The sequence below is a fragment of the Panthera onca genome, chromosome A2 (genome assembly GCF_046562875.1).
Source record: "Panthera onca isolate mPanOnc1 chromosome A2, mPanOnc1 haplotype 2, whole genome shotgun sequence".
Lineage (NCBI taxonomy): Eukaryota > Metazoa > Chordata > Mammalia > Carnivora > Felidae > Panthera > Panthera onca.
Genome location: NC_138340.1, coordinates 133,096,324 through 133,240,502, shown reverse-complemented (window position 1 = coordinate 133,240,502; position 144,179 = coordinate 133,096,324). Strand labels below are relative to the sequence as shown.

The window sequence follows — 144,179 nt, the reverse complement described above, 5'->3', positions numbered from 1 at the left end:
GTTCAAAGTGGGGGAAGCAATGAAGCAGAATGCTGCCAATCAAAAAATTTCAGTCTCTACAATGCTACACATTAGATATGAAGCCCTCAGGAGTCTGCTGTTTGCTTTTATTGGTGTGGTCTACTTTGTTGATTCTTTACAAAATTGAGATTGGGATTATCTAATATCTGACAAATGTAACTTCTGACTATTGTTTTTTTTTTTTACTTTTATTTTTTTTTAAACAGAAAGTCTGATTTATTTTTTATTTTTTAAATTTTTTTTTTTAATTTATTTTTGAGACAGAGAGAGACAGAGCATGAGCGGGGAAGGGGCAGAGAGAGAGGGAGACACAGAATCTGAAGCAGGCTCCAGGCTCTGAGCTGTCAGCACAGAGCCCGACTTGGGGCTCGAACTCAACAGACTGCGAGATCATGACCTGAGCTGAAGTTGGACACTCAACCGACTGAGCCACCTAGGCGCCCCAAGACTATTGTTTTTATTATAGTGCCCATCCCTTCCTCAAGTTTTTTTTTTTTTTCATTTTATCAGTGATTTCTTTCATAGTTTTTATGGTAATTTCTGATTATTTTATTTTTTAATTGGAGATCTTTTGTTCAAGGCAAAATCCAGAAGTGAGCACCAGTCTGTTGATTCTTAGGAGTTATTTTCCCTTTTACAACAAGTTGCCTCTTTGAGTACGTTAAAAAAAAAAAAAAAAAAAAAGTTCTTAGTCCCAAAGTACATAATATAATCACCTAGGGAGCTTTATAAAATCTCAAAGCCCACACACCACTCCTCACCAATTACTTAGAATCAGTATGTTTGAAGCTCTGTGGAAGGGTCCAATGAGCATTCAAGTTGAGAATCTGTGCACACAGGTGTGCAAGGGCAGGCTCAGAGTTGGGATTTCATGTAGGAGCCAGTGAAGGGTTATACAAGCATTGACCAATGTATTTAATTTAGCATGCACCTATATAAGGTTGCATTTGGAACTTTGGTTCAATTTAAGAAAAGCTCCAGCTGTCTCTTGATGATGTCTGAATCCCAACTGTTGGTTGCCTGTATTGTTTATTTCCTCCCTGGGTGATTTTTCAAGTCCCCATGTCTTGGGAAGGCTTATATGACCACTACATAGGCCAGTTTGGGGTAGAGGTAGAATGACAGCAGAATAACCAATTCCTATACTAATGAAGTTCTCTAAACAAGAGTAGGAAAGACCTGAACTCAGGTGGTAATAGTAGCAATACATTGGAGGGAGTAGGGAATATATGTGAGACATTGTGGAAATAGCTCTATGAGATTTGGCAACTGAATGAATGTGAGCGCTATGGGGGGTGGAGGCGAGGAACTTCAGAGAGCCTTGACAATTGTGCCTAGCCTGATTCCAGAAGTAATTTGTTACCCACATGTGGTAAATTAATACTTTGAGTGACAGTGTACCAATTTGCAAATTACTTCTTTCAGGGCATTAATGACTGAAGAGCATAATCACCATGGCATTATTTTTATTAGCATTAGCATTAATAAATATTTCATGAGCAACCAAAAATTACAGTGCCTATACTTTGAAGAATAGGTATTCCTCCAAAATATGAAATAGAAACCTCAGGCTCTCACCAGTGCCAAAATTCTGTAAATATTTATAAATAACAATTCATTTGAGTAGAAGGTTAATTGAGATGAGTTGCAATTATGCTTAATGTTAAGTAGTTTTGTTTATGTCATTATAAATTGGAGGGCTTGAAGAATTGAGCAGCATGAATTCCAGTAACAATTTAACTGTGACATTGGAAGAGTTTTACAAACTCTCTACATCTCAGTTGCCTTATCTGTAACCTGACGAAAATAATTTTTTATCCACCTGACAGCAACAGTCTGAGCCAGATTTTTCCATTTACTGGAGGTCTTAAAAAGTTTTTTTTTAAAGCTATGGAGGTTGATATAGTATGGAGAGGGCACTGAATAAGGAATCTAATGTTTTGTGATCAAGTCTCTTTATTTCAAATGATGCAAGAATTAGACAAATAATCGCTTCTTTTGAGCTCTAAAATCCAAAATTCAATATCATGGAACATACTACTTTAAGGAGGATGAGTATAGCAAGATAATCAGGAAAGCTAGCATAATGAATTTCTAGAAAGACAGGGAAGCACAGTGGTCTGGGTCTAAGAAGAAAAGAGGAGTCCTAAGATTGTTCTTGAGACTTCCTTCACCCATGATTGTATGAAAGTCTCAGAGGCAGGTGATGACAATGCAAGGTCTTTCTATAATATTTTTGAATTTTTTTCTAATAGAAGTGCTATTGTTGCCATTTTAAAATTTAGGGAGACGGGCTTCTTTTAATGGGGAAATTTAAGAGAATTTGCAAAAGAAGTCTTCTGCTCTATACAAATGCCAGGGATGCAATAAAGAAGGCACTTTATTTTGTGGCATTTTTGCAGATTCCTTTTCACCATGCTTGTGTAGGCATGTAAGTAAAATAAATTAATGATTTAGTAGGATTGAGTTGATGAAGTGCAGCAATAAAGACTGCCAGGTACAGGAATAATTCAGTCTTTTATTTTAAGCCACTTGAAAGCTATAACACCAGAGGGAGATAGTCACACCATCAGCAAGCCCATAGAAAATGCTTTCACACCATTGGGAAAGGCTCTGCCAAATTTCTCAAGAAATTATGAAGTGAACGAGACAAAATAAGCCAAGCCATCAAACATCAACAAGACAGGTGTGAGTGGCTGGTAAGCACCATTTCCCTGACACATGTCATTTAGACAAGCAGGCCAGAGGATTATATAAAATGCAAATACAAAATGATAATATCTAGCATTGGGACCACTGCTTCAATAAGATTACTTTGGGGGGGGGGGAAGTTAAAAATAGAATTCTTAAGAGTATGGTACTGAGATCTGATATAAATGACAAAGTTGACTTAACAGGAAATGGAGAAAGTACTGAAATTAGTCATTTTTGAGGATTTATTTATTGAAGACCTATGTGTCAGACGTAAAGCTTAGGTACTTCAGATGCGTTGGTGGAGTTTACATTCTAGAGAAAGAAAAACAGGCAGTAACCATAGTAAATTAGATAGTATGTTCGAAGGTGATATGCCCTGGATAAAAAGAAGAAAAATAGTGTAAGGGACTGAATTTTTGGGCTTCCTTGAGAAGGATATAGACAGAGTAGTCAGGGTAGGATTCATTGAAATGTAAGCAAAGATTTGAAAACTCTGAGAGTATTGGGGCGGGGAGGGTTGACAGGGAGATGCATTCCTTCGTCCAGGAAGAAGGAACAGAGCCAAAGTCCTGAGATGTGAGCATGCATGGCATATTGAGAAACAACAAGGAGTTTAGTTGATGTGGCTCAAAAGGCAAAAATGAGTGGGGGAGCTCTAGGTAACCAAAGGAAATCAGAGAGCAAGTGAGGTGAGTAGACTGTGCGATCAGATTGGGACTGGAGGCAATCTTGGGGAGAATGTTGGATTTTATGCGGGGTTTTAGGCAGAGGGATTACATTATTGGCACAGAGGAGGTAGGACTTCTGTGTTTAGACTGGGAGTGGGGCAAGGTAACCTGCTAGGAGGCAAGGGCGGTATAGAAAAAGGGGCAGCATAACTTTCATGAAATGTGGTCCTAGCTGATTACCTATAAAGGGAAAGAGTTTTGTGGTATATTACCCGTATCAGCTTCCCCAGTCTGACTCATGGCCAAGTGCATGTAAAACAGAAGTCAGAAAGAAAAGTGCCCAAACCTGGGGAGTTGACTCCTTTTCTCTTTAAATATCTCCTCCCTCCATTTTCATAGTTCAAGTACTTACATTCTCTTCTGAATCTAAAGCCACATTTCTGGTTCTTTCCTCTTGCCTGGGACCTAATTCTTTGCCTCTAAATAACTGCTAGTTGCCGCTTGGTCATGTGTCCACTTCCCCCAAATCAGTGTTTCTAAAACTTAGTTTGTCACCACCCAATTTAATTTCCTTAATCATGAATCTTGAAGTCTGTTGGTCATTCTGGCTTAACACCATTTTTTCTAATTCATGGTTCCTTCTCCCAAATATGTAGGCAATCTTTGAAAGGTATTAATGATTCTTTCAAAATATTTCTTGTATAAAGTGTTGCTTCTTTTTCCTACATCTGTCACCTAAAACAAACCACATCACATCTTTATATTACTATAAATTTCCCAAGAGTTCCTTACCAGATCCTGCCTAAGAATATCATAAACACTATTTGTATTGACCTGCAGAACACCTCAAATGTGTACGATGTATAATCTAGCATCTAAAGAACAATCATTAAATGTACAAATATTGTTAGGAAGAACAAAAGAAGAAGTCAATAGTTTTGACTGTATGATGATTAATATAATGGTATATCAAAAATGTAATGATTGGAAAGATAGACAAACCAGGAAAAGTAAGTTGTTACAAATGAGACTCCATGTTGGTGTAATCCAATTGGAAAAGTTGTTTTCAGTGATGACTTTCGTTGTCATTAGGATGTTGGTAGGAGGTTAAATGGATACAGTGTTTCTATAAAGCAATCAGGCAATACCTACTGATAATTTTTTTTTAAGTCCCATTAGCAATATAATTAAAATTCTATTTATTTTCTTAAGGAGAATTTCAGAAAAAAATGTTTCTAAATAAATTTTCAAAGCATAAGCTACAAAAACAAGGCCTTTCATATTCATCCAGTTTTCTCTATCTTTACTATTCCTGTTCCTGGAGGCCATTGTCAGGACTTCACCCATGTTGTTTTCACTGGAATGTAGTCTTGTTCCCTTCTAATTCATCCTACATGCTTGCCACTAGAATGAGCATTCTGAAGTATTGTTCTCAGTGATACTTGCTGCAATGATGGGAAAGTTCTATTCTGGACTGTCCCATATGGTAGCAGCTTAGACACATCAGATATTGTGTAGCTAGTGCAACAGAAGAAATGGATTTTTAGTTATACTTAATTAAGTTAGAGTCAAATAGCTGTATGTGGCTGGTGGCTAAAGTATTGGACATCATAGTTCTAAAATACATGTACCTTTTGATGACTCCTAATGCCAAAAAGTTTTCAAATGTTAACGTGCCTGAAAAGGCAAGATCCTCTGAACAGCTTGTTAGGAAAGTAGATGGCGAGGTTTTATTTTGTTTTTGTTTGTTTGTAGAAGAAAGGGGCCACAGGCCTACTGGACTGTAGTCATTTTTCCCCAGAGACTGAAGGTGAGGGGCTAGATGAGTTTGTCTTTTTTCTTCTTCTTTAGAGATGGAGAGATCCAACAGAGGACAGTAATAGCCTTGGCCTAGGCTCGGACAAATGGTTGATACAGGGCAGACCCAACTTCCATCACCCCCAAATTCAAAGGTTTATTCACCTTATACTTTAAGCAAAGGGCTTTGAGTACTTTCCTGCTCCAAAGTTTTAAGATTTTAAAACTCAGATCTAGGAACGATGTCCCTTCCTTACCACTAATTTCAAGGGCAGAAGTCAACATCGCACATAGTAAAAACATATTATCAACTCTGTTGCATTAGAAAAATTTATTTAAGCCACATGGACAGAACAAATCTCTGTGGGTAGGTCTTGTAAATATGAATTCTCAATCTCAGGTGATTCTAATGGAAGTTCTGGGCAAAAATTTAAAGCACAGGAGTACAAATTTCTTACCATATTGTAGAAAAAATGGTCATGATCTGGTCCTTCCAACTCTCCAGTTTCATCTTACATATTACTCCACATTTTCCCACTGTCCTCTACCCTATTTTGCCAAGCCATAGTGAGCTACTTGATAGATACTGAGTGTTTCCATTCACTGAGAATTTATGTGCTAGATACTTGTCACATGTTTTCATTTAATTTGTAACACAATTTAATGAGGTAGAATATATCCCTTCCATTTCACAGAAGAAATTAAAGCTTAGGTTGAGTAATTTACCCATTACTATATAACCAATAATGAGTATGATAGCAGGAACTGTATGCCAGAGCAATGGGTGAGATATGCATAAGCAGTATGGATGGATCCCAAAAACTTGATCTGACTAAAAAGAAAAAATAATCCAATGTGCAATATCATTTACTAAAATTAAAAACTATATGCAAAAGACTTGACACATTTAACAGAATATATACACACACACTACATACATACATGTGTATACATGCATGCATGTATTAAGATGAATGAGTGGGGCGGGTGGTAGTGGGGAACATGGACAAAAGAAAATTAATGGATAGATGGGTGAATGAATGAATTAATGAACAAACGAACGAAACTGAAGAAGGGTCTTGTTGGAGCCAATTATAATATGTCAGCAGGACCTGGCGGGGGGGGGGTGGGCAGAGAATGAGAGAATAAAACAATGTGTTCTATCAATAGGTTTCTTTTATATAGAGTGTTAGTATCCGAATGTGGATCCTGAGAAACTTAACAGAAGCCCATGGGGGAGGGGAAGGGGAAAAAAAGTTAGGGAGGGAGCCAGACCATAAGAGACTCTTAGAAACTGAGAATAAACTGAGGGTTGATGGGGGGTGAGAGGGAGGAGAAAGTGGGTGATGGGCATTGAGGAGGGCACCTGTTGGGATGAGCACTGGGTGTTGTATGGAAACCAATTTGACAATAAACTTCATATTTAAAAAAAAAGGAATATGTTAACAAGAACAATTGTTAATTGCCCTCCAGTTTTAAAATAAAAGCCTATCACACTGTGTGCATTACTAAATAAAAGCACTCAGTGCCAAAAGTTGATATTTTGGCAGCATCCCCGTTATTACTCACAAATGCATGTATGTTTCATTACAGAGCTGAAAGAGCAGTTAATGTTGTCATTTTATGGTTTGTTTGCTGGCTTTTTCCAGGTATCTGCATGATTATCCTTACACGTTGTTTCTCTGAGGATAAAAATTTCTAAAGAGAGTTGTTAGCTATTTAATTCGTTTGGCATATTTCTTCGTGTATTAGACTCAACAGAATCGTATCGATATCCGTATCTATCTCCTACTATGTGCCAGAAACCATGCTAAGTTTCTTAATGAATGTAAAGTACTTCTGATGATCATGAAGCATAAAGTAGATAGCCTCCCAAAGCCTGAATTATTTTCCTTACCATCAAAGCTTATCACGTGTCCTATTAAATTTAGTTGTAATGTCTAGAACAATCAAATTTATGCTAGCACATGCAGATTGTTTTAATTATATAATCCCAGCCAGTCATTCCAGGAAATAATATCAAAGAAAGATTAAACTGCAGCCCTGAATAGCAGAATGTGATACTAGAAAGATCTTATGTGCAAGAAATTTGATCCATATTAAATTATTCTTCAATATGTTTATCAACATTTTGCTTCCCTTTGTGTGCATCTGTGTACATCTTTCTCACCAAAATGACTGGCATAAGGAAGATATTTAAAAAGTGACAACTAGTCCAAAAAAAAAAAAAAAAACCAACTCAACATTCTCTCTCTTTGTTGTTGTTGACTGACTAAATCTGGTTTTAATACTGAGTGGAATTTCCAAACATGACCCTGGGGCAAGAGAGAAAGCAAAAGTCAACATATTTCCCGAGGTATTAAAACTATCAGAAGGGAGTTCTAGTATTTCCCTTAAATACACACAATGCAAAATGAATCAAGATATGATGTCATGCTTTATTGAAGTATTTATTTTCATTACAATTCACACAGTTCTTCAAGGTCAGAATGACACTGGTCTTACTAGAAAATATAGGATTTGTGTTGCATAAGTCATTCTCTACTGTTTAGAAAACAAACCATGAATTTTCATGAATTGGGGACATAGCTCTAGGAGCTAGATGATATCAAAATTCAAAGATAAGGGACAGTGTTTCTGTTTGAAAGGCTTCATTGGAAAAAAAGTTTAACTTTTGTGGTTATGCTGGAAAAAAAATGCAAAGACCAGTACAGCCTATCCTTTTTTCTTTTAGAAGTTGTGGAGGTTCTTTTTTTCAGCAGTGTGATTCCCTGACATCCCCCGACTCTGCCATTCTCCTCAATTTCCTCTCACATCTGCCGTACAGCCCCCTCCCACACACACAGGACAGAAGTGGGACAAGAGGAGAAGAAAATGATGAGAGTAATGCCGAGGGAAGACAGCAGTGTGTTTAACATCACAAGATCAGAGGGAGCCCAGAAGCAGAACCTAGAAAAATCCTTTCACAGCATGCAATATAGAACAAAAATCCCCAGAAAACTCAAATACTACTATTATCATGTTTCAAAACAAGAAAGCTAAGAAAGGTGACAAAAGGACCCAAGAAAGGCTAGCACATACTTTTAGCCACCTGTGTGTCAGGTGGAAAGTTTTCATCAGAACCCTTTAATTCTTGCCTTTGATGTCTAAGCCCAATCAAGACAATAATGTGTCCTTGAACCAAAATGAATCCCCTATGATAGGCTGTATCACTCTGGGTGATAAACAAAGCTTTTAAACACATAAACTAGCTCTGTAGGTGGCCTTCACTCACTCCAAGAAAGCTTTTGATTAAAATCAAAATGTATGTAGGAGCAAAGTTGAACGAAAGCACACAAAAAGTTTTATTCCATTTGGAAGAAACAAACATGAAAATGAGGCCTCTTCAATACTCTGCAAGGGTAGACAAGCTTATGAAAACAGTCCGGTAAAAGGAGAAACAACAACTTTGCTTCCACGGCCTCAAGATTTTTAGCTGAGGAGCATAACCACAGAGGGTTGACCTACCCCTAAGTAATTCTCTTCCACGGTGTTGCCTAATTTGCTCAACCACAAATATGAACATCTGCTCAATGGGCTTAGGTAAGAAAATGGAAGAGCAAGTTGAAGGAAGCTTGTGATCTCTGACTTAACGGCGGTCCATTTGGAGGCAGCCTTCACAGACAAAGAGATGGACACTGTGCAAACAAGTGAAAGAGATTAAAAAAAAAACCAAGAGCGAAATGGAAGAACAATGGGAAATAAAAAGGAGAGACTGAGGTTAGATTTTCAGCATTAAGAGAAGATCTAATGGATAAGAATTTCTCCTGGCTTATATCTATAGAAAGCTACAATAAAAATTGGAATCTCTGCTCCCTAGTAATAATGGAAATACGGAAGCATGAGTTAGTGGGTAAGTAACAAGAAAAAGCTATTGTAATTGTTAGAAATATACACCTAACAGTATTCTGTTGGCTATGGAGTGTAACCTAAAACTTCTGGAGACACATCTCACGAGGTGATTCTACAGCTGTAAACACTAGAAGTAGAAATGCTTGTCAGGTTTTGGAGAAGGCCAGAGAAATTGAGAATTGAGGGTATTGTTAGTCAACTTACCTTTTAATTTCTCAGAGAGTGCCGGCTTAGACATGTCCGTGAACACTGCCAAAGCATTTACATTAAGTTCTCCAAATGCACAGTTTTTCAAACACTCGTACATTGTCATGGAAAAGAGAAGAAGTTGGTTAAGCTTGGTTGAATTTAGTTAGCTGTCCTTTTTCTAGGAGAAATAAAAGGAATGGAAACTGTACACAAACCAACATTTCTAAGCCACTACACAGAAATTCTGGCAGATTGGAGGGGTTGAGGAGCAAAGACGTGACGATCTGACTCCATTGCAGGGAAGACATAAAATAGGAGGTTTTACTTTTTTTTGCATTTTTAACTTTTAAATTTTAAACTGTTTAAAATTATGGAAACGTTGTGATGCTAACATGTCAATAAGAAGTTAAAATTTAAAAATGAATTCAAAATGTTCTTTGTTATGTATCATCTTGTACTGAAATAAAAGTGGAATGAAAACACAATCAGCTGAACTTACATTCTTGTACAATGCAAAGTACTGGGCCAATCCTTCAGATCATGTGCAGATAGTAACTGTTCTGCATTTGTGTTCATAAGGAGGGACTGGGCGAGCCAAGAAAACTTTAAATCAATATTTATTACCCAAAAATATTTAAACCAATGTCTCATTTTTTTTTATCAAATATATTTTTCAAATTAGAACTGCTAATAATCAAAGACAGTTGTAAATTCACTATCAACTAAAACTCTATTGTGGACAGTTATATATTTAATTCTTGAAAAAGTGCTTCATGCTTGAAGGAAACCTCAAAACCTCTATATTAATTCCCATAAGGAGACTAGGTACTAATGCATTCATGCAATCTTAACTGTTTTATTCAAATTTTAAAGATTCAGGATGATTTTTGGTTTTTGCATAATAAAGAATGTCAATATAAATGAATTGTTGGTTTAAAATGATTTTAAAATATCTGGCCTTAGGGGTTCCTGGGTGACTCTGTTAAACATCTGATTCTTGGTTTCAGCTCAGGTCATGATCTCAGGGTTCATGGTTCAAACCCCACTGACAGCAAGGAGACTGCTTGGGATTCTCTCTCTCTCTCTCTCTCTCTCTCTCTCTCTTTCTCTCTCTCTCTCTCTCTCTCTCTCTCTCTCTCTCTCTTTCTCTCTCTCTCTTTTTCTCTCTTTCTCTCTCTCCCTTTCTCATACTCTCTCTCTCTCTCTCTCTCTCAAATAAATATATAAACTCTAAAAGAAAAAAAAATATCAGGCCTTTAAACATCGTTAGCACTTTTTCCTCCCTGGCGTAAAAAGTGGAGATTTGGGAAATACCGATTATTAAAAAAGAGAACTATTAAAAGGTTCCTAATATCACTAATTAGGGACAACCACTGTTAAGCATTAGTATATTTTCCTGAGGGAGGGAAGAAAGAAGTGAGAAACAGAATATTTTATAATATTATATTATGATATTTTATTAATTTAATAATATTATATAATACATAATATAATATTGCCCGCAAAAAAAAGAAAAAGGAAAAGCAAAATACTCTTATATAAAAGATAGCAATACTTGGCTTATAAGTATTGCTTGTAACAATTTTCCCAATTAGCCATTTTGCCTAAGAGGTTTTTGTGTTTCTGAGTAGTAGTCATTCAATTTTTTGTGAATTCACATCAGTTGCCCTTTTACTGATTTCTTCCATTGCTTTTAAATTAAAAATCACTAAAGATTTATATAAGAGATATGATCTAATCTGAACTGTTTTTTTTTGTTGTTGTTGTTGTTGGTTTGTAATTTTCAAGATAATGCCTGCCAGGGACCCAAGTCTGAATAACTACTTTGTCTATTAGTAATTCCTTCATGTGAAAAAGAAAGAAAGAAAGAAAAAATGTACCAGGAAACTAAGTGGCTTGTTCAGCTCACAACTGAATCATACACATGTTTTTCCTCAAAACTATCATTGCTACATGCAGAAGTTTGTCCAATTTTGTCAAATAGTTTGTTTTAAAAGCTTGTGCCTAAGGGTTGAGATTCAATATTAATAATTATTGCTGCTTCATGAAAGATATCCTCAAGTGAAAGGGGCACCTTCTTTTAAATTTACCTGGGGGTTCATTCCGGAAAAGTATACTGCAAGCAGCATCTTTCATTAAGAGCATCAGCCTCCCAACTGTCGGCTTGAATCTACTCTATTCTCAAAATAGTAATCAAATGACCCTTTAAAAATGTCAAATTGTTCTTCCAAAGCACAGAATATAGGATGGAAAAAAGGGTAACTTTAAGTGGGGAAATGTGGCAAACTCCACCTTCACCAAATGATGAAGGTTAATATCATGTGGATATCCTAAGCCCTCCGCTATGACATGACCTCTCGCCCAAAACCCAAAACTTCAATCTAACCTTGAGCGACACATCAGACACACCCAGAGTGAGGGACATGGTACAGGATAACTTGGCCACTACTCCTTAAAATTGCCAAGGTGTGTAAGACAAGGAAAGATGGAGAAACAGTCATAGACCAGAGGAGACTGTGAAGCCATGACAATGTAAAGTAGCTCAAATCATGGGCTAGGTCATGGAACAGATGAAGGGCATTGATGGAGAAACTGATGAAATCCAAATAAGTCTGGAAGGTGCTTAATAGTAATGCACCAATGCTGGTTATTTACTTTTGACAAAGATGTCATGGAAGGTGTTTACAATGGGGAAACTGAGTGACACACATATGGGCACTCCTATCGCTGTCTCTGCAATTTCTCAGTAAATCCAAGACTATTCCAAAATTAAAAAAAAAAAAATTGAGACATCATTTTACTCCTTTTCTCGAAATTCTCCATTTGCTACTCATCTCACTCAAAGTTAAAGTGTTTTAACAGTCCTTGTGTAATCTGGCCACCCATAAACTTTTTAGTATCTTTCCTAAGTAGTCTTTCCACACCTCACTTTGTTCCAGTCATGCAGGACTCTGTGCTATTCCTCTAACACATTAAGCATGCATCTGCCTCAGGGCCTTTGCACCTGCTTTCTCTTCTGCCAGATAGCAGCATGATTTATTCCTAGACTGCCTTCAGATCGCTGAACACATTTCACCCTTGTAAAGAGGTCTTTGAATGTTTTATATAAAATAATCATCATCTGTCCCACTCTGGCACTCCTTATTCCGTTTACTCTGCTTTATTTTTCTCCATCTGATATAACATCACCAGCTGACATAATTACTTGTCCATTTGTTTATTATTTCTTCTCCTGGAACACAATCTTTTTGAAAGTAAGGACTTAATTTTGTTAACCGCTTTCCTTTAGCATTTGGAACAGAACCTAGTGTATGGTCAGGTCTCAATCCTTCTTGAATAAGTCAACAAGAAGGTTTTCATGGGTTCACTTCGAAACCAGAAATGTAAGTAAGAAATACTGTTTTGCTATAAAGCTGACAACCATTATTTCTTGGGAAAACCAGTAATTTATTCTGACATTATCCCCTTGATTAATTTTGTGTGTTAAAATATTTCAATGATAGCAACTACCAGATTTTAAAAAGTGTCTTTGCTTAGCAAAACAAAATAATCAAAATCTTATGTTCTCAAAACTGGTTAGGGAAATTTTGCTGGTGTAAAAAATCTCAAAGTTTGATTTTAAACTTCTATATACTACAAGGTTCTAGAGAAAATATGCTAGATATCAGTGTAGAAGTTCATTTCAAGAGACAGATTCATTCATGTAAATATTACTGATGTGAAATAGCAACACAAGTTCTATATTTTTAGAAATCCCCAGATATTTGTAGAATATCCCCAGAATCAGGTGAGGAAAAAAATTCTCAATAAATCTTCTCAAAGATCACTATTTATTATCTATCTGTAGAACAACAACAACAAAAACCAGGCTAGGAATAGATTCTAGGTCTGTTTGCAAAGATAAAGTTTCAGTCAAAGGAGGTATTTTTTAAGTTTATCTAATTTTTACCCATATGAATATGTAGGTCTTCTGTTTTTATATATATTCCTTAGTTTAATTCACACTGGCACTAGATAAGTGACAATCTAAGTAAAAAGTACACAATATTAGAGGAAAAGCCCTTCAAGGTCTGATTGCATTGTCCTTCACTAATTGTGTCTAACAATTTATTCAAAATTTGAAACGTTTTTCTTTTTTGAAAAAAGGCTTTCCACCGTTTATAAATAATAACAGAAAATTAAAGGCTGTGTTACCGTATTTTGAGTTAACCATATTTCTTAAAAGACAAATTATTTTCTTTATACATTTTTCAGAATTCTGAGTGATGAAAAGCTCTCACTGGATTCTGAGCTTTATTGAAATACTATTTTTTTATTGTTTATATTTGGGAACCACAGATGGTTATAATTGAACTGAAGAAAAAGACTGTGTTCAATTTTAATATTTATAGAACTCATCTATTTCAAAAACTAAGCATACTGGTTTCCCATCCCACCTGCCTCCACTGTCCCGCCTCCCAAAAAGTTAGGTCTAGATTCTGGGCTAATTGGGACTTGATAGACCTGACGGTAATATTTTACATATGGCAAGAAAATACGTTTATAAGGTCATCAAATTATTAGGGCATGGAAGAAAGTTCTGAGGTTGGAAATGATTTCCATAGTTGCTCTTCTAATAGAAGAATTCCACTGATTTAAACCCAGCTTAAAACTAATCTTAAACATTAGGTGTCAATTTATAACCTTGTGAAAGAATTACATCATACACATGCCACAATTTTGTGTAAATTAGCCATTTTCTTTTCTAACTAGGAGTTTGTCCCTTTTGACTACCCTCACCTGTTTTGCCTACCCCCAGCCCTTTGCCTCAGGCCACCACAATCTGCTCTCTGTATCTTTGAGTTCTGGTTTGCTTTTTGGGTTTTGAGATTTTGTGTTTTTCAATTTCACATGTAAGTGAGATCATACGGTATTTGTCTTTCTCTGTGGCTTATTTCACTTAGCATAATGCCCTCAAGGTCCATCTGTGTTGTTACGAATGGCAGAATTTCCTTCTTTTTTAGGGCTAATTAATATTGCTGTGTACGTGTGTGTCCCACATTTTTTTATCCATTCTTTTATCAGTGAATACTTCGGTTGTCTCCATGTCTTAGCTAATGTAAATAATGCTGAAATGAACATGGATGTGTAGATATCTTTTTGAGTCGGTGTTCCCATTTCTTTCAGGTAGATGAATACTCAGAAGTGGAATTGCAGGATCATATGGGGGTCTTATTATTAATTTTTTGAGGAACCTCCATACTGGTTTTCATAGTGGCTGCACCAATTTACATTCCCACTAACAGTGCACAAGCGCTCCGTTTTCTCCACATTCTTGCTAATACTTGTTATTTTTTGTCTTTTCATGCTAGCCATTTTGACTGGTGTGGGCTGATATCTCATTGTGGTTCTGACTTTCATTTCTCTGATAAATAGTGACATTGTGCATCTTTTTATGGACCTGTGGCCATCTGTAGGTCTTCTTTGGAAAAATGTGTATTCAGATTCTCTGCCCATTTTTTAATCAGATTACTTGTTTTTATGCTATTTGAGTTGTATAAATGAGCTTATGTTATATTTGCCGCCAGTGGAGGTCGCAATTTAAGTTCATCTTTTGAGGTTGTCCTTTGAAACACATAGCAGTGTGGAAAACAAAATGTATTTTTTTTTAGAAAAAGAAGCAATATATATCTAAATTGTGTGTGTGTGTGTGTGTGTGTGTGTGTGTTTACATATATTAGCCCAAAACAAGCTTAATGCCTCTGTGGAGTATATTTCTGCAGCAGGTGCACAAAGTGGTAAGTGTGTGAAGCTACAAGTGTGAGCTCTCTGGGCTTTAGACCCCGATTAGGTCGAGGTAGCAAGAAGTTCATTTACTGTGATGTAATGAATATTACATCAGCCTCAGTTCTTAACACAAAGTTCTCAGATATTCTTTTCTGACTCCTTGCCCCATGTTTCCACTGCCCTCAAAGGAGGATAAAAATAGTTGCTTTGGATCCCTGAGGACAGTGGCCAAGGACAGCATATATCTTGAGGGACAGGATGGAGGAGACTCAGATTTGAAGCCTAGCCTGAACCCAACCCAGATACTGGCTCAATGAATCGATTTGAAATGTCCCTAGTCCAGAGCCACTAGTCATCAACCTAAGACCTGATTCTGACAAGATGGCTCTATGAGGCCAGATGGAACAACTCAAGAATTCCTAGACAGTAGAAAGGGAAACCTGGAATTGAGAGAGGAAAAACAAATAACAATGCATTCAAGAGGAAGATGCAGAATAAACATTCAAAACATGTGAGAAAAACTATGGGAGATAACCAACAAAATCCTACTTCAGAAAATGAATTCACATAAAATAAAATAAAATAAAAATAAATGAACAGTTTGTCACTGACTTTAAAAGTTCGGTTCATTCAGGGGCACCTGGGTGGCTCAGTCGGTTGAGTGTCTGACTCTTGATATTGGTTCAGGTCATGTTCCCAGGGTTGTAGGATTGAGCTCCGCATCAGACTTTGCCCTGAGCATGGAGCCTGTTTGAGTTTTTTTCTCTCTCTTTCTCTACGCCCCTCCCCTACTCATGCTCTCTCTCAAAAAAAAAAAAAAAAAAAAAAAAAAAAAAAAAAAAAAAAAAAAAAAAAAAAAAAAAAAAGGAAAAGAAATAAAAGTTCATTTCATTCAGCAAATGACCCTGGGAAAATAATTGAGAAAGCAGAACTTGTTCTACATTAACTGTTAATGACCATTAATAGGAGAACGGTTAAATAATGTTAATACTATGAAATTGTATACACTCGTTTGTTGGGAGACAATCCTCCATGGCACCTCTTAAGTTTCTGCATGTCTTACAAGAATGTTTGTATACTGAATAGCCTTGGAAGATAGAGATAGTATCTCCCTCTGGAGTATAGGCTATGTTTGTTTACTCTCCAGTATAATAAATACAGTGTCTTCCTCTAGCATTAACATACAGCTGTTCTTCTGACTGCCAATTAATGAAGATTTGGCATTCTCTAAGTTTGGGTCATTCAACCGCATATACAGACATTGCCTATCCTTCTTCGTGTTACCCTATAGGAATTGGAGCTTAGGGGATTGGTATAAATGCTGATACTCCTGATATTGCTATTGCTGTTGGTAGAAAAGTTCTTTATCTCTGACCCAGGAGTCTCATGTCATCTGCCAGCATCCATGAAACTGTGGCAAGCTAGCTTTCAACCCGCAAACAGTAAAATCTCAGACCCTTCACAGCTGTTGAAATTGTCAAAAAATTGAAGTATATGGAAAGATAGCCAAGACATACTGTTAGGGGGGAAAAAAAGCAATAATGTATTATATACACATATATGGCACACACATATTTGAATCCAACATACACCAATAAATATTTAAAGAAAGTTCTGGAAGGATATATACCAAATGATAAAAAAGTGATAACTTCTCTATTGGAAGAGAAGACTGCTTGGGGTACTTGAGATAGAAGTGGGTGGCACAATGAATATGGTACTGAGGAGAAGTGTTCAGGCAGTTGCCTCGTGATCCATTCAGTCTCTCTGGGGGTGGGGAGCACCCCTGGGGAAAAAGTAAGGAAAAGTGAACTATTCTTATCTCCTCATCAATTGGACTCTCTCTCTCTCTCTCTCTCTCTCTCTCTCTCTCTCTCTCTGTCTCTCTCAGAGAGACACTAATAATATTTGGTAGGAGAAAGAGAACTTTCCATAGAATTCTTATAGTAGGAAGCCCCTGACTAAAGGTTTACTGTAGTAAATAAACTCAGAATCTATGGTTTATAAGGCATGACTCCTTAGAGAATGTGTCATAAATTATAGAACTCCTTTGGGTATAAAATGCAGATGTTTCATAACTTTAATGTTCTTGACTTGTCAGGTAGCCCTGCAAAACCTTATTTGGAGATTCCATATATTATTCTGGGCCAGGAAGAGCATGTCTAATGTGGGAGGAAGGACCTGGAAAGCTGTGTGCAATTTCCAGGCCTCTCTATTTGGTCTATGTTTCTTGACTGAGGATATCCTTAAATGATTTGTAAAGCTCACTACTGGGTGAGATACCTGATTTGTATGAGTCTGCTCTGACAATCCAGTACTTCACTCCTCAAGGTACCTTCTCTACCCAACAAATGTATTTTGATGATTCTTGAAATTCATCAAAAACTCCATGAACTCTTTTCAACCTCCTTTTCTATACTTGCCTAATGAAAACTATTATTTACTTCTTTTTGTCTTTTTTTCCCCCCTCCGGTTCTATTATACAGTTTCTTCCTGGCATTTTCCCACTTTTCTGACAACTCGTTTAATGAGAATTTACTTAATTCTAGATACTTGGCACATGTTTTCCATTTCATACTTAAAATACCCCTGAGATCTAAGTGTTACTATCGCTGTTTTACAGAGGAGCATCATGAGGCTCAAAGAATGCAATAATCTGCTCAAATTCAAATACAGCCTTGATCAAACTCAGGGTTTTCTGATTCTAAAGCCTAGGCATGAACACTTCTCTTCCCATCTTCTCCTCTCTGACTCTCAAATGTTGTTTTTCTGGTTTCTTTTCTTGCACTTGCATTCTTGCTCCAACTTTGTGTTTCTTAAATTTTTGTGGATCAAGAATCACTTTGAGAATGTGGTAAATCTCTGGACTTACTTCTCAGAAAAGTGCATATGGCAATAAATACAAACATATTTCCTGATTTCTATGGGTTTACCCTATAGTCTGACCATGTCAAGAGATGCCAGTCTACCTGTTTACTCTAGTGATCTCCTCAGGTTAAGTAGCTTCGACTAGTACCTATTTGTGGTTACCATTATTTTTTTTAATTGTATTTAAATCCAAGTTAGCCAATATATAGTTTAACAATGGTTTAAGGAGTAGAATTTAGTGATTCATCACTTAATAATATAACACCCAGTGCTTATCCCAATGAATGCCCTCCTTAATGCCCATCATCCATTTAGCCCCTCCCCCCACCCAACACCCCTCCAGCAGTGCTGTTTGTTCTCTGTGTTTAAGAGTCTCTTATGGTTTGTCTCCTTCTCTGTTTTTATCTTATTTGTCCTTTCCTTCCCCTATGTTCATCTGTTTTGTTTCTTAAATCCCACATAGGAGTGAGATTGTATATTTATCTTTCCCTGACTGACTTATTTTGCTTAGCATAATACACTCTAGTTCCATCCACATTGTTACAAATGGTAAGATTTCATTCCTTTAAAATTTTTTTTAAATGTTTATTTTTGAGAGAGAGAGCATGTGAGCAAGGGAGGGACAGAGAGAGATAAGGAGACACAGAATCCGAAGCAGGCTCCAGGCTCTGAGCTGCCAGTATAGAGCCAAATGCGGGGCTTGAACTCATGAACTGTGAGATCATGACTTGAGCTGAAGTTGGACACTTAATCGACTGAACCTCCCAGACACCCCAAGATTTCATTCTTTTTGATCACTGAGTAATATTCCTGTGTGTGTGTGTGTGTGTGTGTGTGTGTGTGTGTGTGTGTGAGTGTGCGCGCGCACGTGTGTGCGCACCTCTGTTTTCAGATGTGAATTGGGCAGATGATTCCTTGTGGACTTCTACCCACATGCTAACCAAATCTGGCATCATGTTGCCCCTTACTCGCTTTCTGCACCAGGCTTTCTAGTTCAGACCTCATGGAAGCTAGACTGGCCAGAGAAAGTACAACCTGGAAGTATGAGGTGTGGATACTCTCAGGGACAATGGAGACCAATGGAGTAGGAGCTTATAGATTAATGTCACTGCCTCTTGTCCTTTAGGTACACATTTCTGAAAAGTATTCTGTGCCCTTCTCAGCTGGTACTGGCAGAAATGAGCCCCATTGCCCAAATGACAACCTCAGTAACACCTTTAAATTGACTTTTCCTCTTCACTTGCTTCCCTATCCCTGATCCCTCAATCCTGCTCTTGGAATCACCTCCCAGATAAACTAAATATACCTTCTTGCTTCAGACTCTGCCCTCAAGGCAATCCTATACAAACTAAAAAACTCTGAAATTTACTTTTCTTTTCTGGACCTTTTCTTGGAGGTCCAAGAAAGACCTAAGCCGCAGCCTTGGTAGCCTTAGGTAGGGCCACTCGTGGACCTCACTATAACAACAACCTCATATCTGGTTTCACTTTCTCCCTTGAGTCTTCCTCCTTTCCAGTGTCTTCCATTTTTTTGCATGAATGATCTGTCTAAACACAAATCTGAAACTATCTTCCTGCTGTAAGTTGTAGCACATAGAAAAAATTTTTTGAATTACGTGGCATGGCATAAAAACTCATCTTGACCACAACTTCTATTCTGTCCTATCTTTCTACTCTGTCCGTCTTGCTGAAGTGGTTTCTTAGCCACACCGAACATTCTCTGGTGTTAGGACATGCCACGCTCTTCACGCTCCATGGATTTGTGGATGCCGCACCTTGTGCTTGACTGTCCGTCCTCCTCTCCTTGTCTGCTTGGGAAACTCGAAAGCATCCTTCAAGAACTGGCTCAAAATAATACTTCATAATTCTTGTTCCTGCCAAGCCTTAGTCTTGTGCAATCCCATCGAACTTTCACGTTTCTCTCTGACTTCTGACCATGCACTTTCATAATTTGTTCACGTTTTTATTTCCCTCAGTCTGCTATGTGCTCCAGAAATGCGGGAGCCAACTCTGATTTATCTTGTCTTCCTAGTGCTTAGAAAAAGTGGCCACTTCACATGGGCCAAACTTGACTGAACGGTACTGAGAACGTCAAGAGAGAATTCTATGTTGAAGAAAAGGAAAAGGGAATGGTGGGCTTAGGAGGGGATGTTTATCAACAGGCAACTGGGGGAAAGAAGGTAAAGAGTGATGATTGAAAGTGGAGTTGGAATGTTACAGGAAAGCCAGCATCATGAGAAGAAAAAAAATGTGTGCAGGTAGAATGCAAAGAGGACAAAGACACAAGTGACACAGACCGATGTTCAGGTTCAGGGGTGTTAACTCTAGTTTAAAAAATAGATATATCCCACAGGTTTTTAGTGCTCAGTTTCCTAAGTGCTGTTATTTCTATAAACTGCTATACTCTCAGGATTAATTTAACATTACGAATTATTCCTTAAAAATGAATATGTACATATACACGCACCACAATGTACAAGATAATGTTAAGTGATTTAAGTGATAATTTCTATTTTGAAACTATTCTACAAATTGGAATTTGCCTTTTGAGAATCTTGATGCTCCAGGCTTCTATCTCAGAAAGAATGTGGAGCATCAGTTTCTGAATATTTCCTATTTTTACCTGATCTAAAAGCCAGGGAGGGAACCCCGGGAGCAGTGGTATCTGGCTGCCAAACACTTAGAAACTCTCAAAAATAAAAAGCTTGACATGCTTCACCATGCAAGTAACTTCAGAGGAAATAGATTTGATTTATAGTGTTAATTCTCCTTACTAGACCGTAGCAGGCAAGTAGAAAAGATGAGAAAGCTTATTTTTTTTTTTAATTTTAATATAGAGGATATATTGGAGAGATACCAGACCTGTAATCATGTCCAAAGTTTCTGAATTCATATGAAAAAAGGCTTTCCCACAGTTTCAATAAAAGGAATGTTTCCTTATGAGTGCAGTGTTGTTTTTCACTTTTCTGTAGTGATAGGATATTCTGTTGTGCCACAATTTGATAGTCTGTGAATGCTTTTTTTTTTTTTTTTTGATATACTGCCAATAGTGTCTTGATTTTTTTTTTTTAGTAGGGTACACTTGTATATATCTGTTCTCTATTATGTTTTTGTTTTTCTGGGTTATTTCACCATGGGTTTCTCCTCTCTTCCAGTATCTATATCATAGTTCGATTTTCCTACAGAAATATCCGTAAACGTTCTTCAAATCAGTAGTTCTGGACATTCTTCCAGGATATATAAGTGGTTACATCAAACAAGGATACGCACACACTAAAAAGTTCATTCTTTTCTGGGATCTTTTTATGCTTAGATCTTATCTTTTTAAATTTGGCTTACCTGAATGCGATAGAAATTTGTATTTCTAGCTGAACTGAAAGCAATTAGAAGGTACAAAAAACTGGAAAATGATATAAATACAATTTCTAGACTAAGTAAATACCATAGATATATTGCAACTATCAACTTAGAGATTGTAAGATTTTTGTTCTCCCTTGATGAAGTTCAATATAAGTTATTAATACTACTTCTGTCAGATTTTACATATATACACACATGCACACGCACACACTAGTTTCTTCCAATAGCTTATAAGAGTTCCTAGACCATAAACTATCCCTGCGAATTGATTCCACACTCCCTCAAATATGACTTCTCATAAGCCAAGTCCTTTAAAAATACAACATTTCATATATTTCTCAGACTACATGTCAAATCAGTATCATGCAAACATAATACTTTTACTACTTTCTTAGAGCATGGTGTTGAGAGGAAAAAATTTAATATATCTGTGCTACATCTACATTAATGCAATGGTGCAATATTGAAACTGCTTTTATCTGCCACATTTCTCAAATGAAAGCGGCAGCTAAATTTTATGGTAGTTAAACTGTGAACCTTGCACACAATCTTGCCTATACGGATGTGGCCCATGGTATTATTAAGGCAGTAGTCTTTATTGTGCATCTTAGACTTTAAAAGTTGCTATGGATATAAGAAGTCTATCATGTGGCCATGTCTACACCGTAAAATTTTCCCAAAGTGCGCAGCAAATTCTTGGTAGAGTTCATAAGCCTTTCAAGAAATTAGAGTAAAATTTCACCTGGCATTTGTGAAGCAGGCTGTAGAGGAGAGTGTGGTCTACCTTGGCTCCCAAAGACACTAGATGTGAACTTACCAATAGTTCTTGTATAGCTTTAGAGTAATGGCCAATTGTTGGCATCTCCTGCTGTCTTCCTATCCCGTACTTTACACACAAGGGAAGTGCAGACTCCACTATTCAAATGAACGATGGCTAATATTAGGTATTTTGAGGCAAATGTGGTTTCTATTAGAGTTTAGTCCAATCGTTCACAGAAGTTTGCCATTAAGAAGGAAAAGGGCTACAGATAAACAACTTGCCATGTGAGTGTGCTTAAATGTCTTAGAGAAGGATTCTGTTTTAAATATCCTTATATTTTTTTCTAAAATAAGTATGCTGGAATCCTTGCTGTGATGCTGATAAACTCCTTGTATCACTCACAGTCAACAATACCTTTTCTTGAGCTGTTCTGACTGAGTGAGTGGCATTTACTACTGACAAATCCCCCATGGAGTAACCTGAGCTCACACGTGCCTAGCCACAGCACCAGTAATGACAGGATTCTGAGGGGATTTGAAACCCTACCTCGATAAATTTATTGCTGTTTTTCAATATATATTCAAAGCAATACTTTGGCATTGTAATGTGATTCTTGACAGGGCTAAGGTAAATTCATCTTGCTAAACTGAAATGTTTCTGGCAGATGTCTACCCTGGAACAATCAAATTGTGTGCACTGTAATCTATGACAACCACAGGGCTACTTTAGTCGTGAAACTTACAAGTGGAATACTTTATTAGTGCAAACTTAGGGTGTCATTATGCAATGTATTATCCCTCCATATTTTTTTTCACGTAGAAAACCTTTTTGAAGACAGTCTGCCAACTTCCAAATAATGGAAATAATTGAGCGCATATAGCAAAAGTAGAACTTTCTCATCACAAAGATGTGCATCTATAGGTATTGTGATGCTTTGATAGGATCATACGTGTTGAAAGTCATACTTTCTGAAATTTAAGAAAGCATAAAAGTAAAGTGTTTTCCCTTATTACATATTAACTTTTCTCTCCATGGAAATAGTCATTTGTCCCGGGCACATGCTCTTCTTTAAAGAAGAAATGATTATGATGTCACTATTATGTATTGAGATACTTTAAAAATAGGTAAGTTTCGGGATAGACTCTGCCTAATTATATGTACCCCATATATACTTCATTATAATTTATCATATTTTAGATCAGAGAACCTTAAAGTTTTGTTTCAAGGAAAATGTAATTCAAAAGAAAGACAACTTTTTTGACCCTCATAATACACGAGAAGCCTCAGCACATGCCATTTTTTATTCTATGACATGATCTCTGAAAACAGGAACACCCAAGGAATTGTGATATACAATATTTTAAGAATCTGGCAACTGTAAGTTTTTGTATTTTGGTGTGGATTCCCACTGCCTTGTCCTCCGTACTGTCAACAATTATTAAATATTTTAATGAACAGATAAAATCCCTCAGTTCGTATTTTATGATCTAGTTGCCAGATGCAAATCAAACTACTTCCCGGGAAGCTGCATTGTGATTCCCTTCAAGTACCAGCCTCCATCACTGGGGACAAGAAAAGCCCAAGGGACTCCCTTTTGCCCTGGTGCCTCCCCTCCTCCCTTATTATTCTTAGGAAGCACCTATATTTTAAAGACCCCTTGAAATTTAATTAGTATTTGCAATGTGAATTTAAATATTTACCTTTAAACGTAATTATTTTTTAAGAAAACAGTCTAATTCTATGATCCTTTTTGTAAATTTTGTGTGTGCGAGTAAAGAATAAAATAGTAAAAGCAGGTTTGGGTCATTTTTTTTTTTCTTTCTGAACTAAGGAAACATAATATGTGATGCACAGAACTTAAGACAAATTAGGCAATCTCTCGGGGCCAGTAAACACCCTCCCAGACTAACACAAAACTTGGAACGTGTCCAATTGAAAATTTGAATCAGGTTGTGCAAAAAGACAAAGGCTGGCAACACTATAACTTTGGAAGATTTACTCCCTAATTTTCGAACTGCTGGAGGCGCACCAAAGAGATTTGGGTCATACATTACCTAAGACTTACGATGGGAAGTAGACTTACTCATTAAGCCAATTAAAGAATGACTCATTTAGCCAACAGTTAGTAATCAGTAACTGGTTAGCAATCTGTTTAGCTAAAAATGATCAAACAATAGTGTGTATGGTCCAGTGGAAATTGTCCTCTCTTTCAGTTATTATGCTTATAATTGTCATTCAGCGTGTTGTAGCAACACACATCTGATTCTGTGCAGTTATTCATGCCACATATGTGTGTGTGTGTGTGTGTGTGTGTGTGTATATATATATATATACCTACACATATACTATATATATATATATATATATATATATATATATATATCTACACATATACATACATACTCATTAATTCACATATTAATTTAACAAATCTACACAGGAACACGTCCTACATGCCAGGAACTCTGAAGATCCTTTGTCCATGTCTCCTTACTCCTGTTTTCCTTGTACTTCCTCCCCCACAACCCCTGGCTACACACATTAACGTCCATCTCCAGCATCTTAGGGAACTGGAAGATTTTACTCTGGTATTTTTCTCACTAGTTCACCACCAGAACACCATATATACCACCATTCCCACCATGTAAACCCTAAATGGAATTCTGAAGAAGTTTCCGAATATTGGTGACACTGTTTACAAGCATTTTCAGATCCATTATCTGACTGAGTGAAAACGTGATATCAGTGGCCTGAAACATTAATGGGCTTTAAAACTTCTGTGAACTTGACTTTTATCTAATATTCATGCAGTTGGTTTTGTTTGTAGGCACCAGGCACATTTAATACTTCAATTCACCTAGGATAGTCTTTCAGTTCTCTTCCAGAAATGCATTTAATTCAGTCCCTCCTCCCACCCCCCTGTGTTCCTACAGTCAGTGCCTTAGTTCACACCCTCACCATCTTTGGTGTAAATGAACACACAATCTTTTAGCCTGCCTCAGTTCATCTTCAGCCCCTCTAGTCTGTCACTCAACAGCTGCCCCAATAAAACTACATCAAAATATAAATTTGATCTCATCTTCTCCTTGATTAAAATCCTTAGCAAGCTTCCCATTGTCTACAGGTCAGAGCCTACAGGTTGAACTTTGGAAACCTAAGGTTGATGTTGGACCTACTTTAGCTTAAAGGTATTTGACTCTCAAGGCATACAGATGCCACTTAAGTTATTGTATTACCTTTGTTTACATTCATATGGAGTCTCTAAATAGGACATTTCTGGAAAGACTAATTTCCAGGCTAATATTTCTATTGTGGGTCTGCTTACATTGATAATGATGTTGCATCATTCCAGGTTGTGTGGAACAAAGTTAAACCTTGTCATCTCTAGGAATCCTAAAGCTGTATAAACTCAGTTGTAAACTTTGGATAACTCCTGATAATGATACTCTCTTTCCTTCCCTCTTCCACTGCCAGCTTGTTACAGTGTCAAATGTTAGCATCAAGATGTGTAATCATTGAACCTGAAATTGCTAAGTTAATTTCTGGAGTGTCGAGTGTATTTCTTGCAATATTAGATTTGACTAACTGTCCATGCTAAAGAGAAAAACATCTAAGAAACCACCAGAGTTAACATTATTTTGATAAATCTTAGAAGCACATGATAACTTGATTGGATTCAGACAACATGTGCATTTGCACACACAAGCTCATTCTTCCTCACTATCTCATTGGAGTACTGACAGGAAACAGCTCACTCAAAGAGCTTAATTGAAGAGCATTTAATAAAATGGACCATTTACAGAGAAAGAATCAGTTGTAAGGTAGCCAACAAGGGCGTTTGGAGTGCCAGAAACTAGCAACAGTGGGAGATGTTACATCTCTATGTCTGAAGGGGCAAAAGCAAGAGAGCTGTAGCTCTAGACAAGGGTGACGACACAGCAGCACTTTATGGTGGGGAATGGAGTTGTTAAAGGTCATTTCATTACCTGGCAGGAAGGGGGCCAGGAAGTAGGGTAGGAATTAACACCTTGACCTCTCTCCTTCCACCTTCGGATTTCTCATGACTGCCATCAGCTAAAATCAACTGGAGACCAGAAAGCAAGGGAGCCTGAACAAAGCAGGCAGAGACCGAGAATAGACCTAGAGGGACAAATGGAGAATTGACCAGAAACAATTTATAATGAACACATAACTCTTGATTCCTTATCCATCTGGGGGTGGGGGGGGGGGACAAAGAGGGATAGTGTTAAGTAGGCATACGATAGTGAAATATTGTGGATTGATTGATTTGGGGTCAGCGCATGTAATGAGATTTAAGTAGTATAGTGGCTATGATTTTCAGTCTTCCTGGGAGCCGGTGCCAGGATACCCACTGAAGGTGGGAGAGATGAGAGACAGGAAATAAGGCTGGCGAGGATTCAGATCCCCATGTCCTCATGCCAGCTTCAAGCAGAGCAGTTGTGATTGAATCTATTATATTACATTATATGTAAGATTTATTTTTTTTAATTTTTTAAATGTTTATTCATTTTTGAGAGACCAAGAGAGACAGAGCACGAACTGGAAAGGGGCAAAGAGAGAGGGAGACACAGAATCCAAAGCAGACTCTGTCAGCACAGAGCCCAATGCAGGGCTTGAACCCACGAACCGGGAAATCATGACATGAGCTGAAGTCGGCCACTCAACCGACTAAGCCACCCAGGCGCCCCTATATGTAAGATTTCTTAAGAAACATAGGGTTGTAATAGCAAGATCTGGGAAGAGAAATCAGGTTTCCGAGGTCTAAGGGAACTGTGTTACTTTGGGAAGTGAACTTAAGCCATCTGTCCCCATTGTTTCATCTGTAAAATGGAGGGAAAAATGCACATCCTAGATGAATTGTAGGGTTGTAAAGATCAAATGGGAAAGTGGAAATGGTTTTCTTCTGAGAAGTTAAACAAGCTCTACAAATGTCAGGCTCTATCGCTTTTGGATATGACCTCATAAAGCCGGTCCCTGAGTATGCGCTTGTAATCATCATCCTCTCTTTTTGACTATCTTTCCCCTACACATGGAGCACTTCACTCAACTCCAACTTAAGCATCACATACAAAGAAAAGATAAGCAGTAAGAAAATCCAAATGTGTTGGCAATACCGCTGCATGTTAACAAGAGAGAACTAGATTCACGTTGAACTCCGTTTTCGTGGTGCATAACTCTCCTTTCCATAGGTCCTATTAACTTCAAAGGGAGCTCTGTGCATGTAAATGATTATATTTATTGGATGCGCCAACTCCTTCTTATCCTCCGGGCACAATTAGAAATATCATAGAAAAATGAATGTCAGAGACTTGGATCCATATTTGATATTCTATAGGAAACTTCCCATAGTTACAGATGTTAAAAATCCTGCCCAATGGTCCAGTTAGGAATGTGTAGCATTTCTTCTTCTTTCATCCTTGGAATTATTTTTTTCTCTCATTTTAGAATATTCTTTTTTGCATTAAAGGAAATATAATTCTCTGTAGGTCTAGATAAGCCAGTGATAAAATCTTGGCTTGTACAACTTGGTACCGTGATAAAAATTTGGACCGTGTAGCCCCTCTCTTTCAAGGAACTGTTAGGGCTTCCCTGAGATTGTATCATTGATACTTAACAGCAATCCTGTGCCTACTTCAAGTTCGTTCTGGGAACTGCCGGGGGAGTCAGTGTCTAGGAACTAAATTCCTGGATGCCCAGTTTCATATTACATCCACTAAGCCACACTGTAATTTCAGTGTTCGTTGTGAACTCAGGCCATTATTAATATTCTTGTTAGGTAACTATAAACTCAGGTTTTCTCCAGTTGAAATCACCACAGTCAAGGAGAACAGATGGTGGATGTATGAAGAGCTGCACTTCTCACACCAATTTGTTGTTCGTTCTCCTTAAATTCCGTTGTCTGATGGCTCTTGGTGGAAGTGTCTGTGAAACTAGTTCTGACAAACAACTTAGGTCCTCACCCAGACTTATCAGTGAACATAAAGGGCTTCCTAGTGTTACACACATGGCTCCTCAGCCATATAAATGATCATACATTACATATTAGTGTAATGTATCAGTGAATATACATTACATATTACATATCCAATATATGTATTATACATCCAAGAGGGCAGGTTAAGTTTTTAACTGTCCATTTCTTTAAAGTGACAAAAAAAAAAAAATGGAAGGATACCCTCAAATCAAATATTCAGACATGCATGAGAGAGAAAATGTATATTATGAAAAGATAAAAAGCTTTTCTGGAAGTGTACCCACATGTGATGGGTGGTATGAAAGATATAAAGACTTTCCTGATGTTTTGATAAGCAATTTGATTTACCAAAGGGTCATTCTAAGTGGTCTTACAGACAAAACCATATCCACGAAGTAATTTGGATCTACTTTGAATTATTCGTAAGAAATAAGTAAGCAAAGACCATCTATTTTTAGTAAATATTGATAGAGCAAAACAATCCAAAGTATATATAACAATCACATTTCTAGTGAAAATGTGTGTAAGTAGGTTTATTTTGAAAGGAAAAGTCCTACTCCCAGTGTCATAACCAATTAAATTCTCCAGGTAATGACCCCATTTGCATAGCGAGCGGAACCCACAAGTGGGAATTTTAATGGGCACACCACCTGAGTACAGTAATTGAGAGTGACACAACTTGAACTAGTTTTGTGCTTACCCCACTGAAAATTCTACTCAGATTATTTTTAATGTCAAGCTACAAGTCAAATTTCAAGATGATGGATTTGTTCTTTTTTAAGCACCGAGTTTGAGTAAAAGAAATGCTTTAATTCTGTTATGCATTGCATATCTTTGCTTTAACTAATCTGTAGTTCTGATTCTTACCATTGCTTCATTTTCTTCAGTGATTGGAATTTAATTTTATTCATTAATTTGTGAATAATTAGATAAAAAAAAATAATGTCCTCAGCAGCAAATTGCCTTTGGATTGCAATTTAATGTATTTTTACCAGAATATGTATTCTCGTTAAGTTGGCATAATAGTTTACTAAAATGTAATTGTGTAAATATGCCCAATTATTCTTTCTGATGATCTAAGAAAATCTAATAGAATATGTATTCGTGAGTATTTCCCTCCTCCTCCGCCTCAACACCAATAAAACGCCCTTCCTGCAGAGCTGATCACAGATGCCTTGTCATCTGAAGGTGTTACTTTTAAAAGATACTCTCCTTATCTCTCAGGCACTATTCATGTCCTTGAAAGAACTGTGCATTCTGATTGAGGGATCATATGACGTCCACATTAAATTATATAATAAAGGTGATCTCAAGACTCTAAGAGTCAGACACACATGATGAACTGTGCTTTCTAGGTTTTGAGATGACATTTTAACACGTCTTTTGTTTCACTCGAAGATTGCTCGAGATCCTAACTATTTGTAGGTGTTTGACACCGCTCCGCCACATCTGTAATTGGCAGAGCATCCAGCAGACAGGCTCTGTACATCTTTACACTGCAACCTACCAAGTTAAGAAATGTATTGGTTCAATATAAAACAGCAGGCTGTTTTTAGACATAGTTACTAGTGCACAAGCTTTAATATGGCTTGGCTTCATCCTATAATGAGATCTTTTGGTTCCCTGCTCAACAGGCTTTTATTCCTTTGCAAAAGGCTATGAACTATGTCAAGTGGATCAGCTGCTTTTGTACACCCTCTTTCTTGGCTTTGGAACGTAATTCTTTTGCTTCTACCCCTTTATGCATCAGACAGAACTTAAGAACCTTTTCAATTTTTCAAGCTAAACTTAGAATTGGTTTGAATTTGCTTTTTACTATTTTCCTAATAATTACATTCTCAACTGAACCTCGCACAAAGACCTGCCTGGAAGTGAGCACTTAATTGCAAAGCTCTGCTTTGTCTTTAACATGTGTTATCTATACCCCATGTTGGTAATGTGTCAAAGGATGGTTATCTAACGTGATTTCTTCACGGTCACCTCCCAAGTAAATGCAGGGCTCTGTTTTAGCAAGCACTGAGGCAACAGATGGAGGGCATAAATAACAGACAAACGGTGGAACTGGAACTAGTGGCCACAGGTCAGTGGGAAGGCAGGAAACTACTCATGAGGACATTTGGCGGCTTGGGAGCTATCGGTGTAGTCCCCGTGGAAACCGTCACACTATTGTCCCAGTTTGATGAAGCACGGGGTGGTGCAGGCTTCTGCTTGCCTAGAGATCCTGTGTTCTACAGGGTGGGGCTCGGCTGTGGCTGTGCTCAGACTCCTTTTCGATCCAGACTGCCTATTGAGTTCATTAAAATTTGATCATTTATATGGTGTTTTCATTCACAGTCCTTTAAGGTCGAGGGAGCAGTCATTGTTGGAAATTTTGAGATGTGAAAAAACATGGTGGATTTAGTCACCACTGACGGTTTTTATAAAAACACCCTCCACTTTAGGGCTGCATCATAATGCTATCACCTTTCTATAAGCTCTTCTACAGAATCTCTAATAGAAAATGAGCAAGGAAATACAGTTTTCTCCTGGGAGGTGCCAAACTTCTTACCTAGGTTGAAACTACGTGAGGGTTCTGACCCCATTGAGGTATCTAGAGAAAGTAGGGGCGCCCGGTGGCTCAGTCGGTTAAGCGTCCGACTTTGGCTCGGATCATGATCTCACGGTTCATGAGTTCGAGTCCTGAATCGGGCCTTGTGCTGACAACCCCGAGCCTGGAGCCTGCTTCGGATTCTGTGTCTCCCTCTTCCTCGGCCCCACACTTGCTCACACCCTGTCTCTGTCTCTCAAAAATCATCAAACATTGAAAAAATTAAAAATAGGCACTTGTAAATGTATTGGTTATAGTGGGAAATGGAGATGAAGGGTTAAAGGGACACCCTTGTAAAAATTCTTGATTAAAAGCTATAAATAGTAAGTGTGGAATAAACTCTATTAATATATTAACTACTGTTTAAAATAAAAATGGTGTGCTTTACTACATTAGTGTAAAGGGAAAATAAAAATGGATATTATAGCATTTGATGAAATTTCATCCTGCCTGTCAGATTAGATGTAATAAACCTACAGGCCAACAAATCACAAGTAATTGGAAAGGGCATAAAGGTCTTGAATAATTTGAAAAATAATCTCATTAATAAATAAACTTATTCTTTAGGTGGTTGGGTAAATCTAAGCATTTAAACTGAAAGGCAAGAAGGCAAGCCACAGACTCAGGACTCCAGTCTTATTTATGTTAGGCAGTGACTTTGACATTTATAACATTAGAATCTAGGGCACTGATAGAGTTTGTATGGATAAAGAATGGAAAGTTATTACATAAGGTTGCCTTGGTTACTCCTTGAACTGTTCAGAAAAATACTGACTACTTTAGGTGAGAAAAACGGATGTAGTTAATAGACGAAGAATATAAAAATTAAATATTCCTAAATAGCCTTCTGCTAAATAAATGATTTGGGGGGGTTAAATACTATAAAGCCTTTCCTACTACTTAAAAATTATACCACTAAAAACCCTAGATGAAAATACTTCTGCTGATTTAACTTTTGGGTAAAATTCATTAAATCTAATATCCAATCTCATAGATTTTGTGTGTGTGTGTAATCTCAGTATATACATTAAAAATAAAATGACCTTTTTTTCCACTTATTTACTTCGGAATTATTTCCCAACTTATAACAAGCATTTACCTAAGACTATGTTTTAAAATACCGTATTAACTATGATTTGTGGTATAAACTGATCTGAATCTTTCATAGTTCATTTATGAGCGTGAGTCATGTGATTTACATAAGGAAATATGAAATCTTCAGAAAGGGAAGTAACAAAGAAAAGTCTCAAGTTTTAAACTATAGTTGAATTAATTCAAATATCAGTATAACAATTAGATAGGAAATATGCTAAAGCCCAATAGAGAATTTTTTTTTATTTCAAATAATGTATTCAGGATAATACAGGTCCAGTTTAAAAATATTTCAGGTTAAGTTTCCACATTTGAAAAGAGACCAAATCTATAACTGTACACTGTAGCACTTAGTCATGATGGCCATGTAATTCAACAAAACATTTTACAAACAGAAATTCTAACATATATTTAAAACTATTTTCACATTTTCCTACTTTTGTTTTTTTTTTTCATTTTTAAAAATCATACAAGACACTTTATGGCATGACTGGAGTAGACAATAGAGGAAAAGTCCTGTGAACATAAATAGGAAAATAAAATTCTGCTATCAATTAATGTTCTCTGTTAAGGAAAAACATTACTTTAAAAGTGCTAATATTTTCATTGCAAATAGGGGCAGAATATACTTAAATATTAGATAAACCACTTGGTTGAAAAATTTTGCATGATAAAAAGTGACATTTTAACAATTCTAGGTCATTAGAAGGCTTTACATATCAATACACAGATGATATTCTTATATCCTAATATATACGCATAAGTTAACATTGGGTATATGTAAATATTCAGATTCTGGTTACTATGAAATAGTACAAAGATGTTCTTATATTTAATGTAACAAATGAAAGACACTCTTGAGACAAGAGAAAGACAGCTGTTTCCTAGAATTCTATTTAAACCCGACAATTTAAAGGTTGTGTGTGTGTATACACACGCACATAGCACTGAAAAGGGGATTCAAGAGTTTGCCGACTTTTTAAGTCCTTTCAGTAATGACAGAAGTAGAACTAGGTTTTATCTCAAAGGAAAAACTGTAGGTGACATTCCTATGCTTGAGGTTTAAAACCTTTCTGAAAAGGGTAGGTTTGTTAAAGGCTTCCTAAAAAAAAATGCATTTGTTTTTATCATGAGTTTGAATTTCAACTAGAAGAACTGAAAATAACTATTAATCCAAAAGTGCGCTTTCAGAATTTCTATGAGGAATTACATTAACTCAAACCAAACTACAATTTTGCGGAGACCAGATTTAGTAGGAAAGCACATAGTATGGAAATGTACTCCCCCTTTCATCTGGGCTACATGAAGTTTCTACGTCTTACTATGTACTTAGTCTCATAATTGACTTATTTCTTTACTCTTGCAGCATCTTCATAACCTGTCCTGTTGGTTTAATTTAACATAAAATTGCAATAGTGAAATCTGGTCACAGTAGTGGACGTCAAGTTTCCCACGGCTTTGGAAGGAATGGTTTACATTTAAGATGAGCTGTGTTTATAAAATATAACATTGGTTATGAAGCAAAACAAACAACCTTCCTTCCCTATAAAGAGACTTAAAGCTCTTAAAAAATTAAAAAAAGAAAACAAACATTTTGAATAAATCAAAATCAGAATACTGGGATTTTAGTATTAAAAAAATCACCTAATTTAAATGCAATTTGTCAAAAGCATTCCACGTTCTTCATAAAATAGAGCTATTTTAATAAATCATTATGTTCTTGCCAAAAACTTTATCACATTTAAATTATGTGTAAAAAGTTATTGTGTAATTTTAGTTAAATTTGATAGTCTTAAAAAAAAAAGCTGTATTCCTGCAACTAAAGAAAATACATACTTAAGGCATTTTTCTTTCAACTGCTTCAGGACAGACACAGTTCAGGCTCCCCACCTAAAACTTGGTCCTAAATCTAATTCATTCAAGCCACAGATGGATCACTCATCCTAAAAGGCCTCTTCAAACACCATCTTTTCCTTGAGGCCTTGTGCATATTCCAGTAGACAAGAGCTGTTCTCTGTGTATTCCTAGGGCCTTTTCAGTCTTTCTCGTGCATAATCCTCACTTCAGTATGCCTTGAGGAATGGTTCATACTGTACAGGTCTCTTTGCTCTGTTAAACTGTACACTCCTCTAGATGAGAGTTGAATGGCATCCGTCTCTGCATCTGAGCAGGCGATTATACACAGGAGGAGCTCAATGTCTGTTGAACAAGTGGAGAAAGTGAGAACAGAGCACGGAGATTAGCACGGGGCGCCCAACTACGGTGTGGGTTTGTTTCCCAAAGTTCACTTGAAAGGAAAGAAATGCTTACTTTGAACCATGGAGAGATAAACATCAAAAATAAACTGTCTGGTTTAAATACCCACAGAGAAATAATACATTTGGAGCAAGAGGCTCCTAGGAATTGTTAAAAGAAATAGAAATGTGTATAAAAGGAGGAGACATTTAGCTTTTTTTTTTTTTTTTTTTTGGTCAAAATGTCCCTCAGTCATTGTAACCTATGAAGTTTACAAGTAGTTAAAATTTCACATATTAAACCACGTAGATTTGGTTAGAGAAGGCTTTCAGAGATTACTTAATGAGTTAACAGTGCAAATACTGGCTTGCTTCATGAGAATCTTACCATGGGCTTTTCTGCCCCCTTAAAAGAAAAATCTTAAAACTCTCCAGTTTTAACACAACAGAAGATAAATATCTATGAAGGAAAACAAATTCCACAGCATTCCATACAGATTTCCAAACAGTCTGATGATTCACAACAGGCATCCATGATGCCACAATCCATGTCACAAGGGCAGTTACAGTCATCTCCCATTTCATCTCCACAGCAACAGCAGCAGGCTTCTGAGGTGCAGATGCCACACGAAGCTTGGCCCAGGACAATATTGCAGAGGGTCAGGAATTCACAGAACAAGCAGGCCAGGATACAGTGGACACAGCAATCTTCATTTTCAGTTGGGAAGGGAACACATATGAGAGAAAGAATGAACACAATTACATAAGTCAGCAACGGACAGAATTAATAAGAATTGATCAAAATAAGGAATCCGGAACGCAGTGACAGGCACTCCTAGAAGTCTTTCCGGGGGCTGGAAGCTCACAAAGAAACTTAAGTTAAATTTTCGAGGAGGAATCTTGAGACGTAGGTATTGCATTCAGGAAAAAAAAAAACAAAAAACAAAAAAAAACAGATCATTGTTGTGTATACTGCTGCGTGCTCACAGGTTAGATTTTATGTCACCTTCATACATTTTGCCGTGGTCCTGGTCCTAGGTTCCGCTTCTCTGTGTCTCTTACCCATCGTCCCTATATGCTACTGCTTTCTATAACAGAGGCTCAAACAATTCTGTGACAGTAAAGTCCTTTAGAAGTAGAAATTTGACTGCTCCACCCACCTGCTCCAAAATTGGAAGGAAAAAAAAATTCAATAGGATACATTCAGTATATTATTGAGTACATCATGATGTATAAGGTACTTGAAATGTTCTAAAGAGCTAACGAGCTAGATTATTATGATATTAAGAAACTAGTGTTTAACTGGCACTAAGCCAGTTCTATTCAGTATGCCTTCAGACAAATACTCCTATTTAACCACTCGTAACATTTCTGACCTTAACTTTCTTTTTTTAAATTTTTTTTTTTTAACGTTTATTTATTTTTGAGACAGAGAGAGAGCATGAACAGGGGAGGGGCAGAGAGAGAGGGAGACACAGAATCGGAAGCACTGACCTTAACTTTCTATTCTGCTGGGGAAAGCTTGTATTTCAAAGCTGAAAGAGGAACCTACAAAACTCACTTGACATTGAAGAACATTTAACTGAGTATTATGAAAACCCTAAGAATATTACTGATCATTAGATTATTTATGTATTAATCATAAACTACACCATACATCAAACTATCTGTAATGGATCTATCGATTTTATTTATTTTTTATTTTTTTTTAACATTTTATTTATTTTTGAGACAGAGAGAAACACAGCATGAACGGGGGAGGGGCAGAGAGAGAGGGAGACACAGAATCGGAAGCAGGCTCCAGGCTCTGAGCCATCAGCCCAGAGCCTGACGTGGGGCTCGAACTCGCAGACCGCGAGATCGTGACCTGAGCTGAAGTCGGACGCTCAACCGACTGAGCCACCCAGGCGCCCCAAGGATCTATCGATTTTAAAGGGGGGAAAGAATGGTCATCCCACCTAGACTCAGAAGTAGAGGGTTATATCTTTGAAGCCTCCTTTAGTCCCTTTCTAATAACTATATTTTCCTCTCCTGAGATATGATCAATGTCTTGAGTTTTGACTCAATCTTTCCCTTACTTACCATTGTACTTTTTGCAACAGTGAATGTGTAAACATCCCTACATAGCCGATCAGAAGGGAAATGATACCTTATGAATTCCTGTGAGTAGCATTTTTTGCTCAACACTTTGTTTCAGATTTCCCGTCACTGATTCATGTCACTATAGTTCACTTATTTTCCAGGTGTTGAGTATCCCAATTGATTTAATATGCCATAATTTATTTATCTGTACTATTTATGAATATCTTTGTCATTTCCAGTGTTTCTGCTACTCCAAACATCACTGTTGGGAATGGTTTTGTGCAAGTGTCTGAGAACATACATGATATATAACTAGCAGAACTGCTGGCTCATGGGATATGCAAACGGGTTGTCCAAAGCGATTGCTCCAGAGTTTACTCGCACAAACCAAGTTTGAGAATGCTCACTGTCTGCATCCTCACCAATCTTGGGAACTGTCATACTTTCATATATGCCCATTAGGTGAGTGCGAAACAACATCTCATGGTGGTTTTACTTTGTATTTACTTACTTACTAGTAAGTTGGGACATCTTTTCATGTTTGGCCATTCATGCGGTCTCTTTGAAACACGTGTTCAGGATGTTCATGTTTTCCCCTCATTTTTCTATTAAGTTGTGCTTTTACTAATTTGTAGAAGTTCTCCATAGGTTCAAGATACCAATCCTTTCTCAAAAATGACTGTGGCTTTTCTTAGGTGGCTTTTTCTTATGGCTTTTCTTAGGTTATGTGGCTGTTCTTAGGTTAAAGTAAAATAAGAGACAGATGAGTGAATTTTCAGACCTTGAGAGTTAAATAAAGAGAAATCCAAATCAAATCTTGTTGTTAGCTAGAGATATGGGATTGATTATATGGCTAAGGAGGAGGCATTAACAAGATCTGGTAACAGAATGAAATAAAAAGTTTTAATGGCTGATTCAAAAGAAGGGGAGCCCAGCCCTGCCGATAGGGAGGGAGAAAGAGAGAGGGAGAGGGAGAAGAAGCCAACAATCAGGAGGGAGAGACTGAATGTGATGAGTAAGAAATCAACAGCCTTCAGAATAATTCCAAACTAAACAGCTCATTGCTACTCACAGGATGTCCCTATTTGTTGGCAAATGAAAATCCCTTCCTGATTTTAGATGATGACAGTTGTCATACAGAAATAAGAAGCCCTAAGCCCAGAATAGGATCTGTCCAAATTCCTATTTTAGCCAACAAGATTCACAGATCAATTTAAGTCTGTTAAACCCCCTTTGTATTTTTAGCAAACAAAATGAAAAAATGAAAGTTCTTAGCTGTAAATAGATCAAATACTCCTTTCTAGCCTATCTTCTACAACAAAATGTGATTTCTGTAACTAATAGGTATGAGTGGTTGTCTTTCATAGAATGGGAAGCCTAGCATAAATAAAGGAAAATTATTTATTTTCATATTAAGAAATATGGTATCTTAGAGAAAATGTTTTGATTATTTTTTTTAAAAAACTATTTTAGATACTTTGTACTGATCTCTATTTAAGGCTTTTTCCAAATATTAATTCACTTAATTTTAATAATACTCTCAAGAGGCAGCCCTGGTATTATCCATATTTTACCAATATAGACGTAGAGAAAATTGAGAACATTTGCCCAGAGTCATACAGGCTGTAAGGAACAGAGTCGGGGTGAGAACCACATGGTTCGCAGGGAAAGGCCCTGCTCTAATCCAGCATGCTGTGTTGACCGCAGGGGTGGACCGCTTGGTTCATCTTCCTTGGGGGAAGATCAGTTATAAACCCCCACCTTCCTGATTTGTCTTGATCTGTTTTTAGCCTTGATTCATGTCCCTTTCCTTTCTAAAGATGATTCTGAATTTCACCTTGAATGAAGAGTTGATAGTAGAGGTTAACCTTCAACAACTAAGAGCAAAGTTTATGAGCTGGAGAACTGATACACTGCCAGTAACACTGTGGAGACAGACATCAGAAGGTGGGCAGCCAAGAGAGCAGGTCTCAAAAGACACAAATCTGTACATGGAAAACGTAAACATTAAAGTCCACAGTTATAGGAACAAAAGCAGTGAACAGATTATGTAGGAATTCTGGTACAACATGGTAATGACACAGGTTTTAAAAGAATCAATTCTCTAGGTCAATACTAAAACTAAAAAAATAAAAATAAAAAAAAAAAAAGACATCCTCTTAGAACATAGGTCCTACATAATTCACTAGAAAACCATTTTGAGCTACTCCGAAAAACCAATCTATTAAAGGGCACCTTTAAAAAAGCCACAAACCAAACTGCACCTTAGAGATTAAAGTGATACATGTACCACACACACAGTCCTTACCTGTACTTTACAAGAACTTCCGAGGTATGAAAACAACAAAAGAAACAAAAGCATCCCTAGATCCTATCAAATCAATTTCATAATCTGATTTTTATTCCTTGCCCAAAACATTTCTTTTCGTTGGGTTCTAGAAAGAGCAGTTTGTGACTGGGTCAATGAAAAGGTTAAACTGAGACAAAATAGCTGATAGAGTTTCTTCCACTGTCACCCCCACCACCCCCAGGGGAATCAAGAATCATAAAAGGCATTACAATGTTGGTTTTATCTGAAGCAAAGAGAAGATTCTAAGAATTAGCAAACTAAGAAGACTTCAATAGAGAAACTTTGAAAAAGAAGAGTTGTCTGCATCGATGATAGTTCACAGTCAGAAATAATTTTTCCCCCCTGTTCTTGAGGTTTTTCATTTTTATGGTTTTATTCAGTCATACTTGCAGTTTTTGCCAAAAGCATTTAACCTCTGAGAAGCCAACTAGGTTCTGGGAAGGATGCCTGTCCCAAACTGGGCCAAGCGAGAATTGCACAATTCAATGTGCTAGTGAGAGGGGAACTCAGCACAAGACTGACAGCTACTGTAAATTGAGGAACACAAAGGCACATACCAGCAGCCAAGTATCTTGCAAGAAAGCATAAAAGGAAAAGTTTAGTGCAACATTTGATTTAAAAAAACCAAAACTGTTATGAATGACTGCAGACACAAACCCAAACAAAATATCTGAATCCTATAAAAGGTCATCAGTGTTAAACCCCTGCAGCTGGTCTAGCTGGAAAACATCTGGCTGCCCCAGGCCTTGAAGGCAACAACAGAAACCTACTTCAACAGCATCTTAGGTGACTATGGAAATGTCCGTGACTGGCCCAAGGGGCTTTGGTCTATTTAAAACGACACCGAAGACTCATTTTGCTAAGAACATGTTAATTTAATAATGAGATGATCCCAGATTGATTTACCTAAACATAGGTGGCCCCAAATGCTCAGAAAATAGGGGGGACAGCCATCAGAAAACTCTCTGCACAGCACATTCAGCTCTGTTATAAATGAGTCTATTACATTTCTTGAGTTTTCTTTTTTTAAGATGTGGTATGACAGATGCTCTGAATTTCTTGGAACAAAGACCCCAAACAGCAGAGTACTGGGAAGCGCAGAGCAGTGAATTCTGAGAACAACCCACAAACCAGATTTGTATGTGGTTTATCTCGACTAATCTCTAATAACGTTTCCTATGTCTTCAATGCTTGAAACGACTTTCTTACTTAACCAAGTCCCCAACAAGTAAACTATATACTGAGAAACAGAAGTTTGTTAACATTGTTAACAGGCTAACAGTATGCCAAAAAGCAACTGCAGATTAGAACATGAGCAGTCAATTATGTATAATTAGTCATTTGATAACTGCACGGAGACCAAACCTGACTTCACACCCAAAGCTACAGAGAACCCCCACGTGTTCCCATGTCTTGACCTGCTAAGGCTCACAACTAACAGGGCGTCCAAAGGGGCTCCCCGTACAGAGGATGCCTGATTGGTTGGTGGCATTCTTCTTCCCAGACACTGCTTGACTGCAACTGTTGTTTATCAAGGCAAAACCAGAAACCAGGCTAGAAGTGGGGGTTAGTAATCCTGAATTGCAGCCAGGATGGCTAAGTTAGTATCTGGCCTATGTGAAAAGCTAGCTGTGAGGGATGAGACACAGACATCTCCAGGGAGTTGTGCTCCTCAAGTGTTCATAGGGGCAGGAGATATTTACTAATACAGCACGGTAGCTCAGCTCCAAGTAGCTCTGAGTCTCCCAGCCAGAGGACGCACAGCGTTCTGGCCTACAGCCCTAGAATGACCCGCTGCCTGCATAAATTGGCCTGAAGCGTACCTCCTACACAGAACTCTCTGGCGCACTGCTGTCCCCGTGAGGCCATGCATCTTAGCCAGAACACAGTCAACATTTTCCTAGTGGGGAAGAAAGGGAGTTAGGTCAGGAGGTAAAGGAAAGAGAAGAGCGATATTTTCCACTGCAGTACAAAGAAGACCACACTTAGGAAAACCGAACAATTCTCTTTACTATTATCTTTCCTTTCGGCAAACTCAAAAGAACCTTGGAGAAAAAAAAAAAAAAAAAAGGCACCGTTCTCCCACGGCCCAGAAAGGGACTCCTTGATAATTTTCCTAGCACATGTCCAAATTCTGGATTCCATCCTGTACCTATGAGAGGTGCATTTGCATTTTACATTACAGTAGGTGCAAGGTATAGATTTTTTTGCTTCTCTTATCCGTTTATCCTGCTGCATGCTCCATGGTTGATTCATTGAACATTCCAAACTCTCTAAGAGATTTGATCCAGTAATCGTCAGTCATTACTTAACTGTAGGACTGAGTCAAGTAGTCCTTTCTAAAGAGTCGCATCTTAAAAGTCTAGGAACATAACATATACACCTGAACACCTTCCCCTCCACCTCAGGAGCTGTACACAGAAATCTGAAGAGGACTAAAAGCTCAGTTAGTAGACGTGTTTATGTAAAGCATTTTACATGTTTAAAACATTTTCTGTTGTTGTCTACATGCCATTACACGTAGTTAAAATATGGGAAGAGAAGAGGGTAAAGAAAAGCTAAAAAATATAGGTGATGCACATAACATGTACATTAACTTACCGAATCTCTACAACACTAAGATCACAAATTTGATAGCTGGTAATAACAATACTGTCCTCAGAGGGTTACAGTGAAGATTATTGATTAACCATCTGAAGTGGTAACCAAGGTTATCACTCAGGTCATGATCTCACAGTTTGTGAGGTTGAGCCCCACATCAGGCTCAGCCCTAGCAGTGCAAAGCCTGCTTGGGATTTTCTTTCTCCCCTTTGCTGCTCCTCCCTTCCCCCCCACCCCCCCAAAATAAACTTAAAAAGTACTCAAGAAGGGATTTATCATGTAATTCTTATTAAATGTTGTTACTGTGATAGCTATGAAGATAATAGAAAAATATTTATTTTAGGGAGGCCACACCTCTCTACCTACCAATAGACTTCATTCACTCTGATTACTACACCAAAATTGGGCCATTCCATTTTAAACTAAGGAGGTTTTATAAAAGGCTCAGTTCATAGTTCAAACACTTGAAAACAGAGACCCAAAATGGCAACTTTAAGAGACAGAATCTGCAGGAGTGAAGCAGAAACCTGCCCAGAAAAAAATTAGTAAATCTTGTGTTTGACTACAGCAGAAGACTTAAAATAATCATCTTTTTCCATATTTAAATGATCCGTTTATTTTCTCAGGAAGTTAGAAGGCATAAACACAGTAAGACTACACTTTATCTGAACCTATTCAATGCTGACTTTATTCAGCCAGCCAGTTGGAGTATCTCTAATCCAAAAAGTTCAATAAAGAAGTTGAATATAACTCTTAGAGAACCAAATCCACTTTAGACCTTAAAAGCATTTTCCTAGAAAGAATATGTCTGACAGTATCTCCTAAAATTGGTCACAATGGCATCTATGCCTAGGAAAAAAATACACTTTTTCATTAAAACTAGAGGATTTACGTTCTTATGACTGTGTAAAAATGATCTAAGGAATGTCTCCACAAACCTTAATGTTTTTCCCATTTTTCACAACTGTGACTATTTCACAATTACCGTTTCAGTTTCCCCTCTGATCTGTGCATGCCTAAATACTGCACAAGGTACTGTTATGAAAAGAAATCTGTTTAAGTCAAATAGTACCTAATAGGGTGATCCTGCAAAAGGTGCTGGTGGTGATGATAAGAACAGTAAAATAACACCTTACTGTATCACATGCTTTTTATGTATTTATATTTATTGAGGTATAATTGACAGACTAAATTCTACTCCTGAAACCAATATTGCACTGTATGTTAACTAGAATTTAAATAAACATTTGAAATGAAAAAAATATATAACGTATTAGTTTCAGGTGTACAACATAATGACTCAATATATCTGCACTGTGAAATGATCACCACGATGTCTAGTTAATATCTGCCACTCTAGTTTTTTTCCTTAGGAGAGCTTTTTCATATCTACTCTCTAAGCAACTTTTAGATATGCAATATATTAACTATAGTCAGCATGGTGTACATTACATCCCCACGGCTGATTTATTTTATAAGTGAAGTTTGTGACTTTTGGACTCCTTCATTCATTTTACCATGTCCACCCCCTGCCTCAGGCCACCACCAATCTGTTCTTTGTGAACTCATGGTTTTGGTTTTAGATGCCACATATGACTGAGATCATATGGTATTTGTCTTTTTCTGACTTACACACTTAGCATAATGCCCTCAAGGTCCATCCATATTGTTGGAAAGGTAAGATTTCTTTCCTTTTTTTATGGCCGAATAACGTTCAGTTGTGTGTGTGTGTGTGCGCACACACACACACAAATATATCCTATATATATCCATCACATCTTCTTTACCCACTCATCCGTTGAGAAACATTGTTTCTATATCTTGACTATTATAAATAATGCTGCAGTGAACATGGGGGTGGATATATCTTTCTGAATTAGTCTTTTCATTTCTTTTGGATAAATACCCGAACTAGAATTAGTAGCTCATATGGTGGTTCTGTTTCTAATTGCTGAGCAACCTCCATACTCTTTTCAATTGTGACTAAACAAATTTACATTCCCACCAATAGTGCACTTTTTCCCATAACCTCAACAATACTTGATATTTATTGTTGCTAATAGCCAATCTGACAAGGTCGAGGTGGTATTTCATTATGGTTTTAATTTATATTTCCCTGACGATTAGTGATGTTGAGTGCCTTTTCATGTACCTGTTGGCCACTTGTATATCATCTTTGGAAAATTATCTATTGAGATCTTCTGCCCATTGTTAATCAGATAGTTGGGTTTTTTTTTTTTTGTTTTTTTTTTTTTTGCTTTTGTATTGTAAGAATTCTGTCTATATTTTGGATATTAACTCCTCATTATATAGGTTTTGGAAATATTTTCTCCCATTCGATAGGTTATGATTTTGTTTTGTTGGATTCCTTTGCGGGGCGGAAGCCTTTTAGTTTGATGTAGTCCCACTTGTTTATTTTAGGCTTGTTTTTGGTGTCAAGTCTAAAATCTTAGCACAAAAATAGAAGTCAAGGAGTAGCTTCCTGAGTATGTGTTCTTCTAGAAATTTTATGGTTGCAGATCTTAATAGTCTTCCATCTATTTGGAGTTAACGCTTGTGTATGGTACACAATAGTGATCCAGTTTCATTCTTTTGCATACGGCTGTCTAGTTTTTCCAGTACCATTTACTGAAGAGACTTTTACTCATTGCATATTCTTGGCTTGCTGTCAAAAATTAACTGACCATATATACATGGGTTTATTTCTGGGCGCTCTGTTCCACTGATCCATGTGTCTGTTTTTATGCCAATACCATCATGTTCTGATTACCATAGTTTTGTAATATAGACTGAAATCAGAGAGTGTGATGCCTTCAGCTTTGTTGTTCTTTCTCAAGATTGCTTTGGCTATTCAGAGTCTTTTGTAGTTCCAAACAAACATCAGGATTATTTGTGCTATTAATGTCCTTGCCATTTTGATAGGGATTTCATTGAAACTGTAGATTGTTTTGGGTAGTAAGGACATTTTAACAATATTCTTCCAATCCATGAGCACAGAATATTTTCATACAGATTTAAGTTGTCTTAGGTTTCTTTCACCATGTCTGGTAGGTTTTCAGTGTATAAGTCTTTTACCTCCTTGGTTAAATTTATTCCTGTGTATTTTATTCTCTGATGCATTTTTAAATAACATTATTTTCTTAATTTCTCTTTCTGATAGTTTGTTATTAATGTATAGAAATGCCACAGATTTTTCATACTGATTTTGGATCCTGCAACTTTACTCAATTTGCTGATGAGGTCTAAGTTTTTTGAAGGAGGCTTTACCGTTTTCCACACATATCTGTGTCATCTGCAAATAGCAATAGTTTTACTTCTTACTTTCCAATTTGTATGTCTCCTGTTTCTTTTTCCTGATTAATTGCTCTGGTTGGAATTTACCATGTTGAATAAAAGTTGTGAGAGTGGGCATCCTTGTTTTATTGTTGATCTTAGAGGAAAAACTTTCAAGTTTTTCAACATTGAGTATGATGTTAGCTGTGGACTGGTCATATATGGCTTTTACTGTGTTGAGATACATACACTCTGTACACAATTGTTGAGATTTTTTATCATAAATTTATTTTGAATTTTGTCAGAGGTTTTATGTACCTATAGATGACATTTTATTAAAATGGTATATACTTTATTTTATTATCCTTCATTTTATTAACATGGTATACACATTGATTTGCAGAAACTGAACTGTCCTTGCATCTCCGGAGTAAATCCTATCTGATCATAATCTCTGATCTTTCAACTGTACTGTTGAATTTTGTTTGTTAGTATTTTGTTAAAGATTTTTCCATGTATGTTTACCAGGGATACTGGCTTGCAATATTTTTTCTTTTTTTGTGGCATCCTTGTGTTGTTTTGTATCAGGGTAATGCTAGTCATATAAAAAATGAGTTTGGAAGTATTCCCTCCTCTTCTATTATTTTGGGAGAGTTTGAGAAGTATTGGTGTTACTTCTTTAAATATTTGGTAGAAATCACCAGTGAACCCATCTGGTCCCGACTTTTGTTTGTTGGGAGATCTTTGACTACTGATTCAATCTCCTTAGTAGTAATCAGTCTATTCAGATTTTCTATTTTATTGTGATAAAATAAATAGGTTTATTGGTTACAATAATAATAAATAAACCTGGTAAATTTATGTTTCTGAGAATTTATCCATTTCTTCTAGATGGTCAAATTTGTTGGCATGTAATTGTTCATAGTAGTCTCTTACAATCTTTTGTATTTCTATGATATCAGTTGTAATATCTTCTGTTTCATCTATTAAAGAGGATTTTTTGAGGGTTTTTTTTTGGTGAATTTAAAGGTTCATCAATTTTGCTTATCTTTTCAAAGAACTAGCTCTTGCTTTCATTGGTCATTTCTATTGTTTTTTGTAACCTCTATTTCATTTACTTCCACTTGATCTTTGTTATTTCTTTCTTCTACCAACTTTGTTCTTCATTTGTTTTTCTAATGCTTTGGGGTGTAAAGTTACACTGTTTGGATTTTTATTTCTTGAGGTAGACATTTATCATTATGAACTTCCCTTGTAAAACTATTTTTGCTGCATCCATTAGTATTGCTGTGTTGTACTTCTATTTTCATTGTCTTGGGGTATTTTTTAATTTCTCCTTTGACCCACTGGCTGTACGGTAGAATATTATTTAATTTCCATATATTTGTGAATTTTCCATTTTTCTTGTAAATGATTTCTAATTTCATACCACTGTGGTTTGAAAAGTTGCTTAATATGATTTCAATCTTCTTGAACTCAGAATTATTCTGGAGCCTAATAGGCTCTATCATGAAGAATATTCTATGGGTACTTGTAAAGAATGTATACTCTTGTTACTTTTGTGTGTAATGCTCTGTGTATATCTGCTAAGTCTATCTGGTCTAATGAGCTGCTTAAGGACAATGTTTCCTTATTGATTTTGTGTCTGGATGATCTATCTATTGATGAAAGAGGTATTAAAGGCCTGTACTAGTATTGTTATTTCTCCACTTGGGTCTATAAATATTCATTTTATATATTTAGGTGTTCCTGTGTGGGTGCTTAAATATTTACATATGCTATATTCTTTTGTTGGACTACCCTTTTTATCCTCATATGATTATCTTGTCTCTTTTTACAGTCCTTGTTTTAAAGTCTGTTTTGTCTGATATAAATACAGTTACTCCATCTTTCTTTTGGATTCAATTTGCATGGAAGATCTTTATCCATCTTTTCACTTTTAAGTCTATGTAACTTTACATCTGAAGTGAGTCTTCTGTAGTCAGCATACCGATGAGTCTTGTGTTTTCATACCACCATTCTTTTAATTGAAGAATTTAGTCCATTTATATTTAAAATAATTATTGATAGGTATGTATTTCTGCCATTTTTTACAATTTATTTATTTACTTAGCCACCTAGCTGCCCTGCCATTTGTTAATTGTTTTTTTTTTTTTTTTTTTTTTAAATCTGTTTTGTAGTTCTGTTTCTTTCTTTCACTTGGTCTTTTCCTTTGTAACTTGATGATTTTCTGTAGTGGTTATGCTTAGATTATTCTTAGATATGCTTCATGTTTTTCATATTTCATGTGTCTACTACAGGTTTTTGCTTTGTGGTTATTAAGAGGCTTACATATAATGACATATCCAACAGCCTATTTTAAGTTTATAACTTAAGCATTAATGCATTCTAAAGCTCTACATTTTTACTTCCCCCCCCCCCCTTTTTTTTTTTTTAATTTTTTTTTTTTAACGTTTATTTATTTTTGAGACAGAGAGAGACAGAGCATGAACGGGGGAGGGTCAGAGAGAGAGGGACACACAGAATCTGAAACAGGCTCCAGGCTCTGAGCTGTCAGCACAGAGCCCGACGCGGGGCTCAAACTCACGGACCGTGAGATCATGACCTGAGCCGAAGTCGGACGCTTAACCGACTGAGCCACCCAGGCGCCCTTCCCCCTCTTTTTTGATGTCACATTTTACATCTTTTTATCTTAACTACTTATTGTAGTTATAGTGAGTTTTACTACTTTTGTCTTTTAACCCTCATACTAGCTTTACAAGTGATCTGCCATGTTTACATTAGATTATTTTGAACTTTACATTTACGTTTACCACTGAGATTTATACTTTCATGTTTTCCTGTTAGTAATTAGTGCCCTTTTTCTTCAGCTTAAAGAAGTTCCTTTAACATTTACTGTAAACCAGGCTTAGCTTTTATCTGTCGAGAAAATTCTTTCCTGAAATCCAGAATGACAACTTTGCTGGAGAGTGTTCTTGGTTATAAGTTTTTTTTCTTTCAACACTTGAAATAAATGATGCCACTCCTTTCTCTCAGGCAAAGTTTCTGCTGAAAAATCTGAGGATAGTCTCTAGGGGTTCCCTTATACATATACTTTTCTTTTGCTGCTTTTAAGATTACCTCCTTCTTAACTTTTGACATATTAATTATGATGTGTCTTGGTGTGAGTCTCCTTGAGTTCATCTTATTTGGCAATCTCTCAGCTTCCATATCTGGGTACCTGTTTTCTTCAAGATGTTAGGGAAATTCTCAGCCACTACTTCTTGAAATAATTTTTCTGCCCCTTTCTTCTCTCTCTGTGATCCCTTTAATGTCACTGTTGGCCCACTCAGTGTTGTCACATAACTCTCTTAAGCTATCTCAACTTTTCCATTCCTTTTTTCTATGCACTGATGAGGTGAGCTCTGCTGCCCTGTTTTGAAACTCCCTGATCTTTTTTCTTCTGCTTCATAGTTTGCTGTTGAATTCTTCCAGTATATTTTTCAGTTTGGTTTTGTATTCTTGAGCTGTGTGACTTCCATCTGGTAATGTCTTATATCTCTGTATTCTGTGTCCACTCATTCATCTCCCAAGTTTGGTGAACATCTTTGAAACCATTATTTTGAACTCTTTGGCAGGTAAACCACTTATCTCCATTTAATTAAGAACTTTTTCTTAGGGTTTATCTTCTTCCTTTTTAAACATATTCCTCTCTTTATTCACTTCTATTGACTCTCTGTATTGGCTTCTGTGCATTAGATAAAACAGCCACCTTCTGATTAGATAAATTAGCACCTAGATTAAGGCTATTTGGAAAATGACCCCCCTGCCCCTTCCCCCCCCCCCCACAGCAGTGGCTTGTAAAGTATGCAAACATATATAATCTTGTGGCACGAAAACTATAAATCCCACTGGTTTCCAAGGCCAGGCGATCTAGAGGTGTCCACTGGTGGCAGTCACAAAAATCAGGGTACTAGCTGGGTATACAAGTTTCTTTTGGGAGGATACTGGTTATCTGGAGCAAGGCAAAGGGAGAGCTTAAAGACGGCACTCACAGGCCGTTTCTCTGGAAGTGCATACAAGTAGGCCCCTACATATGTGCCCAACCTGAAGCCTGCCCAAAGCCAAAGGTCATGTTAAGCAAATAAGACTCTCTTGCAGAGACTGGGGGTATGTCTCAGTCTGCTATCTGTGCAGTGCCTCTGGAGTGGCAGCTGGCCAAGAGCAGTCTCTCCTGTGTTAGTCTGTGGGACCCAGGAACGCAGGCCCTGCTATCCACCACAGCTAGGCGATCGAATGGTGTCCCTGGGCACCAGATGTGTATAAGCTCATCTTCTCCCAGAGATACTGGCATTCTGCAGGACAAAGCTAGTGTTCACCTTCCAAGGTGAACCCAGATTACAGTGAGTTAGTCAGAACAACCTCCCTGAGATAGAGCCTGCCAGCTTCAGATCTGAGTATCCTGGCGATTTCCTAGATGTGTGTTAAGTTAGGTGCTTGCCCCTCACACTGACACTTTATTTTAAAGAGTATCTGCTTGACCTAAGGTCTGGGCACCCCTCAATCCGCTGCCTCTCTACTGGGCCCAGGGCATGTGGGTCCGCACGCACAAGCCCATTATAGCCAATTCCCGGTTCGACACAGTCTTTTGGGTCTTCGGGATATAAGCTGCACTGGTTTACAAAGCTAGATGTTTGGGAGTTCTTCTATCAGATACAGTCTTAAAAGTCAGGGCGCTGAATGTGGGGTTCAAACTCTTTGCTCTTCAGGGAGAGGCTCTAGGTTTTGAGTTCCATCCTGTCATTGTGCCGGTGTGAGCTTTAATCTCAGCCTCTCCTGCTTGCTTTAGATGTGGTTGTTGTTTTTTTTTTTTTTTTTTTTTTTTTCTCTGCCATATGTGAAGGATTCACTTAGCTAGTTTTCAGATTCTTTTCAGAAGAAATTATTCCATATGTAGCTGTAGATTTGGGGTGTTTGTGGGAGGAGGTGAGTTCAGGATCCTACTGTGCCATCTTGAATAAGAACTCCCTATTATCAGATGCTACTAGACTCTTCCAGGGCCCCAGAATTGGCTAGGTCACTTGTGTCATGAGGTCTTTAAGACCGTGTGGGAATAAACAAACACAAGGAGAGGAAGCTGACAGTATACGAAGGGCTGGGATCTGGAACAATAATTCTCCAGGCACTTGCACCTGTACCATGGAAAAAGGCTGAGAGGCCCTGGTGGTGACTGTTCCTGTAAGCTCCTATAAAGGCAGGGACCGCATCTCCAGCAGGGGGGACAGGCCTCACACAGGCAAGAGCAGCCTTGCCTTGAGAAGGCCCAGGCTGTGCACCCCAGTCCTGGTACAAGAGCCAGGCCCCAACCACAGAGGCACAGCAGTCTGACAGACACTCCCGGCAAGATGAAGAGGAACAAGCCGAGCGAAATGAGACACCAAAGCGTATTTCAAAGGAGTGCACAGGAGGTAAATCCTGTTATTTATGGAATTAATTTGGGAATCAGTGATGGCATTGTTACTCTTTCCATATCCCTCCCTCTCCACCCATGTTATCTATTAATACCATTTTTTTTTGTTTGTTTTTTTAAGCCTCCGATGAACAGGACAGCATGACGCTGAAATTATAAGGTATAAATACCTCCACCTTAATTTAGTGTACAAACAATTCCACAGCCAAGAAAATCTATGAACATGTCGTTTGCAAGTACTCTAAAACTGACAAACCTGGTTTTCTCATATAATAAAAATTTTGGAGCCTTGTTATATTACTTTAAATTGTAGAAAAGAAGGTGAAAAAAAAAATAAAAACACTTTTACTTAGCTGCCTCTCGATGCTGTGCACTTCATCAGGGCCACCCCCCAATGGCGGTTTCCCTGAGTCACAGCTCATTACCTACTGTGGCAATTCCAGCCAGCAAATGCCAGAATTACTGAAACAGATGCCCCAAGTGTCCGTGGTGGTTGTCTCTCTGTTTGGTTTTGGTGAGGCTTCTACAACAAGGAAATGACATTTTTGGGGGCACAAAAATGTTACAACTTATGATCACTCTGCCATCTTCGTGAGTGGCACAGACAGCCAAGTATTATATCCCATTTATCGGGATCTGGAAAACCTATTTCCTAGTCTTGACTCCGTCACTAACTGGCTAAGTGACCTTGAGCAAATGATTTCAGTGTCTAACTTCTTACAGTAAAGAACAAAATAATCTCCAAGTTCTTTCCAGGCACTAAGTTTCTATGAAAGCATAGCTCAGGGTCTTTTCTTGGCTTTGAACAGAGCAATTACTTGGCTTAACACGATATTCGAAGTACAATGGCAAGTTAACAGATGCTCCTGGGTCTCAACCAACTTAGCGTCAACATATTCAACAGATGGTCAGATGACATGTGTTAGGTGAAGAGAAAGCCAAGGTGGTTCCAGGTAGTGAGGAGGAAATGTGAAGGCACACAGGCAAGAATATGATAGTTTTAGAGACCCAAGTGGCTCAGTGTTGTTGGGGCAGGGAAAACCAAGGAGAAAGCCTTCAATTTTCCATTTCAGAAAGGAGGAGGCAAGAGCAGCATCAGTGATAATATATACCTACCTGACCCCCCTGACACTGTATTATTGAGGAATATAATGGAAGTGGTCAGATCAGCACGAGTTGCTAAGACACTGGATGAGGCAATGATGGGAACAGAATAGTCAAGTATGACTCCCTGGTTTCTGGAGCCATTCACTAAGCAAGAAACATAGACAAATAGTTTAGTTAAAGATACTCTGAAAGCATCATAGGATAATTCTGAAGAAACTCAGATGGAGCTGTCCAAGAGGTGGTTGGAGACACTGGCCTAAGAGCTTAAGGGTCAGGTCTGGGCTAGGGAGCCAGAGTCGCTGAAATGCTTACGGCAAATACAATTATTAAGCTGCCCAGGGAGAATGTCCTGAGCAAAAGGAGAAGAGACGGAAGGGGACAAACAGCATTTGAGAAAAGGACTGAGGAAGAGGGGGTAGGCAGGGCAAACTGGGGACTTAACAAGGGCAAAGAAACTCCAAGAAAGGGAGGTGCCGTGGAAGCAAGAGAGTAAAATATTTCAAGGAGATTGCGTCAAATAGTATGCTTAGCCAGAGAAATTTCAGTGATGTGATAGGGATGAAAGTGAATAGCAGTGGGAGGAGGGGTAATTGAAAAATGAGGAAGTAGAGACCGCAAAGGCAGATACCTTTCAAGAAATCTGTACAGGGAAAGCATCTTCTCCCCATGGAGAGGGAGAGAAAGTTTCAGAGAGCTTCATGTAATGAGAGTGGCAACAAAATATAATAGCCATTGTGGAAAATGGAGAGGGCAGGTCTGCTTATCTGCGTAGTTCATTGCAATGTCCTCGTCCCCTAAAGGGTGCCTGCCCCAGAGCAAGCTTGATAATGATTTGTTGAATGAGTCAGGGACATATAGAAGGTTTGCTGAGGGATTCTGAAAATCCAGTTGAGATCTGAGACCATACATCGGTCGTGATGGTGATTTTTATGGAGGTCAACGTTTCCTCAGTAGTGCTCAGCGTCTTGGTACAGACAGAAGTTGAAAAAGAAAGGGGGTCTAGGTTTTGGTTCTGAAAGGCAGGCATCCCTGAAGGACAGGGTCTCGAGTCGGGAGATTCATCGAGGGATCCAAATATCAATAAGGAAGACAACATCTGGGAGGCCAGGTACATATAATGAGGGTCAAGTGGAGTTCAAGAGCCAGCATATTCATAGTTATTTCCGACTAAAAGTGTAATTTTTAAAAAAGAATAATACTCAAAGGCACTAGATTAGAAAATAACATGGGACTGTTCTATAGAATCTAGTACACAGGCCCGGGCACCTGGCAGATCCTTAAATACCTGTTGACATCATGAAATTCATTTGTATGGCCTCAGGCGAAGATTACTTTTGGTTTTACTTCATCTTCTCCTGTCACTCCACAGAACACATTTTCCAGGAGATATCTACCACAGCTGTTGAAAAGTTCTTTCTAAAATAACTACTCTTCTGTCATTCCAAGATGCAATTTCTGCATCCCTCACTGAGCATAATTATTAGAAAAAAAAAATAAACTTCAGCTTCTAGTGTCAACTTTAAATTATGTTATGTTAGGGGATATTATTCCCCAAGAGGTCCAGTTCTTCCAGTCTGATTTCCCAAGAGAATTCAGAGTGGAAACTTAGGTAGGTTTAATATGTCTTTGGAAAACTAGTATATTCATCCATTTTGCTCTTTTCTTTCAATTATCTTCACATTTCCCCCCAAATCCTGGATTTCTCAATCTTTGAGGAGACCACTATTATTTATGTGTATGAATGTTTCCCTTTCAACATAAGGAATACAATTAATTTCCCTGAGTAAACTGTTTTATAATTATTCACTTTTATTCTTCTAATTGCCTCCTCTACCTACCACCTTCCATTTTCCCTTCAGCCAGGCAGACTCTAAGTAAGTACCAACTACCAAGGTCCAGTGCGGGGAAGAGGGCCATGACGCCACCCTATGTTACAGGTCAATTCAAATCCCTTTGCAAGATTTGCCTGAGAGCCTGGAAACAAAGTTTTCACCAGGTTGTTGACTTTTGATACATTTCCTCTGTTTTGTCTTGTATTTATTTATGGACAGTTAAATTAAGATTACCCAAACTGTGGCATGCAAAACCACGGAAATAATTTTCTCCATTCCTCTATATCCTGATATTGCTGAGTATGACGTGGGTAAAAAATAAATTTTTTTACAAAAGTATGCATGAAGATGTAAATGTGAGAACAACAGTTTCTTGGGAATTTACTATTTAATATTGTTTTTTGACGTGGAAATTTGGGTATGTCTTTTATGCTTATTTCAATTTCATACGAGCAAGAAAAAGCTGTTAAAAAATCCGTGTTCTCTGTATTATGAAAATTGCACACAGATATGTAAGGTTGCAAAGGAAATTAAACTACAAAGAATGCTTAGGGTGCAGCAAAGCAGGATAGAGCAGGTATTCTTGTTTTTTTGTGTGTCTGCCACTGACATAAAATAATAGTTTCAAATGTGTCAAATAAAAACGATTTCAAAGGAAACCAATTATGTTGAAATAGTTACAATATTAAAAGTTGAGATAGAATAAAAGTAAGTATGTGCTTTTTCTAACACATCAATGACAAGATCCACTGACCTTGTAACTGCTATAATTTTAAAGTAGTGATTAGCATAAACAATTATTTCAGGATTTCTGCAGCAATGGTAATAGGATATGAAAATAACAGTGATTGGGGTGCCTGGTGGCTCAGTCAATTGAGTGTCTGACTCTTGATTTCAACTCAGGTCACAATCTCACAGTCGATCATGAGATTGAGCCCCGAATCAGGCACCAAGCCAAGAGGGGAGCCTGCTTAAGATTCTCTCTCTCTGCCCCTCCCCTACTCACATGCATGCTCTCTCTAAAATAAAATTAATAATAAAAGAAAATATCAGTGACAAAAGTTACAAGTACTACTAATGCTACTAAAGTTTATTGTTTCCATTTATAACCGAGAGAAATGCTAAATTTCAAGTACAGAAACTAATGAAATTGATTTTTTTTTTTCCCTCTTAAAGTCATGGACCCCTCCCAAAGCTAAGACCCCTGAACTGGTGGATCGTAAGTGAATCTTTCAAAGAGCTTCACTTAAGTATATTTATTCATTTAAGTATATTCAACTTAAGCCTTCTTTTAAGAAAATATTTTACCATGTGAGAAATTTTCAGAAATAGGGCAAATTTGTACCTTGAGTTCCCCTCTGAGAGTTATACAAATTAATTTGAAAAAGTCCTCAAAAACTACACTAATTTAACACTATGTATTAGTATGAAAATTAGTGAAAAGAGTTCTAAGATGAACTGTACACATTTCTATGTTACTTCATTTTTTTAAATTACATTCTCAAATGACCCTGCCTGACTCCAAACAGTGAGCAACTATGTATTCTGAAAGAAATCAACTCAAATACCATGAGAATCTAATTCAATCTAGAAAAAGATAACCATTGTTCAAAATTCTCATACCCATACTCACAAACACAAAAGCTAAAAATAAAACCATTGGACACTAATATTATAACATTGAAAATGTCATGAATCACTGTCATTTGGGTTCCTGTAAATTGCAATAAGTTGTTCAATTAAATCGTGCAAAATGTCTGAGTCAGGAGGGAGAGAAAGTAAGAAAAAGAGAAAAACGAAGGGATGGAGTGATGGAGGGGCAGTGGGCGAGAAAGACAGATGGACTACACAAAGTATACTTTGGAGTTACAAACCAAAGGAGCCCAAACTCAGCTTGAAGGCCTAATCGAAACAGTTCCAAGTGGGTTTCCCCCCAATATTGCAATTCTCTATTCTTAAATATTTTAGTGTCTATTTAACCAGTAAAACAATAGATCTTTTGAGCATACAGAGATGACAGTGGGGGCACACAAAGGAAGGAATGGCAAGAACATAGAAAAACATAGGGCAAAAAACAAAAACAAAAGCAAAAGCAAAAACAAACAAACAAAAAAAAAAAACACCAGGAAATTTATTAAGGTGCCAAGACAAAAAATACAGAATATAGCATTATCAAAAATGGTTTTAGTTGAAGTCAAAGTAGCATGAACATAACCCAGTTAGGCTTAAAACTTTGAATTTCTTCTTTCTTCCAGATTGTCAGTGGGCAGACCATCTGGCATTTGGACACAAGTTAAGGTATGGATTACACATCAGTATTTTCCTCAAGTCATTAGCTCATTTAAAGATTTTTATCCGTCAAACCTCAGAAATTGAACTAATTTTTTTTTAACAAGGTAAATACTGTAGCTACGGCAGTAAATTTTAGGTTAAAGTGAGACACAAAACAAAGAATTTTGATTTATTGTGACCAGCAGAGAGCAAGTTTTACTGTGAGTGGTCATCTCAAATATTTGAAGATAAAAACTATATTCAATGAATAATACTTTGATACTATTTTCCCTGTGTATACTTCATAAACTACAAGAGACTCATGAGTCATCAGCCAGTTTTGTCAGAAGATTCAAAACATCCTGCACATTCTGTATCTTTTCCCAAAAACTTCCTCCTTTGAGAATTGTAGTTATTACGCAGTGTCTAGTGCTATTATTGTAACTATGAAATAATTTTTTGAAATCCTTCTAAAACGAATGGAAACTTTTATCATAATTAACAGCATGCCAAATGATAAAGTATTTTCTTAAATGGATGGTTTCCAAAACAGTAAACCTATGCCAAATCCTACTGGTTATTTGAAAGATATCCAGCTAAAGAAATAGAAAGTGTCTCCTACTCTAAGCACTACTATAGTGGACACTATAAAGATCATCTGAAACCATAGCTGCTTTTAATGGTCTAAAACCTGAGAAGGATAAGATATAGAGCACTTTGTAATGGATCTCCTCCCCTCTCTCCTACACTCCAGGACATCCTTCTCCTGCATCATCACCAATAACAATCAACCAATAGATCTCATTTCTTTTTATTTTTTAAATAATTTTTTGTTTATTTACTTTTAAGAGAGAAAGAATGTGAGTGGTGGTTCAGGCGGGGGGACAGATTGAGGGAGACACAGAATCCAAAGCGGGCTTCAGGCTCTGAGCTATCAGCACAGAGCCCAATGCAGGGCTCAAACTCATGAACCATGAGATCATGACCTGAGCCAAAGTCAGACACTTAACCAACTGAGCCACCTAAGTGCCCCCAATATATCCTATTTCTAAAAACATCCCCCTTCAGCAAAATTCCTTGAATATAGTATCCTAGACTTCCAATCTTCAATTCCTCTCTTTTCATTCTCTCCAGAACCCACTTTAATCATACTCTTATCCCCCTAACGACACCAAAAGTATGAGGTCACCAATGACCTTCACAGGACAGTGTCAACGGTCACCTCCCATGCACCTGTTTGGACTTCTCAGTTTCATTTGACCCATGATCATTCTTTCATTCATACTGAAACACTTCCTTCATTTGGTTTCCAAGCTGTCTCTCTTTAGTGGTTCCTTCTCCCCCATCACTGGCTACTCATCCTCCTCCTCTTCTTTTTTCTTTCTTTTAAAGTTCCTCTTTATTTTCTGACCTCTGTATATTGGACTAGTCCAGTGGCTCAGTTTTTGGAATACCTAAATTTATCTTCATCCTGAGCAATAGTTCCTAACTCTACATGCATATTAAAATCTGGTGGGAAGCAGGTAGAGGATACTGATACCTTAGCCACCAGCCTCCCTCCAATTCCAAATGAATTAGAATCTCTGGGGGCAAAGTCCAGAGAGTGGTAATTTACTTCCTACTTGCTTTGTCCAGAAGCTCTTCCTCCAGGTCCCCAGGTTGAGAACCCCAGTCCTCGGAGATCCCGTTCGTCGAACATTCTGTATCTTGATGATTCATAAAATGTATCTTAGGCTGCAGACCATTCCTCTGAATTCCAGACACCTCTATTCAAACAACTATTTCATATCACCAGTTAAATAAAGGGTATCTCAAATCCATGACCAAAATCCTTATCTTCCTCTACCAACAAAACCCTGTTCTTCCCATAGTCTTCTCATTTCTATTAATGGCAACTTGTTACTTTAGATTGCTTAGGCAAAAAAAAAAAAAAAAATAAAATAAAACAAAAAAAACAAAAAAACAAACAAAAAACAAACAAAAAACACCTCAGGAGTCATCCTTAAGTTCTATCTTTCTCTGAAATCTCACTGTTCAGTAAATCTTACTCCGCCTTCCAAATACCTCCTTATGCAAAAACATCTCACCACTTCTACTGCCACCTGGATCCAACACAGCTATCTCCCACCTGAATTACTGCAAAAGGCACACAGTAGGCCTCTTTGGTCCTTCTGTACCTGCAGTGGATTATCAGCACAGAGGCAGGTGATGCTTAAAAATGCTAAGTTAGACCATGTCATTCATTTGTTCAAAATCTTTACAATGGTTCTTCAGGCTCCCCATTATCTGCACCACCGTCACTGTTAAGTGTCTTAATTTACTTCCAGGAACAACACAAGAACTGACAGGATTTTCTTACCATCTTTCTTAAAAGCTTGAGGAAAAGGATCACAATTTTTGTCAGATTCTCAAAGAAGCCCATGAGCCAAAAATGATCAGAATTCCTTTGTAAGAGACTATCATAATATTTCAATTTATTACAGGTTAGGTTTTAACCTTTGCAAGCTTTTACTTACAATAGTAATTCAGTCAAAGGTAGGCCACGTTAGGAGTACTGGGTGGCTCAGTCAGTTGAGTGTCTGACTCTTGATTTCAGGTCATGATCTCAGAGTTTGTGATTTTCAGCCCTGTGTCCGGCTCTATGCTGATAGCACTTTTGAGCCTGCCTGGGATTCTGTCTCTCTCAAAATAAATAAATACACTTAAAAAAAAGAAAAAGAGTAAGCCACATTAAAAGATAAATTTACTTTATATATATTTTAAAATTCACCTGTCTTCTATTTTCCTGGATGATGCAGTGGTTTCTTTACTCATCTTTCCTACACTTTTCTTCTTCTTCTAAAGTTTATTTACCTTTGAGATAGAGTGCAAGTGGGGGAGGGGTAGAGAGAGAGAGGGAGACACAGAATCCAAAGTAGGATCCAGGCTCTGAGCTGTCAGCACAGAGCCTGACTCAGGGCTCGAACTCACCAGTAATGAGTTCATGAGCTGAAGTTGGCTGCCGAACTGAGCCACCCAGGCACCCCTCTTCTAATTCTTTACCTGTTTCTGTGTTCATGTATTTCCTTTCTTATACTATGCATATATAGAGGCTAGGATTTAAATTCAGTTAAGGGTCTTGCCAAACTAAAGTATAAGAAGCTATCAACTTCCATCCACTTGTGAACTTGTGATCCAAAAGACAACAGTCAGAAGTTTGGAACTCAGAATCACAAATGCCCGCCCTGTGAAAGCCTCCCATTCAAATGGCAGTTAGTGCTCCTGGAATGAGGTCAGAGTGAGGGCTTGAGATAGGCTTTTTAATCTCTTTAGTTACATTTCCTCATACCCAGTCATTCCACAGAGGTTATTCAGAAGTCTTCTAAGATTAATCAACCACACCACAAACAGAGTGGAGTCATCTATGTTAACAATTCAGTAAATGCTTTTCTGGTTGCTCAATTCTCTTGCCTTGTTAATGGATATACAACCACATAAAGAGCTAAACTCTAAAGAACCTATGTATGCTGGGTTGTCAAGAAGTTAATGTTACTACCTTTTTATGTATTCAAACTTTTCCTCTCTCCTTGATCCTTTCCATGGAAAAGTAAACACATTCAAAGCCTTCCCATCTTAAAATGAAAAACAAACTCCCTGGACCCACACTTCCACCCTGGACTTGGGCCTTTCTAGAACTACTGTTGCCCATGTGTTTCCTTAGTGTTCCATAGCCTACATCATTCTGGTTTCTCCATGCAAATGGTTCTAAATTACGTCACCAAATGATGTCCACAATGAAATCCATAAAATATTTCAGTATTCGTCCCGCTGAACCTGTCACTTATCTGGCGCAGTCCCCTTCCTACATTCTTTCCCTGGCCTCCATGGCACTATCCTTTCCAATTGTTTTTCTCAGCAAGATAATCCTCTTCTTTGCCTGTGAGGTCTCCCGAGGGCTGTCTTATCAGTATCATGGCCTCACTCTGACTCTATTTAACATTACCTGTGGAGAAAAATCTGAACTTTTCCATGCGATTGTCTCCCAAGTACGCAAGCTGAACCCACATTCCCCTCCCACCAAGCTGGCTGGCCTCCAGTGATCTCTGAGTCAGTCAGTTTTCCGCCATCTGACTGTTTCTCATAAATCTCTTCTGAAGAAAACTCAACCAGATTTAGTTTCAAATATTCCCTCCGTGAGAATATCAATTAGCATACTTGGGTTTAACTCCTCCCAAGTTCCAACTATATATTCCCAAATGCTCTTGAATTGTGTATCATCATTTGAAATCAAACAGTTCTAAAACTCAACTCATGGTCATCCTTAAACTACACTGAGCTATTCATGATTTCCTCATTTCTTTTCCCTTTTCCAACTAATTGAACTAGAAAATTAATGACAGTCCTGATTCAGATGCAGGTCTGACTGCTGTTCAGTTCTACTCAGTTTTAACCCAGCCCTTAATCCTGAAACCTTAAAGAAAACCTCTGCTTCTCAGTTATCACATTCAGTCCAACTCACAGGGTAGAAAACAAAGTTTGCCCTAGAGAAGCCTGGCTACTGTATCCCCTAGTGCTGTTTCACATACAAAAAAAACACCACCTAAAATTCTCATCATCAAAGAAAAAATTAAAACCATGGTGTATGAATAGGGTCACAAGATCTGTTCAATCCTTTCCATTTAGCCTATTATTCTGAAGCTGGGTTTCTAAATGGTCTGTTCACCCTGCCACCCCACACCCCAGAGCTTCCTGGCCAATCTATCTCTATCTTCATTGTTTTATTTCCTCCCCACCCATCTCCTGAGTGGATGCTAAACTAATTTAGATCATTAGAACAGTGGCCTAAGCAACTTGTCTACAAAACCAAAAAGCCAAAGGTGAAGGAAGTAAAATCCATACATAGCTGATGGCTTCTCTTCTTTAACCTGGCCTGCAAAACTGTAAGCTATTTCAAATGAAGCTATCTGAGGCATCTCTGTTCCAAATGTTAAATTATACGTAAATCTTTTCTTTGATCATTAAAGGGATGGGTAAGAGAATAATTTACTATAGAACATCAATTATATAGTTAACCTATTTGCCTAAAATCTACAGTGTATTCAAGTATCTAGAAACATCATTTATTAAAAAAAAAAAGAACAATTTATAAGCACTTTGGATAGATAATTGTTTCAATTTTTTTTTAAAAGCTGATTAAATATCTCAAATAAAATATCTCAAGTAAATAAAAAGAATGATTTCTACTTTGAGATCAACTTTGATCATGTCTTCTTTCCTCACGTACCCATCTACTGTATTACTCTTGTTCCATTTAGTTTGTTGGTTGAGCAGTGAAATTTACTAAAAGCCTGTTTTCCAATGGACTGGCAAATACTGCCTCAGAAAGCAGAGTTCTAAACCTTTCTCCCACACAACCATTTTGACATGGAATGGAAGGCACTGTGCCTGAGAAAACAGAACAAAACAAAACATCATCCAAGCAAACTAAGTATTTTGAGGAAAGCAGAGACCTATCTTGCCAAAGTCAGAGGAGGTGTGTTTCTGGAAGCTCAAATTATAACACTATAGTCCTCTCATAAAATCCTATTATCCTTCCACTAAAATACTTGTATTTCTACAATTACAGGCAAACCTGACGTTTTATGGGGGAAAATGATTGTAAGATTTTATAGTATTATGTAACTAAGAATGAACAATTCAATTTGAATTTTACTTTTTTTCCCCCTTGTTTTTAGGATTTGGCAACATGTTGTTGACTGAAAATCACAAGGAATAATGAAGAAACAATGGGGGTAAGAGGCAGAAGTTCTGAGTTCCAGTCCTACCCCAGTAGAATTTTTGTCTCTGACCTCTGATATTTGCACTCTTATCTTTCCACACTCTCTCCCTTGAGGATTTCAGCCTTTCTGAGGTTTCAACCACAATGTCTATGGAATGCTAAAGAACAAGTACCTGTGTTCTCAGGTTTATACTCCTTACTTGCTTCAACACTTATTACAAGCCAGACTCTAGACTGTGCTGGAAATAAAAAGAATGAGACAGAGTCTTGGCCTTCAGTGAAGTTACATTTTAGTGCAGGCAGGAAGACAAACTTCAGTATCATTGGGTATGTGGAAGGTGCTATGGGGACACAAAAGAGGGGCAATTAGCTCAAAACTGGGCATCAGGAGATGATGCCTAAGTTGAGTTCTGAAAAAAAATGTACACAGGTGAAAAAGGCAAGGAAAATTACGAGAGCATTCCACGTTGAGGGGAGACAAGAAGGAAGGGCATTTACTTGTACCCCTTAACCACATGTACAGGGACCTCTAACCAATGGAGTAAAGGCATGCTTTGAAACACGTGGACTTGTGCCAAGGTTTGCAGATGGTGAGGAGGGTAGGGGAAGTGATGAGGTCAAGGAAAGATATTTTTACCATTTCACCAGAAATTCTCAAGAAAGGCGGGGCAGGACATATCTGATCACCTCCTGAGCTTTTCAAACTTTCATGCTCAATAGTGCCACATCCACTTTGAAGGCTGTGTGCCCCACCTGCTCCTACTCACGCTAAGGTGCCCTGTCCCTCTGGTATACCGTGAAAAACTGCTACACTACAAATACAAGGGGAAATACAGAGAAAAGGGGGAGGAAGAAGAATCTAAAATGATAGGTCAGAGAGGAAGGAAACCAAGAAAATAGTTTGAAGAAAAGGAAGCAGAGAGAACCAGTAAAATTGGAAGACTGGGCTCAAGTCAAGTCCATCCATAGTTCCAAAAGCTTCCTAGAGGTTGGTAGCATCCCAGCTCAACAAGTCCAGAGTAACTCATCACGTCAGGTATGGCAATAGTTTATTTCTAACATACTAAAAGTTGTGAAGGCACTAGGCGTGCAGGTGCTTAATAGAGAGCAATATTGAACAGGTAAGAAGGCATCTGGTTTGAATAACTGCAACCATGGAATTTCTGCATTATGGAGAGAAAATTTTTTTCAAAGAAGTGTATACTGGATATAAAATGGTGTCCTTCAAAGCGACTGCTTTAAAGCTTCAGAGGAACAGGACATCCCAGGGGTCCTGTGGACTTTCCCTTTGTCACATTTCCACCCTCATGGCTAATTTAGCTTCTATCACAGTAAACTGTTTATGATTATCTGAACAAACCACATTAATTCCTAACAGCCTTGAATGTCTCTCTCATCTATCTATTGAACGTCCACCCAGGCATTGCCTTCTTCAGGAAGTTAACATTCTCAACACTTGTGAGCTCCTTAATGATGACAATGACAACAGTGATACTTATCAGATGCTTCATCTGGGCCAGACTGCCGTTCTAACTCAAATGAATTTGGCATCCACTCAACTCCTCTTTACGACAATTCCATGAGGTAGGTACTAATAATAGCCCCATTTTACACTTAAGACACTGAGGTACAACGCCTACCCCAGGACACATCACAGGTCAGTGGTAAAGCCAATAGTTGAACCTAAGCCGACTAGTTTCAGAGTCTGTGGTCTAATCCCTAGGCCACACAGCCTGTGTGTGATTAAAAATGGGACAGATCCTAGGTACTGCTATATACACAAGGCTCTTGGCTGTCTTGTTCAATTTAAGTTCAATGAGCTTTGGGGTTGGAGAAGTATATAAGATGGCATATTAACCCGAAAGGTATAAAGTCTATTCTAAAAACACCTTTGCTGAAACTTAATTTTCACACAAATATACAGCTGTAACTGGCATACCTCAAATGTGTTAGATTTACCATTCCTAGGATAAGAAAAGTGTCTTAGAGTCTAATGAAAACCCTTGGCAATTTGAATATCATATGATGCTAAATTATCCTATAATTATTTGAGAGGTCAAGAATCTTAAACATTTAGTCTTAAAACTCTCCACATGGGTGATGCAATCAGAAAATTTAAGGATGTATGAAAATATTTTTACACAAAACAAGTAGAAATCTACTTATTTAATAAACTTTCAATAAAAGGTACAATATTTTCCAACATGGGTATTTTTTTCCCTCTATTGCAAAAAAGGAAATTTTTAAAATAACATTTTTTAATGAATATGAGCACCTATTTTATTTTCCAGTGCTGGTTTCAAGGAAGAGTAGGATAAAAGTGTGTGGAATAAAACACTGTATCACTTATTAACTGGTGGGAAACTCTAATTTATAATGGTGCCCAGCGCTAAAGCTTCATAAAGAAAAAAATTTGAGTCAGCTCAGTCCAACCTCTTCGGCACTTTAGTCTGGCAGGAAAGGGAAACAAGCCTAGGGCAAAAGTGTGAGAATTGTTTTTATAGTTTTAGTAGGAAAAGCTTCAAGAAGGCAAATGTATACTAAGATCCTTTCCTCATCCACAGATAACACCATCAACATCAGATGCGATGCGGGAATGACCAGTAACTACCTTTCTCATAAAGACCTTCAGTAAGGCAAAGTATCAGTGGTTAGGGGCATAGATGGTGGAGCCAGAAGGTCTGGGGTTTCATCTTATTTCTACCACCTGTCAATTGACTTCAGTGGGTTCACCTGACCCATCTGTGCCTCAGTTGGCTCATTTATAATAAGACAATTACATAGAGCTGATTAACTTAAAGTGCTGTTGGGAGGGTACAATGAAATCATGCTAGCCTAGTTTAAAAGAGAATGAACAATACACATTACTACTTGAGCTCAGTCCATAGATAACCTACAGTTGCATCTTACAAGATGTTGCCAACACACTGACTCAGTTACGGGGCTGGGTAAGTCCTAAGCTCTGCGTGAGCAAGGGGGGCCAACATCTTTTTTTTTTAAATATATTTTTATTCAAAAACTTTTTAATGTTTGATTTTGAGACAGAGATGGCAGAGAGAGAGGGAGACACAGAATCTGAAACAGGCTCCAGGCTCTGAGCTGTTAGCACAGATCCTGATGCAGGGCTTGAACTCACAAACCGTGAGATCACGACCTTAGCTGAAGCTAGAGAGTCAACCAACTGAACCACCCCGGCACCCCAAGGGGGCCCACATCTTAAGGGTTTTTCAAAATTTGGTCTGCAAAGAGGCCCTTACTTTGTTTTAATGAAGCAAAATAAAATAGTTTCATATTTAATTCCATCTTCTGAACCAGAAAAAACGCCCCTGTCAATATTATTTATGTGTAACACAAAAATAACCACAGGCACCGTTTGTCTAGAAATCACACTGTCAAACTGTGGTTAGCTGTCTTTGAGCTGAATTGAGTGAATATTATTTTGCTATTCATTTGCTCCTGTTACTGTAGGAGGAACAGGCATAGACAATAAAGACTTGAGAAAATGTAACAAAAAGAAAGTGAGAAAACAATTAAATCTCTCATTTTTAAAAAAATAATTTGTATCCACTTTTATCAGTGTCCTAAATCAAGCCTGTTCAAGACCTACTGTTGTGACATACCTCCTGAAATCCAGATGCTCTCCCTGTTCATCAGAACCATTCCTGCCATTGCCCGGGCCTACTCAGCAAGTATTACATTTCTGCTCAACCAGGAATCACATTCTGCAGAGCAAGAAACCTGCGCTGAAGTGAAGCAGTTTTTGCTGTGGGGATGGCATCACAGAATCCTGAACTCATCCTAACTTGGAAGATTCCTACTCCAAACCATTTCACAGAAAAAGCAGCCCCCTGAGAAATGCAAGTCGCCCAGCTAGCTGGTGGCCGGCACTTTGTCATTTCATTTGCCATCTACCAGGTCTGTACTTTTTGTTTACCTACAACTACATTGCCGGGGAATAAACTTAACTTCAAAACTGAAAATCAGGAGTCAACTTTAAACAGCATCAAAAAGCATGAGGATGCCCAAGCTGGAGAACACAAGAAACTGGGACAAGGACATGTTCATCTAGATTTGAGCAATCACAACAACATACAATCAGCTAAATCCTGTACCCTCACAGCAAAGTTCTGGATAGAATGACGTACAATATGTTTAGACATATTCATTTGTGTTTCACACTCCTCATTCCCCAATCCAACCTGGCAAAGATGTGGTGATAAAGAGGAGGATGACAAGGGACTTCCCTTATCCTTATCTCCCTCATACACTCACAGGCCTGGGAGAGAAAGGGGGAGAACACAACTCTATTTCATTTCAACACTATCGATTTTCCTCTTCCTTCCTATGTTACTTAGGAAGCTGCATTCTTCCATTAGAAATAAGTTCAGACACAGAATTAAAAATAAACAAATAAGGACAATCTAAAAGTTCCATAAGCTATTTCAGGTTGGATTGATTGATACATTTCAGGTAGGACTGATACACCATTCTTTACAATAAGTAAATATCAAATGGAAAAGAAGAGGTTAAGGCTGTAATAAGTAAATTCAAATGTATAAAACAAGTAGATTTCAATTATTTCACCCAATCACTGGGAAGCAAAGATACTCTAAAGAAAATTGCATTGCCTTCCCAACTCCTTGGAGAGCCAGTTTAGTTAACAGCCTACCTCTGCTTCCGAGATGACCATACAGCTTGCATGTCAAACTCATTTTAAAGTGTCAATCATGTCCCTTTCAATCTAATTAGTTTGGAAAGTAGTGTCACTGACCTGGAACTATGCAGACCACTTATTATCATATCATTTGATCAACCTAACACTTTACCTCAGTTGAGTCTAGGACACCTGTAGCCAAAATGTAATATCCTTTCTCCCGCTCCTTACTGGTAACTCTCAATACAATTTCCTATTTACAACTCAATTTATCTCTATGAATAAGCATGGCCAACTTCACAGAGGCATCCACAGAATTTGCCTTATTTAAAATTTCATGGTAATTAAAATTGAAAGGTAAGGGGAATTAGAAAAAAAGAATCACATATAGATCTGAACCAGAGGAGGAAATATATGCCTGTATCTGTATCTAAAATGCAGATGTGAGGTTTTTGATCCCCAAGAACTGCTAAAGGAGAGGAAAGAGGAAGACTAGAACAACATGGATAGGCTGGGCGAAATCTGGGACCTTACACATGGTAGGGAGGCTATTCTTCTCTAACAAAATATAACACAACAAGCCATTTTTATGAAAGGAGTCTGTGGGCTGTAAACCCATCATCGGATGGGTTTGTGCTCTAATAAAAGCTTTCTCACGTTCATAGTATTTAACCTGACTTTAACCTGGCCAAGGACAGGATGAAGCACATTGAAGACCTAATCAGTAATTCCCCAGAGGTCAAAGAACACCCATGTACCTCGGGAGGAGAGGCCACAACCAGACCAAAGTGAATGGGCAATGAGGTGGGCCTGGAGGGGTGACAACACCGGGGCCTGGAAGATGCTCCTCAGTGAAGCAACAGATCACCGGGCCCATCCCTGGTGAGAGGATGGAAATTACCTAATCCTTTCCTCATTTTACTTGTGCGTATTTAAGAACTGATTTGCAAGACAAAAATATAAGCAAGTCATTTCTGAACCACAGGACATCATAATGAATCAGGGACAGAGAGAACACATGCACACACCACCAGAATGTTGCATTCGTATGTTCAGATGTGGTATTAAAAAAAATGGGTATATGAGTTCTATTTAAAGTCCTGACTGTTCACTCTAGAAGACAATAATCTAAAGCAGGATGTCAGTTGCTAACACTTCCTTTCCAAGCCTGTGTTTCCTTAGGCAGATGTTGCGTTTTACCAAAACTCCTGTTTGAAAGATAAGCAAGATTCTTCATTCATGTTTGCTTGATCAGGTAGTTATTGGTGAATATGATTTTACATCTGGTCAAATAAAATAAGCATGTATCTCAAACTCACCTTCAGGTGAAGAGCCTGTCTTTTGGGAAAAGACAGCATTAACTTTACTCTTCTTACTGATATCACTGTTGACGGACAAGCTGGACTGAATTTTTCTATGCATCTTGTTAGAAACAGGTGCTGAAAGTCTTCGATTATCCGCAGATACGTTTTTGGCCCCGTGGTGGTGAATTCCATTTCCGTTGCTCAGACTAGTGGGGCCGTTCTTTATCTTGCCGCCTTCCTCCTCACTTGGCTCCTGTAGGGACGCTTGAAGCTGAGGCAGGCGCTGAGGTTGGGCTAAAGAACAGGAAAAGTTTTTCCAGTTAAAAAAATAGTTGAAAATCATCAAAATATATTCAGTAACAGACTTTTTCTTTTTCCCCTGGGTTTCACCTGTGGTACTAAAAAATGGAAGGTGGAGAAAAAGGAAATATTAATTAACATGGACACAGAGAAAACAATTAGTACAAAAGGCAAAGTGGGAACAGGGTTATCAGAAGTGACTTGACACAAGGAATAGGAAAATAGCAGGAAAGACTTTTGTTTTTTTAAGAAAATTTAAGTTGGAAATCTGAAAAAGTTATTCCACACCCAATCAACAGCAAATGTTTGTCTTGTATGTACTAGGCCCCTCTTTAGGGTGCTAGAAACAGCAATATTATCTCAATATCTCTGATAATGGGCTAAAGTAATTAATTGTCTTTTGAGATAAAAGGGAAAGAACAATGAATTCAAGTGTCAAAGCTGGACAATAGAGAAGGAAATATAGTTGTTTTTCTTTTCAATTTCACTTCATTTTTTTAAAGGTTATTTATTTAAGTAATCTCTACACCCAATGTGGCACTTGAACTCAGGACCCGAGATCAAGAATCAGATGCTTTTCCGACTGAGCCAGCCAGGCACCCCTTCAATTTTATTTTAAATCCTGGAGAAGAAAACCTTTTCTATATGTATCCTTCAATTTGATATAAAAATCAACCATTTATGAAAAGTTAGGAATAGAAGACAGTTTCCTTAATCTGATAAAACACATCTGCCCGAGTTAAATGTCAGCACTATAGAAACACTCCCATTTAGGTCAAGACCAAGAAAAGGCAGCCCAGCTTCACCCCTCTTATTCGACATTACACTAGAGGTCCTGGAGAAAACAATAAATATGAAAAAGAAGTAACAGGTCTGAAAAAAAATGTTTTTGAGAGGTATACCTAATTTGAATGTTCTAGGGGAAATTTAGGAGACTATAAATCTTGAAACACAAAGAATTTAACAAGGTATATACAAGATCAACCATATTAAAATAAAAAAACGTTCCTCTAGGCCAACAGAAACCAAATAGCAAATATACAAGAAAAAAATGAACTCTTCACAATATCATAAACAAAACACAAACAAACAAACAAAAAACAAAGCCAAGAAAAACACTGTTAAGAATTAAGCTAGGACAAAATGGGCAGTGATTTTCTGGCAAAAATTATAAAAATACTGAAGGACATTAAAGAATATACTACTAACTGTAGAGCATATAAATGTTAATTCTCCCCAATTTATTTATTTAGTGTAATTCCCATAAAACAACAGGCTTGTTGAGGGAACTTGACAAGCTGATTCAAGAATTTATGAGGAAGAGTAATCAACAACCACTAAAGAAATTTTCAGAAAGAAAACGAGGGTTGCAGCATTTGACTTACTACATATATATTCTTATCACAAAACCAACAGGAGCTAAATCAGTGAGCTGATGGTTCAGACACAGACACATAAACCAGGGGATAAGCAGAGAGAGTTCCCAATATAAATGTGTGCACACATTTAAGTGCATGTATTCTTTAACAAAATAAATTATGGGTATATTAAATGCCTATCTATGAAAAGCAAAACCTTTCAGATTGAAAAAATATAAGACTATTTTAACATCATGACACTGAAGGACAAACTAATTGGTTGTTTGGACAATGAATCATAAAAAAAAGCAGGATGACTATTCATCATTGGTGCTGCCTGGCATTTCTGAACACCCTCATGGATTTTTGGTAAATTCCTCTATTCCATTCCTAGACTCCTCTGCAGCTAAAGGACAGGTATGTGACCTAAGTTCTACTAAGCACAAGTATGACTTACATGCAGAATGGCCAATGCAAGAAGGCAGCCACCTCCACCAGAGAGGTGGAAACCCTCAGCACAGACCATGTAGAAAGCGTTTATTGGTCTCGGTAGTGGGGTGCAGTGTCTGATGTCCACTTCCTATCAGACCAATGAACCAATAGTCTAGCAGTGGGGTTTTCAACAAAGAAGCCCCATTAAATAGATGGGAATGATCTGTGGCTGTGTAACTCTTGGGAGGGTCTGTATGCTAATAAATTTATTTTCTATTTAAATTAGCCAAAATGGAATCTAGTGTTTGTAGCTAAAGAGCCCTAACTCCCCCCACCCCCAGTGTTATTTTACGTTGGTTACATAATGAGATTATTAAAATCAACATTCACCTTGACTGAGTAGCCCCTAAGCAAAGCTATCCATCATTGCACTTCAGCAAAAACCACCAATAAAAACAATTTGTTCCCAAAATTTTACTATTTTATAATTTCCTGCAATTTCAAATCTAAAAGTGCTGTTTTAATTAATCTTCTTTTCCATTTATGAATATGAGCAGTTATGAAATATATATTACATCTGAATACTAAGAACTCTTCAATTGAGAAAAGTATTGCATGCAAAGCAGTCACAATTATATGTGGCATTGACCATGTCTGATTATCTGTGTTCTGGGGATTAGCTAAGACTTGGTATATATTTTTGACAAAGACAGTTTGCATTTGAGTAAGTCTCTAGCACACATTGTTTACCTCCATTCCTGTTCACATATCCTCTGTCTCTTGAAGAAAAACATCTTAACATATCAAAACATGCTAACTCATGAATGTGCATATTTTAAGAAAAACAACATTCTTTTTCTGTTTACTTAACAAAAGCATGCTTTCGTACAAAATCTGTTAACATTAATACCTGATTTATTAAACTAACCTATGAGCTCCCTTAAAGGTTTTCAGTTCTTCAGTGATAAAGGAAAATGACTGTCTAAAAATTAAAGTAATGGTGGTAAAATATATCAAAATATTTTGTTTTTCTCCTTACTCTTGATGAAAAAAAAACTTACTTCTCTGTTTAGCAGCTATATATGCCCTTCTGTTAAATATCGACAAGGCATCTGCAAAGGTAGATCTATTTCTTATGAGTGTGCAATCATTTGATCTAGAGATTAATCTGCGGCTCCTGTAACTTGTATCAACTAGAAGGACACCCTAATGACTGCTATTGAACACACATAGTTATGCATATTAATTTAAAGGGATGCCAAAGAAGATAGTCAAACGTAATGTGGTGTTCTTTTCAGAGCACTTACCAGTAATTTCACCAAATAAATGGAATGTTTGGGCCACGTTTTCTCTGAAAAGAATATTTCAAAAGCAATCTGAGAGCTTGGTTAAATTGAAATATCCAATTGACCAATATTAAGGAGACTTCTTATCAACCCAAAATATCCTGTCACAGTCCATAATCCAAGATAAATTTAAAACTACTATGTAGTAGTTAAAACATTCCAATAAGTAATTTTTTTTTAAAAGGTGGTAAAAGACAACTATGTCTTGCCATCAAATTCTCAAACTGACAGATCTGACCTTTTTCTACTATCACAATTGACTATTTGCAAATTACCAGATATGGCTCAAGTGGTATTCAAACATATCCTTAATGATTTATCTACATTTCAATCTTCAAAATGATATCTATTTCTGTTGGCAGATAAATCAAAGTACATTCATTTTTGTTTCACTGTTCTCTATTTTAACTATAGTTTGTATTATGGTCAGGTAACCAAATATTATCTCTTTATGCCAGTTTGTTTTTTTTAATAGTAATAGTTTTTTTTTATTAAAATAATTTCTTAGTTTTAGGATTTGGGCAGATACAGTAAGTCAAATTAAAAATGGATAAACCCTTGGTATATTAGCTATATTAACATTTTTTTTAAGTTCACTGCTAATTTTTCATGGGTGTGACTTGAATCTTAGAGTCAAATTCTAAGCAAAACCAAGTCAGAAACAGGATTTTATTCTCAAAGAACAAAAACATCTGACTGATTAAACCCTAACTACTTGGCTTTAAATAGATTTCTTTTCCTTATTGTGTAAAAGTTGTGTATGGCTTTAAAAAAAAAAAAAAAAACACAGTAATATGGGAACGACACAATGCTTCTTAAAACACAAGTGATGCCTAGGGACCCTCACTCTCCCTTTAATGATCCACTGCTCTCATTCAGCTGTCTTTCTTTTTTCAAATCTTTACATATGTGACAGCTCTCAAAAGTAGACCATAGACCATCTGGCATTTTCCGAGGTGTAACTTGTGCAAATTCAGCTCTATTGGGAGCGCACTGCTATCTTCTGCCTGCGTTATAAAGGGACAATAGAATGTAGAACTTATGAGTTGTTTTGAATTATTCATTTTTTTGCCTGTATATTCAAGAAATTTTACAAACTCTGCATTTTGTACTACATAATCACATGCGTTAAAGGTACAAAGAAACTTTTTGACACCTCTTTTCTACAGAAAGCTGGCATTTTGTTTGATATGTGAACATTCAGCATCTGTTATATCATTCTAAACAGGATGGGTGCTTCTACAAAAGACCCCATTTTAAACTTACTCTATATGAGCAAAAAAATGTATTCTTGACATTCAGTAACTAATGCAATACACATCAAAATTTCAAATACCAGTTATATGAACATTCAGCATCTTCAAACCTGGATAGCATTGGTCACCCGCTTACCATATGTGTAAAGAATTTTTTTTTTTTTTTACCAGTGCTCACACAATGCCGCATGATTGTAATTTTAATATCCGTGATGAATAGTTACAAATGTCTTAAGAAATACTGTGCTTTCTAGGTTCAAATGTTTTCAATCAGGGAGGAAACCAATAGAATTAAATCTAGTGATTTTCAATAAGAATAATAAATATGGGAGTAATGAGTCAATAGCATGAACTTCTTTTGATAATTTTTTTTAAACTGGGTGATATTGCAGCAAGTAATAACTACACTTGCAACTGTAGCTGCCTGAGCGGCAATATAAAGCAACATTTTGTTATAGCATATAATCTATTAGCATGTGCAAGACCTCTTCAGTCACTGGTCTCTTGCACAAATCAGATTTAATAAAATTACAAAAGAATTCTCATACCACTTGCCCACTTTAAATGGTGGTTGTATGCATATGAAAAAAAGTTAAATGCTTAGAATTTAAAATTGTAACAAAATTATCAAAATAGAATATTGTTAGGGGGTGACTTGGTATAAACTGAATTTACTCTTCCCAGAGATAGGTGACAAAGCTTTTCTGGATGCCCAATATTATGTAACTCCATGGTCACTATGAGACAGAGACAAACATGCACATGTGCACACACACTAAAATAGTAGATATTATATATAAATAAAGTGGTGTTTTATTGTATATACATGTAATACGCGTCAATACCCAATAGCTTAAAAAATCTCTTTGAGATGCACTAATGTGATAAAATTATATTTGTTATAATGTAAGATTTAGGCTAAAATCAACTAAAATAAAAGTTAAAATAATGGCTAACTCTGTTCCTCAGCTTGATACAAGCCTTTCTCAGTGTACCCTAGATAGACCCAGCATCTTAGCCCTTACACAGTCCGAAAGCTCCTGGCATTTTCTACCTGTTTCCTTAGGTCTCTGCCCCCCCTCCCCGCCCAAGGTCTTTCTGAAAATTTTGACTTATCTCTTGAGCCTCTGAACTTTTTCATCACATGTTATATTTTCCATCTTCATTTTATTTAATGTATATATTAACATAGTGAAATATATTTTGCAATTGTGTCCTTTTTGGAACATTGATCGGTTTGAGAAGCCCAATCAAATTCTCTCTACACAATTTGAAATGTACAAGATGGAAGAGACTCTCTTAAGATGAAAGCATTTTTAACAGTAATTCACTTATCAGTGGTAGGGGTTGCAAATACTTCCCAAACAAAAGGATAAAACTTGACAAGTTGTTTGGAGAATCAATCATTAAGAAAGTCCTTAACCATAATGAAGAAGAGCTCAAAGGACGGAGGGCTGCTAGCTTTTCCCCAATTCCATGCTCCCCATTGTCCCGGGTTCTTGGCTAACCCATTTCCCAGTCTTCCTTGCAGTTCAGTTCAGCCATATATCCATGTTCACTCTGAAAGAATGAGAGCAGAAATTATTTCCGCCACTTCCAGGCCTGGGCCTAAGCCCTGGGTGTGTCCTCTATACTTTTCTTTCTTGCACTAGCCAGCAACCCAGCTTTGACCACAGCAGTGGGAAATATCTTAGGCATTTTGGAGAAAACAAACAGAAGGAATCTGCATGGCAGGGAGAAGAGCCTCTCACTGACCTAGTATGCTCATCTTATACTGTTCCATAAGAAATAAACTTTTATTCAGTCATGGGATTAATGCTGGGACTCGTTGTTATAAACAATGTTACAAAACATTACAGCTTCTATCAAATCCTATTAACAACGACACAAATTCTAAATACATATATATGAACTGCCCCTAGCCCAAATGACTTAAAAGATACCACATTTCACTAGAAAGAAACAGTACATTAGTAGCAGTAGAAAGACCACTGGCAAACCCACAGCCTGGGGTTTGTCTTAGAAGACAGCAGATGAGCTAGCTTTACCATGCAGAAGCCAGTTATTACTGAGGGATAGTCGTGCATCATGCAGTTCTGCAGGAAAAGTATCCCAGCATTACTCTGCTGCTCAAAGACAATTTTTAGCCTCACCATGGCTGGTAGGAAATCCAGTAGAGTGACCACCATCCCATTTGGTCAGGACTAAGGGAGGTGCTGGGATGCAGAACTCTTAGTTTTTAAAACAAGACAGGTGAACTGGGACAAATTGGTCACCTTTACATCAGGAGCAATTTTACACAATTGCTACTGTTTTCCTCAAATGAGACACTGGCTTTAGCAGATGGTGGGAAGATAGGCTTTCAGCGAGACTCACGAGGGGTTGAATTCTAGAGTCAGTATTTCCCAGTTCTGTAAGCTTGAGAAAGGTACTTCATCTCCCTGGGCATGAGGCCCTTCACTAGCAAAATGAGATAAAGTGACAGGTCCTCATGGGTATGGACACTTTATTAGCACTTTCCAGTTTTGTACCACAGTTACTCTCTTTCCTTACTCTTCCCTACATAATTTTCCTATCATTTCTTTCTGATTTACTATTAGGCTTTTTTTTTTTAATTCTGTTACTAGGGGTTTTTCCCCCTATAAATCAATGCAAGATCTTTTTATGAAATAACAGGTTTCAAAAAAAATACACAGTATCTTTCATTGTTCAGAAAGAATAATGACTTGATTGAAAAATATATTAAAAAATAAGGAAAATCATTTTGTCATTTTAAGATTTACATGTTTTACTGAAAAGTCCCCAGCAGTAAGCCAATGAACAAACAATTTTTATTGTATTCCCCCCAAGTGTAGCTTTTCTTGAATACTTGTTTCCATCCCCAAATGAATGACAAATTTGGCCTTACTTTATGCCAGCTCTCACACATCATGGATTCTAGCTAACTTATGTGGATAACATGGGCCCACCACTCGTACATCTGAGAACAGAATATTTTTCAGTTTAAGTTAGCAAGTTTCATTATGGATTGTTACCTACAAGCTTTATTTATGTACGAACAGATCACACGGTCTTCTGATATAATCCCATAGTGAAGATGGGGTCGTTCTGCTACGGTAGGTATCCCTATGTTTTCAGGTATTTCCACCATTTGATTCAACTGATAGAATATCCTCTACTTATAATTATTTGCAACTATGTGATACATATCTAAAAAAAAGTGCCTATCTACTTACATTTAAAAAATATCTAGATCTAGATCTAGATCTAGATATCTCGCCTAAGCAGGCTTTTCTTGTAGGAGAGAAAACATGCTAATAAAAAGGCAACACAAAGTCATACTCTTCCAGAAACTATTTTACATCCTAAAATTTTATTGTTTTTTTTTTGTTTTTTAAGTTATAAAAGGCACTTCTTTGGTTTAAGAAAAAAAAAAAACAATTATTGGGCAAGCAGAAGTTTGAAAAATCCTATAGTTGTGTTATGTCTTAACAAATAGAATCTCTCCTTGGAATTCTGAAAACAGTAGGAAGACAAGTATCAGAGAACAACTACTCATACTTCAACCTTCAGACCATAAGTTAAATATTTCTTTGACCTTGCTAGAGTTTCACCATAGGTTTAAAGAAAAAGATTTTTTAAAAAAAATTATTAATACCATGTTTATAAGTAATCATTTTAAAAGCACCTGATTGGGGTGCCTGGGTGGTTCAGTCGGTTAAGCGGCCGACTTCAGCTCAGGTCACGATCTCGCGGTCCGTGAGTTCGAGCCCCGCGTCTGGCTCTGGGCTGATGGCTCAGAGCCTGGAGCCTGCTTCCGATTCTGTGTCTCCCTCTCTCTCTGCCCCTCCCCCGTTCATGCTCTGTCTCTCTCTGTCTCAAAAATAAATAAAACGTTAAAAAAATAATAAAAAAAAAAAATAAAAGCACCTGATTATTGAGGCACTGGGTGGCTCAGTCAGTTGAGCATCCAGCTTCACCTCAGGTCATGATCTCATGGTTTGTGAGTTCAAGCCCTATGTGGGGCTCTGTGCTGACATCTCAGAGCCTGGAGCCTGCTTGGGATTCTGTGTCTCCCTTTCTCTGCCGTTCCCCAGCTTACACTCAGACTCTGTCTCTGTCTGTCCCTCTCAAAAATAAACATGAAAAAAATAAAAATTAATAAAAGCCCCTGATTATCTATCACAATGGAATAGGACACATTCACATATCTTTAACATATCAGAAATACCTTATTTAACCACATGCAGCATCTACAAACTTCAAACAACATACACTGCAGTAAAATTAGTGTTGGTAACAACTAAGGGAAGTACACACTGAAAACCCCACATATCTGACACTCCAGAATCCATCCTGAGGTTTTATATACTAATTACAGATTTCAAGGACCACAAAGCATATAAGAGCACCTCCATTAAGAAGCATGCAGCACTCCTAGGCTTCAACTGAAGATACACATTGACACACTTGGGTAGATGCAGAACTGCTTTCTGACATAGGTCCTGGATCATCCCTGCCTTCGAGTGACTTTAGCCCTCCTCCATGGGATGAGAGCTCTCCAGTAAGGCAAGGATACAAGTCAAAAAAACCTTGAAACCAAGAACTCTGATCCAGTATAAAAAACTGCATCAAGAGTAGGCTATTAAAGTGTGAAACTAGTTAAGTAAAGCCAAGAATGGGGAAGATGAGAATCAATACATCCTACCCTAGAAAATCAGTAGTCACGGTGAACCAGTAGCAAAGTAGTTCATTGAAGTGAGTAGCCATCAGTTCTTAGAACAGAAATCATGTGCATACTGAGGCTGGAGCTTTGGAGTACTCTGCAGAAAACTCACAAATTGGTATATCGGACTTCTTATGGCTTTCAGTAGCTGCTGCAATAAAACAACAAACTCCATTCTAACTGGCCATGGTAACAGCCACCTGGAGAAAGCGGGCGGCTTCATTCAAGGGAGCTCCTTTTACCTTCAAGCAACACAAACAAAGCTAGCAACACACATATAAATTTGCTATTGTGGGAAATCCAAACAGGTGCTCCCCTCTGCACAAATTTCAAAAGCCTTCCTTGCCTGATTGCATACCTGAATGAGTAGACGAAGAGTAGGTTCTGGCCTCTACTTGCCTTGGTGCAATTCACAGACATACAACCCTAAGCAAGAGCCTTAGTAGCCAGTGAGGAGGGACCACTAGAGTTCAGAGAGTCATACATGGTAACTGGATTTCAGCAACCAAATCATGTATTCAGTCAAAATTGAGTGTGCTGATCTCAAGAAAGGCTTGAGACTCCCAGCTCCAGTGCTTCCCGCACTCACTGCCTCTCAGTAGTTCACATAACTCATTCACGAGGGATACAGCCTGGGGAAGGAGCGACCACGGGGTCAAGCCTCACCAACCACAGAAAGAGCTAGTGACGGCAAGCCAGTACGCAGAGACAGGAGGAGATCAGAGCTCAAAAACACAGATGGCAGGTCAAGGGACCAGAGTCAAAGATTATTCAACCAACTTTTGATGCCAGTTACCAGAAAATGAAGTCTTACCCCATCACCTCCCCCAAAAGGATATTGATAAACAAATAACAAAGTTGTTAAAGAAATTACATTGCTAGAAAAATCTCTAGCTTAGAAAATAAAGGCTTGTGACAGTTCCACCAAAAGGCAATCCCTGAATCTAAGTCCTTGTTAACAAGAAGAGAACTGCTAAAATCCCTAACAAAGGAATCCTCCTTGAAGCCCTTCCTTGAGGAAAGGGCCATGAGGGACACCCAACAAGGGAAATCTTCTTAGCAGATGATCCTGGAGTAAGCACATCTACTGCCTACAGAACCCAGGCCAAGGTCAAGGGAAACATTCAATAAAGAGATGCTTCTGTACTATCCCTCACCAGACTGACATGGACATTCCCCAGATCAGTACTGTACTTGAGAGTTTACACTACAGCTGCCCTGTACTTCCTTTACCATCATACAGTTAGATTTGTTTTCAAACATAAGTCGCAAGATCATGAGGAGCTAAATCCAAACTTGATTTGAGATCACATTTCTGAACCATGTCAAAGGAGGAATAAATATCACCCAGAGGTGTGCAGAACAATGACCGTATGATGCTGGCTCTAGATGCATCATCTGAATGTGACTTTGATTCATCTCTCATTAGGGACAGGTGGAGTACACATGTGTTTGTTGAAAGGATAATTGGATCTCATTAAGAATATTCTGAATCCATATGCACGGAAACAAAAAGTATCTGTATGTAGACACACACATAAATATGTGCTGGTCAAGCAAAGACTGGACCATAACCGACACCTAATCTTGATCCATCCAACAACACCCACTTTCTTCTGGTGCCAGTATGGCTATTAATGAGAGCAGGACCTCAATTTACTGACAAGAACCCTTCAAAAAATAAAGTACTTTTAGTTACACACATTTTGTATACAGAGCTTAACACTGGGCATTTGCTGACTTGCCTTTGATTATACAGCAAGTGCCTTAAAGACAAGTTTCCGTCTTCTTAGAGTTCCATCAACCTTATCAGGCACATACCTGCTGACAAAGAGCCATGTACAATGTTCAGCACCCAGTGGACACCCAGTGAAAATTAACTGATGATGATGAATTATACTAGCTTTTAAGCTGTCACTTGATCCCAGTATGTAACAACCTTCCTGAATAAATCAAGCAACAGTTTGGTATTCAATACCATTATAAACTTCATCCTTCACCTTCACGAGTCTAGGGAATTGCTGTAAAAGCATAATATAAGGATGGCGGAGCTATAGCAAGGATTCAAGAAATTCTCCGTTATAACAAGGGAATTAAAGATTCAGTTACAGATATCATACAATGTGTAGGGAAATGCATCAAAAATACTAGTTAAGTGACCTTCCTGAAAACAGCATTAAAAAGTCAGTACCAAATTATATATCTGAAAGTTTTCTCCCTGCCCTTTAATAAAAGTAAATCCAACTTAATGTACAAGTAAAACTCGTATCTCTTTGAGGGTGGAGCAGCAGAATTGCAAGTGAAGTTCCAGTTAGAAGACAGGGAATCAGGTAGAGGAAACGATGCACTGCTAACTGAACATTTAAAAAGAAATTTATTTCTGGTAGCTTATACAAGGTAAATCAGAAAAAAAGTAAATTCCACTGTTATTCCCCAGAGCTTTAATATAGGTCATAACCCTCAAAGTTCACTGGTGAGTATTTGTTATTGGGATAGCTTTCCACTCTTCAATAAATTCCTTGAAGATAGGGTCCGAGACAAGGAAACCTCTGTGCTTTCATTCTAAGAACAGTTCTCATTACAGGTGATGCTCTCTCTGATCTAATTTAAAGATTTAGGACTCCAAAGTTCTCAGAATTGACTCTAAGACTGGAATGGCCCTAACGATCATGTCCAACTCCTAGGGGAGATCCTGGAGAGCTTCCTCCATAAGGAAGTAATAAACTAGCTGCTTATCCCACGTAACTGAAAACAATTTTCAAAAAAACAGTGAAGTTTTCCAAACCTGTGGAGGCAGATTCACACATACGAGTTTTAAATTCTTTTTTACACGTGAGCAACAGATCACAGGTTAAACATAATAGAAGGTTTCAATATGGAAAGGACTAGGTAAAAAATAACACTATTTCCTCATTCTCAACTTGTCTTCTCCTAAGATGAAATTTCGCCCCCGCTCCCCACCCCGTTACAGGGCTACTTTAAATTTTTGGGGCCGGATTTGAGGAATGTTAATTTTAGATTCTTATCTTCACCAATGTATCAAGACCGTTTTAACCTTGATGGGAATGAAATGTTATCCCAACATGAGCACAGAGGAACAAACTCATTAACCACATTTAAAGATTAACAAGATCGAGACCATTTCTTCCTTGGATTTTACCATTAAAATCCACTAAATCCTTCAGGGTACCTTTGGCGACAAACTAACTTAAATATATTATAAAATACTTGGCAAGTACATACTACAGTGCCAGCCACTGTTCCAGGCAGAAGAGATTTTACAAAATTTACAAATGCCTTGCCCTCACAAAGCTAAGAGATATTTATTATCTTGCATAACAAGAAATCTGAAGACAGGGTGGCTCTAATTAATACTAATTTCACAGGTTCTGTATTTTCACTGCCATCCTCGACATGCCAACTTTCCCATCCGACTCTTCTCCTCATAGTTACAAGACTCTCTGAAACAGCTCCAAACATCACATCTCGAGATGATGACAGCCCTTGAAAGAAGAAGTGCTCTTTCTTACCATCTCTTTAAGAATATATTTAAAAAAAAAAAAAATCCTTCCTTCCAGGAGATGTCCCTCAGGTTTCATTGGTGGACACCGGGCCACAAACTAAAAGTAAAGTTCCCTTCTTCTCTCCCTGCAGACCAACATCTGTTTAAAGGTCTGCCCTTTCCCCCACACTGTAGATACGCTCCTCCGTAGCAAGAGACATATCATTCATTCAGTCAGTCACTCAACGAGCATTTACTAAATGCTACATTCAAGTGCCCAGCGCTTCTGAAGATGTGTTACAGTACCTCAAATAGTGGTCACTTAGAAAAATGAATGAAGGAATGACAGACAATAACATTCATTCCACAGCTCCCAATTTCAATACATTAAAATAAAACCTTAAGTACGCATTTCTTACCTAGAAAAGTAAACAAGGAAAACAAGCATGTTTGCCTTTCCCCATACCTCTCTGATATAATTTGAGTTCTACTTAACCCAGATAACAACCCTAACACCCTGTAACAGCCCACACACCCTGTGTTATTTACAAGGCCAGTTATGAGCTATCATTCGAATGAAATGGGAAAATGAGAATGTCAAATTTATTCATCACCGTAGACCTCATATTAATTTCGTTAACATTCCGAAGAACGTTGCTCCGTCTTCCAGCAGTAGATAAAAACCCACAAACAGTAAAAAACAACGATAGATCTTAGCACCTGAAGATTAAGAGTGGGTGAAGTGCCCATGATATACAGAATTCTGTTTTCTTCATGTGTCCAAATACTTATGGAACATCTATGTATCAGGCACAGCGCTAAGACTAGTCAAGTAGAGCTGAATAAAAAGACATGAGACATGTGCATAATAAACAAAATATACAACTTGAAATCATGGTACTTGCTATAAAGGAAAAATACTACTATTAGAATAACAAGTGAAACTGTTTTGCTTAGGATAGCTAGGAATGGCATTTCACCAAAGGCCTGAAGGGGAAGAAGGCCTTGCAGAGAGTTCCAGGGTTCTGGGCCAACCTAACGACACGTGCAAAGCTCTGCAACAGAACAGGGCTCAGCACATCTGCTGACCTGCTGGGAAGCCAGTGTGGCTAGAGGACACTCACACAGTCCTTTGGACAAAATATGTATTGCCTCATTCAAAGGATAAACAGTAACAAATACATCAGAAAAATCATAGAATGCTTCCATCAACAATTCCTGGCAATATTCTTCCAGATATTCTGCTTCTTTACCATATAAGCCATTACAATAATAAATTATTCACTTATAAGACCACTCTCAATAAAACTGACCAGAAGTTGACTTAGATACTTTACTGTGAATCAAGATACCCCCAGGAAAAGACTTCTGAGGAAGTTACAAAAAGGGGCCATCAACTGTATATATACAACTACAATTTGGAATATTAGGAAACATTTATAGAAATCTTATCCTCTAATTACTTTCTAAGAAAGAAACACATACATCCATTTCTCTGAAATGTACAAATCTATTTATATTTAAAGTGGATGAAAATTGTTCTGGGGCTGGAGAGACTAGCAGGAATTATTCCATGTTCTCGGATAGTGAAATGAAAGGTTGTGGGAGAATCTTGCTACTGTTCTTAGGAATCTGCTCGGATTTTAGAAAGGAGACTGTCATTCCGATTTTGTACTCATCTTCCTATTTTATTCCAATTTTCAAAATCTGATTCCTTACTCAAAATATAATTCTCTGGCAGTATTTCTCAATCTTTTTCCAACTCCACAGAAGTTTATTTGAGCAACACATACCCTTCAGGAATATCTTGTGTGGTTTCAAAAACAAACTTCTCCAGCGAGTCTCATAGCTGTTGCCTTGTGCACCACACTGGAGAATCCTAACTCTAATACAGGAGTCACAGATCAGTAGAGAGCTTACCAAGAGCAATTTTTATCATGATTTCAAACTCTTAAGGGAGAACAAAATGGGCAAATGGACAGTCAGTTGAATAAGTTTATCTACCTGGGGTCTTTAAAATCCCCATTAATTTCTAGCAATTATTTTCAATTAATATAGCATGTAAAAGACAAATGCCATAGGATTTCACTCATATGTGGAATTTAAGGAAAAAAATAAGCAAAGGGGGGGATAAAAGAGAGGGAGGCAAACCAAGAAACAGACTTCTAACTTTAGAGAACCAACTGATGGTTACCAGAAGGGAGGAGGGAGGGGAGTGGGTTCAAGAGGTGATGGGGATTAAGGAGGGCACTTGTAATGAGCACTGGGTGTTGTACGGAAGCAATGAATCACCATATTGTACACCAGAAACTAATATTGCACTGTATGTTAACTAAGTAGAATTTAAATGAAAACTTGAGGAAAAACTTAGCCTTGCAAATCCCACACTGTAGTTTACAAACTGCAAGAGCTAACTATATGTTCTCATTGATAATCAAAGACCATTCTCAAAAATTTTAGCCCATTTCTGCCACCAACTACCTGAGTCTCACTAGATAAACTGTTTACCTCTTTATGCTTCAATTTGCCAGCTGAAACAAACAAAACACAGAACCCACAGAGGTCGAACACACTGATCTCTAAGGGACATTCCTTAACTTTAATATTACAAGAATATAGGCCCAGGATTCATTTTCCACATGTAGAGAAACAATGTAAACATGGCACATAATATATACATAAAACAAACTGGAAAATACCAGCGTAAGCACCCATGTTGTTAGGGCCTTATAATTCGGAATCTATGTCATCTAGATAATATCTATTAAGGTAAGTATTCAAATGTCATCTTTTTCTAGAGAAAGGAGTCTGAGAGGGTGGAAGGTATGACACTTAAATAGGACCATTGATTCGGAGCCAGGTTAACCAGGGGGAGTGACAGTAGTGATTGAGCTGTCCACCTCCAGCCAACAATTACTAATTTCACAAGGTTCACAAACCCTCTGCTCTTGGCCAGATGTCAGGAGCTCAGGGCTGTAGCAATGGTAACCAGTAGGGGTAAAATTAAGACTTTTTTTTTTTTTTCAAAAGTGGAAAACCAGTGAACAAAACAGAATATGAAAATAAGTATTTTCTCTATATAGTATGTGCTATCTGGTTCATGACCATCAATGCTTAGGAGGAAAGGAGGCTGGGACAGTAACTGTGACTCATCCTTCCGGCAGCTGATTTTCACTGAGCACCCTGTGATCACTATGCCACTCACTCCCGTGCTGTGCTGTGCCAGGTGCCTATGATCTGGAGACTCCCTGGTTTATATTGCCCAGAGTATCCCTCTCTTGTGTCTTATGAGAGTCAGAGTGGGAATAATATGGTACTCGGACTCAAGCAGGGGAAGAGATCTGATGGTCTAAGCCTTCTGTATGCAAACTTCCAACCAGCACACTTCCGGGCGTCAAAGTTCACTCCAGAGCCCAAGAGCCTCGGTGACTCAAGATCTGGAGCCTTTTGGGGGTAGTGCCAGATTGTGCCATACTGACACTTAGGTTTTGGCTACTCAGTGCTACAAAGTCAGTTATTTCCTCATCTACTTTCCATCTTACAGAAAACTCTTAACATCTCTGATCTGTCATTTCCTGGTCTGTTCTTGCTTTCCTTAAATTTCTGTCTCTGTAAAATTATCTTTAATTTATAATCATTTAAGTGGGATTTCCAAAGGGAATGGAATATGTATGTCCAATCTGCCATGTTAAACATGATTTTTAAAAAACAATCTCACACACACACACACACACACACACACTTTAAGAAAATGTGGCAAAATGTTAACACTTGTTAAAGCTGAGCCCGGTTCATTCATGGGTGTTTTCAATATTCATTTTTCCCCGTTTTTAAAGGAGCTACTTTAATGTTAAGAAAAATCAGAGTTCTATTTATTAAGCATATAAGTTGATTGGTAACCACTAACCAAAACACTAACAGAGTGGGATATTACCAGGATCAAGGGCAAATTAGTATCCTTTTCCTAGAAAAGTAAACTTTTGCTTATGACTGAGATATTTCATTATATTTAAAACTGAAAATTCATTTTAAAATAAAGAGAGGCCTCTTCAGTGCAGAGTCTTATTTTCTCATGGTTTTATAGGCAACTCTGATGATGTGTTTTAGGTTGTTTTTGTTTTCGTTTTAGGATCATACCAACAGGCCATGCTGTGTGTACTTGACTCTCCCCTGCTGACTCCTGGCTAACCAATGGGAGAATCCAGACAACTCCACTTTCTTTCCTGGGTCCTTGCTCAGTATCTCGGGATCAGCCTGAATATGGGATTAAGAAGACGTTCCATTCTTTCCAATGCCTAACTCAAAATGGCCCTGCACTTCTTAGTCTAATCCGGGTACCAGTTACTGTCACTGTTATGTATTACAAATGTGCATCTAGAAACTTAGAGTTAACAATGTATTTCCACTTAGGTTTTCATGTTTGCCTCTTCACTAACCTCAAGAGGTAGTGAGAGAAGAGAGTACCTCCCTTCGTCCATATTCTGAAGGTGGAGACCATGTAATGACTTTGCCCAGTGATCCCAAGCTAAGGAGTTTTGGTCAGGATTAGAATCCAAATCACAGGACTTCACATCTGACCTTCTCTGCATATACAAAGCCCCTTTTATAATGTCTGACCAGGAGCATCACTCCGGTCAAACCTAGAGCTAGGTGACAAGTCAAGCTTTTGCCCATAATTTCATTTTCACTTTTCCTACATTTGCCTTTGTCTATTAAGAATGTGGGAGTCAATCTAATTGGCTTGCCACATGTGTACCTTCCTCTGCTTTAAAAAAGCACCATGTGGGGAGCCTGGCTGGCTCAGACGGTTGAGCGTCTGACTTCGGCTCAGGTCATGATCTGACGGTTCGTGAGTTCCAGCCTGCATCGGGCTCTGTGCTGACAGCTCAGAGCCTGGAGCCTGCTTCTCATTCTGTGTCTCCCCCTCTCTCTGCCCCTCCCTGCTCATATTCTGTCTCTCTCTGTTTCTCAATAATAAATAAACGTTAAAAAATTTAAAAAAAAAAGCACCATTCTATGTTTGTACCTGTCGTCGGTGACACCTCCAGTTCTTCCCAAGTCTTCATACATCATCAGTAACAGTAGGAGAGATTTCAGCACTTAGTTCGCAAGGCATACTAGAGTGGATTGCATCAGGCCCTACTGCCTGGAAACTAAGTTGAAACAGCACTCATGCAGACTTATAAAAATTAAGTTATCTGAATAACGAAACTTCTATATGACATTTTTCAAGGGACTGAGTTCTAATATTTGTGCCAAAAACAAACAAAAAAAATAGGGATACGTTAAAGGGTGAGAGACACATAATAATGAGCCTCTCTCCAAAAAAGACTATCCACAAATACTTCCACATTTGTATTAATATGCAAAGACGTGAAAATAACACTGTACCTACAATTAAGAGAAAAGACCAAAACCATCCTCAAACGATTTAACGTCATCCTTATCCCCCAAGATATGCTATTCTAGGTTTATAAACTACCCATCTTTTCAATTCATTGTAATTTAGTGTTTCATACACTAAAATGGACACTAAAATCTGTCATTATTACTGACCAAGCTATAATCGCCCTTCTTCAGCCTGCCAGAGCTGTAGATTCTGACTCTGTGAGCTTAGTTACCCTGTTTTGTTTTTTAGGTCGAAGAAGTAGTGGTTGGGCTTTTGTTTGTTTTTAGTAAAAAAGAAAAAAATTAAATGCAGAAAATGACCACTCCCACACATTCATTCTTTTTACACATTAAGTATGTACTCGGTGAACTGTTCCATTTAAATATTTTTACTTTAACGCCGTAGATGTCACCAGAAAAACAAACTAAATTAAAGACTTCTTCCCAGTGAGTGTTCTAACAAACCCCTCATTTTCTTTAGGCTTAATGGAGACAAGGAATTGCTCATCAACGTCATGTTTATCAAAATAAGTGAACCTGAGCAAAGTGATGAGCAGGGCGATGAATCCTTGGCTAGGTAAAGGGCCCCACTTCTCAGGGAAAAACTTGTGAAACCATTTAAGATAATGATAGTGTAAATGTACCAACATCAGAGCACAAACTTCAAAGAGTTGTGCAAAAGATACAGTATTTCGTTTATGAGTCTCACACACTCAGGAGCCGATGGTAAATTGTGCTCGCAGAGAACGTTCAACTACATCTAGTGTGTAGGTTGGAGCCTAATTAGTTTTCCTGGTAAAACTGAAACCTTTGAAGAACTCCCTCAAGGTAAGAATGAGGAGACAGGCTACTGCCCAAGAACAGTTGAGTTTGGAATATCCATTCCTCATGGCAAAACAGTTCCTTCCATAGAGTCAGTTTCACTTTTTAACTAATTAACAAATTAATAAAATCAATTTATTCCAAACTCTGTTCCTCCCTTCTTCTCTCAGAATGTATTTATTCCACAATTTCAGGTCTTCTCACTCCACGAGTACTGAATCTTCTGGGGTAGGTCCATTCTACAGAGTTTTGTAAAAACAGTCACTCTTAATAACTAAATGACCAAGCTCTTTTAAATGCTTAAATATTGCGATAGTGATGATTCTTATGGAAGCAAATGCTTATTCCTGGTTGACTGGCAACAAAAAATGGTGCCAGAAGTTGTACAGAACTAATGTTTTCCCAGCAGCCCTGTAAATATTTGCCATTATTCTTCTTTTAGTAGCTAGTTCCAAATGAGCAAACTATGAACTTTCATACAGTAAGAATGGTGTACAACTGCCCCTAATAAATCTTCTCCGTCTTATGCTATATTTCCATACCATTGAAAGAAATAGCTGATACTGCACAAAGTTTTGAAATACACTGTTCTCCAAAGTATGTGCTTCATCAGCAATTTATTTCAACATCCACATCTCCCTCTCTAAAGGCACTGAAACTAATTATGTATTGTCCCAAATGCCTAGATACCACAGATATCATATGAATTCATATATTATTCAAAAAGCTTATCTTTTTTTACTTATTAATCTGACTCTTAGGTAAACTGTATCTCTATTATAAGGGACTTTGCTTTACTTCGAGAACAAACTCTCGCTGTAATAGGTAAGGAGATATTCTTTCCACTATATCTACACACACTTGATTGGAAGGCTGCTTATTGCAGACATTTTTAACTGAAAGAGATAGCTTATTCCCATTTGGGACAGAGTGTCAAGAGAAGATGAAAGCAGGCATTTGTAATTCCTCAGAAAAACAGGCAAAAGAGTTTTCGACCTTAAGAAATCTGACTCTTCTGGAACATAAACCTTGATCTTGGGTTAATAAATCAAGATTCCTAAGATAATCAAATAATCCCTTATGGCGACATCAAGTTTTCGATTTTAAAGTCCTTTCATTGCGCTATCCAACCCCATCATGCCATTTAACGAGGCCACAAGTACCAACTGTAATAGTTCTTTTCCAGTATTATAAAACGCAAAGTGCTGCACAGTGAAATTAAAAGTAAGAAACACTTTGTGAACGATGTAAACATCTCTCTAGAAAACTTCAAAACAAGCTTAGTCTCAAACAAGGAGCCAGTACCTGGGTTCTCCCAAAAAGGCAGCCATGGCTATCAGTCCCTAGGGGTCATTAAACACAACTGTTAAGAAACCACTTTCTAAAAAACAAACAAACAAAAAGTCTCTAAATGTTCAAAGAAAAAACTCTGGGCAATATATTCAATTGAAAACTGTATTAGTTCTAAGTCTGAGTTATACCTCAGAATTAACTAAGAAGCTCTGAAAAATTAAGCTTGTCCAGACCATGCCCACATATGATCTATGTTCACTGGTGTGGACTGGTCTGGACATCAATATGTTTTGAAGCTAATGCAAAGAGTGGAGAACCCTTGCTTTCAACAACGGCATAGGACTACAGCAGCATATTCTGGCCCCTGTATCTTTAGCTTCAGTTTCTGATTTCTTCTTGGTGCCAAATGAAAATGCCTATCTTCAGACCACAAAAAAAGAACAGCAGATGTCAAGATTCTCTGCCTATCTCTCCGAATGAGACCAAGTAAGTTCTCATAGAGGCAATGAGACAATAGTTCTGAAAACAAAGAAGCCCTTTTTCTAAAACGTCAAGTATATTGTAAGCCCAGGAATAGACTTGAATTTATCACAACAAAGATAAAATTCCAAAAGAATATAGTAGATTAAAATTTTCCTAACTTTTTTTATGACCCAACACAAAGGCAGGATACGGTCACATCATTAATAGTGAAAAAGGGCAATAATTTCCAACCAGGGAAATGGATTAGAATTTTCAGCTTGGAATAAACTATTAATTTAAGAAAACTATCATCTCCCCTAGGATTTTAATGTAATCTTTAGGGGACCATGAACACCACAGAGTCCTGACTCTTTCCCTACTCTTTCCCCATCTGAGAGTCAGGGCTACATCACTGGGAGATTAGCTGTGTGGCCCTAGGTAAACTGCTTGACTTTTCTGAGCTCAGTCCCATCTACAGATAATAATACTTATTCCACCTGCCTGATAAAGTTGCTGATAGGCCAAGTGAGATCATCAATATGAAAAATTTCATTAACTGTAAAAAGCTCTAAGTAATAACATTGTTAATATTACTAATAAAAAGCATCCTTTGATATGCATGAACTGTAGACTGAGAAAATTAGCTCCTTAAGAGAGGCAAAGATAGTCAATCCACATTTTAAGACAAATTACTACAGCTTAACCAATTCAAAGCTGTCAGTCTCCTACAGAGAAGCTAAATGTAGTCAAAAGGTACAGATTTTCATTTATTCAACAATTAACATGACAGTATTGGGAACAAACTCTGTGCATGGCCCTGGGCTATATGCTGTGAGGGCTACAAAGCTGAATGAGCCGCCAATTCTGCCTTTAAGGAGCCTTCAGTTCAGTGATGAGGAAGAGGGCCATCCACACAGGATGATTTCAAAATTAACGAGCCCTTTAGGAGAGATGAAGATAAAGCCACTCTGCTTGCAGAAATCACAGCATGGTTCGCCTGTACAGCTGGAGATGTGGGGAGACAGGTAACATGAGTGAAGCATGGGAGAAGGAAAATACTGGACCCGGAGAGGGAAGAAAAAGGAATGCATTTGGGCTACGGCAAAACTTCATGAAAGGAAGTAGTGGAGGAAAAAAAACAAAATTTCTTTTACTCCCACAGTCATCCGAAATAGCTTAGGGAAGGTCCAATGTACTCCTGGATCAATGCTAATTGCTGGGGGTGCAACTTAAAGGCAGGAGACCTGTAGACATGTAACAGCAGAAACAAGTTACAAATTGTGACAATGACAGAAAGCAAGGATGCCTGGAGAAATAGGGAAGCCCAGTTTAGACTGAGAAGTCTGGGAAGTCTCTCTTGGGAACTGACAATTAAGTCTGGTGGGCAGACCCAGAGGGCAAAAGCTCAGAGACAGAAAGGAACTCAGAGCATCTGGAGGACCCGAAAAGGAACCCCGTATAGCTACACAGGCAGGGGCAGGAATTTCCAGCAGGAAACACGTCATGTCAAACACTACACACAGAAGTCTGAGAAGAGACCACTGCGATAACTGACCTATCAGTATTAAAAGACTATTTTAGGGGCGCCGGGGTGGCTCAGTCGGTTGAGTGTCCGACTTCGGCTCAGGTCATGATCTCACAGCCCGTGGGTTCGAGCCCCACGTCGGGCTCTGTGCTGACAGCTTGGAGCCTGGAGACTTCTTCGGATTCTGTGTCTCCTTCTCTCTCTCTGCCCCTCCCCCAGTCACACTCTGTCTCTCTCTCTCTCTCTCAAAAATAAATAAATGTTAAAAAAAAAAAAAAAAAAAAAAGACTATTTTAGTTGTATTTAACCTTCCAGGAGAGACTAAGTATCAGCCATGTGGACCAAACTGGGTTTGAATACCAGGAGCTAGTATTAAAATAGAGCCTAGAATATCTCAGTGATGGAGACAGATGTATCAGAATACAATCTGAGTCTTCAGCAAACAGAAGTGTCATAAAATCAAAAGGCAAAAATAGACCATAAGTGAAAACCAACTAGAAATTAAAGTATAGCTGAGTATCAGAGAGGTCTCAATTGAGATTAGAGAATATGTATTTATACCACAGCTAATCTTACTGCGATATAACATCTTTTATCTATGATCCCCATAGATCATAGATCCCCATAGATCATCTTTTATCTATGAGACCCTGGAATCTGAACTGAGAATACTGATGGTGTTGTCTTTTACTTTATTATCACGGCAAATAGGATACAAGGTCATAGAATTGAGGGGGATAATGACAGATCATTTGCAGGTGCTAGCAGGCCATGAAAACAAAGGCACATGAAGTGAAGAAGCAGATGAGTTACTATGAGGCAAAAGAACATAGTTCACAGATTAGGCATAATTAAAGTCAAAAACAGGCAGAAATGAGAAAGTCAATTTCTGATTTCAAAATCTTAGAGATTTTGCAGTAACAAGGTCCAAGGTGGGTCTATATTTGTAAGGTGGCCGAAGGGAAATAGACATTAGGGCCTTTGAGCTAAAGTCGTCAAGAAGCAGTGTGATTTCAAAGAAATTAAAAGAAGCTTTATAAAGAAACTAAAAGAAGCTTTGACTTCGAGAACAAATTGGATACTAGTTAGGGATCAAATAGTTTAGGCTAGAAAGTGGAACAGAATGTGAGAATGATCAGAGCAACAACACACTCAATACTCCTCCACGCAATGAGTAATTTAAGACTCTGCCATTTGACTTCCAGTGTCAGCTACTACCAACACCCCCTTCACATCAACTTTCCACGTATCAGACTAGCAGCTAGGCTCCAATTTAATCTTTATTTTAGTATTATTATTTTTTAATGTTTATTTGTTTTTGAGACAGAGACAGAGCATGAACGGGGGAGGGTAGGAAAGAGAGGGAGACACAGAATCCAAAGCAGGCTCGAGGCTCCAAGCTGTCAGCACAGAGCCCAACGCGGGGCTCGAACTCACGAACCGTGAGATCATGATCCGAACCTTAGTCGGAGGCTCAACCGACTGAGCCACCCAGGCGCCCCTCAAATTTAAAGTTTAAATTATCAGAAGATCTTACAGCCTGAAATATTTTACCCTGATTTGGATCAGTCCAAACAAATTTGGACTTTATAGAAAAAGCCAGTTTTATTCAACCTCCTATAAGAAAGATCTTATGATATACATTAAAAATGATATATTAAAAAGGGGGGTGCCTGGGTGGCTCAGTTGCTTGACCACCCAACTCTTGATTTCAGCTCACATCATGAACCCTGGGTCGTGACATCAAGCCCCATGTCGGGCTCCATGCTGAGCGTGGAGACTGCTTCAGATTCTCTCTCTCTCTCTCTCTCTCTCTCTCTCTCTCTCTCTCTCTCTCCCCCCCTCCCTCCCTCTCTCTCTCTCCCTCTCTCTCTCTCAAATTAATACACACACACACACACACACACACACACACACATTTTAAATTACACACATATATTCCACTGGGGTATAATCTATAGAAATTAAAAGGGATTCCTCTTATTTTTTAAAAAAAAAAAGGCAAATTATACCTATCTACCTAAAAAGTACTAAAAGGCATTTGTTCTGTTTGTTTCAACAGGTAAAGCCAGACCAAAAATCAACCACCTGAAACTTGCTAAAGTGAAAAATATTAGAAACCTAAATATGTAAGAATATGGGTTCATATGACATTTCCAGTAGTAATTATTCATATTCAGAGCTATTTGATAGGACTTTCAAAAATTTATTGGATACGGGAGAAGTGCAAAAAGAAGAAACTAACTCATAAGGAAGAGGAGAAAAATGCTAATTGCACATGATCACATCATCCTCTGGACGCGATGTTCTCACTGCTGCTGCCTACATTTCACTCACCTTTGTGATGACTACAGCACCTTTGCAGTGCTGAACAAATATGCAGAAGACCACCTGCAGAGACGGGCCTCTTCGTGGATGATACATTAGTACCTTTTCCATTACAAGGAGCAATGATGGGCAGCATCCATAGAGGACATGAATGGTCTTATTAGATCACAGGCATGAATCAATTATTTATGACAATTTGAGACGGTGGAAATCTTTTGCTTTTTCTAAAATTTCCCAATCTAAGTTCTCAAGAACCATGGGAAATGTATTTAATTAGATTATATTCCAATGCAGAACAAATTTCTCCACCCACTCCTTCTCTAGCTCACATAATGCAATTTCACCCTCTAAGACCAGCATCAGAGGGTTTTAAAAGAAATTTCCCTTTTATGTGTTTTACTGCAGAACCCAAGGACTTGGGAAGAATCCAGCTTCCAGTGGAAAACTGTGGAGCATGGATTTACCACTGAGTCCTGAAAGACTCACTGCAAGAAACACAGGACAAGTCACCGTATTGACTCTCAGCTGTGCTAAGGCAGAGGGGAAATGGAGTTCCTGGAAGGAAAGGAGAGGAATTTCTACCAAGCCTCCTCATTCTAACACACCTCATTCTCTACTACTGAGCCATGGATAAAGCTGGAAGCAGGTCTCACTCCTGTGGCTGGATAAAAGCTCGGAACCACTGTCTTCCAGAGTCTGCTGCATGGCAGCTCCCAAGTACCTGTACAAGTCATTTGTGCTTGTGACAAACGCAGGATCTGCCAAGCAAAGAAAAACTTCCTCATTCTAGAACTTTAGTGCCTTACTGAAAAACCAAATTATAAAACGGGTATACAGTATTCTCTTTTGCTTACCAGAACTGAATGGCCACTCTCTTGAAGCCTCCAGCCAGGCCCAGCTTCATGGACCTGTGACCTGTGCAAATCTCAGCTGCTGCCATCTTAAAATTCACAATTTTTGAATAAGGGGACCTGAATTCTCGTTTCGCACTATTCTCCACACACACACCCACCAATTTATTTAGCTGGTCCTGTCTTCCACAGAACCTGAAGGAATCTGAATCTCCTGGCTTATCTGTCACTTGAGAAGCATTTCTTACAAGTGACTGGGGCTCTAATGTAGCTTTGGGAAGCTAGCCCCTTGCCCTGGTATTTTTTGCTATCTGGGAGAATTTTCTTTTTAAAATATTATTGCTTTTAATATAATAAGATAATTTACCCTGGGGGGGGGGGGGAAATCAATGATTCAGAGGAAGGTATACACAATATTAAGTGGAAGTCTTCTTCACAAATGCACCCCCCCACACTTAATTTGACATAACTCCCTAAAAGTAACTGTTGCAAAGAAATAGCTTTCATTACGAAAAAAAGAAAAATACACATCTAATTTGATAAAAATCATACATACACACACAATTATATATATAACCCCCCACATACATATAGATATATACATATAGATGGATAGAGATATATATATCTTTTTTAAAAAAATCCCAATTTTGTATGTTACTGAATTAGATGGAGAAGACCCCTTTGAATCTTTCAATGAAGCAAACCAGCAGCTCCACAGAGTGTGCATTATTTTTCATTCATTTCAGGGTCTTCAGCTTAAAGAATATCAAACTACTCTTCCATTCTTCCCCAACAGGTGACTAATCTTAGGGCAAAGCAGAAAGAACCAGAGATAACCAACTGGCTGCCTTCTTCTCAACTATTATGTTTTGATGAAGAATTCAGATGATTGAGACTCAAAACAAATAAAAAACATAGATAAGCCCCAGCTCTGCCTCTTACTGGCCATGCTGATTGAAATGAAACTCTGGATTTGTTTCCCCATCTACTAAACAGGGCAATTTTTATGAAGCCTCCAAAATTTCTTCCAAATCTAGCACTCTGGATTTGGAAGACACTCTTTCAGATATCCAGCCTCACAACTACACCTTGGGTGTTGTCCTACCTCAGAAATCTTAAATTCTTATTTCCCAATCTCATAATTCATCTACTCTTTCTACTCCTATTCATTTACTCCACTGATACTTGTTTTGTTTCTTCAGGAATAGAAACCTTTAGGGACTGTCAGCCTCTCTGGCTAGTTTTCTTATTTGTTAGATCTTTCCTGTTTTTACTTCCTTCTCAACCCATCTGATATCCTCAGCCCAGCGCTATAAACTCTCTTTGGACAACGTCCTTAAGTCCTTTGCCCCACTGTCTTTTCATCATAACTATCATTTGTCCAAACTAAAAACCCTGGCCTCATCCCCAGCACCTGCCATTCCCCTACCCCATATGTCTTACTGATTGTACATCCCAAAAAGCTGAATCCTACCTGCCATTACCCCATCCAAGACCGATCTTTCTCAGTTGGATTAATACAACAGTCTCCCAGTCGGTATCCTAATATTTTCTGTTTCTCATTCTTACTTATATTTTCCAGCTACCCCAATAGTTATTGCCCTAAAATATAAGCAAACGAAATAATAAACCTGCTTAAGTCACTACTCCCTTCAATACCTTCCATCTTCCCTTAACCCTTTGTTCACAGATTCTTTGCCTCCCACCTCCCTCCAGCTCTCATCCAATATTTTCCATCTCAGCTTAGGCAAAACTTCTCCAACTCTCTTCAAGCTGACCTCTTACCTCTAGACCTGTAAACCATCCTATTGGCTTGGAACACTGGCTCCACCCACTCCCATGCTCTGCCAGAGTTGGCTAGCTCCTTTTGGCTTTACCAAATACATCGCTCCCTCTGGAAAGCCCATTTTGACCTCTCCCTAACATGAGAATTTGTGTTTCTCAAATGTGAAAATATAACAACCTGCTCCTTCCCATCAAAGCTTTCATAATACACATTATTTCAAGACTATAAACTCTGAACACAGAGGCCACACCTGTAGTGTTCATCACTGCATCACAAACATAACAGAGGGTCAGCACACTGTAACACTTCATCTTAAAAGAACTGATTTCTTATTCAGCTTTAAAAGTTATATTTTGGGGCGCCTGGGTGGCGCAGTCGGTTAAGCGTCCGACTTCAGCCAGGTCACGATCTCGCGGTCCGTGAGTTCGAGCCCCGCGTCAGGCTCTGGGCTGATGGCTCGGAGCCTGGAGCCTGTTTCCGATTCTGTGTCTCCCTCTCTCTCTGCCCCTCCCCCGTTCATGCTATGTCTCTCTCTGTCCCAAAAATAAAAAAAATAAAAAAAAAAAAATTAAAAAAAAAAAAAAAAGTTATATTTTGACTCCTAATCCTGAAAGGTACCCATGAATAACATATTCTACAAAAAAGAATTTATGTGTAAATTCACACAGTATTCAACTCCAGAAAGTTGGAGGTTTGAGAACTAAAATTATCTGGACCACAGCATTTATGGTCTTGATGATTACATGTTAGTTATTTCTTCAGTGGTTAGCATTTTCAGGGTAATCTCTGTGGTAATTTCCAGGCCTCAGCTCCTCCCTGAGACTTGAAGAAACTCCCAAATAGGAAAGGAATATATCTGGTTCCCTCACTGAACCCCACCCGCCACCTGTATTTCAATATCATCTCATCTCTCCCAATAAAGACCAAAAGATTTTAGGGATATCAGAAAGAGCCTGAAAATCTTTGACAAAAGGGCAGCAAGAGATAGACTGGAAATGAAATGAGTCATGGTATAAGATAAGGGTGAAGGGCAAGTAATAAATTAGAATATTAATAGGAATAGTAAGGACAACAACATCAGCTATATACATTGTATACTTTATAGAACGTGAAGCATTTTAAAACTAATTTAAAAAGGTTGAGAAAGATAGGAGAAGGAAGAAGAAAGGAAGGAAGCTGGGGAGATAGGCAGTAAGCAAGGGAAAGAGCAATGAAGGAAGAAAGGAACTAAAGGAGTCTCAGACTCTTCTAGCAAAGCAAGAAAAATAAGAACTAGGGAACGAAAATAGGTCTTACATAAAGTGCCATTCCTACCCACCTCCACAGACAATGAACATTATTCAGAGCACTGCCACCATTCACTGAGAACTCTTCAGACTAGCTTCAAAGTGAAGAGCAGTCAAACCTATGACTTGACTGTTTTAATATCTTTAGGAGTCATCTATGAATATTTGGAACTCGACGTGATGAATCAGGTATGGCTTGAGAGTAAGAAGGGGGTTAGAAGGCAAAAAACAAAGAATGTACTGATTTAGAATGCTCATATTAGGAACTTAAAGTATGAAATAATACAAGCAAGATGTATTTTTAAGAATCTCATTAATTCCATGTACTTCTTAAGGATTTATTAAGCACAAACCATGTAATATCCAATGCTCTATTATGACATAATTATCAATGATCTCAGGAAGACATGGTCTAACACCCAGCATATCAGGTGTCTGGACATGTAACCCATTCGAACCATGGATCCAGAAAGAACGAAAGAAACAATGAAAGAACAAAAGAAAGAAACCGAGCAAGAACAAAAGCAAAAAACAAAGCTTTGAAACTGATACTTGTGTCGAAAGATAATGACAATCAATAAATTGATTCAATGTTTAGACACATATTTCTGTGATAATTAAGCATAAAAAATATTTTTCTCCAATAATCCTTAAAATAACACAATAAGGTATATAGAATTAGTACCCCCATTTTATTTTGTTTTTACAGCTTATTTATTTTGAGAGAGAGAGCAGGGGAGGGGCAGAGAGAGAGAGGAAGAGAGAATCTGAAGCAGGCTCCATGTTTACAATGTGAAGCCTAACACAAGGCTCAATGCCACACACCAGGAGATCATGACCTGAGACAAAACCAAGAGTTGGATGCCTAACTGACTGAGCCACCCAGGCACCCCAGGACCTCCATTTAAAAAAGGAGAATTTTGATCATAGAGTTTAAATAACTTGCCCAACACCAGCAGGAATCATGTATCCAGGATCTGAACCTGACCATCAACTCCCACTGGCCTCCAGGAACTGAACTTAAGATGCCCAAAGCAAAAGATGGCAATGGTTCTCCCTAACTTCTTGGTCAAAACCTAGATGAGCTTGGAATAATGCACCCTAAGGGAGAAGTGTGTCAGTAAACTTGAGTTCCATTCTAGAATGCAGCCTAGTGATGGTCATTGAACAATGAGATCATTATAAGTAACCATCAAAAACAGCTTATGTTCGGGCACCTGGGTGGCTTAATCAGTTAAGCGTCCAACTTCGGTTCAGGCCATGATCTCATGGTTCGTGGGTTTGAGCCCCGTGTCGGGCTCTGTGCTGACAGCTCAGAGCCTGGAGCCTTCTTTAGATTCTGTGTCTCCTTCTCTCTCTGCCCCTCCCCTGCTCACCCTCATGCTCTGTCTCTCAAAGGTGAATAAATGTTAAAAAAAATAAAATAAAAAACAGCTTATGATTTGTCCACCTAACCCTAAACTAAACCAGGAGTTCGATTTTGGAATAACAAATGGTTAAAGATTCTTCTCTTCATGGGGCGCCTGGGTGGCTCAGTCGGTTAAGCATCCGACTTCTGCTCAGGTCACGATTTCACGGTCCGTGAGTTCCAGCCCCGCGTCAGGCTCTGGGCTGATGGCTCAGAGCCTGGAGCCTGCTTCCGATTCTGTGTCTCCCTCTCTCTCTGCCCCTCCCCCGTTCATGCTCTGTCTCTGTCTCAAAAATAAATAAACGTTAAAAAAAAATTTTTTTTAAAGATTCTTCTCTTCAGACCAAAGCATTTTAACTGCAGCCACATAACCATTTGGTCAGTGTATTTTTTTTTTAAAAGAGAATTTTTCTGAGAGACAAATGGAGGCAAAGATATTGAGCAAGATGAAGTCACAATGACTTGCTCCCGATATGGGATCCCACAATGAATGAGCATGCAATATTAGGAAAGAATTCCAGGTCTACTGAGAACCGTAACACGAAAGCTGCCTCTCCCAGTCTTATTGGGTGGTATTTATTTCAGGGGTTTGTTTACATAAGTGAATTCTCGGAGAATATTAATACTACTACTATAATGTGCATTCAAACATGAGACCTGCAAAAGAAATTTAAATCCCAATCTCTCCTGATCTTTCCTTATCACCAAGTAACAAATGTTCTCTGTATATAAACAGTACACCTGAGTATCTGCCATTTCCAGTATTAGACATAGAGGAGGCAGCCCCGAAAGTGATAAAATAATATTCACTAAGGAGCGATCAGAGCTACGTTGGCCAAGTCTTGGGAAAGAAAGAATAGAGATCCTCATAACCGAGCCCGCTGATGTTGAGAGGAAGCTCAGAGGACACCAAGAGGAAGATGACAAGCAGCAAGCCGAGTGAAAAAGCCTGATGCATTAGCTCCATGAAGAGGAGGCAAGAGTGACTTGGGCAACAGGCTTGCAACCTACTGCCAATTGAGTGCTTACTATTATGAGAGTGAGAAACTCTTCAGAATGAATAAATGGGTTAAATAGAATGAGGATTGCCATTTAAGTAGAGCATTCGAACTTTGCTTCAGATCATGGGAATTCTACAAAATCACAAAGGAGAGAATTAGCTGAACAAAATAGTTTAATTTAATGGGACATTTATTTCAGAAGAGGAGCTAAGGAAAATTTCTGGAGTTAAGTAATGGCATTTAGAATTAGGAGACATGTATGTAAAAGCAATGGCCAAGGATAAAGTTAAGTGATAAGAATTCTTCAGAAAGACCTAGAAAATCAGAGATAGAGACCTAAGGCACTTTAGAAAGAAGAACAAAGAAAAATGTGAGCTCTCTATAAGAAATAATTAAAATAGAATTTGACCTAAATTAAAGGAAAATACTACATGTATCTGAATGTAAGCACAGGAACACAGGAACACACACACACACACACACACACACACACATACTCCTTCCTACCTCAGAAATCCCCCCAAAGACTAAGATCAAAATGTTACTTCTGTTCCTTTTCTAGTCTAATTAAAACATGAAATGTTGCCTATTGCCTGTTACCAGTTTATGTGCATTATGGGTTAAATAGAAAAATTAATATTAATTGAGGGTGTCATTTCCCTGCCACATTTATTTTACCAATTCAGAGGAATAGTGATTATAAAAACAAGGCATAGCTCCAAATTATATACTGAATCATATACGCTAAACTGAGGGGAAAAGCCAAAGTCTTTACTGGTGTTGTCATAAAAATATACTCTTATAAACTCTAAACTTTAGACTTAAGCCCCTTTCCAGCAATTATAGACCAAAAATATTTTCTCATAACATGAACCCATTGTAAACTGTAAAAAGGAAACTCATAAGATGAAAAAATAAAACTTCCCAAACATAAAATTTCCTCAAATTACCTTCCTTACATTTTTAATTCTTTACTGATTTGATTTAGGTTAAAAAAAAAAAAAAAAACTTGAGTCGTTAGAATTGTCTTTTTAATTTAAATTTCATAAGAAAGAGAATCACAATGCACATTCCCTGACCAGATTGTGTGTGGCCTATTTATTCAAAATGTTTGATTCCATATGGATTTCTTCTCTTTTATTTATAACTTCCAGAAAGGATTCTCAGTAATAAGTTAGCAACTCAAGGGCAACCAATGTGAAATCCAGGCCCTGAGAGCACTGTACCTGAGGTCTGTCACCTGCAATGTTTTCTAGAAGGACCAGGGAAGACACACAAAGCTCATGAACTTCTGTGTGGAGTATGAACCAAGTGTGAGCCACAAGTGGGTGGTCCACTGAGGTCAGGGTTAAAGTTCAGAGAATAATTTGGAAATTATTCTCAGCTTGGATCTCGTTTATGAGGCCTGAGAATACACCCTTTAATTAGAATACAATTTCCAAAGCAACCACTCCCTTGACTTTCCAGAGCTCAGTTATTCTCAGAAAAGTAAAAACAGCCTCATCACACTGACAGCTAACAGTCCCCTATAAATTACGCCTTAAATGTCCAACAAAGAAAGCAGCAGGCATCCGGACAACGTACATGTTAGCTGCCAGCCCTTCTAAACACTCTCAAGAACAGATAGAGAAAAAGAAGTCGTATTAAACAGACTCACTCTCCTCTATTTCTTGCTTATGCAGCTGAGCTATCCCATGGAAGCTTGGAAAAAGAGTGGGTTGTGCATTTGAAAACGTTCCCACACCCCAGCCGGCCTCATTTTTCTGATGATCCCTGCATCCAGCCAAGCTCACACTACAGTGGGAACACTAAAATCAGTTCCATGAGAGCCAGCTGTCCTCCTCTTCCACAGTGCTCAGGGAGCCACACAGGACTCCTGGAACGGGAGCCAGCCCGGTCCTGACTCACCACAGATGTTCCCCTCCTCCCCCATGCAACTCTGAGCCAGGGCCTTCTTTCCAGGGCTTACTGTTATTACAAAAGATTTCACTGGGCCCCCCAAAATGTGCTGGATGCTGAGAGGAAAACACACATCTCCCTAGCTGTGGGGTTAAGAGAGACAGACATTAAATTATTCAGAGATGGCCAACTACCCTATGGGGCCAAAGAAGGAAATCCAGGCAGCTTTGTAGAGTTCAGTGTCAGGGAGTTGGAACAGCAGAAGCTATCACAATAGCAAACTTTGAAGTGCTATCCAGGCTTGAGTTGAGTTTAAATATGACATAAAACATTCCGTTTTGGCAAATCCAGACATCAGATTTTTCTCTGGACCCAACAAAGTCGTCTTTGCCTTAGTTAGAAAAGTGTGACCAGGACGAGAACGAAAATACAGTTTCTAAAATTTGTAAATCAGAATTCAGAGTCCAAGGTCACCCGCAAATATTTGGAAATTCTCACCAGCTATTTTTCAGGCAAGAGTGGCGTTGCTGTCTTCGGACTTTATCGTGTATGCATTCATCTGTCCATTTTCCCAGGGTTGCGGGGAGGGGTGGGGCACAAAGCGCCCTGTCTCTGCATTTCTTCAGGGCATATTAGTAAAACAACTTGACAGTTGCTCCCAGAGTGCCAGTGTCCCATCATACAGGCTGAATCATCATCATCTCAACAAAGAAACTATTTCATGCCGTTGACAGTATTTTTTTCTATCACCAAATAGCATAACAATATTCTTTATACTTACCTGTTTGCTACAAAGAATATTTCATTATATAGCAAATTCATTTTGAACCTACCGGGGTGGGGGTGGGGGAAAGCCTCAGGTCTTAGGAGAACCTGACACATCATGAGTATTCTACATAGTACCCAAAAGATACTGGTGTTTCCAGGGATTCCCACCATCAAATGGAAATAAACCACAGCTTTTGTATACAGTCTACAGAGCAAGTTCAGGGAGAGGAAGAGAAGAAAAAGAAAAGCCAAGTAATGCCAATGATGGGAATTGTAAAAAAAAAAAAACAAAAAAAAAAAAAAACAAAAAAACATTTGGAGTCATTTGGCTACAAGAACAGAGACCAGAATGGCATTACCAAAATACTGTTCATTGCCCTTTTGTTCTTTCATTATCTTTTTAGTTTCACAGTCCATTTAGAATTGTCTGACTACTTCTCAGTCACTGCTCAAGAAGGAATTAAGTTTTATCTCTAGCTCTATGAGAATAAAATCCAATGTTTACAGGTCAATTCTTCCTTTTCTAAGAAAAAAAAAACAAAGGATGAAAATGGACAAACAGGATTACCTATATTCTAGTTTTAGCTCTGTTTTTTAAAATACTCATGAACATACTTTCAGATAAACTCTGTTGGTTTATAGATTTCCAGGAAAATTATATGGGGCAATTAACTAAAAGCCTATTATCATAGGCATATACCCAAATCACTCTGATTTTCTCTAAAAATACTTACTTCGGATGAGTTCGTCATCTGAACAATTTCCCCAAATGGACTGGTCTTGCATCATTCCATGTGTGAAGCAGCTATCGGCAGCTTGAGTTATATTTCTCTCAGTATTTTCTTTATCACATTTTTCTAAATAAAACAAAAGATCTATTACCATTAAATGTTACATATTGTTCCCTATTTTTTTCAGTTTAAGGTGTTTTTTTCCAAATGCTTCCAAGTCTGCCATAATGCCATAACTTAAGGAAATGGGAGCAGTACCTCTATTGACTGTCGCATAGGTATTGAAAAAGTAACAGATTTATTGAGCACCTACTATGTGACAAGCATCGAAGAAACAAACGTGTTTACAGTAAAACTAACCTGTTACCGTAAATAAGTCATCATAACACAAGTGGTGTGCCATGACAGAGAAATGTGGAAAGGTCACATAAAAGATGAAAATGAGTCCATACATGCAGAGGGCAGGTGCAGCAGAGAAAGCAACAAAGGAGAAGAGATCCCAATGAATGGTGGGGATTAAAAACCAGGCTGAAGCTCAGTGGGGAGCAACTGAGAAGTGAGAAGGTACAGAAACAAGCAGCGTTCTCTCTGCAGAAACTTGGGAAAGAGGCAAGGGCTGTGTTATGCATTCTCACAAAGGGAGATGTTTAGGATGGGAGATTTATACAGGGGTTTATGGGCTCTTAGGGGGAAAGCCAGTAAGGAAAAGTAACATCTGATCAGGAACATAACAACTCAAACAAAAAGCTAACTACAACACAAGGTAAAATCCATGTTAGAAGAGGTCCAGAGCAATAAAGAGGTTCAAAGGAAGAAAAAGAAAGTCATCAAGATTCAGACCTCAAGAAAAGCACTCCAGAGAAAGGTGCGTGTTGGATAGTCTTCAAAACACTAGCAGGAATTCTGCAAGCAGAGATGGGAGAAAGGTCATTCCAGGTGGAAGCATGGCCTGGCCAAACTCCACAAGCATAAACTCCAGCAAAGGTTCCAACTCTCTGGAGTGTGAAATACTTTAAGGGGGACATTAGGAGATAAGACTATAAAGGTTTGATTAGGGACACGGCATGGGTATCTGAATGTGAGGGTGAGAAATCTAGACAGAATTTCAAGGCAAGATAAGTAAGTCAAAGTAGCCATTGAAGCTTTATGAATTGCTTTATCAGAGCTGTGCATTAGGAAGATTAATTCATTTGTGCACAGCAGTGTCTCAATCCCGTCTGCATTTTAACTCACTTGGGGGGCTTTTTAAAAAGCAGATTCCTGGACCCCACCACTAAAGATTCTATTTCAATTTAGGGATGGGGCACTTAGGTAATTTTACTGCACTTACATCCTTGACAATCACTGGAGTATGGATGTATCTAAGAGGGAGAACAGAGTATAAGAGGGGCTTAGAGTAGTCCAGTTTAATCAGAGTTTAATCAACTGAACAACAAGATGGGAAAGGGGGTAGATGTGAGAACATAACTAGAGATTTGCACAGATGATCAGGGAAGATGGGATTGGAGATGATGGAGCTCTCTTGGTCAAGGATTTGAAGGGGAAAACCTGGAGAGGAGGAGAACAATTTATTAGTTAAAAATATCTATTTGTACGTAGATGTTTTAGGCATCGTGTCAGGCAATGAAGGCTCAATGAATTCTGAGACACAGCTCAGGCCTTCATGAACTTTACAGTTTAGTAGAGGAGGACTTTAGGTTGCACATTTGAAAGTGCAAATCATAAATAAAGTTATAGCTGGGAAAAGTGATCTTCCTAAACTTGACTGCTAAAGCCATTTAAATGAATGGGCCCATCAAAAGAGTGAGCACATTAAAATAAGAGTACCAACAGGGTCTGTACAATTAGACAGGAGTCAGAGAAGGACGAGAAACTGGATGATGTCAAGCCATGGAAGCAAGGAAAGGAAAGAGATTCAAACAGAAGTTGTTAGTCAACTCTGTTAACATTTCCAGTGGAAGGAAAAATTTTCTGCACATGCAAAAGTTTCTCATGTACCATGGGGATTTCACAACAATTGAAAAGTTCTGCCATGAAACACATTTCAACACATGAAAATAGATGGACACCGCTTAGGACTAAGTCCAGAGGCTAAAAATCTCTGAAAAAAAGCAAGGTCTTCAATGCTAAGTATTTTCAGAAAGCAAAACCATATTCAGGTAGCAGTAAAATATAAATCAGAAGCATGCTAAACCAATATGTTCTAGAAGATTTATGTAACATTTACTCAGCATTATCCTAGAGAAAATGTAATCTTCCTGAGAGGTGTTCGTTTCAATTAAAATCTTTACTTTTTTAAACAACTCCAGAAATCTTTCCACTGTTACAGTCAACTCAAGGCCTTTCTGAGATTATCAACAGAAGAGCTTTTTATAAAAACTCACTAGTATACACAAACTAGCTCATCAGCAGAGTCCCACACACTTGCTGCTACTGTTATGAAGCTAACTGCCGCCAGGTGTCATGCTAGTAGGCTTGATTCAATTAGCAACTTTAATTGAAGCTGAATGAAATTAATTATATAATTTTGAGCTGTTCAAGTTTAATTCCATTAAAATTAATTCATGAAACCAGGGCATTATGAAGCATTGCTGACTAAAAGAAAATAGGTATGAATAAAGCCTCTAGACACACTTGACTCACATTTGAATCATGTCCAATATTCAAGTGCTCAACACAGGCCCTCTAAACTCTCCACCGAATAAATGAAAATGTCATGTGGTCCATATACACGCTGATTTACTAGTGACCCACCACTAAGAGGAAAATAAAGTTCTTCTGCTTTAAGTATTTATTAAGGAACAGTTTATCACTTATTTTTTTTTAAGTTTCCTTATCTGTGAAATTCTAGAGTTAGAGTCCTTCTCAAGTTAAAAAAGAAAAATTATCATTCTTTGTCCCTTTATATTCAAGAAATAAGAAACAAAATGTAATTACTATCAAATCATAATCATCAGTCTATCCAACTTTGCCTCACTTGAAAAGTAAATGTCTTAGCCCAAAAGTTGGCCTCAGCTTTTTGCTATGACCCACACAGCACCCAGCCCAAAACAAGGCTCAGAAAAGGTTCTAAGCATAAAAATTCAGTTGACTTTTGCCAATTCTCCACTTTTAAAAATTAAATTTCTGTGACCCTTTGAATGTTCTATAACTTTTTAACATGTGTATATTATTTTATTGGCATGTTTGTAATATTTAATGGAATACCTATATAACAGTCTCATAAATGGGGCGCCGTTACATCTAACACTGAAGAAACGCATGGAGGCAGACTAAGACTTAATTGATAGACAATGGTAAGGCGGGAATCATGATGCCCAGCCGCAGAACCAACCTTACTACAACTTTCAGTACTTTGGGTCAGCCACTACTCAGTAAAATGACAAACAGGCAATTTCTAATAGATTTCTGTTATCAATGGAGGTTTACTGTATGTGTGTCACTTCTGAACTGCAGAAGCAGGGCCACAGTCCTGGTTTAATCAATTCCTTCCTGGGTTTATGAAGGTTTGTAGATGCTGTTAAACTAGTATATGGTCCCAAAAGGCACATCCCATAGGCAATCAAGTAACTTCGTGATGCATGAGCTCAGCCCGTACCTTTCTGTAAGAATTCTGCGTATACAACCAAGCAGCACTGCTCTCTAACTTAACCGTTTTCTCTTAAAAGGGGACCGTGGTCATCTCAATAATGCTGTTCTTCTACGCCAGTGGGTCTTCACTGTTGAGCCCCTTAAACATAAAGAGGCACAGTTCCAATTCAGGTGGTATGGGGTAGGATGGGGGGAGGGATGTCATCATCATATATGGCCAGGTTTGAGGGACACTGTTCTAAGCAAGCTCTTCTGCACTACACAATTTCTGTACTACATAGTTGTCATAGGACAACTATGAAAATACAAATCATTAGTTATATATGACATTAACAAGCTCTACTAATAGACGAATATATAAGCATTGTTTTAGAAATTAAAATAAACTTGAAGACACTTTAAAAACAGCACTAGACCAGAGGACAGCTGCATACTACTGGCATCTGCTTCCATAAGGCTAGCCTCCCAGGAATCACAGAAGTACGGAAGAAATCTTTGGCTGAGGGAGGAAAAAAAAGTCACCTTGGTCTCTGACAAAAAAAAATCCTCTAGCTTGAGAGACCAAACATACACACAAAACAATCAAGCAATTACCAAACAGAAGGTAATGGAAACTGCACTGGGTTGTAATTCTGACTCAAAAACTGACCAGCTATGTGGCTGGGGCTGGGTCTCATTTTCTTCAAACAGAAGTGAGGGCACTGAGCTGGATGATGGCAGAGGCCTTTTTTGTCTCCACAATTCTGTAAATCTGACTTTGCCAACAGTCTAAACAACAGAGCCAAAACTTCATATACACGTTGAAGGGTTCAGAATAGAGTGGAGGAAATCAAAGAAAAACCTTTGTAAGGCATTGGATTTGAGTTAATTCTCAAAGAAAATAACAAGCATGAGTTAAGCAAAAGAATCAAAAGAAAATAGTAAGAATTCTAAATGATCGATTTAAATACAATATATCCTACTCAGAAATGACTCTCTCACAGGATCAATACTCTTTATTTTTTGTTATTTTTCTAAACAAGGGTATGAATGGTGAAAAGTAATCTCTCTCCAATGTCAATCGTTCCTGCTGAAGAAGAATGAGATCCAGGTAAACAGAATTTCCATTTCATTTAAAATTCTATAATATTTTACCTAGTCGACATTGTCCAAATTTGAAACCTTGAGAATGAGAATTTTGCTGACCTCTGAGAGTTAGGGAATAACCCAGTTGAATGGTGATTTGTAACAAGAGAAAAATCTAAAAGCATTACATGTAAGTAAATTGGATAATAATATACGTACAACATTATATTATGTTCTATGCCACAGAACAGCCACTTAGCTGGTATATGGTTGTTAAACAAGTTTTTAAAAATAAAACACTTCCTTTTGTTGGAAGAGTAAATTAATTAACTTTTGCAATTACAGTATTAGCAATTTTCAAAGGGCTTTAATATTTATTTGATCTTCAGAACCATCAATGATATCGTAAGAACACGTTGGCTTCATTTTACTGATGAGAATGCAGAATGAGAGTCAGAGACAGACATTCAGGCGAAAATAGGAGAAAAGCCAGAAGTGGAAAGCATCTTGCAGCTCATTTGATACTGTACCAAGTGTAGAAAGACCCACCACACCACTCAGCCCTTCAAACCTCCAAGGAATGATCCCTCACACAAGGAAACACCCCTATTCCTGGTCAGTTAGGTCTATTAGTAAGTTGTTCTTTATTTTGAACACAAATTTGCTATCAGGTAATTTATAACTAGTCTCAGTTCTGCCCATTGAAGGTAGACATAGTAAACTTAAACCTTTCTAAAAGATTACATTGTCAACTACTGAAAAGGGATAGTCTTTCCATCAGTTTGTAATCAAACAAATATACCATCTCAAGAGTTAAATGCTTTTAGCACACAACAGTAAAAGAATCTAGCCATGCTGCATGCGGATGATTAGTTTGTGAAAATTACTAATGAGCTTTTAAACACAGAGTTCTGTATGTGCCAGGGTTTTCCAAGAAATGGAGATAATCCTGTCATGTACAAGTGCAGATATCTGAATCCTTCCTGATGAACAAAGACTCTCTTTGGTTCTCTGGAACAGAAAGACCATCTCTAAATTGCACTTTGTGCTGGAAGTGGTTAACGGCACAGGATCTCAAATCAGGGTGCCTGGGTCAACCACGAATGCTATGGATCCTGGACAAATTAACTGTCACATGCTTAATCTTTAAAATAGGAATAGCAATAGTATCTATCTCATAAACTGGCTGTGGAAATAAACGGAATCATGCCTGGAAAGCAGAGTTTCTGTTATATAGTAAGGGCTCATCCACATTTGCTATTATTATTTCATTAACTGTTATTACAATAAGCATCTTTTAAAACCCTGATATAAAGCTATCATATGGAAGATGTTGAAGGAACTAACTAGTCAGTAATCCCTATGTGAAAAAGCAGGCAAGAAACCTATTTCCAGACTTAGTATGAGGAAAACTATTGCTTTCTCCGAGAAGCTATACATTTTTCCTGAGGCACAAGGAACATCGTATTAAAGAAAAAGTTTTCTTTTTGACCCAAATTTACAAACAAAATTGAGTGAGTCTGACCCTACGGTCTCTATATACACTTTGATTTTCCCTCATGTTTGGATCTCCTAGGTACCTGTATTTTCCATTATTAGGTTTTAATATTCTTTTAAAATGTACTCTTGTAAGCCACCTCAAAATATTCTACTGAACTAGGCAGAGGTATATGTAAATGTACAAACCAACCATCAAATATATTTTCTACTCGTTAACCATACTTTATTTGCTTACTTCATGGAAGACTAATATAAATGATGGTGCTTGGCAGAAATCTTTACAAAACCTCAAAAACTTAGTGTAAAACACACACTTATTCATATATAAAAGGAACACAAGTACCATTCTTTGTACTTAAATTTGGGGACTTTTGCATGTTAGATCTCATCCAATTCAATTTAATATTTGATAATAATCTATGTCAGATTATTTATAATCTATATATTATGGATATTCTTACTGCTGTGCAATCTATATTCATACCTCCTTTTTCTGAAAACAAAGCAATTGTTTTAAACAATTCTTACTCTTCCTTTAAAATATCAGCATCGTTTCAGATGGTCTATGTGTGTTCCGGTTTATGAAATCTCAAGTAATCCAAGACTAAAATCTCTGGGCAAAGTTAAAAATCTGGGTCTGTTTTTCCCAGAGGCTCAGAACAATGTGGAAATCTACAAATGCTTCCCATATGTAACCTTTAAAAATCAAAGATAAAGCAGTTTCCAGGAAGACCTAAGGTTCTGGAATTTTACTTCTTCACTCATCAAAACAACACAAACAAACAAAACCCTCAAGCCTAATGACCTTCAAGAAACATTGCAAAACCAACCTGCTTTGCCTAATGCTCTAAAATGGGTTAAAATCGGGGCACCTGGGTGGCTCACTCAGTTGAATGGCAGTCAGTTGAACTCCTGATCTCAGCTCAGGTCATCATCTCACAGTCATGAGATTGAGCCCCACAGTGGGCTCTGCACTGACAGCACAGAGCATGTTTAGGATTCTCTCTCTCCCTCTGTCCCTCCCTTGCTTGCACACATACACACACACACACACACACACACACACACACACACACGTGTGCTCTCTCAAAAATTTTAATTAAAGAACAAAAAATAAATTGGATTAAAATCTCATTGTCCAAAAAAGGTTAAGATAACCAAAGTATTTTAACAGATGAATAAGCATATGCATAAAATTTCATAATTTTGTAAATACAAGAATTATTATATAAGCACAAATCATTATAAATGTTTATAGAACTAAATGCCTGAATCAATTTAATTTAATCAATTCACTGTTATCAATATTTTGAAAAATAAGACTGAGCAAAATCTAGTGTGCATTCATTCAAAGGGCTCCGTATGCATTTAAAAGCTTAGGGTGCATTTATATTCAAGAGTGATAAAAATGACATTGACTCAACTGGTTTAAAATTTGGGGGTAGGTAGAGTGGGTTATACACACAGCAAAGCGGAAAACAATTCCAAAGTTAGATAAATATACAATTGAATAGAACCATGCAAATGAATAGGTACAAAATGTAATAATATCTCAATAAATCTGGGTTCTAAATAAATGGCAGAAGGAGTAGGGAGAGGTTAGATGACAGAAAGCTGATACCGGCAACCGGGGCACATTACCTCGGTCATCTTTATCTCCTGCCCTTTGACATCCAAACCTACAGTTCTTTCTCCTAAAAATATATTTTCAGGATGACCTACCCTGAGGCATAGTAAACTCCTTCCACTTCAAATATATGCTCATTTGTGTTCTTTCAACCAAGTATACTCATGCTAAAACCAAACACTCACAGGCTAATGGAATTTGGAGTTAGATGAGCTTTTAGAGGTCTCAGCCAACCTGCTAACTTGAATTCAGATGAATACCTTCACCATCCAATATCCCCAAGAACAAGCCAAGGAGTATAGGCATGACTACTTCTGGGGCAGGGAAATAGCCTCAGCACACCATTGACTCCAGTTTGGGACTGTTTTAATCATTCACAGGCTTTCCTCACAATTGGCTAAAATCTACTTCCTTACATTTTTCGCTGATTCATCATATTTTGCTCTTTGCAATCAAAGTCTAATGTTCCTCTGTGACCGCCTCATATTAGAAAATATCTCATGCCTTTGTGTCTATTTTCTCCGTGCTAAACACCCTCAATTCCTTCAATCGTTTTTCGGGACCTTTTTTAACATTCTGTTCACCCTTATAGACAGGATAGTCTTCTTCCTCTTGTCTAGAAAGCCATCATCAAACAGTTTGTCTTACTGTGGAAATCCAGAGAGGCCATATCTGCAGCAGTTTTCTTACTTGGCAATTGACTAAGCCCATTACAAAGAGGAATTGAGGACTCTGACATCTTCCTCTTTTTTTAAAATGATGTCACACACCCATCTTCAGTCTTTTGTCATGATCACTGTCGTAAGTGCCACAATTCTAAAACTTTTCTGTTACTTCTCAGTTATATCGGGTGGGGATGAACCTTAATTTGGCACTGTTACGAGAATGAAGGCCAATGGAAATCAAAAGTGAACCAAAGGGGGTTGTTTCATCTGTAAAGCCTTTTTCAAAGCTATGATTTGAGTCCACTCCTGACATAAGTGAGAGAGGATGGAGAAGAGCATTTCACATAGTAGTGAAAACACAAATAAAATAATGATAAGAGAAGCAGAACCATATTGCCATTTATTTTTTGGACTTCAGTCCAAAACTGACGTGGCTTCTTGCCTTCAGGATCATTTCTTTGAGACATTGCTTTCTTTGGATTCTCCTCTAAGACAACAAACCCATTCTGGCCCCACAATCTTTGTAATCTCACAAATGGCTGATGGCCTCCAGGAGGAGAACTTGTAAATCCATTCCTCTAGACTTGCTCCCTGTCCTGACCTACAGATTTGAAGTCTCACCTCTACATGAATATATCTTTGGCAACTCAAACTCAACATTTCCTAAAATTTTAGGAATTCATCACCACTTCTCTTCTGGCCCTGTTTCTCCAACTATAGTCTATATCTTGGTCAGCGGTGTTCACAGAATCATCTTTCAATTCTCTATTTTCTCCGCCCTAACAGAGTCAACTATGAGATCCACCTAATTATAACTTCCCAATCTCTCTCAAATGTATATTTTCCTATGCCCACTACCAATGCCACCTTTTTCTTGAAATTATTTCAACACAAAGACTGAATATGTTACTCCTTAGCTCAAGTAAAAATTCATTTTGCATAGTGATGACAAATCGGTATATTGTCATGTTGTACATATTTTAATGGAAGCTCCTACACCTTTCCCATGCTCCAAAATTTCATCTTGTATTTCAGTGAGAAATAAAGAGTAATACCCCTCAGAAAATGCAAGCTGCATGAGCGATGGAAAAACAAACAACAGAGGAGGTCCACGTTCATAGAGCCCAGGAGATCAAGGGCTGATCCAGGGAAAAGTGTAGGAGGACCTGATCCTAGAGAAGAGGCTGGTTCCTTTGTGTGTTCCAGCTGCCTTCAGAGAGTCTGTCACCTACTCAACCACAAATTGCTTTATTTTTGGTGCTCAACTCTGCATAATTCAAAACCAAAAGACCTGCAAACTATGTCTTCTTCAGATGGGATCACTAGCAGCCCAACCCAGAAGGAACAGACTTCTTGCCACTCTGGGTTTCTCATTCAACCTCTGAATTTGTATGCTCCAGAACTGCACCAGTCAGCTGGCAACTGGCCATAAACTAATCTGTCACCTGGTTCTTGTTGTAATCTTGAATTGATATTTAGACAAGGAATTAACTTTACAAATTCCTTGTGGGCAAACTACGCATTACAGATTCTTAATCTGCACAAGACTTCGCACGCAGTAGGCACACAAAAACGATTTGTTGACAGGGCTTCTCTTCAAACGTATCAATAATGAAATCTATGTGCTGGCCAGGAAAATTAACTTCAGATTCTACTCCTGAAACTAGTAAAAAAAAAAAAAAAATCAGGCATAAAAGCACATGCATATGAATCATCTTACTTCAGATCATGTGGGTGTGAATCTGAAAACAGAAGTGGACTGCAAGTAGAAACCACAAACGAAATTAATGTTAAAATAACTCTGTTCGTAGCTCCTACTTAGTGAACCCTAACTGATTAAATTAGAATCTTTTTAAAACACAACTGGCTTTCAAACTCAAGGTTAAAAGCTTTCCTTCTGGAGAAGATGTATGCGAATGTGAAAGTAGATACGAAAAGTTTAAGTAACTTCAGGAAAGTGTCAACGGCAAAAGGAGAGGAGGAAAGGGAAAAAGAGACACAGACACAGAGATAAGGAAAAGAGAGAGAAGCATCCAAAACACTGGTGCACAAATACATGTCTGATTAAGACAATGGGAGGAACCACGGCGTCCTTCATCTGCTCCAATCACCAACATCCACCTGTCCAAACATCTAGTATCTAGACAGTGCAGGATCAATCTTTCCTTAGTAAAAACTGAAGAAAGGCTTTTAGAAAAAGAAACATAAAAATCACATCCCCTAACTTTATATAGGGTAGAATAATCATGTTACCTCAGAAAGACCATTTATTTGGTTGAATCATTTCTCTCCTTTGTTGGTTATTGTATCGTTCTAATTTTCCATTTGCAAATGGCTTAACTTCAGATTATGTCAATTTAGGTTTCCTTATTTTCCCCAAATCTTTTATTATTATAAAAATATAATGATACTAAAATAATTGCACACAGCTATTAGAATTTTCCATGATATCACCTCAACAAGATCCAGGAAATAAGGTTCAAAGAAACAGGAAAGGCTCTTACACACCCAAAAATTCCAGTTTCCCCCCCCCAACTAGCCCTATAAAGGTCACTCAAATACATACATATATATATATATATATATATATATATATATATATATATAAATGTATAAACGTATAAATCCTTACATGTTAACTGACCAAACAAGGCCAACAGGCATGGTTTTGCTGGCCAGAAACCTTAGCCTGACAATTACACTGCTGGGCTCTCTGGCTCCCCATACACCCTAGAACCCAAGACTCATTAGAACAAACACACTCTTCTCACACATGGGTAATCCTCCTCCTTTGTCCCCCACTGCTTCTACCCTGCCAACCTCCAACACTATGCTAATTCCAAAAACTCATTCTATCAGCTCTATTCCCAAGCTCCCACATGCTCCTTGCTGAGAAAGGCAATCAACCATGCTGACCGTGTCCACTAAAAATTCATGGCATTCATTCTCAGTTAAGCCCTCAGTGCTACAGAGCAGCCCTTTTGTTTGCCCCAGATTGAATCCCTCTTGAATACTTCATTCTTTGAAATCTTTTCCACACATCTCAAATTTCTTGACTCATCCTAACCGCCCCCCACTCTTGCTCTCAGCAAATGTTACCATCTACTTTGCTAAGAAGATCTCGGCCTTCCAAGATCTCTCTTTCTCATCAAACTGTGTCTAGATTATCATTTATTATTTTCTCCCATGCCCATCTGTAAAGGGAACGTGGTCTACTTTCCTATGACTGGTCTCTGTCCAATTCTGTCCCGGAATTTTATTTTCAATTACACACTCCCACCACACCACCACTGTACCCCATACACTTTCAACTTCCATCTCCCTCTCTCCCCTGGATTTCTTTCCATTAGCACGTGGTAAGCAAGCTCAAAATCCACCCAACTGAAATCCTCTCTACACCTGGTTTCTCCCTTAACAACTTTTTTCATCTTCCGTGACCACTAAACCTCTAAGGCTTCTGTGACCAATCCTTATGGACTCTCTTTCTGTATTCTTTTCCTTCTCCTTCCTCAAGTGTGGCCATGCCCCCAAAGCTTCTCCTCAGTCCTTTCCCTCACTCTTGTGTCCAGCCATCAACTATCTGGTGGTGAACTCTGACCCTGTGAGCTTGACCCTCACCACTCTCCTACTTACAAGTACTGGCTTATCATGGCAAGGGATAAGCTCCAGGAACCAAGATGATCCAAAGAAGACTCAACAGCTACTCCCATGTTTCCACTCAGGCTAAAAAGTCAAACCCCTGGATTACCTTGAATTTCTACCTTCACACTACCTCCCGTATAAAATACGTCATGTCGCTGAACCATATCAATTGGATACAACAAAACTTGGACACTATGCTTTAGGAGATTCACAGCTGAGTAAGTAAAACTTAAGGCCCTCAAGGGGCTCTCACAGCTAGGAAGAACTCTATCCTACTTTTGCTATTGTTCTTAAACCCATTTCCTCGATCAAATTCCTAGTGGGGCTGCCCTATGTCCTTTTTGTCAAGTGCCTGTCATAGCTTCCCGGATAATCACTGCCTTCACTCTTGCCCCTCGTACCAACATCATCCTTTGCACTGCCACCAGATTTATTCTCCTAAAAAAACACCAATTTGGTCCTGTCCTTCCCCTTCTCAAGAACTTTCAATGGCTCACCACTGCCTACAAAAAGGATATACAAACGCCTTAGTGGAGAATTAGAGCCATCCTCAAAATTACTTCAGTTTATCTTTACAACTTTACCTCACTCTTTGTTCTTTGATACAGCCCATACAAAGGGCTTAGTGAAGCATTCAACATTTTGTAATAATCACCTCCCAGCTTTGCTCTCCATTATCCATCTTCACAGAGCTGAGTTCTATAATCGTGCTTCTTTGTCCAGCTCAAATCAAAAGTTTTCCTTGCGGTTCTTCCAAATGCCCCAGCTAGAGATACTTTCTGTCTCCCATGTTCTGCCATCACACATTCTTTTTACGTCTATCACAGCACCTATCAGTCTACCTTGTATTACAGTTATGGGTGAGTGTAGGTGTTTTCCCATCATTCAGCAAGACCCGAATTTCATTCAGCGTATTCCTCTCTGTACTTGTCACACAGCAAGGTTCAAGATGAATATATATATATATATCCGTGTGTGTGTGTGTGTGTGTGTGTGTGTAGGATTGAATATTTATGAAGCATTTGAGTAAGGCAGAAATAATGCAAAGAGGAAAAAAAAGGCTATGGTAGAAATGAAAATTAGTAATAAATATTTAATATAGGTTGATTCTAATTTTTTGAGATTAGGGAACTAAATATAATTTATCACTGTTTCTATGAGAAAGGGTAACTTAGGTTCCAAAACTCCAACTTACAAATGAACACAACCCATGTGCAAATTATGCACTCTTTTCCTTATTATTCCATAATGCTGGGATCTCCGAAGAGAAGCGTAGGGTGGCAGGACACGAATATACTGAGCTGATAGAAGAAAGTACTAAAATACCTATTTCACTTATTTTTATCTCATCCACTTACAATTTTCATCTCTGTATTTCCTTTTTAAAGTTCACAATACATTTGTGTTACAGTCCACAAAATGTTAGAAAGTTCTTTGAGGAAGAATACACTCAGGATTATTTTTATTAATTGGGGTATGTGATAAACATGCTGACGAGTAGTAATGTAGAAGATACACAGAGTGATAGGATTTAAAATTTGGAACTTGAAAGAGAGACTGTTTTTAAAGCTTTCTGAGGCCTTTCTAACTAAAAATGAGAGACTTACTAGAAACCTATCAATATATCTTTCTGCAGACAAAAGCCTATATAACAATTATTTTCAACTAGAGATAAAGAGCACCTGGAGACTGTTAACAATACAGATTCTTGAGCCTTCCATATCCAGAGATTCTGATTCTAAAAGTCCAGAGTGGGACCAAAAATGCCAGTAGCCTTGAAATATTAGGGTAGTATCTCAATGCAACTTACATTCTTGGCCAGATAATTCTATGTTGTGAGGGGCTGTTTGGTCCTAAGCATTGTAAGATATTTAGCATTACCCCTGGCTTCTACCCACTAGATCCTAAAAGGACCCACTCCACTCCCTGTATGTCTACCAAACATGTCTCCAGATGCTGCCAAATGTCTCCTGGAGGGCACAATCTCCCCGGACTGGAACCAGAGAGAGAAGCTATCCAAAGAGGATCCACTTTGAGAAATTCCATCCTTAATCAGAAGGATAAAACAATATGATACGTGTCTAAGAATATGGGTGTCACAAGCATACATTGTATAAATTGAAATAAACAGGCTTCCCATAAAGGAAATCTGATTAGCCACTATAAACTCCTGACAACTTAGCTAAGCTTCTAAGTCAAAGCTCTTCTTATGTAATTTCAACTCGAAGATTTTCTCCCTAGCTTCTATTTTAAATTATTTTTAATTAACTTCACTGGCATTTTGCATCCTGCTATGAAAAGTCTGCCTAATAGTCTCAGAGGACTCTCCCAAGAGAGAAGAGTGCATTAAATCACACATTATCACATTAAAGTATATTCCAGCACTCACAGTCCAACAATCGAAGTCTTGGCAAATGCAGGGAGTGGCGGGGGGAGGGGGAAGATGCAGGGACTGGAACAGGCTCAAGTGATTCACGGTATCCAAAGCCTATTATCTTCGATTCATCCATCCGTAGGAAAGATTTATATTCATTCTTTACTTCAACCACATTTATCACAATGACATATATTCCCCAGTTTGTGGTTCTACCCTGATTTCTATGGACTGCATGAGACCTTGGCCAAGTCACCTGAATACTCTGGACAACCTTTCTAAAAAGTGAGCCAGTTGGGGGCACCTGGGTGGCTCCGTCGGTTAAGCATCTGACTTTGGCTCAGGTCACGATCTCATGGTTCCTGAGTTCGAGCTCCACACCAGGCTCTGTGCTGACAGCTCAGAGCCTGGAGCCTGCTTCAGATTCTGTGTCCCTCTCCCTCGGCCCTTCCCCCACTTGCACTGTCTCTGTCTCTCAAACAATGAATAAATGTTAAAAAAATTTTTTTTAAAGTGATCCATTTGGACTAAGTTATTTTTATAAATCCTCATAGTCCCAGGTTGCAAATGTATGAACGAAGTACTTAATTAAAAAGCTCTTCCGAGTACATGGATTCTAGTAACTTTTGCACAAAAAAGGAAGTACCTACATTTTCAGTGATAACACAATGAATTTTAAGATGTTTAATCCAAGAATGAAAAAAAAAAAAATGACAATCAGATGGATCACGTATACAAGATCCATTCTCTCTTAAAACAAAATTAAGTTTGGCCCAAATTATCCTTCATCTATCAAGACCTTTATACAGGGACTTTGCATGGGACAGCAAATCAAACCAATCTTTCAGAAGTTAGTCACAAATAGGGAAACAGTTATAAACACATGTTTACATTCTAATTTCTAGAACAGAGATAACAGATCAGCTGCCTAGAGGCCATATCCAGCCTGAAAGCGTAGTTGTTTTGTTGGCCGGGGCAAAATTGTATTTCATCAATTGCCAACTTTTAAAAAGGGAGAGATGATACATAAAAATCTGTATTTCCAGTGTCTCTTGAAATACTGGAAGATATTAGCCCAAATGGCAACAATGAGCTGGAGCTGAGCATCACCACCTCCTGGCCCATGGGCTGTCCCAGGGCCCACGATCCCTGCTGCTTACAAGCTCCTCACACCCATCCTGGTTCCCTCTTACAGCCTGGAGCATAGGAGCTTATGTCCTTGCTCTGCAACAATTTTCAAAATACACAGAAAATGTTTTTAATGCTTTCAAACCAATAGAGTTTTTCTTGCAGATCACAGGAAAAGAGCAGAAATTTTAAAGAGGTAGAACTGTGCTCTTAATAAGGAAACCTTCCTAACCCTGAATGCCGTTACGTAGAATCAGCTACACTGTAGGTTTCTAACTAACCATCTGGAAGAACGGAGAAAGGGATTTTAGATTTGATGGGGAGTTCACTAGAGACCCCCCTATAATTTCTTTTAACTTTAACATTGCATGCCCTTAGTTAGGAGTGTGGATATCTCATCATGATATAGTAATATATGCATAGGTTTTATCTTGACATCTATCTATCTTTGCCTACAAGGTAAGACTTGACCTTATATTTCCTCTTCATGAAAAGATATTTTCTGCTAATTGCCATAAAACACTCCATTTTTCTCACAGATTTTAATATATAAAAATTTTAAATTAAGTTTCAATTAACTAAGCAGCCACATCTGACCAGAGAATTATTAAACTATTCTTCTGAAAAGATGATAAAGAATCCAAGGACAGAGGAAAGAACTCAAGAGCTGGAGAGTAGGGCACTCTGTGAGCCAAGCTTCTTTCTTCACTAACGCCTTTACCAAGAGGACCAAACTACCTATGGAAGGCTGCATCTGCAAACTTTTACCCTACCCACTCACTCCAAAATTTGTTTTCTTCCAATATACCTTATGAAATCTGCTTGTATGAGACATAATATTTTAGCAAGAATCTGAAGATTTTCTTCCTAAAAAATCAGTACAATCATTACCTTATATTACACGTACAATTAAATTGATGCTTACAGGATGTGAGTCAAAGATAAACTAATAAAAAGGCGGTATATAACTATGTTGCTGAGGGTAAGCCGATTTTCAGGTACAACATAACCCCAAGAGTTTCCACACTGGTAATCCTGTACGCAGTCAACTGCACTTCAGACCATTCTAGATGCTCACTTCCTAAAATCAGAATCATGTGATATTTTACAGCATTGCACTGCATTATATTACACACCACTGCAAGTTCTAGCTGACTCTAACAATGTGTATTATTAAAGTAAGTTGGACACTGTAGATATCACCATGTCCAAATCAATTGCTTTTGTAGCATGTTTGATGTGGATTTTGACATAAGCATTGTTTAACAATAGTGATTAACAGCTCAAGTGTGAAACATCAATGAGTCGATAAGACTAGGAAGGGCATGCCTAACAACGGGAAAATGACTGTTGGCAATACAATGTGCAGAGCATGGGCTGCTTCTGGGAAAACATGTTTATCATTCTACTTCTCTGATTTGCTCTATTTTCTTTTTAGAAAAAAATGACTCACTGTTTAGAAGCAAAAAGCAATGATAAACATAATTCAATTTAACAGCCCTGAATGCCAGAACATTTTAATTTAGCCATGGATGTTTTCTGCTTTCACCTCTTTTGAGTTCAACATTAACTTCTTCCTTTCCATTTTTGCAGCTTGGGGAAAAGGAAAAAAACAAAAAACAAAGAAACAAAAAAGAAACAAAAAAAAAACCACACCAGTCCCAAGAAGCTCACTACATTATTGTCAAAGAAATACAAAAGCTATCAGATATGCTTAAAATCAAGACCATAAAGTAGGTTTTGAAGACCTGGAAAATTATTTAGCCCAAATCAATATCAGAACTTTCTAAATCAGAGCCACCGTTAGAGGAAACTGCATCAGAAGAGTAAGGCCCTTGCTCACTGAAAACCTCAAGGATGTTACCTTCAAGACAGCAAAGATGTTGCCTGACTTGTTTATAAGCTTGTTAGGGAAGTCTCCCAGAAACAAGATCATATTCTTTATAGGCTGCCTGTGTTTACACTTTGGAAAAACACAAAGGAGCTAATTCATTCTTGCCAAGCGTTCCTTTTTAAAGCATGCTGATTTCAAAACAAAACAGTTATTGAAACGTATGCGGGAGCCATTCCAAAGGAACTGGTCACAGAACCCCAGATCATCAACTAAGCTGCAGAGTGGCTCACAAGAAACAAAGATGAGCCCAGAGTGCTTAGCTTGTTCAGAGAGCAGCAACAGACCTGGATCTGAGGAAGACACAAGAACTGAAGTGAAGCAGGCGAGAGTGCTTCAGATCCCACATATGGGAGTCTTAGGCCCCAAAATGCATATGCCTAAGATAGAAGCAATCATGTCATCCAGTTTCCCTGCAGTCAAAGGAAGGGGGAGTGGAAGGACCAGCGGATCCCGCCCTCTTATCCGGTTGTTGATCTAGGGCTGGAGTCCTGGAGAACTTTCTTGAGTAGCACTAACTGTGCAAAAGTTCACAACTACGGGGTGAGACTCCGTCCTCACTGCACACCAACCTCCACCCCCCTCCCTCAATCAGTAAATGTGTGGACAAATTTTAAAATGCAACAACGACAAAGCGACTCGCAACTTGCGAGCAGGCACTCACCCTGGGCTGGGGCGCCCAGCCGGCCGCCGCCGGCCTCGGCCCCGCGCTGGGGCCCGGGAGCCAGGGCTTCGCCCGCGCCGGACATGGGCCGCTCCACCGAGCCCGCGCCGCGCTGCCGCCTAGCTCGCCGCCCCCGGGGCGGACGCGAAGGGCTGTTAGGTGGTGGGTGCAGAGAACTGACTGCTTCTGGTGGGGGGGAAAAAGTGTTTTCAGAGACCAGCACGCCACCCCTGCAGGACATTCCCTGCCCCTCCACCTCCCTCCCCCAAACCCCACCCCAGAGAAGTTTTGATTTGAAACCCGGGAGGAAAACTGCTACCCCGCACGTTGACAGTGGTGGAGTTGGGGGGCGGGGGAGGGCAGTGGGAGGGAGGCACTGAAAGGGGGCGGGGAAGGGAGACTGGATTTGGAAGCGCGGGGAAGGGGACCAAACCCCTCCTCCTTCTGGTCGGGGAGACCACCACCTACCTCGGCATCCCCCCCCCAACTCTCTCAAAGCCCCTTCCTCCTTCTCCTCTTCCGCCCGGCAAAGTTAGCGAGGATCCAGCAGCTTCGGCATCTCACCCCAGTGGCCTGGCAGCAGTGGCGGCCGCCCCTGCGCGTCCCTCCCCGCCTCCCTCAGGCTCAGCCCAGACACTGCAGTGGCTGCAACTGCGCCAGTGGCCGCTCTTCTGACTCCGTGCTCTCCGCCCTCTCTTTCCAGCCAGCTCAGTCCGGCCAGCTCCCCAGGAAGGGGGCCTGTTCCCCCTCTGGCTCTCTGTCACCCTGCCACCACTCCTCCACTCCTGAAACACTTCTCCGTCTGTTGCTCTTTTTCATCACATCCGGATCAGGAGGCCTCGAACTCTTGGCGGGCCGCCCAAGGCTGGGGGCGGTGCAATGTGGGCTCCCTCGCCCTGCACTGTCTGGGTCAGGAGGCCAAAGCCAGAACGGGCTGGCTCCAGGTAAGGGGTTTCTCTAGGGGCTGAGAGAAAGGAGGGAGTTGGCTGGTCCTTGGCTGCCTAGGCGTTTTCCTGCCCAGACTTACCCCATTCCCTCTTCTCCCAGCCTTTCTTCCCAATTCTGCCCCAGACCCACTGAAGATCTGGGAACTCCCTGACTGAAGGAGAAACCTTCAGGGGGGGACAATGCAAAACAAAAAATATAAATATTTATCGAACTTTCCTGATAGGATAGTAAAAGTGTGGTTTTGAAACCCTGACCCTTAGCTCAGTGTTTAAACTCTATGCCTCTGAAGTTACCTTTATTCTCTTTTTCAGGTCTTTATTCTGGTCCAACAGGAACGTGGATCAGTAAAACCAGTTGCACTTGCTTGAATCAACTGGAGGCATCCAGGCAGACAAGGTTGACATCCCAGAGGACGCCCTGGCCCAGAGCCCCAAGCCAGGCCTTGCACAGTGAATGGCTTCTGTGGCAAGGTAAACTTGTGGTGGGAAGTAAAAAGCCAACTAAGTATCAGGCGTTCTGATTGTAGCATAACCTGATGAGCCTAGAATAACTTGTACGAAGCAATTTGCAGGTACAAAGTACTTTAATAATGTATTCAGGTAACTTTTGTTCTTTCATTGCAAGCAAAATGCAGAATTCATTTCTAGAAAGGTAGAACCAACTCATGCTTTAAATCTCTAGGCCAAGAGAGGAAATCACTCATGTTGTCAACATTGAAGAAAATATACACTGGATGCAGCTTTCTAGGTGTATCAATAATATCCCAGGAATTTCCTTTCTTTAAAAAACCCACTGGAATTGATTTCAACTGATTGAAAAAAATCCATTTCTTAACTTGAAAGTGCCAGTGCAACCCAACCTACTTTCAGTTAAACCTGAAGAACACAGACTTTGAAGTTGCTGATGACAGTGAGGTCAAACTCTACATCCCAAAAGACAAAGGACATTTTCCCTAATGACCTATGCCTAATTTTTTTTTTCTTCTGTTTTTAGTTTAGACATTTCAGAAACAGTGTGCATAAAAGTGCCTTCACTTTGCTGAAAACTTGTACAGGGGCCTGGACTCTAGAATCTGCTTGATAGAAGCAGATCAATTCTGAGGATGACTGCAGTTCCTTTAGAGAATAAACGTTTAGGAAACATCACTGTCTACTACAACATTATCTGTAATCAAAGGAACAGGGTAGGAAGTAGCCACTCAAAGATTGTGTTATCCCTTTTTTGCACATTTCCTTGACTTCTTTTTTTTCCTAATCCCCTCACAAAGAGGTTACAGTCCATGAATATCAAGACGTTCTACAACTCTTCTACAAAGTCATAGTCACAATAAATATTTACTAGTTTCACACGGAGTGCTTAATGTTGCACACATGGTAAGGGATTCAATAAATACTTCTTGAATTTAAACATTTTACTTTTTAATGAGGAAGGAATAAAATTCAAATAAAAATATTAGGAATAAATGAGAGTCTGTATTATAGAATCACCAGGATGGTCAAATGCTGTATCTTGCTCAGCTGTGTGACTTTGGGCAACTTAGTCAAACTCTCTATCCCTTTGTTGCCTCATAAAGATGATAAGAGAAACTCTTCACAGGGTCCCATGAGGGATAATAAGCTTACTATAAAAAAATAATTATAAAATAAAAATATAAGTGAAAAATATAAGTCTCCTATAGCATTTGGAATAATGTCAGGTATGAGGACAGGGGGTCAATACCTGAGCATTATACAGCAGAAGCATTTGGATGGATTACACTGAGCATGGCATGATGACTAGATCACAAGGGCCACATCAAAATACCAGGTGTCAGGGCTCGTGGGTGGCTCAGTTGGTTAAGCACTCTTCGGCTCAGATCAAGATCTCACGGTTCTTGAGTTCCAGCCCTGCATCGGGCTCTGTGCTGATAGCTCGGAGTCGGGGGCCTGCTTTGGATTCTGTGTCTCCCTCTTTCTGCCTCTCTAGCTCTAAAATAAACATTTTAAAAATATATAGATCAGTTACCATACATACACTTTATAAATTTTCTGTGTTCTTAGATCAGCCCTACCAATAACTTGCCAGGATTGCACTGCTAGGATTTAGAACTCAGATCTAGGGGCACCTGGGTGGCTCAGTTGGTTAAGCGGCCGAGTTCGGCTCAGGTCATGATCTTGCGGTCCGTGAGTTCGAGCCCCGCGTCGGGCTCTGTGCTCACAGCTCAGAGCCTGGAGCCTGTTTCAGATTCTGTGTCTCCCTCTCTCTGACCCTCCCCCGTTCATGCTCTGTCTCTCTGTCTCAAAAATAAATAAACGTTAAAATTTTTTTTTTTTTTAGAACTCAGATCTATCCATGTTCAAGGCTATCTTGCTTCTTTAGGTAAACTCAGGTCTTCCCTCTGGAAGGTGTAAGGGTGGCATCTGATAGGCCAGAAATTAAGTGTGGGCTCCTAAGTGTTCCCCAAGCTGCCCACTTACCCTATCCCTTGCTGTATTTGTTCAGTCTGATTAATCACTTATCTTGGTTCCTGATGAGTGGCACTCCATGCCCTCTTCTTTCATGTAACAAATACGTTTGGAGGTGGAAGGCACTGTTGTGGGTGCTGGGGACGCAGCAGTGAAGATGATCAATGTGGCCACTGCCCTTATGGAGTCGCAGCCGAGGAGTAAATAGGGATACACAACCACTTACAACAACAGTTGCTGAGTGGCAAGGCAAGACAAGTTCTGGGATGCTAGGATAATAAATAAGCTAACAGGGAGATGTAGTCTGGTCTAGGAATCAAGGAAAAGGTCCTGGAAAAAATTATGTCTCTGCTGAGACCAGAAGAAGAAAGTGAAAAGGAAAGGAACAGACTGCTCTAGGTAGAAGGAGCCATGTGGGAAGAGGCCTGGAGGATGGAAGGGAGCCAAGCATCCTTGAAGAACTGAAGAAGTTCAGTGTAAGGGGATAACTAATACAAGGGAGGCAGTAAGAAAGATGGAGCTGAAGAGAAAATCAGGGGCCTTACCAGTGTTGAACAAGGAGGCTATTTATCCAAATTTCCATTTATAAAAATCATTCTGGAATAACGTATGAAACAACTTGGAGGCACTGAGATTGGAGCTAGGGAGTCCACTAAGATGGCAGGGGAATGAAGCCAAATAGAGGCAAGAGGCGGGGAGGAGAGGAATCCAAGGTGACTTCCAGGTTTCTGCATCTGGGTGGAGGCTGGTAATACCACCCACAAAGATGGAAACATTTAGGAGAAGCAGGTTTGGGGAAAGCTGCTGAATTGATCACGTAGATGATATAGCCTCTGAGGTACCTGCAACACACCTAACTGGAATCATCCAGAAGGTTGCTGGATAGGGATTTGGAACGTCAGCACATAGATGGTTCTCCACTGGCTAGGAGCTCTGAGTGCCCAAGAGGAATATGTAGCGTAAAAACAAAAGGCTTAAGACACAGCTATGCCCTGAAACTCAATACAAAGGTGTCCTCACTGGCCCCACTCCCTTTCTCCACACCCTTCCCAATGTCTTCATAATACTGTTATCTCCCTGGCTTGAGAACCACCACTATTTAGTCACTACTACCACCACTGACCCACAACCCCAGATGCTCATGGGTATCACATGATGGCCTTTGTTAAGCCAGATTTTGCCATGTCTCCTACTATAGTAATCTGGATGGGTCGAAACTTTCCCTGGGAAATTAAATGCTCTGGTTCAAAGCCCTCTACCTTTAAATCTCAATGTGTGGGATGCTTGCGTGGCTCAGTTGATTAAGAGTCCGACTCTTGATTTCAGATCAGGTCACGATCTTGTGGTTCAGGAGTTCAATCCCTGCATCTGGCTCTGTGCTGACAGTGTAGAGCCTGCTTGGGATTCTCTTTCTCTCCCTATCTGCCCCTGCCCTGCTCTTGCTCTCTCACTCTCTCTTAAAATAAATAATTAAAACTTTTAAAAAAGATATTAAAAAAATCCCAATGTGTTTTATACCCATTTCTGTCTAGTGATATGCACTAGTGATGATCTAATGTGAACGCATTGTGAAAAAAGTCTGACATGAGCTAAACCGATAAAATGAACTAATTAAATGAGTTTATAAAGCATCATTATGAACTACTCAATGTCCATCATTCGTTCAACATTCATCAAACATTTATTGTGCTATGTACTGGGTCACAAGTTCGGGAGCTAAATATTTTTATTTGAGGTCTTGAAAAGCACCTAAAGTAGTTTTCACTTGGGCAGAGGAATAGTGGCATAGCTCAAGTCAAAGTCAATATCCTTATGCAGTTATCTAAACCACAGTCACACAAATGGGGTATGTAATTGTGCATGCATCCCAGGGGGTGCACAAGACGATTCTCTGGAGTGTGAGAATATGAGAAAATATTCTAATACGAACATTTATATTTGTTTTTGTTTTATTATTTGTAAATTTGATTTTCGAGTATGTTTTACAATGTATAAAACACATTAGTACAAAAGCACTTGTGTATCATTTATAAACATACATTAGGGGTTCATACTAAAAAATATTCTATCATTTGCTTTGTAAAAAAAAAAATGGTTTAAATGCTTTACATCATTCAAGGTACATTCATTCAGTCATTCCCAGATTATTCCAAGGTTAGTTTTTCTAAAAAACATATATACCTACCTAATTTATGTCAAGGTGGGACTCTAGCAATCCCCAAACCCAGGGATGCAAAAATACCCCTAAGCCTCTAAATACCAAAAATAACCTTCATGATGTTCACATAGGGCCAACACAATGGCCATCGACTTTCTCAAACCCGACTCTTTGTGTGTGTGTGTGAACATATACTTCCTAAACAAACTTTATTTTCTATTGTGTTAGCTCACAAAAAATTTAGGGCACAGGGGTTTTGAGAAAAAGACATTAGCTAAGGGAGCTATTAGGTCAGAGAAAGTGACAGCAGAAGAAATGGCAGATGACAGATAGGGAAGATACAGGAAAATAAACACGTCATAACAGTGCCTTTGTGAATTCAGCCCAGTGAAACAGTGAATGTTCCTAATGAGGTACCTAGGTCATTAAGAAAAGATTCAGTTACATTAGTATTGCATTCTGTCTTAGGGAGGCAGTTCAGTATTTTTACATTTCAGGAAAAATTTCACCAAAAAATGTTCACATAAGAAAGAGAAAATGTAGCTACTTGAAAGAGTATCTTTCACAGAATTACATTTTTATAGCTGCAAGGGAAATGAGCAACCCCGATTCCAGGCCGATTTGTTTTAACTGTGTTTCTCCACCTCCTAGTGCTTTCTTGAAGAGGAGAGGTCAAGTGGACAGGTTTCTGGAATCCCATTCTTACTTCAAATAGAGCACTTTCCTCTTTTTCTCCATGACATTCTTATTGGTCCTCCCCTTAAAATTTTTTAGATGAGAAAACCAGTCCTTCTAGTTTTTAAACATTTGAAAACCACCCTCTTGTCCAACTCCTTCATTTAGCATGCAAAGAAATATAAAGACAAAGTTCATCAAGCTCAACAAGCACATACTGAGTATTCACTATATGTCAAACCATAGGCTGGGCACTTCCTCTATTCAAAAACAGAGGACGGGCACATGGATGGCTCAGTCAGTTAAGTGTCTGACTTCAGCTCAGGTTGTGATCTCATAGTTCCTGAGTTCAAGCCTCACATCCAGCTCTGTACTGTTAGTGTGGAGACTGCTTGGGATTCTCTCTGCCCCTCCCTGACTTGTACTTTCTCTCTCTCTCAAAATAAAGACTTAAACTTAAAAAAAAACAAAAACAAACAGAGGCAATAGTAGTAGCTCATAGTGGAACTCTAGGGGTAGGGAGCAGAGTAGGAAAGGGACAGTCACATAAATAAGAAGTGTAGTACAGGGTCAAGAAGAAAGGGGCACCTAACTGCTGAGGCGTAGGTGGGGAGACTCAGGGGATGTTTCAGAGTAAAGCTGACACCAAGCTAAGTACTGCTGATGAGTAAGAGTTTCCCTGTCCCAATGCTAAGGTAATTCCAGATAAAAGGCGTAATGTATGCAAAGGCACACTAGTGGGAAAGCCCCACAGAAGTTAACTGACTTGGCAAAGGTCATTTAGTGAGTTCATGACAGAGCTAGGACTAAAAACCTACATTTCTTGACATCCAGGCTTGTTCCCGTTATCTAGATAAGTCATGTAAATGAATTCATCATTTCTAAGGGATGCTGAAGAAAGGGCATGCCTGATCTTATATTTAGGAATTCCAAAAATTTTCTGTTGTCAATATGTGACCAAAGAGCTGGGCACAGGATCTCCTGTTGCTGAATTAGTTTGACTTGTCCTTCCCTCCAAGCCCTCAGTGTCCCTTTCAGTTGGTTGACTGCTCTGGCCTGGGGCACTGGCCTTCAGGGTATTTCCTTGCTGTCACTGTACTTTTCTGCTTGTGTTTTGAAGGAAGGGAGGGAGATATTAAGCCACACAGTGGCACATGTCAGATGAGAACAGTGTGAGTGAAGACAGAAATGAAAATGGGCATATTGTACGCAGGACACAATAAGGAGACTTTTTCTTGGTAGACAGAAAGTAAACCTGGCTATACCAGATATTATGGAAAAGTAATGAACACAAGAGGCCCTTGCAAATGATAACTGATCCGCTGAAACTATAATTGCAAGATGATTATGACAAAGACAATGAAAAGATAGTCAATCCTGGGACCTCCAATCAACTGTGGGTAAAAGGCAAGGTTTCCTGAATATCCTCCCACTCTCCCTTATTCTCCTCTCTCCTACTGGCCCTGGCATCCAAGCACTTGGAGCCCCAAACTATTTTCTTGCTATCCCAGTTTCCCAGCTTTAGACTCAGTACAAAGAACATGCCAAAATTTAAAGGAATGAATTCAAGTTGATGTATTAAACACAAAAATATAAATAACTCACAGAATGAGGACCAACAGTCCTGTTCCTATGTTAATAGTACCCCCAAAATGTATCCAGGCCCATAAGGGGACATAGACAGGTTACTTATTACCACATTATTTTGGTGGTGGGGAGTTGGAGTCTGCCTGTTACTGCCATCCCCGGGAAAGCAGGAAGTTAATGGGGTAGATGTGGAGCCTGGGAGATTGTGTAACCCTTAGAAGAAACAGATTATATGCACAAGTTAGTGAAAAAAATCAATCTTTAAAACATTGCGTAGTGAAAATAGTAAGAAACAGAATGTAATTTTAGCACAGCACCAACTAATAATTAAAAATATGCACACACAAAACAGCATACACATAAGCAAGGGGACTTAGGAAAACACCTTACAATGGTAATCTATGGAGGGTGGGGAGGAAAATAGTGAACAGGGATCAAAGAGAACATATATTCCCGAACAAGCGTTATGTACAAGAAAAGGAACTTGCAGACCAGTGATGATAAAGTGCCATGTATCAAGGTACTGGTTAACTCACTTCGTTCAGAGGTTCAAAACAATGACAACTACTACCACTAATAGTATTAATAATAATAGACTTACCTGAATTTATATTTGGTGGATTATCAGTGCAATAAGATGACCAGAAGAAACAAAGGTGTTGTGGCATATATATTGGGGGAGGGGTATCTTAAAATTATCCTTAAAATCACTACAATTACAATTACCTAATTTATCTGTGTTAAAGGTCAGCAACACCCCAATACTTTGGCTACTTCAGCCAACCTATACAACGGCATGTTTTCTTTTCTCACTCTCCTAAGGAGTGTTGTCACCGGCTGATTGGTGGCCTCTAAAAAGATAGTTCTACATCTGAATCCTCAAACGTGTGAATGTTTCATTGTTTGGTTTAAATGGTCTTTGCAGACATAAATAAGTATTTGAAATGAGGAGATTATCCAGGTAGGCCTTCATTTCAATGCCAAGTATGATGGTTATTTTTAAGCGTCAACTTGACTGAGCCATGGTGTGCCCGGACAGCTGATTAAACATGATTTCTGGGTGTGTCTGTGAGCGAGTTTTTGGGAAATCTAAGTATTTGAATTGGTAGACTGAGTCAAACAGGTGAACCTCTTCAGTGTAGGTGGGCATAACCCAATCCACTGAGGGACTAACTCGAAGAGAAAGGCAGAGAAACGTTGAATTAGCTGACTGCTATTTGAGCTAGAACACTGATCTTTTCCTGTATTCAGCACTCCTGGTCCTCAAGCATTCAGACTCCAACCGGAATCTGTGTCATTGGCTTTCTGGCTCTCAGGCTTTCAAACTACACCACAGGCTTTCCAGGGTCTCCAGCTTACAGATAGCAAACCCTGGGACTTCTCAGCCTGCATCCGATACTTTGTAACAAACCTCCTTATAAATATATTATAAACATATAAATATTTTTATATACAGACATATTTGTATATAGATGTATGTGTGTGTATGTATGTGTGTGTATGTATGCAGAGAAGGCACTATAAAGGTGGATGCAGAGACTAGAGTTAAGTGGCCACAAGCCAAGGAAGCTGGCAGTTATCAGAAACCAAAAGAGGCATGGCACCGATTCCATCCCTGAGTCTCCAGAGGAAGTTCAGCCCTGTTAACAATTCCCCCTCTATAAGAAAACAAAGCTTTAGAGAGGTTAAATAAAGAACATGTGAGTACCGGTTATATCCTGGTAGTACAGAATTATTTTCTCAACTGCAAGATGTCAGGTACGCTGCTACCTGCTGGGATGCAAAGGAAAGTAAAGCCATCACAGAGCTGTAGAGCCCTGGGGCAGGTAGACATTCATCACACAAGCACACCTATAAATATGGAAGGACTGATAGTGGTTAGTGAGGAAAACAATGGGTGCTGTGAGAGTGGGTAAAGGGTCCTGGAATTAGAAATGAAGTCTTTGCTCTAAAAGAACCTAACAACAGGGAAAGAATCAATAAAGATGAAACATGGGATTCATACTAGGAAGTAGCAACTGGGTCCTGTGACAGAGCCTAAGAGGTGGCACCAAAGCCCGTCTGGAGGGATAAGAATTTCAAGAATGATACTGGTTTGGAAAAGAGCCTGAATGAGAAGAATTCAACCATAGGAAGAGGGGAAGGAAGGTAAAGCGGGCACATTTAGAGAATTCCAAACCCTACACCTGTTTGTTTGTTTTTGTTTTTGTTTTTTTTTTTTTTGTATTTCTTATGACACATATGTCTAATCCAAAACAAGACCTCATTTATGCATTCTGGAATCTTTTAATTCATCTCAGAATTCTGTCAGAGGGATTTCTAGATTCAGTTTTTTCAATTTTTATTAAGTTTTTAAATTTTAATTCCAGTTAACATACAGTACAATGTGTTAGACTAAGTTTTTTATTTTAACTCTCTAATAATGAGAATGTTTAATTTTCCCCAGATGATGGGACATCAATCCATCTGAAGTATGCCCAAAATGCTACTGGCTATATGGTGCTAGCAAAATCTACCTGGTAGCAGGAAAAAAAAAAAAAGTATAGTTAGAAGGCTCATTTGTATTTACACCATAAACTGCACCACCGATGCCACCAAGGGAATTATGTTGCCCCATGATGTTGCTGGAGTGGGACATTGGTTACAGCCCCTTGGTGTCATTTATCTCTTTATCCTACAGTCTCTACTATTTATTATTATTATTATTATTATTATTATTATTATTATCATCATCATCAGTCAGTTAAGCGTCCAATGTCAGTTCAGGTCATGATCTCATGGTTTTTGAGTTCAGGTCCCACATAGGGCTCTGATTTGACAGCTCAGAGCCCGGAGCCTGCTTCGGATTCTGTGTCTCCCCCTCCCGCTTATGTTTCTCTCTCTCTCTCAATAGTAAGTAAATAAACATTTTTTTAAAAAGTGTTTTAAATGTTTATTTTGAGTGAGAGAAAGAAAGAAAGAAAGAAAGAAAGAAAGAAAGAAAAAGAAAGAAGAAAGAGGAGAGGGGAGAGGAGGGAGAGAGAGAATCCTGAGCCCAATGTGGGACTTGATCTCATGAGCTGAGATCATGACCTGAACCAAAATCAAGAGGTGAACACTCACTGAGCCACCCAGGGGTCACCCCTACAGTCTTTTACTTTTTAAACCCTAAAGAACAGATCAGCTCTCCTGGGTCTGTCTGCAATGAAGGAGGAAGCGGATATTTGGAAAGCCCACTACAAGTAAAGGTAATTTTCTAAACAAGAGAGAAATATTGGTGCTTATAAAGGTATGATTACAAAGTTATTTCAAAATAAAAGGAAATTTCTCAATCATATAAAACAATCATTAATGCCAAAGACACTAAGAAAGAGAAGGTCAAAACAAACCATTACAAAATGAGACCATGAGATTTAAAATTGCTAGAATACCTTTGGAATATTCTATTTGGTCTGTACTGAGACCCAGGGCACTCTCCTTTCAGATGCTAGCTGACAGACATGGTCTATGATGCTTCAGCATTACAGACACTACACCTCTTTCATATAGGATGTGAATACCTTCAGAACCAGAAGGAAGCAACTTCTTAGGACCACCTGGATTTTTTTTTCTGTGATAAATCAATTTTTGGAGATGGTCTGGGATTTTCTTAGCATAGCTTTTTAAATGCCATTTCAAAAATTGAATAGAATTCACAAAGTAAAGATAATTACTTTAAAAGCAAGGCTATGGAAGACTCAACTCAAATTATGGTTCTCATTCTTAGTTTAGCATAACAAACATAAATCACTTCTTTTCCTTGGGTCTGTTCATGCTTTCCAACACTCAGTGGTTCTTAAGGAGCCACATCTGCCCCCAGCTCCTCAAGCTCATCAGAGTAGACAATGGGCCAAGGGACAAAGAAGACTTTTGATTAGAGAATTTGAAACATTAGTCCAAGAGAAAGAAGAAAACTGTGGTGTAACAGAAGTTTGAAATATTTCCCTAGTGGCCTTTAACCCATGGCACCAGATACATAAAAAACAAAAATGAACAACAACAACAAAAACCCTGCACATTTTAAGTGAGATGAAACGGAAGAAAACCTTTTTTTAAGTCTCTGATGAGCTTAACATCATTCTTTTTGTTTGTTAAAATTTCTCCAAAAAGTAATAACCTCTAGTTGTTAGAATCTTGCTTCCAGGATTATGGATTATACTCATAACTATAGTACAATTTTTATCTATGCGTATGTAGTTTAGCAAGTTCAGTAGAAGCCCAATGGTCATTTCAAAACATTGAATGAAAAAGATAGTTTCTTTTCACATTGCAAGTACTTTTAAATATTTTTAACGTTCATTTTGAGAGAGAGAGAGAGAGAGAGTGCGCACCAAGGAGTGGCAGAGAGAGAGAGAGAGAGAGAGAGAGAGAGAGAGAGAGAGAGAGAGAAAGGGACAGAATCTCAAGTAGGTTCTGTGCGGACAGCATGGGGCTCCACATCAGGAACCCTGAGATCATGACCTGAACTGAAATCAACAGTCTGACACTTAACTGACTGAGTGACCCAGGTGCTCCCACATTAGAAGTATTTTTAAACCATTTTGTCTCCTTAGCTATTTTAAGTGTATAATAATAGTACTGTAGTTGATAAATTTTAAAATATCAGTATTTTAGAAAGCCAACTTATAAGCAAATTATTATTTCCATTGGTCTGGGAGGAGTTCTGTTAATGAAATATCAAGCCAGTAAGTAATCAATTGCCCACACAATCAAGTTATAGCTACTATCGTATAAAAACTATTACAATATACCAGGCACAAATTTATATTTTTGAAAATGATCCAGTTGACTAAGAAAATTGAATTAAAGTAGTTATTTAAATGTTTCCTTTAGTATTTAACTTCACAAATTGTAATGCCAACTTAATCATCTATAACTTTGTAACATTACTTCATTCCTCTGTCAATGTTTATATCATGCACTTGTAATTACATTATGAAGATATATTTAAAGACTTGTCTCTTTACTATCATGTAAATCTCTCAGTATCATTAAATAAAAGAATGCATGCGTACCAAAGGCCAGAATACATACTTAGTATTTCCTATGCTAGCCACATTAGTAAGTATCTGGGCAGGCAGCATTCTAAGATGACCTTCAATGATCTTCACCTCCTGTGCAGTCCTTTGGCTTACCGAAGGGCTTATCTGGTGACTTGCTTGCAATGAGCTGACTAAGGCAAAAGTGATGGTATATAGATCTTCCATGGTCAGGTAAAAGCCTGAGAATTCCATCTTGCTAGCACTTTCTCTCTCTCTTGCTGGCACTCACACTCTCTCAAGGCTCTATGAATAAGGAACTGTTGGGGGCCCTCAGTCAACAGCCCTCAAAGAAGTGAACCTTGCCAAAAACCATATGAGTGAGCTTTGAAGCACTTCCTCCCCAGCAGAGCCTTTAGATGAAATCACAGCCCTCGTGGACACCTTGACTTCAGCTTGTGAGAACCATGAAGCAGTGAACACTTGCCTAGATGCATTACCCACAGAAACTACGAGTTAATAAATGGTTGTTTTAGCCATGAAATTTCGGGGTCATTTGCAGTGTTGATAGAATAATTTAGCAAGTTTTTTTTTTCCTTTCTCAATCCACAAAGTACAACAAAACAGCATTCAGAAATATAGGGAACTTAATTAAGCCTTGGCAATTGCCTTAATGCCCAGCACTTAGGCTGATGTTCCAGGAACAAAGCATCACTGCTCCTTTGGTTCTCAATCCAAATAAACATGGGAGTTGTCCTTCAGCTAAAGGTTAAATGTGGGCTTACTCTTAATGTCTGCATTTTTTTCATCACGCTGATAGGTAAGTAAGTGCATTCCTTTATTTCCCTACAGCATCAGATATTCTGATTTTTTAAAATTAAGATACATAATCACATAGAATTATATATGTTTAGAGAAATTTTGACAATTATATACATCTATGTAACAATCACCCAAAACATGGAAGAAAACTGTGTCCACTGATGAAGAAAAAGTGATACAGGTATATACACTTGTATGTATATGACACATACAAAGGAATATTATTCAGTCATGAAAAAGAAAATCCTGCCATTTGTGACAACTTGGATGGGCCTTGGGGGCATTATGTTAAGTGAAATAAGTCCTAGAAAGACTAATACCATGTGGCATCACTGATACATGGAATATTTTTGTATATTAATTTATTTAGAGAACAAGTGGGGGAAGGGCAGAGAGAGAGGGAGAGAGAGATTCCCAACTAGACTCCACACTGCTGGTGCAGAGCCTAATGTGGGACTGAAACTCACAAACCATGAGATCCTCACTTGAGCCAAAATCAAGAGTCGGACACTCAACCGACTGAGCTACCCAGGTACCCCTATGTGGAACACTATTTCAAAAAAGCTGAACTCATGAAAACAGTAGAAAGGTGGTTGTCATGTGCTGGGAGTGGGAGAAATAGGGAGAGGTTGGTAAAAGGATACAAATTTCTGGGTATAAAAATAAGGTGTGCGGACCCAATGTAAAATATGACAACTACAGGTAACGCTCTACTGTATACTTGAAATTTGCTAAAAGTAAAACTTAAACATAAATAATACATATATAAATCTATATATGTCAAATATATACACTTGAAGTGATGATGTGTTAATTAACCAGACAGGGTGTGTCTTTTCACAATGTATATACGTATCAAATCACCACGATGTACACTTTAAATATCTTATAATTTCGTAAGTCAATTTTACTTTAATAATGCTGAAATAAGAAAAAAAGCCCATACCTTGCCCCCCTACTGAAAAAAACAAAAATTAAAGGAGACCAGACATATAATTCCACACATGTAATTCCTCTGTCAATCTAGAATAAATGATGATTTTGTAGAAAAATATTAACTACCAAAATTAACACAGTGGAAAAACAGATCAAACCAATTGCCAGTAAAGAAACTGGAAAAGGGATTAAGAATCTACTATTGAAAAAGGCACCAGAATTACACAGGTTCATCACTGGCTTTCATTCAACCTTCAAAGAAGAGACAAACTAAATGCCAAATACACTATTATAAACTGAAGAAGGTGTAAAAGTTTTCTATACCTTGTGTAAAGACTGAAATAACATGAACTCCCAAAGCTAATAAATATAAATAATAGTATAGATAAAGCTTACTTATAATACATTAAAATTTTAGATGAAGTTATACCAAATACAATCTACCATGTTCCGAAAGAATAGTAGTGTATGAAAAAAAAATATTTATTTTAATGTTGCAAGGATGATTCTGTACTGAGAAAGCTGTCAACTTAATAAAATATGTCAAATAATTTAAAAAGAATAATGCCAAAAAAGCATTTGATAAAGTTCAATAGTCATTACCTATAAAGGCACTAAGTAGAAGGAATTGAGAAAATTACTTAAATACAATAGCCTCTAATAAAATCAAGAGCAAATATTACTCTCAATAGCTAACACTACACCTAGTTTAATAAAAAGTATTAAATACTGTTATTATTTAATATTTTCCTCAGAGTCCAGCAAATTTAACACAAATGAAAATTAAACAGTCAGTATAAACATGATGGGGGGTGGTTGTAAAATTCTCTTTTTGCTGAAGTTGAATTGTATACCTAGAATTATAATAGCAAAAACAGTACATACTGTAACAGTAATGTGGATAGATATAAAATATGTATGTTTTTTGAAATCCAGTAACTTTTCTTTTGGCAATGAGAAAATAGAAATGGAAATGACGTTGTTATTCCTTGCCTAATAATGATAAAAAATATGAAATCACTAGAAATAAATTTAAGAGAGACATACGACCTATATGAAGAAAAGTGTAAAATTGTACTAACAGGCATAAGAAAATCTGAACAAACGGGAAGACAGAGTAGGTTCCTAGAGAAATTTTAATGCTATAAAACGACATTCCTCTTAAATGTAATTTATATGTTTAATGTTTTTCTAGCTAGAAATCCAGCTTCATTTTTTTTGTTTTCTCTATAATTTGGGGTAAAATAATCTTAAAATTAATATGGAAAAATAAATACCTGAGATTAGCTATATGCCCACCCCCAATACAATAAAGACGAACATGGAGGGGGGACTTGCCTTACCACTTATCAGAAATTTCTATACAATCACAGTAATCAAATAATATGGTATTGACAGGAATAAAGAGAGGTTAGTGGAACAGATCCAGGAATAACTTGTAAATATGAAAAACACTGTATTTCAATTTAATGGGGAAAAGATTATTTAATAAATGATGCTGATATAATAAATTATCTTTCTAGAAAATTAAGTTATAATTATTTTAAGCCAAAAGGCAAACAATTTCAAATGGATTTAAATGTAAAAAATAAAGTGATACAAATCTTAGCAGGAAACTAAGCAGTTACATATACAATATATAGGTGAAACTACAACGATAAAGGAAACTAAAGTATTTATATAGGATGTGGTGATGGGAAACAACAATATCCATTGTTTCAGGGAACACTACAAATTACAATGCTGGTGATAATAGGAGAAAAAATGCTTTTAAAAAGTAATCTGCAACTTTAATTAAAATGAAAAATTACCTCTACCACTCTACCCATGACAACCCCTAGGAATCTATCCTATAGAAATATAATTTCCAGTAGGTAAGGATACATGTACAATGTTATTTATGGTAACACTGTGCTTAGGGAAAATAACTGAAAATAATGTAATATCATTATTAAAAGAGTCATTGAATATATTGTGCCATGATCCATATCATAGACTAGTATAAAATCATTACAGAGAAAGAATTAAAGCTCACTTAAAACACTTCCCAGACTATTGAGCTATAAAAGCAAAATACAGACAAATATGTTTAATATACTATTAAATACAGCACATACCAAAAAAGAGAAAAGTCTCTTAGGTAGAGACATAATTATACATGTATGTGTAAATGTATTATATAACCTAACTTCTATTGTTAAACTCCAGGAGCACCGTTCATGCATGTGAAGCTGTGTATATGATGACTGTGTATTTTTGTGTGTTTGGTTAGAAACACCAATATGGATATTATATGCATATGGATATGGAAACAGATACAAACGTAGATGTAGAGGGGTTCCTGGGTGGCTCAGTCAGTTGATCAACTGACTCCTGATTTTGGCTCAGGTTATGATCCCAGGGTCGTGGGTTCAAACCCCACATCAAGCTCTGTGCTGAGCATGGAGACTGCTTGAGATTCTCTCTCTCCCTCCATCCCTTCTTCCCTTCCCCACTCTGCTTATACTCTAAAATAACCCCACAAATGTAGATGTATATAGGAGATAAATTTAAATACGATGGTATATACATAAAAAATATAGAAGCATAAACTTTGGTAGCATTATTATGCTATTATGTTATTAACATTATTCTGAGTGTGGGGAGGATGCAGAAAGTCTTTTGAAGGACACAAAAAGAAAAAGACTACACCTGCACACATATACACACTACCAAGATGCCTAATTTTATGCCACCTATAAATTTCTATCTGCATGTTATATAGATGTTAATAAAAAAGAAAAGACAAACTAGTTATTTCTGAAATAATGAGATCTAACATTTATGGAACTTCTACTTAGGTCTTGTGCTTAGCACTTCATCAGCATCAGCTCATGGAAGGAATCCTCATTGACTGGCTATGTAAATTCAACTCATGAGAGGACTTCTCAATTCTTCACCCCACTTTGTTAAAATCTGAGTGATTATTACTTTGTTTCTTGTTCATTCATTCACCTGACCTGTGATGGAAGACATCGATCACTGCCTAATAAAGCAGATAAACCATATCTGCTTGCATATTATCTTCACTCATCTTCATTCTTTCCCTCATAAGCACTCAACATTGCTAGGGTCAGTTAGGAGTCTTGGCTAGTGAGAAATGCATAATAAATGCACACATATAAAGAAGAGCCACTAGAAATAAGTAGGCAATAATTTGGTAGTGAATTCCAAATTAAAACATGCTGTTAGGTCTTTGGACAAGTTACATGATGTTACTATGCATGAGAATTTTTAAAAAGTGGGTTCTGTAAGTGATTTTGAAGACCATGATCTCTAAGATTTCCTAATTCTACCCCTTCTGCTCATGAAATTCAGATTTGAAAAATCTATGCTCCTTTCTATTTTTATCCTCCAACTCCTGGCAAACGGTAGGTATATATTTATGTACATTACTTCTCCATTGTTGCAAATTACTCCAAAACTTAGTGGTTTAAAAACAGTAATATTTACTATTTAATAGTTTCTGTAAGCTAGAAAGTTGGGCATGGTTTAATTGGTTGCCCTAGCTCTGGGTCTCTCAAAAGGATGCAGGCATCTCAAGGCTCCACAGTGAAAGATCTAATTCCCACCTCACTCATGAGATTACTTATAGAATTCAAAACCCAGAACTAATATTCTTCCTCCTTTTAATTTGATTAATTCTTGGTGAAATAAAAAGCCATAATGGATAATCCCACATCTCAAGAAAGTGCAGTTGCCTCTAGGAACACTCAGGAGCCTCTAGTATCTAAGGGTGACCTCCTATGGAACATAAGCAAAAAGCTGGGATCCCCAGCCATATAAAGAAATGAATTCTGCCCAACAGCCTGAATGAGCTTGCAAGCAGATTCTTCCCCAGTAGAACTTCTAGATGAGAGCTCACCCAACAGAAACCTTATAACTCTAAGCACAGGATTCAACTACCCAGTGCTTGGGCTCCTGACCAATGGGAACTGTGAAATAATAAACATATACATTTTTTTATGCTGCTAAACTTGTGATAATTTGTTGTGCACACTGAAAATGATTACAGCCTGGATTCTTGAAAAAAAATTTTGAGACAGAGAGTGCAAGTCGGGGAGAGGCAGAGAGAGGGGGGAGAGCCCAACACAGGGCTTGGTCTCACGCAACTGTGAAATCATGACCTGAGCCGAAATCCATAGTTGAACCAACTGAGCCACCCAGGCACCCCTAATTATTTTTCTTGAAAACGTAGCACATTTTCCTGGTTTTTTGTATGTCAAGTAATCACAGATTGTATCCTGGATATTGAGTGTTATATTGCAAAGACTCTGCATTCCTTTATATTCCTTTGAATATAGGGAATTTGATTTGATTCCCTATATTCCTTTGAGTATAGGGAAATTGATTTGATTTTTCAAACTGAAAACTCTGCCTCAACTATGGTATCTCAAATCTCAGTTCCACTTTCCGGTTTTTAAGTATAATTCAGATACTTAGAATTTATACACAGAATCTAGGCTTCCTCTTCTCTAGTTCTTTAATTATCATGGTTACTTGTCATTTTGTTTTACAGGGCCATCTTGAGGTGTTCTTTGATTCCTTACACCAGAAAGATCATGGTTTTCTACTGGAACTTTAACTTCCTGCCTTTGGTCCACAGCTTACAGAAACTAGAAGTCAAATCATGCCATTTCCTTCCTTCATTCAAGTTTTTACTTCCCTCCAAAATATCTCAACTTTTGTCCATTGTCTTTATCCATAGTCTTCAGTAGTTTTTTTATCATTTGTTTTCCTCTTTGCTTTTGTTTTGGTAATATTTTCTCCAAAATTGATCATGGTAATATGTGAAAGGACTCGTCCTTTAGAAGCTTATCCCCCCTTATAGGAAGCAGACGCACCAAACCTATACTTTGATCAATAGATCACAGGTGCAAAATACTAAGCATTTCATTTTGTTCAACTGTAAGCTGTATCATCCAATCTTCATCATTCTCCATGTTTATAGACCAGCTAATATTCTGTAACAAAACACTACTCATCACTTTGCTGTGAAGTATCAATGGACTCAAAGGCTTGTTAAATTTGTCATATATATTTAATGTGTATTCAGACTTGTACCATAATATGTCTCTTTGTGTTTCTTCAGTATTTTCAGTGAAGGAGTATTTAAAAAACCATGTATTCTGCCTTTTGGACCTTTACTATATCTTGAATCCATAACATGTGTCTATTATTCTTCATATATATTCAGAGCATATCTTAGAATAGTTCCTTTGGAACCATTATCCAATGTATGCTGTGAACGCATATGAACAGCGGAATACATTTGCATAATATGAGTTCATATTGAATGCATAGCAAAATCTTTACAAAAATATATCTATAATATTCAAAAGCTATTTACTTAAACACATTACTTACTATTCTACCATTTATTAAATGTTATTTTTAAATTGTATAGTAGAAATCAATAGAAAACCCAGGTTTTCTGGGGGTTATATGATCAAAGAAAAAAGTTTTTTTTTTAAACTAGATCCTTTCTGCTGGTATCCTCAAGAGAATACATCAATATAGGGGAAAGAATTGGCAGCTTTATTTGTAATGAACTTATTTTCATTGTGCTCATCACATAGCTGTTATTCTTAAAGGTTCTCTAACAGACGTCAAAGTTTGGATAAACTTCTAAAGTCCCCCAATTCTGCAAGTTGTAAATGAAATTACATTTATAGCCATTTAACAAAATATATAGTATCACAGGTAGCTAGTTTTTCATCAACTACAAGAGCCCAAAAATTACCTAATCTCATACTCTGAATCCAACATGTCCTTTACTTTCTTGATGCATCTTTGAAGGTCAGTTGGTCACCAAGTAAAAAGAGGCAGAAGATCTGTGAATTGTGTGATTTTAAATACCTTAAGATAGTGTTACAGGGCCATAAAATGAATGACTTCATGTAGTCGAGAAATGCCAAGGGCTCTCTAGAGAAGTATTTTATGTCCCATTAGTACAATGGAATCAAATTTCACAATAGCACAAAACAAAAGAGACAGACCTCTGCATTCAGGCAGTGTGTTAGCATGAGCATGAAATCTACAACATCTAGTTGGGAACTCCAATTATGTACAGTGTACCAAAGTTACTTCATAATCTACATAATGTTGCTTTAGCCAGTAGTCACTATTGTTATTAATAGGTACTTATGTGATTAATACAAAAATTAAACATTTGCTACTAGGCATTTAATACTGTCTTAACTAAAAAATAAACTGTCACAACATTCAAAAGAAAGCTCTCTTAAACCCAAAATTTTCCATTCATAAAGTAGCCTTTTCTTAAAATTTTTTTTTCAACGTTTTTTATTTATTTTTGGGACAGAGAGAGACAGAGCATGAACGGGGGAGGGGCAGAGAGAGAGGGAGACACAGAATCGGAAACAGGCTCCAGACTCCGAGCCATCAGCCCAGAGCCTGACGCGGGGCTCGAACTCACGGACCGCGAGATCGTGACCTGGCTGAAGTCGGACGCTTAACCGACTGCACCACCCAGGCGCCCCAAAAGTAGCCTTTTCTTAAACATGACCATATTACTATTAACATTATTAAAAGTATAAAAAATATCTGTAGAAAGGAGTATTGAAAAGAGGGACAGAAACAAACAATGATGCCTACTCTCTCTACTTTTATCCACCATAATATTAGAAGTCCTAACCACAGCAATTAGATGAGGAAAAGAAATAAAGGTCATCCAAATTGGAAAGGAAGAAGTAAAACTGTCACTATTTGCAGATGACATCATTTTATATGTAGAAAACTCTAAAGACTTCAAAAACCTGTTAGAGTTCATCAATGGATTCAGTAAAGTTGCAGGATACAAAATTCCTAAGTAAGAAATCAGTTGTTTCTATACACTAATAACTAAGTAGAAGAAAACTTAAGGTAACAATCCCTTTTACAATTACATCAAGAAAAAAACCTAAGAAGGGATTTCACTAAGGAGATGAAAGACCTATGAACTGCCAACTGGAAGACGCTGATGAAACAAACTGAAGAGGATCCAAATAAATACAAAGATATTTCATGCTCATAAATTGGAAGCATGAATATTGTTAAAATGTCCATATTATCTGGGACACCTGGGTGGCTCAGTCGGCTGAGCCTCTGACTTCAGCTCAGATCATGGTCTTGCAGTTGGTGAGTTGGAGCTCCATATCAGGCTCGCTGTTGTGAGGCTCTCAGTACACAGCCAGCTTCCTATCCTTTGTCCCCCTCCCTCTGCCCTTCATCTGCCTGGGCTCTCTCAAAAATATTTTTTTTTTTAGATTTTTTAACGTTTATTTATTTTTGAGACAGAGAGAGACAGAGCATGAACGGGGGAGGGTCAGAGAGAGAGGGAGACACAGAATCTGAAACAGGCTCCAGGCTCTGAGCTGTCAGCACACAGCCCAATGCGGGTCTCGAACCCATGAACTGTGAGATCATGACCTGAGCTGAAGTCGGACGCTTAACCGACCGAGCCACCAGGCACCCCAAAAATAATTATTAATAAAAGTCCATATGACCTAATGTGGTCTACACATTCAGTAAAATCCCTAACAAAATGCCAATGGCATATTTCATTAAACAACGACATTCAAACCTAGAATTTGTATGGAACCACAGAAGACCCCAAATAGCCAAAGCAAACTTGAGAAAGAGTAACAAAGCTGGAGGGGTCTTCCTTTCTGATTTCAAACTATACTACACATTTATAGTAATCAGAACAGGACAGTATTAGCATAAAAATAGATACATCAATCAATGAAAAAGTATAAAGAACCCAGAAATAAATCCAGTCATGTATGGTCAATTAATTTATGACAAAGGAGCCAAGAATATAGGACAAGAAAAAGATAGACTCTTTAATAAGTGGTTCTGGAAAAACCAGACAGCCACATACAAAATAATTGTTATTTTATATTAATATTATTTATATCAGACACAGAATTAACACTAGTGGATTAAAGCCTTCAAGGTAAAGCCTGAAACCAAAAAAAAAAAAAAGCTCATAGAAAAAAAAAAAAAAAAACATACAGGGTAAGTTCCCTGACATAGGTGTTGATGATGATTTTTTGGGTTTGACACAGGAAGCAAAGGCAACAAGAGCAAAGATAAACAAGTGAGATCACATCAATCTAAAATGCTCTGTAAAGCAAAGGAAGCCACCAACAAGAACAAACAAACAAAAAGATCAAAACAAAAGATCAAGACAAACAGAAAAGATCAACATACCAAATGGGAGAAAATATTTGCAAACCATTTGTGTGATAAGGGGTTAATACCCAAAATACATAAAGAACTCCTACAGCTCAATAGCCAAAAAAAAAAAAAAAAAAAAAAATCTGATTAAAAAAATGGGCAGAGGTTCTGAATTGGCATTTTTCTGAAGAAGACATGTACAGATAGCCAACAGATTCATGAAAACATATTCAACATCACTACTCACCAGAGAAATGCAAATCAAAGTCACAGTATAACTTCACACCTATTAGAATAGCTATTATCAACAAGATAAGAAATAACAAGTATTGGTAAGGTTGTGTAGAAAAGGAAATCCCTATGCACTATTGATAGGAATGTAAACTGGCTCAGCCACTATAAAAAAAAAAAAGTTTGGCAATTCTTCAAAAAATTAAAAATAGAACCACCATATGATCAGCAGTTCTACCTTTGGGTATTTTTCCAAAGAAAATAAAAACACTAACTTGAAAATAAATTTGCACCCTCCTATCGATTGCAGCATTATTTACAAAAGCCAAGATGCAGTAACAATGTAAATGTCCATTAATGGATAAATGGATAAAGAAAATATGGTATAGATATACAAAGAAATATTTTTCAGCCATAAAAAAATGACAGAAATCCTGCCATTTGTGTCAATATGAATGGACAGTTAGGGAATTATGCTAAGTGAAATAAATCAGACAGAAAAAGACAAATACTATATAATCTGAAATGTAGAGTCTATAAATCAAAACAAAAACCCAACTCAAACATACAGAAAGCAGATTGGTGGTAGCCAGAGGTGGTGGGTGGGGGGAGTGGGTAAAATGGGTAAAGGGGGTCAAAAGGTAAAAACTTCCAATTATAAAAATAAATGGGATGTAATATACAACATGTTGATTGTAGTTAATGCTGTATTGCTTATTTTAAAGTTGCTAAGAGAGGAGATGGTAAAAGTTCTCATCATAAGAAAAACTATATGGTGACAGATGTTAACCAGACTTATTGTGGTGATTTCACAGTACATAAAAAATATTGAGTCATCATGTTATACATCTGAAACTAATATAATGTTATAGGTCAATTATATTTCAATAAAAATAGGAACACATAGAGAAATGTGTTCATAATACATATTTTAAAGAAAATAGTATTTATTATTTTTACATGTATTTTATTTATTTAAATTCGTTAGTTAACATACTGTGGAGTATCGTTTTTAGAAGTAGAACCCAGTGATTCATCACTAACATATAAAAACCCAGTACTCATCCAAACGAGTGCCTCCTTAATGCCCATCATCCATTTAGTCCATTCCCCACCCACCCACCCACCCACCCACCACCCCTCCAGCAACCCTCAGTTTGTTCTCTGTATTTAAAAGTCTCCTGTGGAAAACAGTATGGATTATTATGGATCCACTGGGTTATTCTTCTTTTATCCTAAATAGTTTATTCTGTTTTCTTTAAGCTAGTTGATTCCACTGGACTAGATTTCAAATTCTCTGTTCAAGTAAAATCTTCCCCAACATCATGTGTAAAAGTAGCTTTGTTTACATTTTATTGGTTCCTATCAACTTCCTCAGTTTTTGGCATAATCCTTGACGTGTAGTTTCAAGGAGTTGGAGGGTTTAAACAATCAGTCTGGAAAACTGTACAAGAGCCATTCAGCTCTTTCCTACAGCTCAGGGTATTTCCTTTATCTTGCAAGTTCCTGGTTTGTGTATAGACTCTGAATATTCACTAATGAATGAAATTAATACCTTGAAGTGCCATTCTCCTCTAGTGTCATGTAGACTAAGCCTTATATATCCAATTTTGAAAGAATTGTTGGGTCAATAGAAACCTATGTGGTATATGAAATTGAATAGGAAAATATATTTTTCAGAAACAGTATAAAACAAAGATCCCCATATTAGGTAAGAGTAATGGACAGCATGATGGGAGGTGTTGTTTGAAATTCCATCTTTACCTAGCAAGTTTTTCATCAGAACCTGTGTCAGTGGTACCTCATCTGTAAAACTACCTGCCCAGAATCAGTCAGCTTGTAAGTTGTTTTCAGCAGCAAAATTCATAGACTAGTAAAATCTCAAATGTTATGGAGTATTTAATTGATGAAAAAGTAGATACCCTAAGTTATTCTTTTGAG

The 144,179-nt window shown here is 38.0% G+C and overlaps 1 protein-coding gene across 2 annotated transcripts; it reads right to left on the bottom strand.

The window, feature by feature from the left end:
• Positions 1-31,905: 31,905 nt before the first annotated feature.
• MDFIC (MyoD family inhibitor domain containing) lies at positions 31,906-120,105 on the bottom strand. 2 transcript variants are annotated; one of them, XM_060632942.3, is made up of 5 exons: positions 119,685-120,105; positions 119,221-119,400; positions 101,077-101,199; positions 66,618-66,896; positions 31,906-34,629 (listed from the first exon to the last, which is right to left on the bottom strand). In XM_060632942.3, the coding sequence occupies exons 2-5, from the start codon at positions 119,303-119,305 to the stop codon at positions 34,382-34,384; spliced, it is 735 nt and encodes a 244-aa protein (XP_060488925.1). In that variant the 5' UTR covers positions 119,306-119,400; positions 119,685-120,105; the 3' UTR covers positions 31,906-34,381. The 2 variants fall into 2 exon arrangements, with proteins under 2 accessions (XP_060488925.1, XP_060488926.1); XM_060632943.3 differs by having other exon boundaries at positions 119,221-119,406; positions 119,689-120,104.
• Positions 120,106-144,179: the final 24,074 nt, after the last annotated feature.

Coding starts and splice junctions, on each gene's coding strand:
- MDFIC (XM_060632942.3), bottom strand. CDS start 119,305: ATGTCCGGCGCGGGCGAAGCCCTGGCTCCCGGGCCCCAGCGCGGGGCC. Junction 66,897..101,076: donor AGATGACGAACTCATCCGAA/GTAAGTATTTTT, acceptor CCTGTTCTTTAG/CCCAACCTCAGCGCCTGCCT. Junction 34,630..66,617: donor GACAGGCTCTTCACCTGAAG/GTGAGTTTGAGA, acceptor CTGAAAATGAAG/ATTGCTGTGTCCACTGTATC.